We start from the raw sequence: 144,179 nt of genomic DNA, 5'->3' as shown, positions 1-144,179 counted from the left end.
GACTTCCAGCTAACTCCATGTGGTTCTTTATTTCTCATAACACGGGTTGCCTGTAGTGATTACATTTTTAGAACCAATTCCCAGATTCATACTTGGCTTAGTTTAGAATAAAAATATCACAGGCAATTAGAATAATTTTCTGATCTCTTGCCATTCAGTGGTAAAATGATTAGGCTTCTTCCACAATCGAATATACATCCCTCAAACCTTCATTATGAAGAGCTGCAATACTGGAATGGCTGCGCCTTATACTTTTAAGAAAGCATTTACTTTTGAACATTTTCAACGTCAGGTTGTTTCTTGAAAGGTGAAGAAAGGGGGAGGGGGGAATGGGCATGCATTCTTACAACACCCCAAAAGGAAGTACACAGCATCTAAAAATATGGTTTCTTATTTTGTCCAGGAAGTCCTCCCTCTAGCTTGAGAAAATACGGATTGTTTTGAAGCCCACCGTAGCAGTCTGAAACAAACAATAAATACAGAAGATGCAGTAAGCATAGGATGTAACAAATCATTACCTAACAATATTGTGGCATTTGGAGTGTAGAATGTGACTTTGAAATAGGTCTCATTGGAAGGCAAAAGACAAGCCTACCATTAGCTTTAATGCACCCCATTATTGTGTGAATTGATCAACTTTTACTCAACTTACGCTGCGGTCTAAACCACTGAGCCTCTTCTTGGGCTTGCCGATTGGAAGGTCAGCAGTTCAAATCCCCATGATGGGGTGAGCTCCCGTTGCTCTGTCCCAGCTCCTGCTTACTTAGCAGTTCGAAAGCACACCAGTGCAAGTAGATAAATAGGTAGTGCTCTGGCGGGAAGGTAAACGATGTTTCCATGCACTCTGGTTTCCGTCACGGTGTCCCGTTGTGCCAGAAGCGGTTTAGTCATGCTGGCCACATGACCCGGAAAGTTGTCTGTGGACAAATGCCGGCTCCCTCTGCCTGAAAGTGAGATGAGCACTGCAACCTCATAGTCGCCTTTGACTGGACTTAACTGTCCAGGGGTCCTTTACCTTTTACCTTTACCTACATTACTATGGGGATAGAAATTTAGGCGCAACAGTCCCTTTCATCGTAAGTTTGCATTTTGAGTTAATTGGCAAGACATTAAAAAATAATAAACCAGTCCAAAACCGAATGCTGAGGATTGTAAACTGTTCAAGAGGAGTTTATGAGCTGGTTACCAAAGGTAAAGTTCGCTAAATTTAAAGACTCGGCTCTTTGATCTTTGCAAACAGTAAAACTTTAATTAAATCAAATTTGAACAAGCCTCGTTAACATTCGTGGGAATACCTGTGGTTTCTATAAAGCACCGAGCATTAAATTAGCCTGGCTTCACTGCTGCTATAGTAATTTATGAATACATGAGTAAAAAAAAAAAGTCATTTGGATATTAAACGTTTAAAATGGGTCTAGTTCTGATGGAAATATTTCATGGACACCTGTGGTCTGGTCCTTTCACTTGGTATGCTAAGGTGCCATAACTCTATGGTTAAGAATTTGGTCCCTGCCCCCTTAAGAGACAGTGCAAACATAATAGCAGTCATCATGTGATTGACTTAGAGGCAGATAGATTCACAGCGATGTGGAAATGTGGTTTGGCATGGACTTGAATGGAGAATATGGGAGCCACAGGGTGATCATAATGGATGTAGTTCCTTTATGACTCACATGTTCCATAGTTAGGTCGCATGGAGTCGCCGAAACAATTCTGGGTTGGACCCTGCCTGGGTACAGGCCAATATGAACTGTTCTATCTCTTGTATTCCTTGTTCACATAACTTTTACATTTATGCAGCATGCTAACTATAAATAATTCATGACCATTGTTTCCAGCTCAGCTTCATTGTTCCAACGATATTTCGCACAGCTGAGTGTTTCATAAGTGGCGGAAGTCTTCCTTCTTGACAGAGTGTTTGAAATGAGGGTGCCAAGCTTTATTTGGTTTAAATCAGCAGATTAGAAGATGCAAAACTGGTATGAGGCAGACCCTCCAAGTGTCTCTATTTTCCAGGGACAGTCCCGGATTTGCAGAAGCCATCCCAGTTTCTGACTTGATCCAGGAATGCCCCACTTTTTAAAATTTCTTTTTTCATTGTCACCTTTCACAAATATTTAAACAAGAAAAACAAAATCTTTGCAAATTATTTATTTTATATCATTTTATTACTGCATATCCACTCATCTACTAATTTCCCCTCATCTTCCCCTTAATTATCTCTACCTGAATGTGTTTATATCAGTCATGCTAATGTTTTATTCACAATGCATTTTTCAAATAGTCAATAAATTTCCCCCATTATATTTTAAAATTTGGAATGTCCTGCTTTTCCTTAGGATACCCCTATTTTCATCGGAGAAATGTTGGAGGGTATGGAGTTATGCGACCCCCGAGGCAAGGAGATAAGTAACTGTTCAATCTTTAGAAGACATCTGAAGGCAGCTCTGTATAGAGAAGTTCTTTAAATGTTTAATGTCTTATTATGTTTTAAAATATGTTGGAAGCCACCCAGAATGGTTGGGGCAAACCTGTCAGATGGGCAAGGTATAAATATTATTGTTATTATTGAATAGGACAGGCATCCCCAAACTTTGGCCCTCCAGGTGTTTTGGACTACAATTCCCATAATCTCTGACCACTGGTCATGTTAGCTAGGGATTATGGGAGTTGTAGGCCAAAACATCTGGAGGGCCGCAGTTTGGGGATGCCTGGAATAGGACATCCCTATTTTCATCAGAGAAATGTTAGAGGGTATGACAAGGGCAGGGAGAGGTAAGACACTCTGTCAGTGAACATTGGGCGTTGCTAAGACCCAACAGGCCCAGCTGCCTCCCCCGGTGTGCTGATATGTACCACAGACCACTACCCAGAATCCTTTGCAACTCATGGGAAATCCGTGACAGATGTGCCACATTCCTCACCAGACATGTTGATGCACCGGGAATGCTCTGAGGATAAAATCTGTTTCTTCTTCTTTGGCGATCACTCGTAGCCGAGTAAGATTGTCTTCCATAAACACGATTTTAACAATGGATCCGTAAGTGACTGTGGAGGCCAACTCTGGATCCACAAGTCCTTCCACAGGTCCTTCCACAGTGGGGACATTGGTTTCCAGGCAGGAGTTGATCATGGTGTGGATTTGCCAAGTGTGCCTTCCTAACATGATAAACAAAATCCAGTGCACTGTATTTTCAGGTGGTGACAGTGGTGGTGGTAAATCCCCAAAACACCAAATTCCCAACATGAGGGGTGCTAAAAAGTCGTAACATGACTTGGGAATATATTTTAGTTAAAGCAATGTAATCTAGTTTTGCTTGGTAAGTAAAAGGTGTGTAAAATTGCATGGAAATAATTAAAAATGAATGCCAAGTACTTTGCGGTTCTATTATATATTAGCAATAATCATATTAGTATTACTTAGCATTATCTGACATTTTCAGAAGGTAAAATTAAAATTCTTTGGTTTTTCTGAAAGCAGTTTAGGTGCCTATTCATCAAATGTAGACTTACCAACGAAAATGTTGTCCAGTCACAAAAATAATAGCAGGTTTGAATTCTTCATAACGAAATGCATACTTTTAAAAAAATTAAGTTTTAGCCCCTAAAATGGCACACCCTACTCTTCCTGTCAGTGGAGACCAGGGATAGAGATCCTGTGACTCTATGGACTACAATGCTGTGGCTGTTGGCCATTCTGGGTCGGGGCTGATGGGATTTGCAATTCAGCAACATGTGGAGAGAGGAATGCAGTTTCCTTATCTCTAGGGCACACATTACTGAGTTAAATGAAACCGTGTTATTGTGGGATGTAACATAAGTAGTCAAGTACAACACTTCCTGTTTGCCCAGAGTGGACACACAGGGGGATGTTACTCCAGCCAGGAGGACTTCCTGTCACACCTGTCTGGAGCATCCTTCCCCTGTGGGTGACCAGGTCGATGGGCGTGACCCTGGGAGACCCTGTAAAAGGACCAGTCATGCAGCCATCTTCCTCTCTTGTCTCTTGATTCTCTTGATGCTGTTATACTGCTGTATTTTTGCTGTCTGCTAGCTCTCAGCCAGCAGCACATGGGCTCGTTCCCATATGGGATGAAATCAGGCTCTCTTCTGTAACTATAAGCTAAAGCCTGCCTTCAGGGAAGCTACTGTGAACTGAATGTAAGTAAACTTACTATCATTACTTTTAAAGAAGACTGTTGAGCCTTTATTCTTTTTAAGAGGAAACAAAGGGGATTTACCAGGAACAAACCCAATCTGGACAAGCCAGATTGAATTCAGAAGAGAGTCAGAAGAATCTACCAACTAGCTTCCTGCTATATACTGGGAAATGTACTCTGCTACTAACTCACTAGCGTGTGTGAGGAAGGATATTTAATCAATATATCTTCTCCTACTATCCACATTGCCACAGTTATGACTTTGAATAAGGCAGATCCAAACGTTCCTATGAATCTGAAGGAAGGAGCAGTATGTGAACATACTAAATGTGGACAAGCTTTGTCTGTAATGCTGATCAAGAGCAGGGCTCCTGAAAGATGAAATGGCTCTTTAAAATTGTGAATGTGTGACAATGCTGGCATTCCCTTTGCTTTTCAAATATATAATGAAAACACACCCTGGTGCATATAATTGGAATAAAGGAAATGCAAGCTCAAAGGCGTGATGAAACAGAGTTAACAGCAGTAACCATCATGCAAGGTAATGAAAGATTTAAACTGCAGTTTTGGCCCCGTCGAAACTGAAGGGAATTTAGTTACTGACCTAAATGGAGCCACGACTGCACCCTGGGGAGAAATCATCCTGCTTTCGTTTACCAGCAAAGTTCCTAAGGGATTAAATGGCGTCAGGATTTGACCTTGAGACCAATTTGCTAGCTACAGTAAAAACGATAAGCAATGCATGATTTCAACATGAACTAATTAGATTTAATTGAAATTAATTAAGAATTAAAGCAAACTGTTATCTTCAAATGCAAGAGAGAAACCTCCCTTAAGAGCTTAAGGGCAAAAAAGCCATATTTTGTATGTTTTGTTATTTTGTATTCAGGATCATGTACACAAGGCTTCACAATAGCTTTGAGCTTTCCACAGGCCAGTACATGTATCAGAAGCTGGATACACTTTTTCATACTCATACAGAGTTGCAACTCTGCATTTAGCAACATGGACCTTGAACGCTAATCTTCTGCATTATCCATCTATATTTAGGCCTATGAATTCATTTTATTTCAGCTAAAATATTGACGTTACCAAGATAATTTTGCAGATGGCCGATTGCTTGAAGTACAGTGGTACCTCGGTTTAAGTACACAATTGGTTCTGGGAGTCTGTACTTAACCTGAAGCGTACTTAACCTGAAGTGAACTTTCCCATTGAAAGTAATGGAAAGTGGATTAATCCGTTCCAGACGGGTCCACGGAGTACTTAAACTGAAAGTACTCAAACCGAAGCATACTTAAACCGAGGTATGACTGTACAATGCTTTTTAAAAGTACATCAGTTTATTCAGTAGTGGCTAACTCCAATTACATATGTGATTATCCCAGCAGGAGGGGGAAACTCCCTGGATTCTTCAGCAACCTGTTTCAACCCTGCCTCCTGGCCAACCTCTCCAGCCACCGCTTCAGCCTTGGAGTCTGAACTGCTCTCTGCCACAGCATCTTCCTGCCCACTAAACACTGTTACCGAAACCTCCTCCTTCCGGTCTGAGCCTTCTTCTCCTTCTGACCACTCATTGCGGTCCCACCACCTCTCCCCTGGCTCTTAGCTTCTTTCCCCTAAGAGTTCCCCAACTGGTACCTCCTACCACTCCTTCTGCATCCAGCCACTCCATGGCAAAAGGATTGCCACCTGATGGTACAATCACAGCTGTCATATGGAGCTATTGAAGTAGCGTCTCCACCACCATCATTCAGCCCGGACACTGAGGTCCAGCGCTGGGGGCCTTCTGGCGGTTCTCTCACTGCGAGAAGTGGAGCTACAGGGTACCAGGCTGAGGGCCTTCTCGGTAGTGGCGCCTGCCCTGTGGAACGCCCTCCCATCAGATGTCAAGAAAATAAACAACTATCTGACTTTTAGAAGACGTCTGAAAGCAGCCCTTTAATGTTTTTAATGTTTGATGTTTTATAGTGTTTTTAATATTCTGTTGGAAGCCGGCCCCAGAGTGGCTGGGGAAACCCAGCCAGATGGGCGGGGTATAAATAATATGTTGATGTTGTTGTTGTTTGTTATTATTTAGGTTTGCTTGTTCTGCTTTAATCTTCTGTTTTGCTGTTAACTGCTTAAGGAATTTCAGCAGAGGAATTAATTGCTTGGGTTTGATGGACCCCACATGACAGCAATTGTCTCTAAACAAGCCCCAAGTTTTTCAAACACAACAGATTTACTGAGTGTGGATTTGTCGTCTTCTATCTCTCCATAAAGGGACCCAGGTGGCACTGTGGTTAAACCACTGAGCCTAGGGCTTGCCGATCAGAAGGTCGGCGGTTCGAATCCCTGTGACGGGGTGAGCTCCCGTTGCTCGGTCCCAGCTCCTGCCAACCTAGCAGTTCGAAAGCACGTCAAAATGCAAGTAGATAAATAGGAACCGCTACAGCGGGAAGGTAAATGGCGTTTCCATGTGCTGCTCTGGTTTGCCAGAAGCGGCTTTGTCATGCTGGCCACATGACCTGGAAGCTATACGCCGGCTCTCTCGGCCAATAATGCGAGATGAGCGCGCAACCCCAGAGTCGGTCACGACTGGACCTAATGGTCAGGGGTCCCTTTACCTTTTATCTCTCCATAAAGATTATTTTAAATTGGAGAAACTGTGCATCCCTTGATGCTGGAGAGTCGTGAAATATGTAAACCAGATCGACGTATTAGAGCATAACATATTTTATACTCACTTTTAAGAGTCAATATGTCCTTGCAATCACAAAGGGTGTCACGTGTCACAGGTATCATGACTAATACAGTATTGTGCTCCACGTGCTTGCTGACTTACCCACAAGGACTTGCTTCTTCCTCTCTCAGCCAACATCTCATCAGCGATCCATGGCTCAGACATTCTGACCTGCATGAGAGCATCTCCTCCTACCCATTAGGAGCACAACTCACTGACCAGAGTAGCTGGCATAATTACCAGCTGTCTGATGAACCCCAGTATTTGTTTAATACTCTTAATTTTTAAAACATTTAGGACATGATTCACCTGCTTTTAAGTTGCATGAGTTTTGGCTGGAGCAATGTGTAGCCTGACGCTGTCAGGGTTTACTGGCAAGCTGGAAGCAACTTCCACTGAACTGTGGGACTACAGCATGGGAATTGCACTCAGCAAGGGAGCCTGCTCACCTCCTGGTCAGAAAGAATGCACTGTAATCATTAGATCATGCCATGTCATGGTAACAATAGACCTTTCTTAAAAATACAGGGGGCAGGGAGGGAACCAACCTAAAAGCACTTCAGTACATTGTAGACTTTTGTTTGTTTATTATGTTCAGGGGTGCCAACTTGAATAAAATATTGGGGGGTCCAGGGAAGCCCCGCCCACATAATTGATCCCAAGACATGTTGCATGCACACCATTTGAATGGCAATGCCAATCCACTTTAGGGGGACCTGGCCCTCTCAAATATGGGGGGGAGGGCGAAGGGTCCTTGGCCCCTAGAAACTGGATCCTATGATTTTGTTTATACGTAACAATAGCTATTAAACTGAAGGAGTCCAGGGCAGCAAACAATCATTACATGTAAGACTTAATTATTGAAATAGACACAGAAACACAAACAGCAATTAAAACAGAAATCAGTAAGCAAGAAAACTGTTTAAATCTAGTTCAAGTCAGACAGAAAGATCGTGCAGCCATAGCAATGACCAGAGGAGGAATGAGCGCTGGGAGTACTGCATCTGTAGCAGCTCAATCGGATGCCTTCATCTGCCCCAGCTGCAGCAAAGCATCTCTCTCCCATAATGGTCTCTACAGCCACAGCAGGCACTGTAACCAGAGTTGCTAGGTTAAAATGTATAAACCTAAAATGTTGGAAATGTAAAGAGAAAGAAGGTTCTTTTTATCATATGTGGTGGTCTTGTAGTAAGGTTAAAACTTACTGGGAAATGATATATAATGAATTGAAAAAGATGTTTAAAATAACATTTGTAAAAAACAACAAAAACACAGAAGCTTTCCTTTTGGGAATTATAAGGACAGAACTACCCAAACTGTACAGAAACTTATTCATGGAGGCTACTACAGTGGCAAAAATGTTACTTGCCCCAAAATGGAAAGAAGCAGAAGTCCTAGCGGTTTATTGAATATTTACAGATAAATTGTAAACAGATAAGAACATTGGCAGGATTATTGCAATAACCTGCAGTTTAATAAGAGTATATATTTAAAGCAGATGAATAAATGAACAAATTAAGTTAATTTGGATATGCAGAAGATATTAAAAATACATTTAAGGAACTGCAGAAAGAGGGGGAAGGAAGTCAAGTTTGGAAATGTTAAAATGACTGTAGAATTATTGAAATGTATAAACCTGAAAATTATATTTAAAAAATTAAAAAGAGTTGCCATGTTGCCCCCAAGATTGAGGGGCCCCAGTGTGACACAAGTGATGTCACAGACACACACACAAAACGTTGCATCATCTGGAGGAGATGGCCACTGAAGGTGTGACTTGAAACCCTCAACCCTCAACCCATGTATGACATTGCACACAAACAATGCATGCTGCCCCCCCCCAACATTGAGCGGGGACCAGTCCCTTTCCAACAAATATTAAGGGGGCCGATGTGTTTTCGGCCCCCGGAGTTAGTGCACTTGCTTGTAACCTTCCAACAGTTTGACTTCACCCTCAAAGGTGTCTCCCATTGTCTCCCGAAACAGGTGGGTGCCAGCAACAACAAAAATGTGTTCCAAATGCCAAATGAAATAAGAACATTTTAAATCTGTGCCTGGTCATTCTTAGTGCGGGGGGCAGTTGGCTTTCTCCTGGAAGGGAGTTCCCATCGGGAGCACTGCAAGCAGGTCATAATCTGCTGGTCTTAAAGCACTGGGGCGCAGGGGGCATTGTGGTCTAAACCCCTGAGCCTCTTGGGCTTGCCGATCAGAAGGTCGGCAGTTCGAATCCCCGTGACAGAGTGAGCTCCTGTTGCTCGGTCCCAGCTCCAGCCAACCTAGCAGTTCGAAAGCACGCCAACAAGTGCAAGTAGATAAATAGGTGCCGCTGCGGCGGGAAGGTAAATGGCGTTTCTGTGCACTCTGACTTCCGTCACGGTCATCAGAAGTGGAAAGTTGTCTGTGGACAAATGCCGGCTCCCTCAGTCTGAAAAGCAAGATGAGCGTTGCAACCCCGTAGTCGCCTTTGACTGGACTTAACCATCCAGGTGTCCTTTATCTTTTTTACCTTAAAGCACTGGCATAGGAAGGCACCTTGGGCCTAATGGACTGGCCTTTACTACCATACCCTCCAACATTTCTCCAAAGAAAATAGAGACACCCCCGCCAACATTTCTCTGATGAAAATAGGGACGTCCTAAGAAAAAAATGGGACATTCTGGGATCAAATCAGGAACCAGGACAGCTTCTATAAATCCAGGACTGTGCCTAGAAAATAGGGACACTTGGAGGGTCTGAACTATAACAGAGACTTATTTCGAAGTGGAATGCCGAAGATTATTCTGGGCCTTTCTTTTGAGGGGGTGAGCAAAAAAGGTTTCTTGTTTGGATACATGGTTTGGATACAGGTGTAAACTGCAAAGGCAATGCTCTGGGGTGGGTGGGGTGGGGTGGGGGTCGGGTCACGAGAAATAAAATAAAAGGTTTGACAAAGAAAGTGTGTCAAAGCAAGAGTTTCCCATGCCTGTTTCGTTCTTTTGCGTCGTCTGCTGACTTTTACGAGTAGCCTGTTCAAAAGTGTGCTGCATGCCTTTTTATTCTCTTTCTTTTAAGGTGGGACACTGGGCGGGGTTGGACACACCATTTCTTTTGACCTGATGAACCAGGTGGGTTGGATCTGTTTCAACAGGGCGTAGGATCTCAGGCTGCTGAAGAATCCCAAGGTAAGTGCTCCAAGTTATGCGCTTCATCCTGCAGCTCCTGACCCGAGGTCAGCTCACCTTGCATTGTGCTAACTAACCTATTTCAAACACACCCTTGCAAACTGGTTTCAGCACCAAACACCACATCCATTAAGGGATAAAGGATCCTGCTCAAACAGCATTTGATTGATACGCTTCTCCATAAAAGAACTAGCTTCATAGAATCGTGGAACTGGAAGGAGGAATTGGAGGTGGAATTGGACCCTCCCAAAAATTTCTGATGAAAATGGGGACATGCTATTCTTATTCTTATTCTTATTCTTACCCTGCCCATCTAACTGGGTTGTCCCAGCCACTCTGTGTGGCTTCCAGCATATATTAAAACATAACAAAACATTAAACATTAAAAAACTTCACTATACAGGGCTGCCTTCAGATGTCTTCTAAAGGTTGTATAGTAACTTTTCTCTTTAGCTTGAGGCAGGGGAGTAAGAGGGGGGCGGGGTGGGTGGGTCAACCCGGGTGCCATCATGGAGGAGGGGTGACAAATTATCAAGGAACAATTACTGCCCTACTAGGGCGGTTCATTAAAAACTTTTTTTTTGAAAATGCCTGATCCAAAGGTCTTATCTTACTACACTAGGGATTATATAGCTATATATGACATTTCATGCATATCAGTTAATATCTTGACCCTCCTCCACGAAAAAAGCTGTTTACTTGGCCGTTTCCCTATGTCGTGAAGGCTGGAATTTCAATTCAGTGGAGCACTTAGTGTTCCCAACCCTAACCCTGTGGAAAGCCATCTAATTAGACTTTAATTTGATTTTGACAGGTTTTTAGGAGGTAATTTAATTATTGTTTGATTTTATACGAATGTTATGTATTTGATGTTAGCCGCCCTGAGCCTGACTTCGGCCGGGGAGGGCGGTATATACATAAAAGGTTGTTGTTGTTGTTGTTGATTATTATTATTATTCCTTCGTAAGAAAATATGAAATAACGTAAAACCATTTTTGCAGGCAAATAATACCTGTGTTTCTCATATTATAAGACACATCTTATATTTATTTTTTCCTCAAAAAACACACTATGGCTTATTTTCAAGGGATGTCTTATTTTTTTCCTCCTCCTCCTCCTGCCGCGGCCGGCATTGCTGCTGCGCCTATCACTATGTCTTATTTTTGGGGTATGGCTTATATTCCTTGAATGCTTAAAAATCCTGCTATGGCTTATTTTATGGGTATGTCTTAAAATATGAGAAACAGGGTAATAATCAATGGGGTGGGGCTTGACAAGAAATATTCTGCACTGGGTACCAACTGACCTTCCTATGCCTCTGGCTTGAGGGCTGCATAACTCCACACTTGCCAACATTTTTCTGATGAAAAGAGGGACATTCTGTTGTTGTTGTTGTTGTTGTTGTTGTTGTTGTTGTTGTTGTTGTTGTTGTTGTTGTCTCTACACTTGCCAACATATCTCTGATGGGGACTTCTTAAGGGAAATAGGGACTTCCTAAGGAAAAAAACAAGACATTCTGGAATCAAAACAGAAACTGGAATGGCTTCTGTAAATCCAAGACTGTCCCTGGAAAATAGGGGCACTAAGAGGGTCTGATATGCATCTGTCCCATATGGAAATCAAACCTGCAACCTTAGTACCATATTATCAGCACCACACTCTAACCAACTGAACTATCCAGGCTGTTATATGTTCCTAAGAGAGGCCAGCATGACTTGTGACCCACCAAACACTGCCTATCATTGCAGCCAAGTACCACTGTCTACCAGGTGCTTGGCAGGGTTCCTGTTTCTGCATTTCCTAAGCAGGCAGAAAAAGCAGTAAGTTGCCTCATAGGCCTCCAGACCTGATTTGGGGGGGCGGGGGGGCGGTTAACATTAGCTAGTGAGTCACACACATCACTCAGACCTAAGCCATCATAGTATTCGTTACCAATTTAAATAGCTGTTAAGTTTTTTTGTTTGCAAAATGCATAACAATCTCAATCTTCCTTTTCTGCAGTTAGTTTAGCAAAACAGACACTCTATCGTGAAACTACAAAAATGCACACAGTTGTCTTCGCAACAATGGACTAACATCGTTCTCTTTTGTGTTTTGATCACATTCCAGGCACATTGCCATTACAAATTCTTAATATGCTTTGTTTCATCTTTGTCAGTGTGTGTGTATATTATTCATGATAAAAGGTTACTACATTTTTTAAAAAACAGTTTATGAACTGCTGTGATATGAAACCTGACCCGAATATAATGATGATCTGCATTTTAGGGCTGTTCAGTACCAACTCCTGGCTTGCCAGTTAAAATATACCCAACAGGGAGCCACAGCTATTCTTGACCCTACAAGTTTTCAGGGCTTTTTTCCAGCTGGAGCTCAGTTCTGGCACCTCACAGGTAGGCACCATTGCCATTCTAAGAGAACAAGGAAGAAGTTCATGGTGAGCTCTGGCATCTCTTTTTCTAGAAAAACAGCACTGCATGTTTGCACACTCCAGTAGGGATTTAAAGAGCCTTGAATTTCTATCTTGTGTTCATTGCAATCAGTGCTGTTTGCGTTCCACTACAGTTCGACTTCCACTCAAACTTATGTTGTTTGTCTTGTTTGTTAAGGCTGAAACTAACATTATGTAATAATAATAATAATAATAATAATAATAATAATAATAATAATAATAATATTTTGCCCTCCCCTCCTTTGGGAACTGTAGTCCAGCACATTGGTTATCCCTTGTGTAGGAAATTATGAGTTAGGTGGACTAATGATTTCTAAAAGGCAGCCTCATGTGGCCTCACCCCAAGGAACTGTCGCGTTGTGGATATGCAATAGAACAGACAGCATCTCCACCAATCCCCCAATTTCCAGGATTCCTCCCGCCTGCCAATTATGGAGTATTATTCTAACCTTTCTATATTGGATTTTTTTTTTTTTGGATTGCACTGTTTGATTTATGTTACTAACTGTACAAATGTGTAATCAAATATTAACTAGATATCTAACATAACAGGTGACTAAACTTAGTAAATATTACTCTCACTTCATAGTCTTCAAAGCAGAGCAACCAAATCCACACACACGCTTTGGTTGTGTATTTGAAGTGGTTTGAAAGCTCAATTAGCCTCCACCCCCAGCAGCAGTAATCCATCAATTACTTCCTTAATATGAATTCAGAGAATATGCTTGGTGCATGTTTCTGACGGAGAGGCTGTCAATGGGACATCATCTAAAAGTGACAATGATACAAACACAGCCGTCCCTTGGAAGTCGAACGGAATCCGTTCCAGAAGTCCGTTCGACTTCCAAAATGTTTGGAAACCAAAATGCGGCTTCTGATTGGCTGCAGGAAGCTCCTGCAGCCAATTGGAAGCTGCAGGAGCCCCATCAGAAGTTGGGCTTCCAAAAATAGTTTGCAAACCAGAACAGTCACTTCTGGGTTTGCGGCATTCAGGAGCCAAACAGTTCGAGAACTAAGCTGTTTGAAAACCAAGGTACGACTGTACAAACCTGGCTTATGGAATACTGTTTGCAAAAGGTGTCCAACAGGTTTTTAAGTTGTCACACTCTGTTTCTGGCTTGACCCATGTTTTAAGACTTGGGTTGTTTCTGTAAAATGGGACAGGTCTGTAACTCAGTGTTAAGAGGGCTTGTTTTGCATATAGAAGGTTACAGTTCCAATTCCTGAGATCTCGAAGTGCAGCAGGGAAAAAGTACTCCTGTCTGAGCCACTCAGCATAGACCAGAAAGGTGCAGAACTTTGAACCTTCCAGGTGTCAGTGAACACCAGCTCCCATAAGCCTCAGCTGACATGAGAGCTGTATTCCGACAACATATAGAGGAAGCCACATTGGTTGACTGGTATACACCAGAGTTTCCTAAGTTTGGGTCTCCAGATGCTTTTGGACTCTTCATCATCCCTAGCTAGCAGGACCAGTGATGAGGGATGATGAGAATTATAGTCCCCCCCAAAAGCTGGAGACCCTGGTGTAGACAATACAGTACCGAGTCAATTGACTAATGATCTGCAGAAGGCAGCTTCATGGGCTAATATATCATTTCTTCTCCTCTGGGAACCATAGTGAAGGGAGCCAAAAATTCCCAACATAATTGTCCACATTTTCGCTGGGATGGCGGGGACGGGCAGGAGAGAAACCAATGCCTGTTACATTGACACAAAACTGATGTCAATTGGCAGAAGAGACAAAGACCATTTTTCTCATGTAATGTCAGAGAAGGCTTGGTTAATCCCATTTGTTCCTTCCTCCTCTGCTCTTAAAAGATAGCCTCTCCTTTGCTAGGGAAGGTCATTCTCACTCACCCATGAACTTCCATTTCCAATGTGCTTCAGAGGCTACCAAGCTTGTTTTCTTCTTCGGCAGCTGACCTGGATCCACACCAACAGCTCCTCCGCCCTTGCTGCTTCCCTTCCCACTTGATTTGGTCCCACACCCCAAGCCACCGACACCCTCCCTTCTTTTGCACAACTCTGTGGAGTGACAGAAGCAGCAGCTGTCTTTCCAGTCATTCTAGCCCTGGGATGGAAGGCCCACCCTGCAGGGCACATCCAGCCACGCCTGGAACTCTGTCCTGCAGTGTTCAGCAATTCCAGAGTGGGAGCTTACAGGCAAAGCTCTCCACAGCAGCCAACCAAGGGATCATGCTTCCTACAAAGTTAGCTGCACCCTTGGCCTCGAAGTGGATTGTGGCAAGCGTGACATTGAATGACTGGAGCAAGAATTCATCTAACTTGAGGAGGGCAGAATTCTGGATGCACTGCTCCAGAATTGTAGGTGTTCAGGATTGGGTTTCCCACACTCCTTCCTGCGATGTTCTTCTGGTCCCTCCAAAGGGCCTGTCTACTGGTGGTCACATGCTTAGCCCCTCAGATACTCTACTGGGACCACACTTCTCTTCAAACACCTGCTGACGTGGAGAGCGCTAGGATTTTCTTTTTTTAAAACAAACAAACAATTTTTATAAATTTTCAATTACAATAATCCAATAAAAGCCTCATTATAACAATGCCATTAATAATGCCAATCATTCAAATTCCAAATTATACAATTTAGGTTCCCCACCCCACCCCGCATGCTAGAATTGGTGGTTTGATGATTTACTATTTTCCTGCATTCCAGTCTTAAAGGTAAAAGGTAAAGGGACCCCTGACCATTAGGTCCAGTCGTGACCGACTCTGGGGTTGCACGCTCATCTCGCATTATTGGCCGAGGGAGCCGGCGTATAGCTTCCAGGTCATGTGGCCAGCATGACAAAGCCGCTTCTGGCAAACCAGAGCAGCACATGGAAACGCCGTTTACCTTCCCGCTGTAGCGGTTCCTATTTATCTACTTGCATTTTGACGTGCTTTCGAACTGCTAGGTTGGCAGGAGCTGGGACCAAGCAACGGGAGCTCACCCCGTCACAGGGATTCGAACCGCCGACCTTCTGATCAGCAAGCCCTAGGCTCAGTGGTCTTACAAATTTCCATTACACTCCAGTCAGAATAACAAACCCACTGCAATTTTAAGGACTTCCATTCACATTAACACATTAAATGATTTATAGTCCTACAGGTGAAGCATTCAAACTCCCTCTTTGTTCTTCTTGTGTGTGGCAATTATTCTGTCCAGAACAGTAGGATTTTCCATTTGTTGACTGGTTTGTAAGTCATGTTGGGTTGTGATTAGCAAAATCAATCAATCAATCAATCAATCAATCATCTGTTCCAATCAGCAGTGGTCAGTGGGCCCTGCTGCTTACCTGGATTCCCAAAGTCAGGGTTGCTGCCAGTTACCAAAAGAAAGAGGTGGATAGGGGAGGAAGCAGGGAAGTTTGCCAAAAGGAATGCGAAATATACTCAGGGCTTTGTGTGTGTATATATAAATTTTGGTTTACAATTTATTTAAAATTAAGATGAATGTAAAACAAATGAGTGTGTCTTTTGTTTATTTCCCATTGTTTTTTAAAAAAACAAGTTCACCCTCCTCACTTATCCCTCAACCTGTATACAGCATTAAGTCTCACATCAAATATAACTGATCTGTGCAAAAGACTTTGTGATCTGAAAATACAGGTGATGCATGTACTTTTGTAACCCAAGCAAATTTTTAATAAAAACATTTTTTTTCTTTTTAAAAAGAAAGAAATGTGACCGCTTTGAATTATCATCCTTACAACAAATGTTTCTCTTTGTACCCTCCAAGCTAGATCCCAGAACTTGACATCCTATTGATTGCATTGCTGTACTACAGTGGTGCCTCGCTTAACGAATGCCCTGCTTAACGAAATTTCCACTTAACGAAAGGATTTTTCGAGTGGAGCTTGCCTCACTAGACGAATGCGTTTTACGAAAAATTCGTCTAGCGAATCGCGGTTTCCCATAGGAATGCATTGAAATTCAATTAATGCGTTCCTATGGGCAAAAAAAAAGTCAAAAAAAATTCAGTGCATTCCTATGGGATTTGCTAGACGAATTTTTCGTTATAAGAAAAGACCCGTGGAACGAATTAATTTCGTCTAGCGAGGCACCACTGTATCAGGAAAGGAACACACCACCAGTTGAGGGAGCCATGTTGGATTCTATGTAGATTTACTCAGACATCTGTCACTGAGTTTTCATTCAAGGACTGTGGAAAGTGCTTCATCTAACCATATTGAAACAGCTGCTGATATTTCGCAATGGCTGGTATAGTCTGTCAGGCAGGTTGTTATACATGGAATCTGACTACTTTGGTTCCCTGGCAATTAAAAAACCTCACACTTTGTTGTCTCGACTGTGTTAAATACTGCCATCTCTTACCCATGCAATATCATCGTCCTAGGTTGGTGACTAGTTATCCCATACACAAACAGTATAATATAACCAGTTCCGTTCATTTTAATAGGAAAGTTTTATAATGCAAGAGTTAATGATAGTAAAATAATTTCACACAGTGATTTTCCAGCTTTAGCTTGCTGCATAATCCATTTGCATCTTCACAGAAGCCACGTAAGGGTTTGGTTATCTAGAGAGATTATAGTGATTTACTCACAAGCACAGGCTGGATTCATGACTGAGATTTTTTCTATATCCAAACCCCACTCTGTCCTCCTGGTCAGCAATTCATTTTACTGGAGGAGCTCATTAAGGAACCTGGGGAAGTAAAGGTTCCCCTTCACCCCAAAGTGGACTGGTCTGCCACAAAGTTCCATATCCAGGGCAGCTCGCCAGGAGCAGATGGTTCTCTACAGGAAGATGGATTTGGACCCAAGTTCACCACCTTCCTACTCTATCCACTGTGCTTTGCAGTCATCTTTCTATATATCTTTACGACCCAATGAACCATTGTTTTGCTCATCTTGGAATAGGTCAAGGAGATGTACAGAGTATTGAATCCACGGCCCCCACTGCCAAAGACCATATTCAGGCACCTCTCTGGATTCTGAGTTTCAGTAGATATCACTCACACATTGGAAGGACTTAAAGACTATAAACACATTGCTTTGGAAAGGAAGAACTGAAATTCTCAGGAAGCTGGGGTTCTGTGCCTGAGATCACATTCTGTGCTCCTGTGGCATCAGAAAAAAATGCTTGCTGTGTTAACCAAATAATAATAATAATAATAATAATAATAATAATAATAAATTATCATCATCATCATCATTATTAATACCCTGCCCATCTGGGCGGCTCCCAGCAGAATATTAAAAACACGATAAAACATCAAACATTAAAAAATTCCCTAAACAGGGCCTTCTGTTGTTTTCTAAAAGTCAGGTAGTTGTTTATTTCCTTGACATCTGATGGGAGGGCGTTCCACAGGGGGGGTGCCACTACCGAGAAGGCCCTCTGCCTGGTTCCCTGTAACTTTGCTTCTCACAGTGAGGGAACCGCCAGAAGGCCCTCGGCGCTGGACCTCAATATCACCACTTTCCAGGGAACATGGTTCTCTCCGGCAGTTCTCTGACTCCACTTCCCATCAGCCCCAGCCAAAATGGCCAACAGCCAGGGATGATGGGAATTGGAGTCCAGAAACATCTGCAGGGACAAAGGTTAGCGAAGCGTCTCATACCACAAGCACCTCCTTATCACCTTATCACTATCCCTAGCTCTCCTCTTTCTGCCACACCTAACCTGATTCCAGATACTACACAATCCACCCATCTTCTTCCTGTTTCAAAGAAACACACCCATACTTGTTTAACCTTACATAGCCTTCCTGTGGCAGCAAAACCTACTGTTACAGCCTATCTCCCTACCCCCATGTCTAGGTACAAATACTTCTGGTTGGAGATGAAATTTGCTGAATTTCCTCACTTTGGGACCACAGCCCAGTTCAGTGCTTGGCACCTGCAGTTAAACTGATCAGGTACGAAAGATGATCTGCCTGGGACCCCAGGGAGACACTGCCAGTTCAGTGTACAAGGCTGGGTAAAGGTAAAGGACACGGGTGGCGCTATGATCTAAACCACTGAGCCTCTTGGGCTTGCCGACCAGAAGGTTGGTGGTTCGAATCCTCAAGAAGGAGTGAGCTCCTGTTGCTCTGTTCCAGCTTTTGCTAATCTAGCAGTTCGAAAGCACACCAGTGAGAGTAGATTAATAGGTACCACTGTGGCGGGAAGATAAACAGCATTTCCATACGCTCTCGTTTCCATCACGGTGTTCTGTTGAGCCAGTAGCGGTTTAGTCATGCTGGCCACATGACCCGGATAGCTGTCTGTGGACAAACACTGGCTCCCTCAGCCTGAAAGCGAGATGAGCGCTGCAACCCCATGTTCGCCTTTGACTGGACTTAACCACCCAGGGGTTCTTTACCTTTACCTTTTTACTAGGCTCGATAATACTGTACAAATAGTCATGGTATAAGGCAGGTTTCCTTTCTCCCAGCTAGAAGCCACAATACAACCAATGCCATCACCAAAAATCCACTTTCTAGCCCAGAAGCCTCGTTCACACGACACACAAAACTAAACCGCTGTTTGCTCTTACGTGCAGCAGCTCAGCTCGTGGTTAGTGAGGAGGAGACAACTTACTGCAAGCCCCAGTTTAAACAACATGCAATGCTAAACTCTGGCTTGCCCAATGCAGCGCAGCTTCAAAAAGGGCTGAGGAGGAGTATAGCGGCTGTGTGAGCTCCTCTCTAGGAGCCCGAGATGTCACATGGTCTCGCTAAGCCAAGGTTTGGTTTTGTGTGTCAAGCGAGCCAGGCCACAGCACATTACAGATTGTAGTTCAGTATGTGAATCTGACCGGCTCATAATGGTCACATTACAAATTGAGTGCTATCTTCTCCAGCTCATCATGTTAAACTTAGCTCTTACAAGGTCCCATGCAGAGGGTCAAACATCCAAAGCCAGCTTGCCTATAGGTCCATTTACAGAAGCTCTTTAACATTCACCCCTTACCGTACTTTTTGACGAAACTCTTGTTGATTGTTTTGAATCTGTGGCTGCGTACACATTATATACATTTAAAGCATATTTAAAACACACAAACCAAGAATCCTGGGAACTGTAGTTTGCCCCTCACGGAGCTACAGTTCCCAGCACCCTTAATAAACTGCATTTCCCATGATTCCTTGGGGGGGGCTTTAAAGGTATGGTGTCTATGCAGTCTGTGTGCACCCTTTCTTTTTCCTAATGAATTTTCAATTCACAGTACTCTTGACATGTCACATGAGGAACAAATAAACTAATCCCATTTATACACACCGTGACGGAAGACAGCCACCTGACATGCAACCATCCCCAAAGATACAGTGGTACCATTAAGAATTTGGCCATCTGTGTAATGTGCACCCTAGCTTTTTGAATAAATACAATTTACTGCTGGGAATGAATTCCTACAGCTGTAGCAGAGTTGTTTATAATATCGTCTTTGGTTCTCAGAAAAGCTGGGCTTTTGTTTTATATATGTACAACCAACAAGAGGGGAAAGCAGGGAAAGGCCTTACACCACCCCAGAAAATAACTATGCCTTCTTCCCTGTGTGTTTGGTCATTTGCAGAAAGGCCCACAGACAGAATGCTCAGTGCTATTTACCCATCAGGCATGAGAGTCCCGAGAGAAGTTGCACAATCTCTCCCAGAAGCCTGCAAGGAAGCAACCCTTTCCCCACGCTGATGCAGGCCAAAGGCTAAAATGCCACTCCAGAGACTCGCTGTCGTCGTCATCATCCTCTGAGATAACAGGAAGTACACAGAGACGCAGCATGTCCTTATATACACTTGGACATTTTTTTATTTCTGATACAATGCCAGAAGGATTTCCAGTTGGAGCTGGGCATTCAATTCTCCACTCAGTTTCTGGGCAGAATAATTGGGGATAGGATGGGCTTTTCACTATATTTCTCTAGGGGGAGGAGAAATTCTTTCACAGTCACTTGACATGGGGGGGACACACTCAGCTTTTTTCTTTAGTCTTCTTGTACCTATTGTAGCCAAGTTACAGGGAACCAGGCAGAGGGCCTTCTCAGTAGTGGCACCCGCCCTGTGGAACGCCCTCTCACCAGGTGTCAAAGAGAAAAACATCTACCAGACTTTTAGAAGACATCTGAAGGCAGCCCTGTTTAGGTAAGCTTTTAATGTTTAACAGACCATTGCACAGTATTTTAATATTTTGTTGGAAGCTGCCCAGAGTGGCTGGGGAAACCCAGCCAGATGGGCAGGATATAAATAAATTATTATTATTATTATTATTATTATTATTATTATTATTATTATGCTAGCCTGGGCTCCATTTTCTTTCCTCCTCAGTGCCCCCAGTGTCATGTTAGGACATGCACAGCACGGGGACTGGGAGCATATGGGGAATAAAATTCACAGAAACTTCAGCAAAGTAACCTTTTTTTCTATAGAAGGGTGGGGAAGTTGATTATCCAAGTGGGACTTAAAAAAAATTAAACTAAAAGTTTATTGACATAAACACATACAGAATACAGTTAAAATGATGGATATGTTAAATAAAAATAAATATGAAAGTAGAAAAATAAAACACAGATACGGAGGAGAGGTAACAAACCAGAAAACCACTGAAAATACAATAAAAGCTAGGTCAATTCAGTTCTGAATAAAACCCCTCCACGTACCTGTCTGTAGAGCAGGGGGTTTAGCTGTTCAATTGAGTTAGCATAGGAGAGAAACTTATACCATGTCAAATAGAAAAGATTTATGTTTGATAAACCATTAAGGACTCTCTGTTTATATGTCAGGTGTTCTGACAATGCACTACAATCATACCTCAGTTTAATACGCTTCAGTTTGAGTATTTTCAGTTTAAGTACACCATGAACCTGTCTGGAACGGATTAATCCACTTTCCATTACATTCAATGGGGAAGTTCGCTTCAGGTAAAGTACGCTTCAGGTTAAGTACAGACTTCCGGAACCAATTGTGTTTGTAAACCGAGGTACCACTGTAATGCCATACTTTTGCTAGCCACTCCTCTCCTGGGGAGGAGGTAATTTGGGCTTCCAATGCACAACCATGGTCAATATGCCTGCAGCAAGAAGCATGGACACAAGATGGATGAGCTGGTCCCACACTCCAAGGGCTGGGACTGGGGGATGTACCTATGAGGGACTTTTCATTAAACGACCACATGGGCAGAAACTAATTATGTGGGTCATAGCCACAAAAGTGGTGGTCCGCCAGCAACGCTGCCCACCTGGTTGGGTCTTTTACATTGTTACCCCGGCTGTGTGGGAGCCATGGGCAGGTGTGAGGCAACCAGTGGGAGCTGGTGCCCATTAGTAGCCTACTTGTGGGGCAGAAGGCAGATGCCAATGGCTAGCTGCCAATGGCTAGCGGAGTTGGAGCCAATGATTCAAAGAGCCAAATACAGTGGTACCTCTGGTTACGAACTTAATTTGTTCCAGAGGCCCGTTCTTAACCTGAAACTGTTCTTAACCTGAGGTACCACTTTAGCTAATAGGGCCTCCCTCTGCCACCGCCGCGCGGCCGCCATGCAATTTCCGTTCTCATCCTGAGGTAAAGTTCTTAACCCGAGGTACTGCTTCCTGGTTAGCAGAGCCTGTAACCCGAAGTGTTTGTAACCCACGGTGTTTGTAACCCGAGGTACCACTGTACTACTGGTTTTGTCCCAATCCTCATTGCCGAATTCTGTAAGGCCAACGCTGAGGCTAAGGAGAAGGCCGGCATGCAGTGACGCCACCTGTCAGGCGTGGAGAGTCCTCTCCCCTTCCGGTAGCATCAAAGGCAAGAATAACAAGCAGTTTGTATTTTATAGTCCTTCCTATTCAGTCATGTGGTTGCAAGACAAGAATCCATGCCTCCACACAAAGAGAGACGTTGGCTACTCTGAGCCCTGCCTCTTCCGCTCCAAACAACATCATGAGTGCCAACAGGAAGTCCCAGGAGTCCCACCGCTCTGCCTTCTCTGGTCTAGGATGCGGAGGGCCTGAAGGAGACGTGAGGGCCCCATACGCTCCAAGGAGGTCTCTGCTGGCTGCTTTCTTGCCTCCCCTTCCTCCCCCACTATTTCGTAGCTCGGTAATTCTTCCTCAAACGGTATAGCATCTCTTTTTCTCTCTCTCCTCCTGAAACTGCTTCCCCCTCCCCCTCCTCTTTGGAGAGAAGCTTCACAGACTGAGTGCACACTTCCTAGTCTTCCTGTTCCGACCTTTCCCTGACACCACCCATGCTGGAAAGGAGGTTGGCAGGAGGAGGTTAGCTGAGGGCAGATGGAGCTCGTTGGGTCAGTGCCCTGCTTGTCCTAATGGATCTGCCTCTGCTGACAGCAAGATTCTCCTCGCCACTTGGCAGGACATTGCAGACCACCAGCTGGCCAGGAGGTGACCCAGACACACACGATGTGATCAGCTTCGACGGTCATGTTAGGCTTCATGTGGGCTGACAGCAATACCAAGTATTGAAACTTCCAGTGTCTCAACGGACTTCTGAGTATATGTTGACATAAGCAAGTGGAGCAAGATCACAACACATCAAGGTTCTTGTTTCACCCTGTTTCCACCGCATCTTTATCTTCAAAACCAGCAGAGAAAATGGTCAATGAAGAAAGGCATTATCTTAAAAACCTACGGAACGATGCACTGTTCTTTGCTTCACAATCTATGTGGGTTTTTGTTTGTTTGTTTGTTGAAGGGAGTGTACAGTTGAGCGTGGGTGACACACCGGCTTGGTTGGTGTGGATTGTTTTCCCTGAAACGTTGTATACAAGTAGCATTTGGCTCATGTGAGTTAGTCCGGGTGAAGTGAAGAAGACGAACGGATGTTTGACAGCTCAGTCATCATGGAGTGCTGACAGAAGAAACAGGTGGAGCTTTTCAGTAGCGACGCAGCTTGAGGACCGGGCTGGTGTTGTTACATGTCCCTTGCACACTTACCTGGGAGCATGCCCTTTTGAACACAGTGGGACTCATTTCTAGGTAAACATAAATATGGGACCCGATCCAGAGAAATTTAGTCACACTTCAGTCCCATTGAAATGAAGGCGATGCACAAGTGAGTTTGCAGCCAGTTGGCAGCATTCATTTCACTGGAACTTATTCTCCAGATTTCAGCTGAAGAGGGCTTTTCATGCATGAGGCTGAAAATGCCTTTGAGTGACTCTTGAGCATTATTGATGTGAATGACTGGTCTGTAAAAGCAAGTGGGCATTCGGGCCCCTTCCAAAGGAGAGTTTGCCTGCACCTTTCATTACAAACTTGTTGAGACAGGAATGGCTTTATACCTCGTGGCATGCCTGGAAAGGCAACGGGGCCCACAGCTCAACAACCAAGTTGTAAAATAGAGGAGCATTTCTGAACCTTTTTATAAAAAGAGGGCCAGGGTAAATCGGTTGGAGCGTGGTGCTGATAACGGCAATGTTGAAGGTTTGATCCAGATGCATATTCCTGCATTGCAGGGGGTTGGACGAGATGATCCTCAGGACCCCTTCCAACTCTACAATTCTATGATTCTAAGTTATCTAAATATCTGGCCTGGAAGCTTCAGCTAGTGCCAAATGCTGTGGCTGGAATAGTGACGGGAGTTGACTGCTGCCAATCTATTTATTGCATTTATATCCCAGCTTTTCTCCAAGAAGTTCAATATACATGGTTCTCTACCTCCTTTTAACCCCTCTATGAGGTAGGCTATGCCAAGAGGCAGTGACTGGCTCAGTGAGCTTGATAGCTTAGTGGGGATTTGAACCCTGGTTTCTCACATCCTAGTCCAACATTTTTACCACTACACCACACTGACACTGGTATTAAACAATCTGCACTGGATTCCTGTCTGCTACCAAGCCAGGTTGAGGGTTAATGGATATCTAGGCCTGGGATATCTTAAGGATTGCCTCATCCTGTACGCCCCCGAAAGAATAATAAAAAAGAGATCAAAAATAATTCTTGAATAATTTTTCTGACACTGCCGTAGCCACCACCTTTCAAAGTTCGCATCCTGCAAAGGAACAATGGTTCCCCATTAATTGTTTGGAACAATAGTGCCACCTGGTGGGAAGGTAGGTTTGCTCTTACAATTCCCCACATGGGTGGAGAGGTTTGCTGTTGCATGGATCAAATTGCTCTAGTCCATGACTGTTAGTCCTCTTTTTTAAATTTATTGTTGCTGCTGTTGTTCTTACTTAACCATCAGAACCAAAGCTGTGTCTCCTCTGCCGTTTCACACAAAGCACAGCAAAATTTTATTATCAGATCAATGTCCTTTCTTCGGTGTTTTTTTTGCCTAAAAGCAAGTTTCTAGTCTTTATTACTATAAACAGACTTGCTTGTTTGCATGCTTTCCAAAACTGAACAAAGGCTACTGGTCACAGGGTGGGGCTTCATTACACCTTGTCCCTTCTCAATGATAAGCAAAATCACGTTTATGCAAATTAAATGAACTGGAAGACAGATATTTGCTTCTTTTTGAGGTTTAATTCTCTCGCTAGTCTGATATAATATTGGATCTGTTTTTTTTAACATTTTAAAATTATTACTTACAGTTTTCCTTTCTAGAAACACACTCTCTCTTAGTAGCAAGAATGCTTATAATATTCTGAGTTACTAATTTATATAGTCGGTGTTGGTTACCCTGATGAATAAATTCCATCCTATTCCTTTTGAAAAATCTGCATTGATTCTACTTTCTTTTAAAACATTTTGTGGCTGGTGGTTTTCATCAGTGACCACAATGATCCAGCTTCCACTTCCATTGATCAATTGTTGTTGGCATACAAACTCTTCTCCAAGCTTTTGCTAGAAAAGTAATGCGTAGCTATTACAAAATTCTATTCGTACCCAGTCTTTTAACATGCCCCAAAAGTATGAAGAAGGCTTCGTTTTCACTTAAAGTCTGTGATACCTTTAATGCCTTAAACCATGGGTAGGCAAACTAAGGCCTGGGGGGCAGATCTGGCCCAATCACGTTCTAAATCCAGCCTGCAGATGGTCCGGGAATCAGTGTGTTTTTACATGAATAGAATGTGTTGTTTTATTTAAAATGCATCTCTGGGTTATTTGCGGGGCCTGCCTGGTGTTTTTACACGAGCAGAATGTGTGCTTTTATTTAAAATGCATCTCTGGGTGATTTGTGGGGCATAGGAATTCGTTCATCACACACACACACACACAAATAGTCCGGCCCCTCACAAGGTCTGAGGGACAGTGGACTGGCCCCCTGTTGAAAAAGTTTGCTGACCCCTGCCTTAAACTATCTTTCCCCGATATTCTTTAACCAGGTTGCAGTCCCACCAGAGAAGGACACGTACCCCTTCCTTGCTTATATTTTCCAAAACTGCATACGTGTTATAGATTACAGGATTCTTGGCCTAGCATTTGGGTGCATGGGGGGGGGGGACACCACACTTTTGCAATTTTAATGCAAGTGATTATTAGATTTCGGTTGTCTGGTTATTCCAGTTTTCTCCTGCTGATTTTTATATTCTAGATCCAGGATCATAATGCGTACTATCTGTGTTTGCATTAGTGTGATTTAGATACAGTATTCCAGTAAGTACAATTTCAGGCACTATTGCATGACACAGCCTCGGGTGTCTACACATTCAGCCTTACAAACATGGAACACAGTGAAACAGCAGCATATTTCACACCCCTTTCACACACAAGAACGTCTTTGCCTCATCAGCCTGAAAAACGACATGCTTTAATTTAAGCACCGATAAATGAAAACTCGTTTTCTCTTATCTGAGTTAGAAAAGTTACATTTTAGATCCTGTTTTGCATTGAAATTAATGTCAACCCTTTTATAGGTTATAGAAGAAGACAGGAAGCTATTGAAGAAAGCATATAGTATTCTGCTAGAATTGGAAACCAAAGAGGAGGAGGTTTAATCGGTTATGATCAAATGGGTGCAAGATATAGGACATAATATACAATTTGAGGATTGGGAAAAATTATGGAAAGTAGACTTAAAATTTACAGACTGTTTAAAAGGACAATTGTAAAAAAAACAAAAAACAACCAGAAGTATTTTTGTTAGGGATCTTAGGACAAGACCTGCCAGGGAAAACAAAGAACTTATTCATGTGTGCTACAACAGAAGCAAGAGTCTTGTTAGCACAAGGATGGAAGAATGAGGAAGTCCCAACGAAAGAACAATGGCAAGAAAAACTGATGAGCTATGCGGAACTGGCAAAGTTAACATACAAACTACGAGAGAATGACAACCATGACTTCAAGGAAGAATTGGAACTTTTTACAAACTATTTAAAAAGAAAACAAAAGGACTTGGACTCTTTGGCAGGTTTTGAATAAACACCCACAGTTTATTAGTAGAACATAGGATAGATAAGGCAATGATATGTACAACCTTATAACATGCAGAAAATAACATGTGTAAACAAATCAGAGTGGGGAGCTGAGGGAAGTCTCTGGAGGGTGGGAGAGGGAGGGAGGAGAGGGTATAAAAGGGGGGTGTATTTGGTTATATTGATTGACAATGTGTTTTGTTAAATTTGTTCAATAATTTTTTTTAAAAAAAGAAATTAATGTCAACCCTCCCAATGGGAACAAGTTTAAGTTGTACATATAAGCAAGGAATGGAAAATTATCGGTCTTGGGGAGAGATTATTCAGAAATTGGCCAGATCATTGTAACAGTATTGGACGTGGTAAAAAGGTAAAGGTGAAGGACCCCTGACAGTTAAGTCCAGTCGCAGACAACTCTGCGGTTGCGCCGCTCATCTCGCTTTACAGGCCGAGGGAGCTGGCGTTTGTCCGCAGACAGTTTTTCCGGGTCATGTGGCCAGCATGACTAAGCCACTTCTGGCGCAACGGGACACCGAAACCAGAGCAGCGCATGGAAACGCCGTTTACCTTCCCACCGGAGCTGTACCTATTTATATACTTGCACTTTTTAGCATGCTTTCGAACTGCTAGGTTGGCAGGAGCTGGGACTGAGCAACGGGAGCTTACCCTGTCATGGGGATTCAAACCGCCGACCTTCTGATTGGCAAGCCCAAGAGGCTCAGTGGTTTAGACCACAGCGCCGCCCACTTGGACGTGGTACAATGAAGGAAAAAATACATTATGCAGTTTGGAGTGGGATTTTCAGTAGTTGCTCCTGTGAGACTTTTCTGATTGGGCTTAGAAGCTAAAGCTATCCATCTTGCTGGAAAGTCAACACGTTATCTAGCCACAGGGGCTAATTTTGCGAAGGACTCACATACAGTCATTCCCTCCAATGTCAAACATGAGTGGTGAAGTGCCGATCATTTTGTATGAGTCCATCCAAAATTAGTCGTTTCTACATGGGGAAACTCCTTTCATGCACTTATAAAATGAAATTAGTGAAAATAAAATTTCAAAACAAACCAACGAACAGGTCTAATATGAGCCTTTGAGCTTCCAGGACCTACATAACATTGAGGGTCTCAGCTCGGTGATGAAAGAAAAATAGAACGGGAGAGAATGGGAATTTGCCTGTTTCAGTAGCTTACAGCTTATATTAAAATATCCTGAAGTGGGGATAAAGGCTGTGTGTATTTGGGTGGGTGTGTGCACAAGTGTGCAAGGACCTTCTGTGTGCAAAGCAAGTCCTGTATTACTAAACGAGAATTGTTCCCTTGTTATACAGGTTTCAGTAAGGAGGGGCACTATCTCACCTGTGACAAAACAGTGTAATCCCCAGCTGTTTTTGTGATAAACTTGTTCAGAAATAGTTCACATTAAAAAACAAACCCACCCCAAACCCTGTATGATTAACTGAAGGGCACCTTCTTCTTGTTGTTGTTGTTTAGTCGTTTAGTTGTGTCTGACTCTTCGTGACCCCATGGACCAGAGCACAGCAGGCACTCCTGTCTTCCACTGCCTCCCGCAGTTTGCTCAAACACATGTCCGTAGCTTCGAGAACACTGTTCAACCATCTCGTCCTCTGTTGTCCCCTTCTTCTAGTGTCCTCCATCTTTCCCAACATCAGGGTCTTTTCCAGGGAGTCTTCTCTTCCCATGAGGTGGTCAAAGTATTGGAGCCTCAGCTTCAGGGTCTGTCCTTCCAGTGAGCACTCAGGGCTGATTTCCTTCAGAATGGATCGGTTTGATCTTCTTGCAGTCCATGGGACTCTCAAGAGTCTCCTCCAGCACCATAATTCAAAAGCATCAATTCTTCAGCGATCAGCCTTCTTTATGGTCCAGCTCTCACTTCCATACATCACTACTGGGAAAACCATAGCTTTAACTATATGGACCTTTGTCCACAAGGTGTTGTCTCTGCTTTTTAAGATGCTGTCTAGGTTTGTCATTGCTTTTCTCCCAAGAAGCAGGCGTCTTTTAATTTCGTGACTGCTGTCACCATCTGCAGTGATCAAGGAGCCCAAGAAAGTAAAATCTCTCACTGCCTCCATTTCTTCCCCTTCTTAATCAACCACAAAGTTTCCAATCTATTATTTGCTAAACATTGCATCTCTGAGGGTAAAAATGTTATTCTGAGCTCTTTGTGGATATAGGGCAGGCGAGGTTACAAACAGAAGAGACAAATCTATAGAGGTTCCTGTGGAATTGTTGGGCTAGCTATCAACCTATGGGATCACCTTTCTTGTAAACCAGCTTTCACAAGCCTTCTAATTATAATCTAAATATCTTGCTAAATGTCAGTTGACACTGGATTGTAACATGCAACATTTCAAAATTCACTCCAAATTTGGCTCCACTGGGCAGGCTGCCCAAGGGAGTTGTCGCCACCTGAAACGATGAGCCTTTTAAAATCGGGCAGCTTGAGGTGGTACGTCCTACAAAACAGGTACACAAATCCTCTCAAACATGTTTTGAGGAGGCTTTGGTCAGGGATTACTGAGATGCTCTCCATTTCAATTAAGGACAATCTACATCTTCATCTTCGATACAGAAAGACACAGCGAAACACACGCTTGCATCAGCTGAATGGCTTTCATGGTCTATAATTGTTGAGAGATGTAATTAATGAAGAAAAAAGATTGTAGGTCTTGGCCTTACGCAAGTCTTGTCTCCATTGGTTGAAAAGCCAATTACCTTGGACCATTGGGGGGGGGCAGTTCCTACAGTCATCCTGTGCAATCATGACAATATTGGCACCCTGTCAGATGAGTTATAGTCCCATTCATTCACCAGGGTTTCATATGCATTCAGTCACAGCCAGGAATTTTTAAGCTCACCAGTTTGATAATGCTACAGAATATGCACCCATTGGGAAATGAGTTTTCTTTCAATATCCATCAAGTGGCAATATTTGCTTACACTCAAAACTGGTCATTTCTTGGAATTTCTTGGGCTGCTCACCAGGTTCTCATGAGGCTTTGACCAAGTTTTCCTGGTAATTCTGAATATGCACTCATGCATTTGGCTGGTAGAACATAAGGGAAGCTGACAGAGGGCAGGACAGCACCTCCTCTCTTGTGCACCAGACTTTTCCTTGGGAGCAACTATATTTCTGGCCAACTCACTCTTTCTACTCACTCCGCTGATTCACATGCAATACTAAGCCAACCTATTACTTAATTCATAAACATGAGGCATCACAGCTGCCTTGTCTCCTCCTCCAGCACTGCTCTTGCTACACTGCCATAAGCGAAGATATGGTTTAGCGTAGCGTTATGCAACCTGAACTTCATGGTTTGTCTCACTTCAAACAAACCATGAGCTGTGGCTAAGATTTGTTCTTGGGTGTTTATAGCACATGGTTTATCTGGCAGAAACTAACCATGAGCTTGGGTTTGGATGACATGCCAAGCCAAACATAGTTCAGCTTACGGCAGTGCAGCAGTAGCGGGGGGGAGGGGGAGTTCAACTGCTGTGATATCTTCTTTGGGAATAGTCACACTTATGCTAAGAAGTCATTGCTTGGCTTAGTGTTATGCCCAAACCAGCTCATTGAGTGGCTATTGTCTTTTGCAAGTTCCCAAATCAGGTACAGTGGTACCTCGGTTTAAGTACACAAATGGTTCCGGAAGTCCGTACTTAACCTGAAGCGAACTTTCCCATTGAAAGCAATGGAAAGTGGATTAATCTGTTCCAGACGGTCCGCGGAGTACTTAAACTGAAGCGTACTTAACCTGAAGCGAACTTTCCCATTGAAAGTAATGGAAAGTGGATTAATTCATTCCAGACGTGTCCGCGGAGTACTTAAACTGAAAGTACTCAAACCAAAGTGTACTTAAACCGAGGTATGACTGTACAGTACTTACAAAAACTTAATGTTTTCTTAGTCAAATGTCAGGATTATTTATGGATCCCTAGTAAATATTTTGTAAATAAATATTCTTGCAGCAGATACTTTTACACCACCTTTGCTGTTTTAATATGTTTTTATTTGTTGTTATACAATATTTTACTGGTTTAAAATATTTCTTTTCAGTTGCTCTGCGAGTAGAAACATTGCAGAGCTGCTTACGGTTATTTAAATAAGCAAATATAATTATGAGGGAGAGTAATTAAAAAAAACCCTGCAACAAATACTCTTAAAATACACTGCTTAAAAAAATTACAAACATACTTCAATATGTCCCAGAGCAGGGCTTCAAACCTTGCTGAGAATCTTGTTCCTTGTTCCTCTTCTAATTTCTATGGCACTTTCCCAAAAGATTGTGCCCAAAGTGGCTCACCACAGATTAAATGAACAGCAGTAAACATTAACGATTATAAAACCACACACACTCCATAATAATTACAAATCATATAGTCAGTAAGTAAGTACATCATTTTTTAAAAATCTAACATTGTAACAGAACAATAAAGTAACCTAATTTAACAGGTTAAAACTGAACAGGAGAGAGAATAACACAGAAATAGCAGAAGGCCAAATAGATCTGCATTCCATTGCAAAGTTCACCACAATTACCTGACACACATTAAAAAGCAGCTATATCTCTAAGTTTGCAAGGAGGACCCCATTAATGAGAGCTAAAATGGCACCTCTGGTGAACTTGGCATGCATGGGCCTTTTTGGACATTGCAAAGACGACCCACCAGCTAAATGTGTTGGTGTAGTTGCATTTGTAGTAAGCTGTTTCTTAAACTCCCATTTTGCAAACTTCCTACTTCTTTCAAAGGCTGACAGCGAATTTCTTTTCACTTTGGTTAAGCTCTGAACTTTGGGGCAGGGGGAGAGGGGGAGAAGGGGAAAATCTGTTTTCTTAGCTTCAGTGTGAAGCGAATGCCGCTCTGCGCACGCCTTTGACCCACAAAACTCTTTCAACCAGATCTTCTGTTTTCAGTTCTGGTACACTCCACTTCAGAAAAAGCTTGTTTGCATGACAAACTGGTTGCATGAATCAGTCGCGATCAGTTCACCACAAATGCCCATTGTGAAAACACCTGTATGACAAAACTGGACCTGTGTGAGCTTGCTCTCACAGCAGATCTAAACACCGAAATTCTGGGCTGCTTTGCACGCTCCTCTGTGTAGAGGCGTCCTTCCCATAGGGGCAAGTGGCTTGTTGCACCAGGGCGCCGGCCTCTCAGGGGCACCCCAGCATTGGCGGGGCACAATGAGCCACTAAGCCCTATGGCTCTGCCGCCACCTCCTCCCCCCTCGGCGGTGCTGGGGCAAGGCGGGAGTCTCTTTTCGGCTCTGTGTACAAACACGTGGGCTGACCCTGATTGGCTGAAGAAAGGCAACAATGGCTGGGGGGGGGTCACCAGAGTCGCCGTGGCAGCTTCTTGTGCTCCTCCCGCCTCCCTCTCAGTGGTGTCTGTGTCGTGTGCCTCTTGTGAGCGACTCGCTGGTCAACCCAGCTCCTCACGGCCGCTGGGCAGCAGCAAGAGCGTCGGCAGCAGGCTAAATTTTGGGAAAGGGACGGGTGCCAGAGGGACCTTTGCACCACGGCGCTGGATGTGCTTAAGACGGCCCTGCCTCTGTGACACCTAATTTTGTTCATTTCTTGTCTATAAATCATTATGCTTTGGCCTGGCCTCAGCATCTGGTACCCCCAGTACTAATGCGAGTCCTGGTACCTCGTGCCTGGTAGTTGCAAGCAGCAGGCACCCATTTTTATTTCCCAGAATGCCCAAAGGAGAACTTGCCAGAAGACACTTTGTCAAGCATCCCCTCAAACTAGGAACTGGCTCTGCTACCCTCCTCCTCCCGTACCCACCACATCATTGGCTGCTGCTGCTAGTAGATGTGAAGGTAAGAGAATAAGGAGTTCCACAATAGTGGCAGAGGACATGCTCACAAGTTCACTCTTGCCCAATCTTGGGTCATCAGGTGTTGTTGGATTACAACCGTTGTTATCTCCAGCAAGCATGGCCAAAAGGCATAATAGGATCTGTAATCCAGCAACATTTGGAAGGCTATGGGCTCCCCTTTCCTGGCATAGGACAAAGGTAAAAACTGGTGACTGGAAATGAGAGAGATGTGTGCCTGGCAATCTAGTAATCCAGCTGCTGAGTTCTGAACCAATTGTAGTTTCAGAGCAGAAACTTATCGTGCTCTTGGTGGGCTGCCAACTTGGGCCAATTTAAAAGATTATTGGGTAGTTTCTGGCCAAAGTCCTGTGGTCAGAGCAGGTTACACTTGCCTTGCTAAACCAACAGTTTGACAATGTATAAGGCTCTTTCATCAATGGATGAGACTCTAATAAAGATGTTAAAAGACCTTCAGTGAGACGCAACAAGCTATGTTGACTGTTATAAAAATATATACTGCCTGCATCATCCTGTACCAGAAAATTCCCGGAATATACAAAGACACACCCACTCATACCGCATATATAAATGCACATACATACACATGCTACTCAGCAAAAATAGTTAACCTATGGAAAAGAGTGCAATTAGCCTGAAGATACTAGCAGTCAGCATGTTCTGGCATCTTTTGCCCTAGAATAGAGATTGCCAAAGTCGGTGGAAATCATTGGAATCCCCCATTTTTAGCCAGAGAGAGTAGTTATCCCTTCAGAGGAATGGAAAACAATGCACCTGTGAAGCAGCCTAGGCAACCATCGCAATTAGAAAGCTTCCTGTGTTTCAGAGATAAAATCCCTCCAGGGATAATATGCTAAAACAGAAGGTTCTGTGCTGGAAATGCATGGGAAATAGTCTCCAGGTGGGAGTAACAGGAGAAATTCATTCATCTTACAATAGCTCATGTAAATAAATCTGGGGAAACAGGACAAGTCATGCTGTGTCTGGAAACTACGGAGGATTTTCTGGCTGCAAGTTTACCTAACGGGATTTCAAAAACTTTGAAGTGGTGGGAAGGTGGGGGAGGGGGAGGGATGTGAGTCAGTGTTGCGGTAAAGAGGCTGCACTGCCTTATTGAAATGACCCGGCTAGAAGCACTCTGTGACTACTTGGCCTAAGAAACTGCAAGCAATAGTAATGAAAAGCAAGAGATACAGCTTGTTGCAGTTCAAATCATTAACAGCACTGGTATTTGTATCTGGTTTGGAATTTGCATCTTGCTACCAACCCCCGAAAATAGCTTCCACACAAGAAGTTGCCTTATACTGTACTGAGTCAGACCATCTAGCTCAGTTATTTGTCTACGTACACTGTTGGGCAGCGGTTCTTCATGGCATCAGCTGAGGTTCTCTCTCAGCCCTAGCTGGAGATGCTGGGGATTGAACCTTCTGCATGCAAAGCAGATGCTCTCACAGTGAGCTACAACACTTCCCCATGCATTTTATAGTAACATGGGCTGAAGTGGTTTGAGTGTTGCTGCCAAACCTTCAAAAGCATTCACATTTTGTCTGTCATAGATGATGGTTTGCGACTGCAACCTTGTATGGGTTGGGTGGGGATAAATAAATAAAGTGGAGAGCCAAGGAAATCCACCACTTTCCATTTATTTATTCCCACCATCTACATGCCCAGTCAGTTTTCCTTGCTTACCAGGCTTGGGGAAGAGGGAAGGAAGGCTCTGACAGTGCTGTGAAGGTAGCATTTCTGATTTTGCATGATTTTGCCTTTGCACGCAGACCCCTAGAACTGAACCCATGTGTAAGTGGTGTGCACACTGTATATTGTTTTAATAGACACTCTCTCTCTCTCCTCACCCACACCGCACAATTATACAAGCAGAACAGCTTCGAGTACAAGCCGATTTACATGCTCACAATAATGTGGTATAGCCCCCATCAATTTTGAATACTGACAGATAATTACATGATTAAATGCTTCACCCTGTCTCCGGAAATGTAGCCTCACTTTCTAATGTGCTGGTTTTCTATGCAGAGCTTGTTTTATGTTAAGAACATTCAATCACCCTGAATAGTCCTAGGTGTATTCCATGTACAAATTGGCTCTAATGCATCATTTATGATTTCCAGATACATTATGAGGCCTGTCACCATTCATGTGATTTTTTCCCCCTTTAGAAACACAAGGAAATTCAAATTCCAAAACTTGCATAGCTTTTTTTTTGCTAAAATCCCAGCACAGTGTAATTACAGTCCAAATTCATTCTTGTCTTCAGCATAATAACCAGTTGGCCCAGTTTATCGGCACAATAAACCATTTTAAATCCAGTGGCATAAGCAGGAGCTTGTACAGTCATCATAGTTATGAAATATTCCTTGGCTAGCTTTGGGGTTAGACTGAAAAAGCCTGCTTTGAGGTACTGGATTCCTGGTACTTCAGATTGTTTAGTTAAAAGGCAGGTTTCCTGGCAGGCCTGTGCATTGGCTGCTTCTCCCTATGTTAAGCAATATGAAGCAAAAGATACCATGAGCATCAAATGTTCCTTGCAGAGTCAGTGTCTGAAGAAGAAGAGTTTGGATTTGATATCCCGCTTTATCACTACCTGAAGGAGTCTCAAAGCGGCTAGCAATCTCCTTTCCCTTCCTCCCCCACAACAAACACTCTGTGAGGTGAGTAAGGCTAAGAGACTTCAGAGAAGTGTGACTAGCCCAAGGTCTCCCAGTAGCTGCAAGTGGAGGAGCGGGGAATCGAACCCAGTTCACCAGATTATGAGTCTACCGCTCTTAACCACTACACCACACTGGGTCACAATTTAACTTACTGTCAACTTTCGCTTGCTTTCTATATTCTATCTATTTATGGTGCTTGAAGAAGGCACCCCACACCAGCTGCTCTGCCACTCTCACTTTGCACAGCCAGAGCCAGCACAAGAGAATTATCTTTTTGCATGCCCCATCCCTTCTTGGTTTAAGGTGGCCACTCAAGAGTGACTTGCCTTAGAGCTGCAGATTGTGAAAGCAGTCCTGCTAGTAGTATCCACTTATTAATTTGAATGCTCAGGGCAATTTACAACTGAAAGCCTAATGTCCCATTACCATACTGTTGCTCAGCTAAGCCCCCACCTGAAGCCCATTCTTCACACCTGCATTGAAACCTTTTCACTACTTCTCCTGGGAAGTTCTACCCCAAACACTCTCCCCATAATCTCTCCTACCTATTCTCACTCTTGCAACTTTCTTTAAAGGGAACCATCTCCTGCCAACTCAACAGTCCTCGTCAGGGGCTGTGGTTGATGTTCCTGACCCTGTCCATCCATTCCTAGGCATCCACTATTTTGTCATCTACTGATATATAAAGCAAGCATATGCTTCATTAAATTCTACTCCATGGTGCATTGCCCCTCCCCGCAATCCTATTGTCTTCATAAAACCACAAGGGTTGGCTGGTTTCCAGCTCTCTGAGGTTGCTTGTTCCTCAACTGGAGAGAAGAAGGCCATCAATTTCCTGTCATGCTGATAACATGCCCAGCATGCACATGCTGAACCACCAAGTTAGAAGCCTTTCATTCACATAGCAATATTCCTATTCATTCTTTGGTTGAAATCCCTGAATATGGCCAGATTGTTTTAAACAACAATCTGCATCCTTAAATTTCAGGGTGTCAAAGGGAGGGATTTTACATATACAGAAGAACTTATTAACATAGTCTATACAATTCTGTACAAGCAAGGGAAAATCGTAATACAGCTGCTGTATTATGAGATCAGATGGGAATTAAGCAGATTTGGAGATATTTCTGAAGGGGGAATACTGACCTGTGTGCTGAAAGTGAAAGCTATTGCTTTCCAAAGCGGTCACCGACACACATTATAGAGCAACCATGTTTGCTGCAGGTACATTTAAATCTCCCTAAGCACTGAAGTATGAATGAGAGGTGCACATTGTTAAATTTCCACATACACACATCTGGTGGCTCATGGCTCTCCAATGCAGGCATGCCCATTAAAAAAAAAGTGTGTTTGTCATTCAAACTTTGGACTGTTGCTGTGGAAAACACCAGTTTAGTCCTAGTAAGGTAAAAAAGGTAAAGGACCCCTGGACAGTCAAAGTCCAGTCAAAGGCGACTATGGGGTGCGGCACTCATCTCGCTTCAGGCTGAGGGAGCCAGTGTTTGTCCACAGACAGCATGGCGAAACTGCTTCTGGCGCAACAGGACACCATGAGAGAAGCCAGAGTGCACATAAACATCATTTAGTCCTAGTAGTCTCTGTGGCAAAAATAATTGCAAAATGACCATTGCTGTGTGGGGGAAAAGGGACCTGGGTTCAGATTCTCTTTCTCGGATGTATTGAAATAATGCTAGGCAAATTAACAGACAGCCATCCTCATGAGAAACTTTGGCAATTCCCACCTTGAATTTGAAGTACAATTTAGCAGCTTAATTAACAATATTTCTCTTGCTTATGATGTCCCTAATTGCTTCAGCGCAAACCAGTGAACTCCCATCAGATCTGGAAAGTAAAAATGGCTGGACTGAAAATCCTTATAAGGGCTGGACACTCACACACGAACACACACAAGGGAAGAGGCTGTTGAGTGCTCACAGCAGTGATTGTCCCTCAGCAAGCTGAGGAGGCCATACCGACTGGTTGAGAAGAAGTCATCCTGTTGGTGGCAATCTCTGTGGAGGCTCACCAATGTGCTTTCTGGACAGTCTCAGGAAGAGGTGCCATGGGCTTGTAGCCTTCTCTGCCAACTGGCTCTTCATATTTGTATTTAATAATCCCATAGGACTACTGCAGGAGACTTGATACTCTATATTTTTGAACATCACAATATAAAATTGGCTGGGTTAGTTAGTCTTTTTATTGCTCTTTTGTTTTAGTGTTAAAAAGCTTATATATCAGTTATTGCCTTGACCAAATACATCATTGCTGGGCACTCCTAAGAGTAAAAATAATAAAAGTTCTGAAGAACCCACAAAGAAACCGTCATTTTAAAAGTAGAAATGTGAATGGAAAAAGTGCTGACTCACAACATAATCAAGAAGAGTTTGTTTTTGTTTAAGGATGCAAAACTATGCAGTGAATTTGAGAGGTGTGAGAAACGAAGGAATGTGTTACCCTTTTCATGCAACATAAACAATACTTCGGGCTTATCTATATAACATAGAGTAATTACCGGTATATGCCAGTTAAACCATCATGGTTTCTTAAAGAATCCTGTAAATTTAGCATGGTAAGGGTGTTGAAAAGTCTCTCTAGCACCCCTCACAGAATGCTGTCCAAGGGTTTCTTGCCAGAGGGAATGACTATTAAATAGGTTTAAGTTTGATGTGAGGTACACATCCTATTGAAGTCAATTGATCTTAATGTTTCTGGATTTCAACTTATATCTAGACAGGAAATTCACTGTGCAATATAATAATTATTGTAAACCACTGCTGGCAGGAAGAAGAAAACTTCTTAATGCATAATTTGTTTATCAATTGTAACATTACTAGTTAAAGTAAATGCCCATACATTTCAAGCCAACAAATTTATTTGGAAAGAAACAAAATTGTGTTATCAATTGAACTTTCTGTAATATATATTGAACTGCTTCCTGATGAACAATGATAGCTGTAATTTGAAGTGCTTTTAATGGTCTTAAAAATGGTTTTGTTTATATGAAGAAAAAAGGATATCTTTTTATTGAGAGTCTGTACTCCTACTTCAAATAAGCCAGCTGCTCTGTATAACACTGCTGTCCTGGGAGTAAATCCCATTGAACCCAGTGGAGTTTATTTCCGAGTAGGCATGTGTAGGATTGCACTGTTAAGTGTGTCTTTCATAGAACCAACCCTTGGAAGTACCACCACAATTTTAGAAGGTCATGTTTTGAAGAGCAAAATTTCATCAGAGTGGGTTGAGGGTCCTATTAACTATTAAAATTAACTACTAAAATTAAAACTGACAGTCATTAGCTTTCCATTTGGCAACCAAAGGCTTATAGTATACAATAATTCAAAAATAAATAAAACAACACTTTAAGGCATGATCCATCATAATTACATGAAAGCTTCAGACATCTTAGAGAAGAAAAAAGTAGTATCCTGAAATTCATCTACTTCATCAGAGCATTAAACCATGCTATAATGTTGGATGTTAAAAATAAAAAAAACACACACACACACCCATAATTAAAAGATATCAGATTTGTAACAACAGATTACAATCTCAAAATGCATATGGTGAAACTTACTGGGTTCACTAAATTGATGTCTTAAGGCAGCAAAAGGGATTTAAAAACACAATGTGAATAAATGGAATCCACTCTAACTTCAGGCAGAGGGGGAAGTGCCATAAACTTACTAAGTCCAATTGCAGATGAATAATGTAGCCCCTCGAATAGGGAGAAGGAATCGCTCCAGGAATTCCTAGTGCTGTAATCCTCCAGCACCTTTGCAGCACACAGTGTTAAAAGTAGAGTTTTAAAAATGCTTAGTTTGTAAGCAACATGAAGCCCTTGGGTAGAGAAGCACTTGCTGCAGAGTTTGGGACAGCAAATCTTTACAGTGGAGTGGAAATGTCAGTCAAAAGCAAAAGGAACAAGGCAGCATAAAGGTCCTTCTGCTTGCTGCATTGCGTATATGCTTAATTCAAAAGAATTGTAGATATGAACAAGCAAGACTTTCCTCCATTAGTAACATGCATCTCTTTTGTGCAAAGTCTTTGTTTCGCTCAAAGTTAAGGCATGAACAATACAAAGGACACCTTGAAAGATAGTGACTTCAGGAAATGTTTTTCCCCTTCTTATCTGTGTTGAACTTGCTTCCTCCATTATGTCTGCAGCTGTCAGTTAGCAGAATCCATATGTTCTTGCCTGGTAAGCAGAGGCTTTCCACTGGGGTTTGCCGAATGTATGTGCACCTTGTTTACCGTTTCCAGCAGTGCTTTCCTCTCCAGTTCTAGAGTGAGAATTGTCTGCCTCAGCTTGCTTTCATTGTTGAGCAAAGCATCAACCATGGCCTCTAGGTTTTGGATCTTTCCATTTGCCATCTTAAGGGACAAACAAGAAACATAGACAGATTGCTTGTGAGGAAAACAAGTAAGAACATGCAGACTGCTCCCTCAGCACACCTTTCTATTCCTCTTATGTGAAACCAGCTGAAATTCACATGTGCAGAACAATAAATACAGTACAGCAATCCAAATTACTGGCATACATAGCCAGTTTTGGAGTTTCATCTTTCTACATAAAATGAAATTGAGCCTATACTGGGGCAATGCTGATGAAGCTTGTTTCCTTCATGGCTTTTTTAGTGTTTAAGGATAGAGTAGAATTGGACTCCATCTAGATAAAAAAGAATGTGGGACAGTTGTGGACATCAATGTTTGGTGCAGGGAAGATTCCTGCCAACAATGTAACGACTCAACTTCTCCACAGTCACCACTGGGGGGGGAATGACCACGTTGCTACTTAATAATGAATTAAATTTTGTGTATGATATATTCTCCACATTCCTTCCAAAACTTGTTTACTTAAGCTCCAGAATGACTTAAGCCTACAACGTAATACTGAGTAGAAAAACGGAAAGCCAATAAATCTGCGCCATGAATTGACTAATTCATGTGTAAATTTATTAACCCAGGCATTTTAATTAAGAATAGCATTGTTAATCCAAAGCTACATCTATCTAGCATGAGCCTCACTGATGCTGAGGTAAGGAAACATGAATCATGATTCAGACCAAACAAATAACAAAAAAACAAAAAAAGCCTGCCAAAGACTGTGAAATTGGCTTTTCGCCTCTTCAGCTTTAGCAAGCTTTGACCTGGGAAGCATGAACCTGGATGATTTGTATTCTTTCCATCTTTTTAGTTCCCAATTTTGATCCCAATGGGGAAAAAAAAACTATGCTCAAAACCAAACCAAAAAAACCAAATGGGAAACAGTTTGTGTTTGTGTAGACCTTGGAGAGCAACAGTTGCACTATTTAAGCAATTTCTGTTGATGTCATAGTGCATAACAGTTGCTGTGTTGGCTAAGCGGCTCATAAATTTACTTCCTTCATCTCATCTTTTTTCTGCTTAGCAATTGCCTGTATCCCCATGGTACAGATACCTAGTATTTAAAAGCACGATGTAGTTATGCTCCTGTACAAGATATCCCAGTGAGGGAGATATGACAAATCCACTAGGCATTTCAGGACTATTATTTTTTTAATGGTAATCAAATCCCATCGCCATCTGATTTTCTAATAATCATCAAAAGGGGTTACGGAAACTAGATGTGCAAATGTTTCTGAAATATAAAAACTCACTGATTACTGATGCATACAGCTGTAAAAAAATGAGCCAAGTTATTAGCCACTGAGCTATATTTAATGTATATTGTATAATGTGCAATCAGTACCTGCAGCTCCTCAAGGAGGTCAAAGTTTTGTTTACGTAAATTGGTGTTGGCTTTTTCCAATTTATCCATCCTTTGATTGTCGTTGAGAGAAGAATCTATCAATTCATCTTGAAGCACATGATATTCAACTTCATAAGCTTGCAGCTGTTTGGCAATATCCATCTCAAATACCTAGTACATACGTAAAATGGAAGAGTGCCTTGATTAAAAAAAGAAAGATAACAACAACCAGAAAATCTGTTGCATGCATATTCTGTATAAGATCCTGTTTGGCTCACTGTCTATAAGAAATTGGGGCGTCAGATAATCCAAATTTTCTTCTCAAGCAAAATTTATTGTCTATCAGTTTCATTTTTGCTGCCTCTGAACCTTTCTCTTTTCTCTCTCTCCAGTAACAGGGTGACCAACTAAAAGTAGTATCAACCACTTTAGTACCATATAGAAGCATTTTTGTCATGAGATAATGCCCTCAGGACATGTCAGGTTGTTTCACATCTAGTTTCATAGCTAAGAGGATCATGCTATTCATTCATTCATTACACTTGCTCAAAAATGTTATGAGCCTACTGAGATAAAGTCTTGCAAAAATGAAGGGAACATTGAAAACAAAAAACACCCAACTGTCTAACAAATAAGTTAGCTCCAAAAGTTAACAGAGGCATTTCAAGATTACAAAGGAAGTCAAGGCATCCAGTGGCTAAGATCCTATTGGTTTTTGAAAGTCAAAAAGGGCTCGCCCAAATAAAGAGCATTTAGAATATTAATTCACACCAGAGAGATAACCAACGGTATGCAAAACATAGTAAAACCACAGACAACAGTGCTCTTCCAAGTGGCTAGATTACAGAGAGCATCTATCTTGCTATGAGTTGCATAGATTAGAGGGCTGAACTATGCACCTACAACATCTAGTTCACCAAATGCAATGCACTTAGATTGTAGAATGGTGGAATACAATGAAAGGAGGAGTCATTAAGAAATGAAGCCTTGCTACAGCCTTACAGGAAAGAACGGTGAGAGGGGCAAAAACTGGAATGCCAGACATGCAGGGATACTGAGGCCTTGGAATCTGAGTGGCGAGGAAGTGAAGCATCAAAGGGTTTGATGGAATTGGGCAGGCTGCAAAGTAGGACCTGGTGGGAGGTGAAGGGAGGGATGGGCAGACTGTGGAGTTTAGAAGATGAAATGTCAGGGAAATGATGAGAATTGGTAGAATGGGTAGGAGTCTCAAGTAAATATTATTTGCCATTAATTACTTTCTCTCCCTTGCTTCCATTTTCCAGAGCATTGCTTAATTTCTTGCTTTCAGGAAATACTGCATTATATTATGTGGAGAGGAAACTCAACCTTGATTCTTGTGCACAGGACATATTTTACTATTGCAAAACATCCAAAGCATTTCCATTGTTCAAGTAAACTGTCCATGCTCACTATTAAAACACAGGAGGAAATATAGCTATATTATTACCCCCAAACAATTCTGGCTAGTCTCTACAAATATTTTTTAGCTCTCCACAAGGAACATCTACATTCTCAAAGTGCATAAGCCAATTCTGTTGTGGGTGGGTGGGTTGGTTGAGTACAAATACATTTCTTGACTGGGGCATCAATAAATTACTAGCAATTTTGTAATTTACATCTTCATGGTATACCTGGCTTCATACCTGGTTTATGGTTTTTTCCATCTGTACCAAACCCAGATTTGGGAGAATACATTTAACGAAATCAACTATAGTTTCCAAGTTTTCATGTTGCAGAATTAAGGGCTTATGGCTTCCCAGCAAACTTAAAGCCACTTTAAATATAACTTCTGATCCTTGGAGAAACAGCATGTCTGAGGGGAAAAGAGTGGGTGGGGGGAGAAGGCAAATAAGAAATTATAATGAAAATTTTAAGCAGCTTGGAATCCACCAAATGCTCAAGTACCCCTGTGTATCAATAATTGTTCTGGTAATGGCAGCTATATTCCAGTTCTCTGATTTAAAGATTTCTAACAATATGTGACATACTGATAAAATAATGCATTGGTTATAAAATGAATACAATAGGCTCATGTAGCAGTTCTATGTATCCTGCAGCAAAAGACATATTTGAATGAAACAATAGAAGAAATGGACAGTTTTCTGTCTGACATATATCTTACATTGCTTCCACTTACACCATATGTGCATTCTACTGACAGCTCTTAGTTCCAGTCTAACCTTACAATCATTTGCCATGTATAATAAATTTTTGGTGCTTATATGCCTTTCACTTAAATAAAGTCAGAAAAAATAAATTTCCAGCAAGGCACCCAAATTTAAGAGAGCTCACTGAAGGAAAAACTAAAACTAAAATACATGCTAGAATTAGGGCAGATAATGCCGAAAGCATAACCAAGCAAAACTAATTTTCGATTTAAGCCAAGAGCAGTGATTATGCAAGAAGCTGGGGGTGGGGGAGATAAGAGATCAGTTCAAGGTGACCTATGCTATGTTAGTGTGGCAGACATACCAATTGTCTTGCTCCTGTATAAAACAGCAGCATTTTATAATCTTCCTCAAAGATCTTACCACAGAGAGGGGTGAGTCAGGCTCAGGCAAGGGAGACAGGCCCAAGACCTCTTCATAATGCTAGAAGTGAAGAAGGGGAGAGCTGATTCTCCACCACTCCCCAATGCAAATATGGAACCTGTTACTTGTTTTAGCCGAAACATACTTCGGCAATGCCTGGTCTCTGTACCTGGCAGTGGGGTGGTGCTCTGACCACATGAGAGAAGCAGAGAAACCCTGCATGCTTCCATCAACCCTCCCTGGCTCTGAGCAGAGGAAGGACAGTAGAGGCAGGTGCAGAAAGCCCACACACCTCTGCTGCCCCTCACCCACTAAGAAGGATGGTGCAGGCATGGAGGGTTGCCTGCCATGTGGCTGGAGCTCTAGATGCCTGGCAGAAAAAGCCCACTGGTTTCTGCCGCCCCTTACAGTTTCATGCTGAAGAAGAAAATCAGAGAAGCTTCTGCTTGTCCCTGGCCTTGTGCTGTATCTCAAATATACATCAAGACCCTGCCCCCCTGGAGTATATCCATGTGACAACAAATTTCTTGGTTGGCCACCAGGGTTGCACATAATTTGTCGATCCCTGTATAACACATCAAACATTTAAGCAAAAGGTCAATTGTTTTAAGAACATATCCAGGGCAAAGGTTTGCTGGATCTGGGTGGTGAGCCAGTAACGACGTAATGTAGACATCCAAACAAATGTCAGCATGATTAAAAAAATACAATCTGGAAACAGAGTTAACATTGTTTTTCTATTGCTGAGCAAATAAGAGAATACATTTTTTTTTGTATAGGACCGTCATATCTACACAGGGGTGTTGAAAGTTCACAGAGGCAGAGAGAAAAAACAGAGGCGGGTTTAACACACGATGCAGCCCTCTAGTCCACACAGCCAATTTTTTAACTTAGAACTTCCTTATCTGGAATTTGGGTTCCCCAAAGACCTACTGTAGCATAACAGCTGCAAAAGTGAGCTGCTAACCAGGAAGGCCTTGATTCGAATCTTTTTGTAAAAGAAAAGGGACTAATGTGTGCAATTCTCCTTTTCTTTTCCTTCTTCTTCATCTAAAGTATCATAAAAATAATTATTTGCTGTCTTTGGTGCAGCAGAGTAAGTAACATGGCTATCCACAGCTGGAATTCATTATTTAAAAGAGAATGCTCTCCTTATACTGTACAAAGTTTTGTGAGCAACTTTCCAAGAATTGTTGCAAATCATTGCTTCCAATGTAGCAATCAAAGTTTTGCTTTTTTGTAATACGTATCTCCTCCCTAACTAGTGCCATTCTTTGTTCCACAAAGTGCTTTTACTTGTCTATATTACATTACATATGTACAGTTCCTTTCAAGTGTATTTGTTTTTTTTAACAAGTTGTCTGTGTTCCTCTGCAAGAAGGGTAATGAAAAAGAAAAAATGCACAATAATTAAAAACCACCACCCTACATTTGGAAACATATAGGGTGGGATATATACAGATACCATATGTTTTAGTTTATGTGCATTCGAGCAAGACATTGATAAGTAATGCCAAAGATCATATTTTTTTATTATACATGACTGTGAAGAGGAATGTTGGATTATAATTTCAGCATGTTATATTTGGAATGTCAACTTGATTCCATACTAAGGTATGATGTAATCAATAGGTTTAGGCAGAGATTAGGGCCTCCATCAATTTTTTTGTCAACCATGGAACTTAGGTTAATAGATGTTGTTTAGTCAAATCAGAATACTGTCCCAAATTACTAACAGCCTAAGAAAAAATCACAATGCTTTTGTGGGACTGCGCATAGAATATGACACATTTAAAAAAGATTTTGTCCCATTTTAACCAATTGCCTATTTTCCAGAAAGTGTGGTTACTGTCATGAAAGACCTACTACATTTACAAAGAAAGCTAAAGCATTTGACATGGTGGAACGAAAGCATCTGCATTTGCTATGCTCTCTCTGTCTCCACATTCTTGTCTATACAATCTTAATAAAACCACTCATGTCCTATTAGCTGATTGGCTCATACTGATAGGAAAAAACTCCCCGAATTTCAAACAAATAATATATTTAATGGATCCTAGGTATCCTTAACATTTATTGTGACTTACCAAACACTCTAGCCACAAACCCCAGGGGAAATTGAGAGGCAAACATGGTAAGAAACCAGGGGGCAGCATACAGACTAGGTCCAATTTCATGTGCTTCAAAATGATTGTAGAGATCTCTGTGGTAATCATGAAGAAGTCGAGAAAGTTGATACATCTGGATCTGCAGAGGCAAATAAAAATAAAGGTTGTTAAACTAGACAAAATGTTTAAAGGACTTTTCCCTTGGACCTCTTTGTGATGGTCCGAATGCATTTATATGAATAAGTCCTGAAGTCCTGCTGCATTCAGCTGAAATTGTGATCCTAAGTATACTTTCCAGGAAGCAAACTAAAATTTTCATATCCATAAATTAGCATTCACACACCTGAGAAAAAGAAAAAGAAAACTGAAGCCATTTTGTATTGGCCTTCTACATTGTATTTGAAAATGAAAACTATCCCTCTTCCCCCTTTTATGCCAGCTAAAAATACTGTGATTTGGTGATCTTCACAATCTTATTAAAGGATACTTTTGTTTTCTCTGAGGAAAACCTCATAAATCTATTTGCACAACAGCCACTGGCAGCCTATTGACCTACTAACACACTCCAAAATTGTGCCCTGACTTCAGCAGATACACAGCTGACAATGTTCCCATTTGTGATTTCTTTTTATGAACATTGGGTGGAAACGCAATATATAATTCTTATGTTGTTGCGTTTTTTTTTTAAAAAAGCAAAATAAATGCAATCTGGAGCTCTAACCTGTAAAATTGTCATGTCAGGTCGATACTGCTTCCTCAGGCCCATGTCGAACATAAGGAACTTGAGCATCTTGAAAGCCTCTTCTTCACTCATATGAAGCAACAGCACACCGGCTACAAAGCTAAGGCCCTGGCAATAGCCAACTTCTGGATCCAAGAGGGAATAGGCCTTCAAGATATTGTAAAGTGACAGCTGCCCAGCTCCAAGCTGGGCTGAGAAATATGGATGCGTCGGAAAGGTGCGGCCTGTAAAAATCAAAAATTGGGGTTAGCAACACAAATATTAATAAAGCAAACATGCCATGTTTTCGTGTGAAGCAAACAATTTTGTTAGGCTGCTTGTCTAATAAACTATAAAGTCTAATTGCTTTGATACTATAGATCAGGCTTCCCCAACCTCGGCCCTCCAGATGTTTTGAGACTACAATTCCCAGCATCCCTGACCACTGGTCCTGCTAGCTAGGGATCATGGGAGTTGTAGGCCAAAAACATCTGGAGGGCTGAGCTTGAGGAAGCCTGCTATAGGTTGAATGATTTAAATCCAACATAGACTTTGCACTCTATATGACAGGGTCTCGTCTGTGACTCCTATGAATATGTTGTGTGTTTCTCATTGCTGGCAATCTGCCCCTTAAAAGACTCCTGTACCTGTATTATTCCCCTCACTGCAAGCCTGCCAGTGTCTGCCTAATGCTGACTGCTCATGCCCATTAAAAAGGTAAAGGGCCCCCTGACCATCAGGTCCAGTCGTGTCCGACTCTGGGGTTGCGGCGCTCATCTCGCATTATTGGCCGAGGGAGCCGGCGTTTGTCCGCAGACAGCTTCCGGGTCATGTGGCCAGCATGACAAAGCTGCTTCTGGCGAACCAGAGCAGCGCACGGAAACGCCGTTTACCTTCCCGCCAGAGCGGTCCCTATTTATCTACTTGCACTTTGATGTGCTTTCGAACTGCTAGGTTGGCAGGAGCTGGGACCGAGCAACGGGAGCTCACCCCGTAGCAGGGATTCGAACTGCCGACCTTCTGATCAGCAAGCCCTAGACTCTGTGGTTTAACCCACAGAGCCACCTGGGTCCCTATTCATGCCCATTACCTCACACCTAATTAAATAAAATACCTTGAATGTTTTTGAAATATTGATGGCAGGAACATGATAAACACAAGGAGCATGAGAATTGGCACCATGGCACACTCAGAGTCTTACCAATGTCTTTTAATTTAAAGGTGACATGAAAACCATTGGAGCTAGTCAAATTTTGAAGGGCTGATCCCCATGTTTTCATATTTCATGTGAAAAAACAAAAACATTATGTCCACTTAATCTGAAAATATGTTAAACTTTAAAGTTGGCTATCATGAAAAACCACTTGAGTCCTTTTCAGGACTGATCCCCTCTGTAGGAACCACCTAGAAGATTTGCAATTGCCAGATTGTGATCTGGCTCCTGGTCAGAATGGGCCTGAAACGGATCTGATCCAGATTTACAAATTGGGATCACAAATCAGATTAGGGGATCCATGTAGATGTCCCATGAGGACTGGGAAGAAAATGTTTGCCACTCTGAAAGCAAGCAAGAGAAACAACCAGTTTTTCTTTTCTTCCAAATTAAAATACACTGGAGGTAGATTTATTCCTGCATCCCCCACATCCTTTCAAGTGCAGCTAAAGCAGTCTTTTGTAGCTTCGCACTTGTTAAATCTCACCCCACCCTTTAATTTCCGGAACATTGCATCTATGGGAGGTGTGTTGCCTTGCCAGATGCTATCAGGGCTCTCTTATTTCAAAAACAAAGACAAAGCCCGAAGCTAAGTCTTCCTGCAAACCGATTAGTGCTCTGCACACTGTATACTAGGAAGAGACTGTTTGATTTCTGGGTCTGGCTGCTCACTGCCCAGGCTGGCAGGAAACTGAGTGTTTCTGCAGTTGTAGCGTGCTTTGCTTCCCAAATGGAAGAGTAGCTTGTATTGCAGCAGCTACCTCCCTGCCCAAAGTAGGAGTTGTTCCAACACACGCTGAACAGTTCTATTCAATGTCTCCTGTTTGGCAGAAAGTCTTGCTCAACAGAGTCACTTTGAAAGCATGAGCTAACTAGGAAAGGGAAAAGATATCCAAAATGGAAAAAGACATAATAATAAGAATGAACAAGAAGAGTACTTAATATTTCCCCCTTTCTTTCTTATTACATGACAACTGATGACAGGCATTTCTGGAATACACCTTTCCTTGGAAGGATATGGATTAAGGCAGCAATCTGCTGTGTCTGATCTTAAAACTCACATGGAAGCTGGCTGAATTAACTGTGGTGAAAGGCAATTTGCACAGGCTCCTAAGCCACTCTTCAAGTACCATGCAACGCAAGGAGAAAATGTTCCCAAAACATTTCAACCATAGGCTTTGTTTTCACAGAAAGAGGCTTAAGAAACAAGCAAAAGTATGTGTGACTCAGCTAAAAGATACAGCTTCAGTGGAAAGCAGGCACAATCCAATACTACATTCAAATGAAGGGATCTAAGCATTTAGCTTCAAATATTAGCAAATACTAATTATGTTTTTTATTCTAAAAAGCTGTTAAACTACCCTTGAATATAAACCAGCCAATATCTATATAATCTAATTTAAATATATAGCTATAATATTAATACCTTCTTTCTTTCTTTAAAAAAAAACCCTTTTAATCACTGCTTACAGACAGCTCAACATGTCTTAACTTGAAATGCTCTAACACTCGGATACAATTTGATGTGGTGTTGGATAATGAAAGATCCATACATTTTTAGTATTGTGCATATTTTGTTTTTAAACCCATTTTTCCTAAACAAAGAGACTACACTCAAAATGTGTTGGGGACATTTTCATTTTTGTAGTGAGACACTGGAAACTCATAGCAATGTGTTTCTGTGCCTTGCTAATCTTGGGCTGTTGCCATTTATATTCTGTGGGGAATGGAGGAAAAGTCCCCACTAACGTGAAGTGTAGGAGGCACAGGAAGTGCAGAGGATGCAGTGCATTTTATCATTATATTCAGAAGTTGTTTCATTACACTGACATTTTATCTGTATTAGTTTATACAGTATGGAGTAAAATGTGCAGGGTTGTGGGGTTTTTTTTGTATGTGTGCAGGTCTAGACTTTTTACACTGTGTCTTACTGCTTGAGTGGTCAGGAACTATTCCTCTGAGTTTTGTCATCATTCACACAGCATTGGAACAAACAGATGCATAAGGAAGTTATTTTAGAACTTACTTAAGAGATTTTAAGTTATGTTAGACAGGAAGCAACCGATTTATGTGAGTTCAATTGATGTGTGACTGTGCACACCGTGGTGACACGGAAGTGGCTGGAAAAGGGGGCAGGCTTGTGTGCACTCCACTGTCACATGGGATGACCTGGAACACAACCCCCAGGCAAATCATGGGTTGCCTTACATGCTTTTATAAGTGCTTCTTTGGGGACTAGTAGATTTGTTGGAGGGAAACTATATGCAGCAGACTTACTTCCAATGCCACTCAAACCCTTTTGAGTTTCTGAATCTTTAGAATCATAGAATTGTAGTGCTGGAACGGACACCAAGGGTATTCTAGTCCAACCCCCTGTGATGCAGGTATCATATATCTGTTTATGTTTTCAAGTTGCTCCTCTGCAGTCATGAGACCTAGACCCACATTCCACTTTTTAATCTGACCTTTAAAAAGAAACATGATGTTGAACACCCCATGCAATACTTTTGAGCACCAGGCATTGTCTCCAACCTAGGGAGTTCCTCAATGCATATAGACTGCAACAGAACAATAGCTTATAAATAAAATCATGACTTTAAAAGTGTACCTTCTCCGCAGAACACAAAGTCAGGGTTATTGTTATTTTTTGTAGACTTACCTAGGTCAATAAGTATTGCATGCTGCTGAGAGGTTAGCTGCTTTAGGAGTTCTTTGTAAGGTGTATCCTTTGGTTGCTGTTTATTTGCAAACTGAGGCTTAAGCTGGTATTGTTCTGCTAAAAACTTCCAGATCTCACCCCGGTGATGTCGAGGAACTCCTTCCCAAAAGGCAAAAGGAACCAGAAAAGGAAAAGGAAAAAAAATTAATTAGAATTTTTTTGGGGGGGGGGAACCCCACATACTAGTTATCACTGTATCAGCCATCTGTCTCAACTACAGTATCCAATAATTTGCCCCTTAACTCACATAAATTAGCTATTAAACCCTACGTGTGGGCCAAATTGTCAAGAGCAGTACTAAACACAAAGTGGTAGTGGTAGGGCTAAAGTTCAAGGCAGGGTGGAGATCTTGAGGTAGACAATCCCTCTTTTCTCAAATCACCAAGGACAAAGTGGGGTGAATATACTATCTCCCACTGCCTGTTATGATTAGGAAGGAAGGAAGGAAGGAAGTTAATGGAAAAGATACCACTTTGTTGCAATGATGCTTAGAACGTCTGTTAATGGATGTAGAAGGGGTGTTGAGATGTTCTCTCTCTTCCCTCTTCTAAAGTCATTATTGAGTCAGTCCTTGGTCCACAAATTTCTGCATACAGTAGTGTGAAATATTCACTGAAAGGTAGGCACAATTTGAAGGGTGAGGAGGAATGCTAATGAAACACACCCTTCCTGTTTTTGCTCAGCAGTATGTCACCCCACTGAGGCATAGTTCCCAAATGAAGCTGTCTGCTGTTCCATCCCATTTATCCTCACTGAGAAGAGATGGGGACAAGTGAACAGAAAAACACAGCTTACTATGTCCATGGCAACCTCCAAGTTTTCGAAGTCTATTCCATGAGCACTGAGAGTGAATGAACTCCAAGCACTTGCAGACTCATGAAATGAAGCCATATTCATATAATACATTACCTGCATTATTTAAATAGGTGTTCTGATAGTTTACTTTCCAAGAATGTGTGCGCATGTCTGCAATAATTCAGTACACTTACCTTTTCCAACAGCAGAATGTATTTTTTCCATGTCAAACTTCACCTTTGATCTTCCTGGCGTACTCAACATTTTTTCCCAGACCAACGTTACCTCTTTGAGGCATGGGGTGATTTCTTCATAATCAAGCTTCAGACGTTTGTTTAGCAGATTGTTTTCAGAAGCTAGACAAAAAAGATTAAATAGGTGCATGCTAATGACAGTCAGCATATGATAAATGGAGCTTTGACAATTCACTGAAAATGTCAGCGTAATGAACCATGACACTCAAAAAAGGCAAGTGTGTTTCAGCTGCTGCAAAGGGGAAATAAGGTAATATAAGAATATGATAATGCTACTGATTCATATTCAATTTGCTGCTGCCCCATTATGGGCATTTTGAAAGGTGTCATACTAGGGCTTGTCCTTACTAGCAGTTTACTGCATGAAGTTACTGAAAATGTTCATCTTACCTGCACTGTTTACTGTTTTCACATAGAAAATAGTACAGACTTGAGTCCAAGCTGAAAACTGTTGTTAGTCTGCAAATGCAGCCAACATGAGCCATACAGTCAGTGTTCCTACAGAAGCAGCATGTGGGTAGGTGCTAAGTGGGGTTAGGATTAGATAAAAAAATAAGAAGGGAAAACTGAACTCCCTGCTTACTGACATCAAGTAGGTGCCTTCACTGTACTTTTTTCAGCACCTGCTAAAAACATTTTTTGTTCAGGAAAGTCCTTTCAGATGCAGATGTTTTAATCTGCTTTCAGCTTAACTGTTGGTTGTAATTACACTTTCATTTTTTTAAAATACCTGTTTTCAACTTTTACTACCATGTTAATGTTGGTTTTATTTTCTGTAAACCACTTACGGTCAAGCAGTATATAAATACAGTAAATGAAATGCTGTGAGCACTACCTTGGGCCAAAGGAGAAGTCCCAACCATCTATTCTGGGTCTTGCCAGGGTAAGAGGGAGATAATTGCCTAACCTGAGGCTCTTTGCTGCCCAGCTGCCAAGAGGGAAGGGAAGGCTTTGCTGTTACAAGATCTCCTGGACATAAGGGATTGATTGCATTTTGAGGACAGAAAGTACAATCAACTCGCAACTTTACAGAGCTGAAGGCTAGCCAGTTGAAATCGCACAAATTAAATGCAAGGAGGGAAGACAGATTACAAGCTCATTCTGCGCTGGGTTTTCCCAGTGTGGAAAAAGAGCTTTTAAGCTCCCAGACTTGCTTACCAAGTTCTGGGAGGTTCACATGCAGGCTCTGGGAAGCTCTCATGAGATCTTGGATGGGCCCCAAAGATCCTGCAAGAGGTTCCCAGAGGTCGGTAAGCAAGTCTGAGGGCTTAAAAGCACTGGTAAGTGCTGCACTATGTTTTTTACGGATCACTTTCTAGTTTTTAAAGGGTTGTTTTGGTTATACGTGATTTCGGTTTTAAACACTATCCCCAGAAGGTAACCCATGCGTAAGATGCAAATTGTCTGCATTGCTCTTTTTCCGTAGATGAAAGGGTTAGGGTTAGGGACTACCATATGCCAACCCTATAGAGAGAGAACTGGAACACAGGGACCAAAGCAAACGGAGATGGAAAAAAGACAAGTTAATGCACTGTGTTTCCTTCTACTTAAAGGGCAGCATTAAAAGCAGTGCCTGGACACTAAGCATAACTTGGAACCATATTTAAAAAGTAATCTGTCATATCATAGCTATCACTTTAATGATGTCTGCTTTGATATATGCACAACAAGCCCTTGCTGTGATGATACATTACCAGCACACTGTCATTCTTGGGACATATTATTCCAATACATCATAAGAATGCTGTCACTTTTATGATTTAATAGCATTATGCATCATAAAAAACAGCACTTTCATTTATTATAGGAGTGAGACAATCTATAGGAGAGTGCAGCCTTAGTCCTCCACTGCAACTTCAGTTTACAGATTGAAGAATACTTCTTTTCCAGTTTGGTTTTGCCAGTTCCTTTCAAGATTGCACAGTATAGTGGCTTGCTAAAAACTATATGCAAACAAAGAATAAAGGATTTCTCCTAGCCTCCAATTTCCGGATCATGACAAAATAAATTTGCTTAATACCACCTTACCTAGGCCATGCAGTAAAGGAGAAAGGAGGGGAAATGCCACTTAATGCAGCAGACAGATCATAGCTGTGAGTAGCCACAGAAGTTGTGAAAAGGCATGTATGGAGGAGAGGGTCATGGGGACATTCTGTCTTCCATTTTTGCCTATTTCATGGATTATAGTCTAGAGGATACAAGGCAGAAATAAATATTTTGGGGTTGTTTTTGTTGTTTTATAAGTGTCCCTATTGCACTTAAAATATTTGTAGGATGACATTCAATTTCCACCAGTACTAGTTTATAGCCAGTGCCTCTCACACAGATTAAAGTGCGAGCTCAAGTCTTGGGAGATTTTCACTCAGAATGACTCAGCAGACTTTAAGCATCTAGAAGGTGGATCCAAATATACCAAAGCCACGGGCAAAAAGAGTCAGAAAATGAGCACCTTATCAGCACTTCCAGGAACTAGGCTAAGAGTAGCCACTGATAAAACAAGCAAAGAGACTTTTAAGATAAAGTAAACAAACTATGGGTAAAGTACAGCAAAAGAAGGAAAGCAAACATGACAGGATATTGGGAAGAAAGGATTCTGAATAAACACAAGGCAAACATTATCAGCCATTCTTCTAGAACACTTATTTATTGCCATAGTCACAAGTCCAATGGGTTCCCCTGCTCCTGCCATTCCTCACGTTTTTGATCCAGTAATTTACTTACCTTGCAACTTTTGATTTTCCTTTTCCATCCTAAGTAGTAGTATCTGCTGCAAAATTGCTTTTTGCCACAGTTCCCGAAGCTCTCTGGGTGTCCTCTTCCTCTCTTCTTTTAGTGCCCTAAAGGGGCCATCTTCACAAACTGCTTGCAATGGTGATCTGGGTGGAAGTTCACCCAACTCAGAGTATTCTTTATATGGTGACAAAACAAGAAAGAAGCATTCAGAAGTCTTTTATTGGTATCTAAATGTTTTTAGTTTGGATTTCTAGATCAAAACCTCAGGTAAGCATCAGTTACAATTTATCAATAATAAAGGTTTGTGATGCTGTGGAGAAAATACCTCAGTCTGTGCAAGGTAGGGGTGCAAATGAATAGCTAATCCTGGAAGCAGATTAAAGTGGCTTGCATGCCATCACTATGCAATGCAAGTCACTTTACACTTAGTAATTGTAATATCTAGTGAAATTTACCAAAAACACAAAACCAAAGAATCTCTCAGAAGTAGTTTATGATGTCGCAGGAAGTCAACTGTTCTAATTTTTAAAAAGTCAAACATTCCATCGGAGATTCTGAATACCTTGGGCACAACGGAAAGATTCGCTTAATTGGATACATATTGCGATAATACCACAGTACTTTTAGGATGCCAAGAATCAAAACAGAATCATTCAAGAATTGATTCTTGTACTGGAAGACTCATTCCAGTGAAGTCAATGGAAATGTACATGAATGTCCATATGAGCAATATGCTTAATCGGGGGGAGATTTAGGCTGAGGATTTAAATATTCCACAAACACATTGTGCTGGCACTGGAAAAGTGATTATTTCTCAGCTTCAGTTCCTAAATGGTAAAAGGGCAATAATAATACTGTGAGAGCAAAAAATGGAGCAAAGCAAACTAAATCAGTGTGCTGTTGTGCTAATACAGATTAGCGTTTGTAAATAACTTTAGAAAAAAACCTGCACATTTAATCAGGTCTTGTGTGCTGACAGAAATTCTGTGTATCTGCAATATGTGTAAACTATGAACATTTTCAGATAATTTATTTTGCTTCCAGTACTTATAGGGAAGGAAGAACAATGGAGGTAATTAGAGCCCCCACCCCTCCTCACAAATCGCAAATCCTACCGCTCTGTCTTTTGCTTAAGATATTTAAGCACACACAGGTACCCATTTTTGCCACTGTTGTAGAAGCAGCAGCTCATTATTTAAAAAGAATAACAGTTTCTAAGGATGTTAAATTTTATTATCTAGTAACCAGTTCTGAGCTCTTCCTTACACATAGTCCTGCATTTAGCTAAACAGTGCCTACAAAATCTGGATCAGATACAGAGCTTATCAAACTCAACTGGACTTTATTCTCAGTACAGTAGTTCCTTTTAAAAAGCACGTAACATGAACACAGTGTCAAAGTGCGGCACATGATGTGCAGCCCACCCCACCCCTTCAAAAGCCACTTCAAAGGACAGAAGGTATATCCTGTAAGACACAAGAAGCTTCTGCTGGACGGAAAAAACAGTCACCACCCATTCTGTTTGCATGTGTGGGCCTCTATGGATCATAGCCAGCATTACTAGCATATTCCGGAGCTTTGATCATCTGTGCTCCTTACTTTCAATGCAAGAATCTAAATCCTCCCAAAGCAAAGCACTGCTAGAAACAACAGTCATTCCATTCTTAAAAGTAAAAGATCTTAATTAATTACAGGGGTGCCATCTCACCCTCGGGATTGTGGGTGCCCGCTGCTACAATGCAGACATGCGACGTCACATGTACACATGCATGTGCAGGCAAGTGCATGTGACGTTGCACATCCAGGTTGTGGAGGCTGGTGGCAGCAGCAGCAGCTCCTTTTCCTCCTCTCCAGAGTCAGTGAGGCACCCTTTTCCGTGGGGAGGGGCTTGGACTTGGCAGCAGAGAGACTCTGCCTCCCTGTCTGAAACACTGCCCCCCCCCCTGGAAAAGAGTTTCTCACTTGCTGGGTGCGGAAGGTGGAGCTGAACTGCTTCTCTCCCGCTTGCTGGTGTTTCTCATTGACTTTCTGGGTGCCTGGCCCTCACAATTGTTGTGGGTGACCAAGCACCCACGCCCCCCTAGAGTTGGCTGCTATGGTTCCTTAAGAACCAAAATCATGAGACATTTGACCTTTAAAAGCACAAGGGACTCAAACTGAGCAACTCCTAATCTTCTCGAATCACAAGCAGAAGAAACAGTGCCACCTAGTGTACATGTTGAAAACAGCAAGCACAGTTTAGCAGGGCAACCACCATCGTTTTCCCTCCTCAGGTTGTGTAGTTTTAGTGCCTGCTGCCAACATAATTACAAATCAGATTAATAGCAGGAAGTGGTGCTAGAGGATGTAGCTCAGGCATAGGCAAACTTGGCCCTCCAGATGTTTTGAGACTACAATTCCCACCATCCCTAGCTCAGCGTTTCTCAACCACTGTTCCGCGGCACACTAGTGTGCCGCGAGACGCTGGCTGGTGTGCCGCGACGTGCCGCGACGAGAAGGGCGATTTGCATTGTCACGTGCCTGGCGGCCGCCAATACACAACACTAACCCGCCGAAAAGCAATATTTCTCCTCCTCTTTCCCAAAGCTCAGTGCAAACGAGCCTGGCGGCTGCCAATACACAACACTAACCCACCAGAAAGCAATATTTGGCAAGTGTTTCTTACAGTCATAATTATAATATAGGACGGCACAGAGTTAAATTTTTTAACTTTTTTAATGGTGGTGTGCCTCGTGATTTTTTTCACGGAACAAGTGTGCCGTGGCCCAAAAAAGGTTGAGAAACACTGCCCTAGCTAACCGGACCACTGGTCAGGGATTATGGGAGTTGTAGTCCCAAAACATTGGGAGGGCCGAGTTTGCCTATGCCTGATGTAGCTGGTAATGCCAGGATATTAATGGGACATCTGCTGTTGGCATGAAAAGGTTTGTATCAAATACAACAAATTAAATTGAGAACACTTTGCTTTCTCAGGCTGCTTTTTAAATACTTCCGAGTTGAAAGAACATCAAGAAGAATCCTGCTGGATCAGTAAATTCACTAATTATGAATCTGTTCTTTGGAAACTCATGATATTGTCCATCCACAAAAAAGAATAGATCTTTTATCTGTAGCATAAGTTAGGCAGGTTCTTTTTATCTAAGGAAGACCATTACCATCGTGCCAACTAGGAGAATCACATCCTTTCTGTGGGGTTGCCACTCTTAAGAATATCTGTTGTCTCCATGAATGCCGCCGGGTCCTCACAGGGCTTTCATAGATAGAAGCTGCTTCACTTGACTTGGGCTTGTAGTCACTAAAATTAGAAGGATTATCAGAACCAGATTTGTCTATCGTTCCAGTAAAAATTGTAAAATGAAGTTAACTGCAATATGTTTTGAAATCATCAAGCAGAATGAACAAATCCTCCTAAGTATGTGCAGCAACAAAGAACCACCACCAGTTCTTTATGTAACAAGCAGGCCACTTTAGAGAAATGCTGGGCCCATGTGAAACTAATATTTAATTTTAGTTAAGTTGCTAGCGCTACCCCTTTCACCCCAAATACCTCTGACAAAAACAGCCTATGGAGAGTCTTGTGCTCTGAACCCTGAACATCCTTTTATAAAAATGAAGCAGTGGGAGTAAGAGTGAGAAGAATATAATATAAACCTCCAAGAAGAGGCCTATGGGTTCTTTTTTTACTCCCCCCCAAAAATTTTTTATTGCACCCCTCTTTTTGCAGAGAAAAAGCTACCACATAACATTCCCCCCCTTTCTTGATTATGCAACAGCAATCCCCATAAGGTGACATCCTAAGTCAGGGGTAGGCAACCTAACGCCCGTGGGCCGGATGTGGCCCAATCGCCTTCTAAATCTGGCCCGTGGACAGTCCGGGAATCAGTGTGTTTTTACATGAGTAGAATGTGTCCTTTTATTTAAAATGCATCTCTGGGTTATTTGTGGGGCATAGGAATTTGTTCACCCCCCCCCCAAATAGTCTGGCCTACCAAATGGTCTGAGGGACAGTGGACGGCTGAAAAAGGTTTCTGACCCCTGTCCTAAGACATCAAACTCTAAATCACTTTCCCAGGTTCTGCGAATCCGGCTGCAAGTAGAACATTCTTCCACACATAGTCAGTATTACGGCAACTTTCTTGCAATGGCCTCACTTTTGCTGGTGACCGTTAGCCATTGGCACCCTGCTGTTTACAATTTTCTTCTCAGGTAAACTGTTGTCCTCTTTCCAACTGCAGTTCTTTATTTTCTGTTAGTCATTTTGAGTCAAACTACTATGAGATGCATTAATCACCCTTTTAGAAAGCTGTGCTCAACACTGCTGCTTTTCCTTTGAAGAAAAAGCTGCTATTCATCTCCAAAGGAAATGCAAAGAGCTTTGTCATGTGGATTCACAGTAGGCAAGGTGGGGCAGAAAGGAAACTGGTGAGGGACTCCCCTCCAGATTGGGGAAATGGCACCAAATCAGGGCCTGCAGCTGCAATTCCTCCAAAATAAAAGCGCTAGCATTAATGAAATGTATACTTTGGCCCTTTGAGAGAGTTTCTGAACACACAGTAGGTAGGGAGGGTTCGTGTGGAATGTGAGAAACTACAACTTTGACCCATTTTGTTAACAAACAGCAGTCACTAAAAAGCTACTGAATAAGGACGGCAGCTTACTTTATAAGAATCACTGCCATCACATAACTTTAGAAAAGCCATGGTCTTCACATTATCTATATTATTTATAAAAATGAATAATATACACTGAAGTGAAATGGCTTTTTAATTAAATTACCACACCAACCACATTTGAACAATTATAACTTTTAACAATTCCCACTGCAGTCTGAGACAAAGTTTCTTAAGCAATCACAGATTTTTCAGCTGCAGGCAGAGAACCCTACCTTTTTGTGTTCCTAAAGTCAGAGGTGTTATTTTCATCTACAGGAGCCAGAAATTTTAAGAAGTTTGGCACAGAAGAGGAAGAGTGAAGCTTTTTCCGTAGAGCAGAACGGTAGGAGGTGCTGAGAGTAGTTGAAAGGGGGAAGTTCAGAAGGAGGAAGTGTAAGTATACCAGGTGAAATTGAGAACAAAAACACAAAACAGGAAAAACAACTGATCAGTATTAAACCAGAAAAATAATAATAATTGTAGGTGTTAAAACAAATAACAAACCAGAAAAATAAAACTTGTAGGTGTTAAAACAAATAACAAGAAATCGAAGGCTAACATTGCAAGACATTTTACGTCTCTTTATGGCTTTATTTATAGGGACCCAGGTGGCGCTGTGGGTTAAACCACAGAGTCTAGGGCTTGCTGATCAGAAGGTCGGCGGTTTGAATCCCTGCAACGGGGTGAGCTCCCGTTGCTCGGTCCCAGCTCCTGCCCACCTAGCAGTTCGAAAGCACATCAAAGTGCAAGTAGATAAACAGGGACCGCTACAGCGGGAAGGTAAATGGCGTGTCCGTGCGCTGCTCTGGTTCACCAGAAGCAGCTTTGTCATCCTGGCCACATGACCTGGAAGCTGTCTGTGGACGAATGCCGGCTCCCTCGGCCTATAGAGCGAGATGAGCGCCGCAACCCGAGTCGGACACAACTGGACCTGATGGTCAGGGGCCCCTTTACCTTTAGGGCTTTATTCCAAATCAGCAATGGATACAAAACCTCACTTCTTGGACTTTTGAATCAGTGGGAGGAGAAATCACCTTGGCTTTCACCTGCCCCTCAGAAATGAGAGGGGTAGCAGTGGTTTCTTTTGGGTTGGTCTCATGAAATAGAAGGGAAATGTGGCAGGAAAATCACCAAATATGATGGTTTGTGTAGGGCTGCCATGTGACCCTTACATGAAATTTACTTGAATTAAGAAGATTTAGGCTGGATCCATGTATTTTTTTTCCTAGAACCAAGTGTGCAGCAAACAAATGCATTTTAACTTTCTTCCTCTCCTGCCTTCTTGATGTAATAGTCGGGAGAGAGTCGTCAAGTGGACATTTAAGGTCAATCTATTCCCACTGCTTTTCTCAAGCTTTGCAGTAGCATAGTAAACCATAATCTGAGTGTGGGATGACACTACAGGAAAGCTTCAAAAGATGTACCTCAGAGTAGGGAAAAAGTCCACTCCTTTTCCTCAAACTACATAGCCCACCAAAGGTTGTGAGAACTTATTTTTACTTCCACATAAAGGAAAAACCTCAAATGAAGCACGAAAAGCACGTCCATATAGGTGAAACCATGAAACCACTGGGGTTTCTGGTGGTTTTTATGTTTTGAAATGTTCTTTAAAATGCGGATCATAAACAAACTCCCCACATCTCTTCTCTCACCTCTTTGGCACAGCATGCCCACTTTGTTCTCCACTTGAATTATGCCTAAAATGTTTAAAGAAATTGGGCGAAGAGGCCAAGGGATTAAGACGAGCTGGAGGAGGAGAAGGAGGAGGAGCCGGTGATGACTGATCAGAAGAACTTTTAGAGCTGCTGCCAGGTGTGTTCATATTTTACAAGGAGGGTTCCAGCAGGGAAGATTAAACAAAAGGTAAGACAGAAAGAAACGTGACAAATCAAAGAAAACATTGAATATTTACAGATAAATTGTAAACAGATAAGAACATTGGCAGGATTACTGTAATAATCTGCAGTTTTATAAGATTTTATATTTAAAGTAGATGAATAAATGAGCAAATTAAGTTAATTTGGATATGCAGAAGATATTAAAAATAAATTTAAGGAACTGCAGAAAGAGGGGGAAGGAAGTCAAGTTTTGAAATGTTAAAGTGATTGTAAAATTAGTGAAATGTATAAATCTGAAAAGCACAAATAAAATTTAAAAAAAGACAAAAAGAAAAGGGCAAAGAGCTGAATTAAAAAAAGATGCACTACATCACTGCCTTTGTATTAACCATGTTAAATAACAGCACAGGCACCAGGGACAATGGGAGTGCTCTTCCATTGATTCTGCCTCCTCCATGGTGCCTGGCTTAACCAAAAAGATCTTCTGATGTCCCTAGTAAGAAGGCAGACATATGGCAATCAAATAGGCAGCAAACACAAACCAGTGCTTTACTTCTTGGAATGGTCCTCTTCTAGCCCTAAACAAGCCAAGATTACCTGGCTCATTTTCTCAACGCTCATGTGAGCAACAGGAGCACAGCTTCCAAGACTGTGGGAAGGCTTTGCAGTCCAGAAAGGATGATTGCTGGTTTCTCCTACATATATTTCCCAGCCTGCATCAGGCCTTGAGTTGTCAACAAGGTTTTATTGCCAAGGCTTTGACGTACGGATTCTGAACAATTTCCATGCCCATTAGCAACCACACCCAACAGACCAGGCGATAAAGCAGGGTCAGGACTGTTGATGCAATATGTATAGTGGAGGGATGCCTAAACATTTTGAAACATGTTAATGCTCTTTGGGGGGGATGCATTTCTGGTGTCATTCTAAGGAGCTAATGTGGGAAGAAGTTCCCTTGAAGAATTGTGTACCGTAATTGCAACACAAATGCAGGATCAAGTTCCTAGCAATTTAAGGATTAATAAATCTGAATTTAGCAGATTTAACATTAAAGTGATGCACACCTTATTTGGTTTTTGCATAACCAAAGGTCAGAGCAAAGAACATTTGGCTATATGTGCTTGAAGCAATGGAAGTATATTATAGTCTAAAGTTAAACTTAGCATGGCTTTTTTATTTATATAAAAAAACTAACCCCTATTTTCTCCCTTACTCCCCAAAACTTTACCAACTCTGTAACATGCAAGCAAAAGCAATACAGCAGTGCCCTATGTTACAAAAGTTGAGATCAAAGATGAACCGTGAAATAAAACATTCTAAGCATGTTCAGCTTTTACTGAGCAAGCAGCAGCAGGTTGAAAATAGCATTGTGGCAAAATGATACTGATGAACAATTTGCAAGTCCATAGTTGTAATGCTAAAGCCCTCTAGACATAACAAGCAACAAGGTTCAAAGAAAGGGCAAGGAAACCAACCAAAGCCATAGAACCTCTTTCTTTCACTCTTCCTCCTCTTTCTGCCACTTCTGGTATGTGTAAGGAAGAAAAAGTGATTTGGCACAAATCCCAATTTGTAATAGTCTAGATATTCCTGGCAAACCAGAGTAAACCAGGATTTTTAGCAAAGCAACACAGCTAACATGTGCAAACATTTAGAAAACCTATGAAGCATACTGACACAAGAATATGAGAAGTGAGTGTTGATTAGCAAATATAAAAACCTTGCAGTCAAATTGTTAAATAGTTCCATGCAATCAACTGGGCAAAATAGGACAGGGCATCAATCTATCAGCAAATAAGAGGAATGTATCCCTCCTGCTCAGTTTACAAATATTTATAGTTACTAGATATTTAGCCTTCATTTCTGTAGGTACCATCAAAACTTCCCATACTGTTCTTGGAAAGGAAATGACACACATTTTCTTTGGTTGCATGCACTTCCCTAATAGATGATAACAGGCAAACACCTGCAAGTAACAGAGCCCATGCATGGATTCTAGTGTCTGAATCATGGACCTTGATACAAATATTCCTCAAAGTCTAAGAGCTAATTCATATTTCCCAATGAGTAGGAGCACTAGCGTGACAGAGAGGATGTCAAAGGTTTCAAATGATGAGTTACCCAAAGACTTCTTGATGTTTCATTTATAAAGCATCCTGCTATGGAAAAACACTTTGTCACATCTGAGAATTTTTAACATTTATGTTCAGAAACATGCTATGGTTGGATATATGAGACAGACTTATCCAGAGATCTCATTTTCTCTAAAAAATGGACATACCTTAAAACATTTAGCCCAAATTTCTCCCCCCACAGCATCCTGTTTTAAACTTAGCCTTACTTTTGCTGGTTTGGAGTCTCTGTGCTCACCGAATGATACCTCATAAGTTTCCTTTGGGGAACAGTCGGAGATGCTTCAGTGGGTTCTGGGGCTTCCTGGCTTTCAGTTGGCACATGGGTCAGAGTATTAGCTCGTCTTCTAAATCCCTGGTAAGCTGATTTTGCAGACTGTTCAGGAGACGAGCTTTCTAGCTCACTTGAGAGATCACCTACAGATCCATTTGCCTTGAGGGGGCTCTCTGGGGGAAGGTCTTCTTTCTCAAACAGAGATGTTTCCTGTCAACATAAAATATATCCATATATAATTAAGCATGGCATAGAAATGATAACTGTTAATTTTTTTCAGGCTGCTCTGAACCTATCACATATGCTTTATGGCTGCACTTCTGCAATTTCATTTCTCCATTGTCCAATGAGATTTCATTCCTGTTTGGGAAGCCCAGAAGGGTTTACCAAGAATATGTTGTTATTCATACGCTACAGATCATAAGCTTATCCGAAACATGAATTGAACCATGAACAAAATACTCATGCTGCAGAAGGTAAGTCTGGCCTGGAATGGGAGATGTACAGGAAGTTAAAAAGAAGGGGCTTCCGATTCTGCTCTGCCTTAATGGAGGCAGCCCCCCACGACAGCGGAAGATTGTTGGCAAAGGAAAAACAAGGATGATTGAAGGTAATTATTCTTGCAAATTCCCCCCAGGAACAAGGGGAGGGGGTAACGGACTTCACTCACAGTTCGCCTCAGTACCTGGCTGTTGCTCCAGCATGAAATGCGGGGTGGGGGGTGGGGAGGCGCTGAGTGCAAAAGCACTTCACCTGCTGAAAACCCTCCAACGCCACCATTAAGAAGCAGAGGTTCTCCTGTTAACTAGAGCTTAATTGGACTAAAGTACTACAGGCACATGCTAGAAGAGATGAGACCACAAACTGCAGAACAAATCAACTGTGAGGACTTTAAGGTTTGAACTTAAGATAAGACTCCATTCAGTGCAAAAGATGGTGGGGGCAGGGGAGTCTACAGTTTCTTTATTTAAAGTTTTCTTCTCTACATTTATGATTCAGCAATCCTCCTCTGAATGTTAGTTCAAAATATATTTGTACAAGCGAGGACAGAAGAAATTCAATTATAAATATGGAATATAACATCATATGTGTAAAAAAAAGGAAAAAGGGAAGGTCTATTTTCAGGCATCCCCAAACTTTGGCCCTCCAGATGTTTTGGCCTACAAATCCCATGATCCTTACCTAACAGGACTAGTGGTCAGGGGAGATGGGAATTGTAGTCCAAAACATCTGGAGGGCCGAAGATTGGGGATGCCTGTCTATTTTGCAAAATGTTTACTCTTCCCCATCCTTTTTTATTTATAAAGTGAACTGAATAATGCTAAGAGGACTTAGAATTTAATTTAATTGGAAGTATAATTGCTCATATATCTTCAGTTGTAAAGAAGGATGAAAAGAGGAGAAGAAGAGTTTGGATTTGATATCCTGCTTTATCACCACCCGAAGGAGTCTCAAAGCGGCTAACATTCTCCTTTCCCTTCCTCCCCCACAACAAACACTCTGTGAGGTGAGTGAGCCTGAGAGACTTCAGAGAAGTGTGACTAGCCCAAGGTCACCCAGCAGCTGCATGTGGAGGAGCAGAGACGCAAACCCGGTTTCCCAGATTAGAGTCTACAGCTCTTAACCACTGCACCACACTGACTCTCAGGAGTCTGTGAACTGCCAAGGAACTTTATTGAGTCATCTGCAGTTTGACAGGCTGCTCTTCTTCCCAGGCTGAGAGGAAAAATGGTGGCAACAGGTAATTTACTGGGACAGAGTGACTTTTGCAGCTGTTGTTAAAGTTGTAAAACAATGAAGCACGGAATGGAGTGATGGAGAAATTTCTTGAACAACAGTGGGTGTGGCGTTCAGAGCATACGCAGAGTGCAAAAGAAAGACAAGGACATGGGAAAGCTTTGACAAGCAAGAGCTCTGAGGAAAAAATGCGATGTGACCCTGCACTCCTCCTGCAGACTATTTTTATTGACATCCAATTGGTGCATCCCCAAATTCGAATGCTCCAATCACATCAAGCCAGCACCTCTCCACACAGTCCCCATGCAGTTCTCATGTGAGACAGGATCAGGTTGATGCACATCAGAGCAGGAAATACATGAAAGGAGGCAAGAGACAAAAGAAGGAATGCACTCAGAGAAACCGGAGGCAATAAACTCAGGAAAGGAAAGGCAGATAGGCATTTAGCAGAGAGAGAAAAACCAAATGGCCAGAGATTTATCTCAGAGGCTTACGTGACCTTCCAATCTTAACTCCATGGTGGAATTGCAATACCATGGTATGAATTTATCTCATGCAGAACATTATTAAAACCTGGTCCACATAGACTGACCCAGCCAGGATCCAAGCTAACGTCGAACCAAAGTAGTTCGACCTCACCCTCTTCCTGACACGGCTGATCAGCCCAGTTTATAGGCATATAATATCCTTACATGGATTCTACAAATGGGATATCAGCTCTACCCAAGGCATGATGGATAACAGCAACAACCGGGGGAAAGAAGGACATAACATCTTACAAGGACAGGAAGAAACACTATGGACAGAACTGGCACACACAGGAAGAACAAGGATATAGTTTGAGTTCCTCACTTCTAGTTTTATAAATCATTTAATGTGTCAACACGAATAGAAGTTCTTAATATTGCAGTTGTTATATAAGGGATTATTAATATGAGTGGAATGTAATTGAAATTAATAAGATTTTGGAATGCAGAAATAAAGAAAATCATCAAACCATCAAATCTAGCACACGGGGGGGGCACTTTATCTAAATTATATAATTCGGTATTTGAACGATTGGTATTATTAATTGTATTATAAATTGGTATTGTTATAATGAGGCTATTATTGGACTGTAATTGAAAACTAATAAAATTATTATTAAAAAAGGAAGTTAAAATGAAGGGAACTGCAGGCCCTAGGTTTTTATATAACCTGTCAATTAAGTGTCTGAGATGACTAAGAATCCTATCCAGATGATCAAGTAGGTATGTTTTTGTAAACCTTTAGGTCACTGATGTGCTAGAAGTGTGACTTACAGAAATATGAGCAGCTAAGAGAGCTATAAAGCAGCAAACTATTCCCCCCCCCACTAGCCTGTTTATGATAACAAATATAATCATTCATTGTTTTCAAAATAAAACTCAACACTGTTTAATAATATAACTGTGCGCCCCCCAACTGGCCACCTGGCTTTTAGGAAATAATATTAAAGATTGTAACATATATTGTTACTTTTTATGTTTTGATATTCACTTACTTTACTTGTTGTGCTTTGTGTGCTAGATAAGGAGCTGTCCAAATCAATACTTCCAGAACTTTCCAGTTGACTTTTGGCTTTATTCCCCTACCAAGAAAATCCTCATATTATATAGGCACACATATATAAAGAAATCTGAAAATTCATACTATTCCTTGCAATAACCCCCCAAAGTTCTCACTGTGCTGAGATCATTATTAAATTTAATTTCCTGAGTGGACTAAGAATAGCCTTGCTCTGCATAAGAAACAACAGCCTCCTTCAAAAAGGTCACTCACACTGATATTTGCAAGCAACTTGGAAACTAGCAAAAGCATAACTGCCAAGTACTAATTTAATAAGTGAACCTTTTGTGTAGTCATCAATGTTTTTCACTCCTTTCTATTTTAAGAAATCACCAATCAAATTACTGGATATCTGCACTATGTTAAAAAAATTCTTTCAGTTAACATATACGATGCCATCAGACACAAGATAACAAAATTCAAGAGCCTTACCCGAGATAAAATACTGTCTAATGATTCTGTCAGTGACCTTTTAGCCTTGCTCTTCAACATATCTAGTCTGAACCGGGATGTGTTGCTTGGCAATTCATTTCCCATGGCCTCTACTGATGACTGTGACATCTAGAAAGTTAAAATAACAGACATTCTTTTTAAAAGAGAGAATAAGCACAAATAGAACAAGTTTCCATAGAAGACATCCTTCCATGTTTTCTAGAAGTGTCACACAATTTGTATGACGCCCGTTCTGAACTTAGAACTAACTTGGAACAAAAAAGTTCCAAAAAGGCTAAATATTTGTTACACGGATCAGATTTTGTCCCCTCCGTTCAAATCAGCTCCCACCTCCACCCCAAAATATGTCCTAGACACAGCAATTTGGATTGCATTTATTTCTGGTGTACAAGTTTCTGGGCAATCAGAACTGAGAGCCAGGTGGTTGAGGCATGCTTCATGGAGAAAGAAAGTACTATTTCCAACGAAATGTAAAGACTGTATCCAATTACTGGAGAAGATGATTGCCAGAGAAAGTACTCAGGGTCAAATATGGATGGATGCTTGCATAAAATAATGGCAAAGGTTCAAGTGGGCTTGCACTTATGTTCCAGTCTCCTGTTCAATTCAGTGCACAGCTACTGCCATAGGAGAACATTCAGCTAAAACTAATGTTGCTTTCTCTCCTCCTTTGCAATGGCACCTATTCACCACTCAGAGCAATGTCAAAATAGACACTTTACTGGTCAACTTCTTGCTGGTTGAGTTAGCCCGCACATGCTAATTATCTAAGTGCAAGGATTTAAATTTTTTAAATTTCATTTTTAATTCATGATCCATTTATACAGCACTTTGCTACACACACAAACACACGTAATTTCAGCCAAGTAATTTCGTTGTTCCTGCAGGAGGGCAATGACAATAAAGATTATCTTATCTTAATCTTATCTTACAAACACACACACATTATAATATATATATATATATATATATATATATATATATATATATATATATATATATATATATATAACATCTCAAAGCAGTTGACATACACAATAAGTTCAAAAAAAACACATCAAATAATTCACACAACAAAATACATGCGAGTTATACAGGGCAGCATTTAAATATGTGATCCTCCCAGGTGGGCTGTGCCACATGTTTTCAGAAATTATAGATCAGGTCTCACATGCAGACCTTTATGGAAAGGGCATTTTCATTTTATGCACCAACAGATCTTTTCCAGCAGCAAGAAAGGGGGTGGGGATTTACAATTGCCTACCAGCTTGGCTTCACTAAGGTGGATATGATCCTTTTGCTTTTCCTCATACATAACTCTCAGGACAGATATTATTAACTCATTCTCCTTCTGTTCATTTCTTGGCCTTATTTTCTGCAATAGGAAAAAGGGAACATCTATATTAGCCATTATGCCCTAGTTACGGTACTTAAATTTTGTCAGTACATTGTATGGTTACATTTCTGCTTGTACCCTAAAATACCAGTAGATGGCAACAGCATCACAAACTAAACAAAGTTAGCTAGCAAAAACAAAACAAAACTCGCCCTTACACTGCCCCATATAAATAAGTAAACAGGCGATTCACAGTGGAGTTTTGCCTGTAGGATCAAGGCATGCATGCATGCATAAATGAATGAATGAATGAATAAATAAATAAATATTATTTATACCCTGCCCATCTGGCTGGGTTTCCCCAGCCATTCTGGGCGGCTTCCAACAGAAAAATAAAATAAAATAATCGATTAAACATTAAAAGCCTCCCTAAACAGAGCTGCCTTCAGATGTCTTCTAAAAATCTGGTAGCTGTTTTTCTCTTTTGACATCTGATGGGAGGGCATTCCACAGGGCGGGCGCCACTACCGAGAAGGCCCTCTGCCTGGTTCCCTGCAACTTGGCTTCTCGCAACGAGGGAACCACCAGAAGGCCCTCAGTACTGGACCTCAGTGTCTGGGCAGAACGATGGGGGTGGAGACGCTCCTTCAGGTGTACTGGGCCGAGGCCATTTAGGGCTTTAAAGCTCAGCACCAACACTTTAAATTGTGCTCAGAAACGTACTGGGAGCCAATGTAGATCTTTCAAGACCGGTGTTATGTGGTCTCGGCAGCCGCTCCCAGTCACCAGTCTAGCTGCCGCATTCTGGATTAGTTGTAGTTTCTGGGTCACCTTCAAAGGTAGCCCCACGTAGAGCGCATTGCAGTAGTCCAAGCGAGAGATAACTAGAGTATGCACCACTCTGGCGAGACAGTCTGCAGGCAGGTAGGGTCTTAGCCTGCGTACCAGATGGAGCTGATAGACAGCTGCCCTGGACACATTCCCCCCTTGACAGATTTAGATTGAAGATTTCTAGGTAGAAGAATATATTTTTTTAGAAATTTACTTTTAAAAAGATAAAGGACCCCTGATAGTTAGGTCCAGTTGCAAAATGACTCTGGGGTTGCAGTGCTCATCTCGCTTTACTGGCCAAGGGAGCTGACGTTTGTCCGCAGACAGTTTTTCCAGGTCATGTGGCCAGAACTAAGCTGCTTCTGGCGAAACCAAAGCAGCGCACGGAAACGTCATTTACCTTCCTATTTATCTACTTACTTGCCTTGCACTTTGACGTGCTTTTGAACTGCTAGGTTGGCAGGAGCAGGGCCTGAACAGGAGCTCACCACATTGCAGGGATTCGAACCGCCGACCTTCCGATCGGCAAGCCCTAGGCTCAGCGGTTTAAACCACAGTATCACCATCGTCCCTTATAGCCTTTTAATTTATATAACTGCTAAACTGAGATTTCAAGATATGACTACAACAAGAGAGGACAGCTTGCCATGTAACATGGAAGTGGGGGAGACCTTGGTGTTTTGAGAAAAACAAGCCCTGTTGGGCTTCTAGATGTAGTTTCACACTTCTTTGGACAACAGCAAATATGCTGACCACAGAAGTGTGTGAAGTCAGTTAATGTGATCAGTTACTGTCATTAATTGCCAAGGAATGTCAGAAGCACCAATCCCAGCTCCCAATATTAACCCAGTTGTCTCCATTATAAATCTCGCTCCTCTTTTACAATTTCCAACATTAAAAAAAAAATCCAATATTTTTCACTAGTGAGCCAAGGGTCTGTTGATCCACCATAATAAATAACAAGACAGTTACCTGAACTTCTTCAAATATTGAGGCCTGCTCCTGGTTGTTCAGCGTTGTTAGATGTTTTTGGATTTCTAGTTTAGTTTTAGAAGGATGTAATCCTAACAAGTAACAGGCAAACAAATATAGGGTAAACAAAATTATTTTAGACGGGTTGTACCTGACTACAGTAAATTCAGAGTGGACCCACTAAAATCAATAGTTTTAAGTCCGTCACATCTACTGATTTCAATTGTTCTATTCTGAGTATTATCTCTTAGTTGGATACAACCCAATGACAATATCTGGTCAGGCAATATTCACAAAGTCATGTCCATCCAAAATGAGCTTTCCAGACAGGGACTACACTCACCACACTAAGGTGAAAAGCAGAGAAGCAAAAAAAAAAAAAAAAAAACCCTGAGGTGACTGTGACCACAATCTATGCTCACAATCTATGCTTTCACAAGGAAGGGAAGAGAATAAGCTTGGAACAGGAAGAATACCCAGACAGCAGCCATGGGGGCTTGGTTATGGATGCCACCTGAACAAACCATTTGTGCCTGCTGAAACTTGGAGGAAGAGAACCAAGTGGAGACATTTTGTTTGATGCTAAGCAAACTGCACTGGTTTAGCAACAGCAAAAACAATCTTCCAACCAGTCCTTTAAGCTATGAGGGACAATCCCTTTCAAAGTTTAAAAGAATCCTAGGTACAGTCGTACCTTGGCAGTTGAATGGAATCCATTCCAGAAGTCCATTCAACTTCCAAAACATTCGGAAACCAAAGCACAGCTTCTGATTGGCTGCAGGAAGCTCCTGCAGCCAATCGGAAACCACGGAAGCCCCGTCGGATGTACTGCTTCCAAAAACAGTTTGCAAACCACAACAGTTTGCAAACTCACTTCTGGGTGTGTGGCATTAGGGAGCCAAAACATTCAAGAACTAAGCTGTTCAAAAACCAAGGTACAACTGTATACCTTATACTTTTTAAAAAACAAAGACCCTTTTTTGGGCTTGCAAAAAAACAAAACAAAAAAAAACACCACAACAACACCCCCAAGTTTTTCTATGCAGCACATGAAAGTGTTGAAAAATATCTTTTTAGTATTTTGGACCTTCTAATATGCAAATATTTTTCCAGACAAGGACTTTTCTCCAGACTTCTCAAGTACTGCTCAAGTAGCAAAGTTGTATTTAAATACACATAGTTTGGCAAAGTACTTCATGCTTGATTGTTTACTTAGCAATAATCCATACACTTAAAAAAAATTAAGCAAGCATGTACCATGCTGCATAATTCCTACCTTCTATCCTTTCACAGAGTTTATGCAGGCACTGCATGGGACATCCTTCACAGAGTTGGACTTGTGCTTTGGCAGTTTGTTGTATAGCAGCTACTGTGAAAGCCTGTTTCAAAGTCATCATGATCTCATCAACCTGGAGCAAAGAAAACTAGGTGTGAAGACCTGGTATTTAAGAAGGCTAATGAATAATATATTAACTGCTATTCTATATTAGCCCAATAGTGACAAGTATCACGCTTCAGAGTAAATAAGAACCTTATATAAGACATTGTATGTCCAGCACCTCTTTGTTTTTATTTTTCTAAAGGTTCTTACCAGAGCTTCATCTGTACATTGAAAAACGTAACAAACGAAATGGAAGCCTCCATTTTCCGAAGGCTCTCTGCAGATAAATCCAAAGTGATCCACATGTCTAATTCCCTACAATAGAAACAATTATATCAAAAATTCATAAAGGCTAGGTAAAGACTTGTAATGCCGCTAAGCAGCATCTTGACATACAAACTTTTGTGAAAGGCGTGCAAAATAAATATTAACTGCAGGAAAATAAAAGTAATCCATTGGGAAATAATATATATATATACACACACATATCATACAATGAAAGCCCAAGATTGGCAAATCCAAACTGCCTCAGCCCAGTGAATCTTCTGTTTGGATTGCACTGTTTCTTAGTTGCATTTGATTTGTACTGAGGCCAATGGGACGGACGTCCTGACTTAAGTCCACTGGATTTAATGGAAGTGAAGCTAATGTAATCTGGATCTGATCCAATCTATTTCTAATTTCTAATGAAGAGATTAACATGTTTCTTAAAAGGAGAGAGGGAGAGAAGAGAAACAGAATATCAATACCATTGCTTGGTATGGATCTCAGTGCCCAGAGCTTCGCATAAAAGTAAACAATAGGTTGAGTGGTGGAGTGGCATTAAGCCCAGAGAGCCATGTACTGGATGACATTTCAAAGAGCAGCCTTCAAGTTTCCATTTTCTTCATGGAAAAAACACACAACCCCTTCCTTCTGTCAGCAGTCAAGTTCCCAAGATATTAAAAGGAGAACAGCCAGCCAATTCCTTTTAACAACATGAAAACACATAAACTAATTTATTTGCCAACAAAGTTAGACCCACATGTTGCTGATCACGTGGCGGAGTTGACAAAATATTTGGAGAACTTAAAAAAAAAACCCTCAAACATCACTTGCTCAACTGAGAAGACACTCTGGTGGAGCTCCCTGCTTCAGTAAGTGCTGGTGCATATGAACCCCATGTCCAATTCTTAGCTGAGCTAAGATGCTTCCGACCTCCTGGAGTTCTTAAGGGATGCTGTTCACAAAAAGCCCCAGTTTAGATTTGAAGATGGGGTAAAATCAATAAATGAGAAAACTGCATGTCTCTAATTGCAAGTTGAGTTGCATTATGGGAGCTTTAAAGCTTTAAGTCTAAGATGCCCAGGAGCCCAACAAAACATAACATGATTAAGAAATGGAGACTCTCTGACTCGGCACAGATAAAAAGAAGTAATCGGTGTGAGCAAAAGATGAATGAGTTAGGGAACAAAGAAATACAGGAGCCATTGCTTATGTAACATAGAATACCCCTAGTTCCAGTATTCAATGTAATTCAAGGCCAATAAGTTTGCAAAACAGTATGGCAGTAAACGCAGCTCTCAAAATAATAGTGTTTCTAGGTACAGTTTGGGGCCTATAGGCAGATATTGTTCCCATGTGGCCTTGGAACACTCAACATTAAAACATACAGCATAATTGTAGAGGAATGAATGATATTAATGAGGAATTGGGTAAATACTTTCATAAACCCAAAATTTCTCAGATTTTTACATTTTAATATCCATTAAGGTTGTGCATCTCAATTTATAGAACTTTGTTTCTTAAGAACAGAAGCAAAACAGAATGATTTCCCCATCTTCAAGCCTTAAAGCATCACTGCCAACAGTTACCATGCAAACAGTCTGTGGCTGGCGTCCAAGGGAGGATTTAGAGTTGTAGCATATGCCCTTCTTTCTCTAGAGACAGCAAAAAGGAGCATGTGAACAGTTTTTCCCATTGGTTGGGCCACTAGTTAAACAATCAAAAGGACTGGGAGAGGGAGTTGGGTCATTAAATTTGGAATTTATTTCCTGTTGGTCTGAGAAAGCTAAATTTTGACCTTGAGGGCAACCTGCTAAGTGCTGACTCACAGCTTCTCTTTCTCTTTGACAAAAGTTCGTTTACTGTCTGACAAATTTCCTTTAGAAAGTAAATTTCTGGGATTTGTGTTAATTTACTTCAAGATCCACTCCAGGCAATCTTCTCAAATATACTGGGGTTAACACAGTCCTTGGTTATTTGAAGGAATGTCACAGTGGGCTTTGCTGCCTTCATGGTTTAGACAAACTGGGGAGGGGATCCCTAATTTCTGGGGAAAAAATATGCTGAAGAAGTTCATTGCAAATGAGACAGAAATACTAATATTACAGTGTTCCTACCACATACTGACTGCAAAGGTCACCACTACAATGGTTTTAGAAATCTACCTTAACACACATTTCTTAAGTTATAAGAAGATCACTCTGTCCTTCAATCAGAGATCAGATTCTAAAGGGAGCAGTTTTTACAGGTTAACTGTCAAAAAACTGTTACTTTCTGCTCACTCAAATTTTAGTTTATTTTCTTCCCTAGCAGTTTATTTCCTGCACCTAAATGATCGTCCAAAGCTTCATAAACCATTGCCACATAATCGCCTGCATGTCCCCTCCCTTCTTCCAGTCATACACTGGTTTTAGGGCAAAGATCCTGGCTTGTTAAATGGTGTAATGGAATTTAGTGGGAGAAAACCACTGACCTGTTGTGGAAAACAACACCCAAGTTTTTAAGAACCAAAAAGGAATCAAAAGCTTGGTACCTGAGAGCAAAATGAAATTTCCTTAAAGCTTTTCTCAATAACTACTTTTTTGGTATCAGGACTGATGATGTAAACTTCAGACTGGCCAATCTGAAAAAAATAAAATAAACAAATCGTTAGTTAGCTGCCCTTCAAAATAATTTGTAGACAAAAATATGATTTTCTGAGACTGTAGTGGGTATGCTGAATTTTGCATGACAAATGCAACAATGCAAAGCAGGACTTTCATATTGTATTTTAGATTGCTGTAACTTGCCCTGGAACCTTCGGGTGAAGGGTGGGTAACAACAACCACCACACTTGTTTAGGAATTTAGCCCAACCCTGCACATGGCACAAAAGGAGCTACCTTATACCCAATGAGACTATTTACTCATCTAAGCACTATACTGTTTACTCTGTTATTCGCCAGGTACATTACCTGCTACCGCAGTGTTTCAACTGGAGATGTCATGTGCTCTACCAATGAGCTATGTTCCCTCTCCCTAATGATCCAAAGTATGCATGAGTGCTTCCACACAATCATTCCTTAGTAACTGCAAAAGAGGAGACTTTACGTTTTTCCATTTGTGTGCACCTGCCACTGATAGGAGTTCCATATGCACCCCAATAACTTTCTGAGCTATACAGTGGTACCTCGGGTTACGAACGCGATCCGTTCCGGGTCGCAGTTCGTAACCCGAAAAGGGCCCGAACCACCGTTTTGCGCATGCGCAAAGCGCTATTTTTACGCTTTGCGCATGCGCAAAGGCGCGCAGTGCTTCTGCGCGCGCGGCGAAAATACTTCCGGGTTTGCGAAGTTCGTAACCCGGGTTGTTCGTAACCCGAGGTGTTCGCAACCCGAGGTACGACTGTAGATTGAAGTCAGAGTCAGAGTCAAAATCACAAGTGAAAATGCAATGCCAGTATTTCCCACGAATTTAGTTCATTTTCTTTCTCTCTGGTGAGCTGGCATATTGGGAGAAACAGTGTGCCATCTTATGTGTAAATGAAATCTAAAACAGGTTAAACAATGACTGATCAATATAATAAAGGTAAATGACAGAGGGCTTCTTCAAACATTATACCTTTCAGTTTGTTTCAAGAGTTTACCAAAAAAAATTGATGTGTGAATGACAGGTTATTGTTTGCGAACACTTGCACTGTACGGTCATATTGTCCCTGGAGCATTAAAGTGTTTGGGTATTGTTCTAAAATCATTTACTCCAGGATATCCCAAATGAAGCCACATTACTGTGGAGGGAAGTTGTTTGAAGAAGGCTGTTTTAAGCCTTAGACATTACCTCATAGTCTGTTAAAGCAGAGCTTCGAAGGGGAAGCCTAGCCAGTCTTCTTCAGTTCTGCCCAATTTTAATTGGAAGGTCTTTGTAAGTATTACACAGATTTAGGCTTCCATCTTACACATGGCACACGCACACACACACGAAACAAGGGCAACTTAAAATGCAGTCATGTTGAAGCTGCTCCACATGCCATAGTTTGTATGTGGTGGATCCAGTATGGAATATTACAGAGTGTGATCAGGTACAGAATGCCAGTTTAAGGCTTAGGATTTTACGGGACTAACATCATAGTCTGCAACATGGGTAGGCAAACTAAGGCCTGTGGACGGTCCAGGAATCAGCGTGTTTTTACATGAGTAGAATGTGTCCTTTTATTTAAAATGCATCTCTAGGTTATTTTTGGGGCCTGCCTGGTGTTTTTACATGAGTAGAATGCATGCTTTTATTTAAAATGCATCTTTGAGTGATTTGTGGGGCATAGAAATTCGTTCATCCCCCCCCCCCCAAAATCTAGTCCGGCGCCCCACAAGGTCTGAGGGACATTGGATCGGCCCCCTGCTGAAAAAGTTTGCTGACCCCTGGTCTGTAAGCTTTAAGATGTGGGGGGTGGGGAAAAAGTGAGCTGTGCTTACTTTCTACATTGATAGAGCCCCGGGCCTAAATGTGAGCCTTGCAATTTGCACAGGTTCTTAATTCTAACTATGTGGGGACACAGTGCAGTTGCTCAGTGGTGAGGAAGTGCAAGAACAGAAGTACTTTCCTTTATTACTTCATATCTATTTCCTTAAAAAAAGAAGAAGGGAAATGCCAAATATGGGAAGGAGTGGTGCTAAATGGGTGCATTTGATGGAGCTACAAGATCAAGAGCAACAGCAGAGAAAACAAATGTTAGCTGTGATCCTGTAGGGTTGAGTTTGGCTTTGAGAACAAGTGATGCAGATTTATGCTGCAGTAAACAGAAAGCACTCCATCATTCTCTGTATCAGGCATCCCCAAACTGCGGCCCTCCTGATGTTTCGGCCTACAACTCCCATGATTCCTAGCTAACAGGACCAGTGGTCGGGGAAGATGGGAATTGTAGTCCAAAACATCTGGAGGGCCGAAGTTTGGGGATGCCTGCTCTGTATAAACACACACACACACACACACACCTGAACTCAATTAACTTCAAATCAGCTAGTAGCAATGCACAAAAGCTATGGATATTCATTTCTGTAACCATGTTATCCAGTGTTCAGAGATGGTATCAGAGAATGTGGTGTGGTGGTTACTGAGTGTTAGACAATGACTTGAGAAATCATGGTTCAAATCCCCACTCTGCCATGGGTAACCTTGGGTCAGTCACTGCCTCTCAGCCTAACCTTGTTGTGGGGGTTAAATGAAGAGGGGGAGAACCATGTATGCCACCTTGAGCAACTTGGAGAAAAAGATGGGAAAGAAATGCAATTAATTAATTAATTAATTAATTAACACAAGAACTCTGTTTTACCGTGAACAACATTATCCGGTTCCCAGCAATATCCGTTGGCTGAACGTTTTGCCCGTGAATAAATCGACTTTTTAAGTTCAGAGAAACAGCATCTTCATCAAAGGATCTGACAAAGCTGTTACTTGTCTTCAGGCAACCTGCTTGTGAATCTCTCTTGAAAGCACAAGAACGCAGTCCGGGCTGAGAGTAGGATTTCCGCATCGGCCTTTTCTCCTGTTCTTCATTAACTAAGGGTTGGAAGACGGATCGGAATTTATCACTTATGGAAAATCCTCCAGAATGGTTGACAGTTTCATGTTGTTGGGCGAATGGACCAGAATCCAAGTTTTTGGTATAACTAACATCATTAAATTTTTCAATACATTCATCTATGAGGGCTGGAGGTGCATTTTTGTGCGCTACTGTCACTCGGCCACAGAATAGCACCTCAAATTTTTTGCTAAAAGGATCTTCCACATCTGAGAGGTTGTTCTGGAACTCTTCCTGCCGTGCAATTTTTCCTGCTTGTCTGATAGTGCTTATGATCTCGGGCACCTGGAAGAAAATGACAATATCAGAGCCACTCAAATAAGAGGAAGAAAGTGGGGGTTTAGAAGTGACAAAGTGATGTGTGAATCAGAAAAACCACTGTACAAATTAACTTTGGAGGCTAGAGGCATCTTCATTATTTGGCCACCCTAACATTAAAGGAAATCCAATATACCGTATGTGTAGTTTGCCATCACAGATCTAACCCAACAGAGAGGATTATCATATCACAGATTTTCAATGAAATCAGATCACACAGTAAACTGATAGTTATCAACACTGAGTGAAGGGAAATCAAGTGCCATACATGCTTGTGTGTGAACTTGTCCTGAACTTACAGAGGCTAAGATCCAAAGCGCTATGCACAGTATTCCTCATGTGCATGGGGGCTTTTTATATACTCCAATTCCAAAGTTGTTTGTGCTCTCTTTTTAAAATCCATTGTTTTTAGTGTTTTTGAACAATGGACAATGGACGCAGGTGGCGCTGTGGTCTAAACCACAAAGCCTAGGGCTTGCCGATCAGAAGGTCAGCGGTTCGAATCCCTGCAACGGGGTGAGCTCCCATTGTTCGGTCCCAGCTGCTGCCCACCTAGCAGTTTGAAAGCATGTCAAAGTGCAAGTAGATAAATAGATACCGCTCCGGCGGGAAGGTAAACGGCATTTCCATGTGCTGCTCTGGTTCGCCAGAAGAGGCTTAGTCATGACCCAGAAGTTGTCTGCGGACAAACGCCGGCTGCCTCGGCCTATAGAGCAAGATGAGCACGCAACCCCAGTCGTCCGCGACTGGACCTTACAGTCAGGGGTACCTTTACCTTTTACCTCTAGCTGTGTGTACTCTTGAGAACTACTTAATGTGATGTTTAGAGCCTGCTGTCATAAGGGGAAATCAGCAAACCTTTGTGCATACCTAATGCCCTCTTGTTCTTGAACAAGAGAAAATGTACCGTATTTGGATTATGATCAGAGTATGTGTGTGCATGGGTATGTTCTGGTATAAAAGTAGTTTCAGGCAGTCATAAACAAAGACAATTGTCTTTAGGGAAAAGTAAATATAGCTCAGCAGAATGCAGATTCCAAACATGAAGCCAATTCCATGAGTCTAGCAGGACCGCTGTTCACAAACAGGACCATATGAGATGGCCAGATGATATTACTGCCCACACCAGGCTGCTGTACCCTAAGAAGGGGTGATAGCGCTATGGGAAGCAACTATGTCAATTACCTATACACACAATTCTGGTATTAACAAGTTACTGGCATGGCAAGGAACCAAGCATGTGGAAGTAGCTCCCAAACCACAAACATAACATTGAAATCACACCAAATTTTCTGGCTGCAAAAATATTTTTCTTGATTCGAGGCTTGATAGTATTAGCCTGTAAGATACACTTTTTCAGATTATACTCACTTTTTCATAGAAGGCAGCTTTTCAGAACAGAGATGTAGCTGTTCAGAGTAAATGGTGAAACAAGCAGAGCAGGAGTAAAAAGTAAGGCTTCTGCTCTTAGAACCATCTCTCTACATAACTAGAGAAATAATGTCCCAGAAAGCATCACACAAAATCCCTTCTTGAAAACTCCTTTCTTTTTGTACATGCATTCATTTGCGTGTGTTTATTAACGTAGGTGCGAATTTCATCCTTAACTGTAATAGAAAATATTTGCCTCTGGATTTGACAAAGACTTCAGAAGGTCCATTTATAGATAACAGACATATTTCGATAGCATTAGTCAGAGGATTATAATAAGGAAACAAGAATGGTCTGAAAATGAGACAGGAAGAATTACTTCATTCTCTGAGCATGGTGCATGACTCAGTCAACATACAGTTTGGTTGCACTCTGAACTAATATTAAGTAGTTGTTTAAAAAAAGCAGTTGAGTAAGAGCAGAACTTGCCCTCTTGCACTTTGTAAAATGACATGCAATTTTGATGGCTCTATTTAAATAATAAAGGCACTGAAAAATGTCATTGTTCTAAGGTTGGTATGAATAAGGACTTTGCCCATATTTGGTATTATCAGTACAACACTGTAAGTATCTAGCATTTATTTGGTCCAGGCAAAACTTTTGAGTACTACTGAGTATTAATATTTTGTATTGTTTTTAACACTCAATTGGGAGCCGCCCAGAGTGGCTGGGGAAACTCAGCCAGATGGGCAGGGTATAAATAATAAAAATAATTTTTCCTTTGAGAAAGACCCTGTCATCCTCCAATAAAAATTATGAGATGAAATACTACTGCTATTTTTATAAACTTTCTTTTGCAAATAACTGTGGGTTCAGGTAATTCTAAATACACAACTTCCTATTTCATACATGTTGTAGTTAGGACCCACAATCCCTAATTTAGGACTGTAAATAATGATTTCAACATAAAAAGCTGCCTTATAGCGAATCAAACTACAGGCTTCTCTAGGTCCCTATATGATAGCACCTTTTTTTACATAACCAAGAGGTTTGTCCTTTGTTATACACAGATAATATACCATAGCTCTAACAAAATTACTTGCTGTAGATAACAAGCAGGCAATTTATAGGCAGGCAGTTGTAGATTACAGGTTACAGGTGAGCCACAGGAGAAAGCAAAAGCTCCCGAGTTAGAAATCCAAGCCTCTTTCTTTCTTCTAGGCACAGAGACAGTAGTAAGGTCCAGCAACAGCCTTGGCTCTATTCCCTACTGCTTACTATCTGGCAGTCGAATGGTACTCTATGAACATTGTATTAGGAGATATGCATCCAAGTTTGATACAAAGAACTATCTGATCAAGGCACTGATATTCTGTCAGAATTCTAGCCCTAACCTGTGGGATTGTTACGCAGCAATCAAACAGATGCATTCCCACACAACATTGGCCAAAATGAAGGCTGCAGAGGACCAAGTAGCACTAACAGGGGAGAAAAAGCCTTCCTACACTTAGAGGCTAGAATGGGTAAAGTAATATTTGATTCTGTTCAATAATGGCTGTACCTTCATCTTCCTCGTTTGTCTGACCTGCAACTGCATTAACATATCCTTAGAAAGCCAGGAAAACACAGAATTAATGTTTGGGTGCTCCTTCAATGTTAAAACATTGCAACTCTCAGCGCATAGGGAACTTTGGGCTTGTCCACACAGGGCTATATACTGAGTTTCAAAAAAACAAAGCAAAAGCAACAGAAAACCCACTGTGGGTGGGCTGCTGGTGTTTGCATTCTCTTCCGTTAATATAGCACCAGGAAAAATTTATGCAATCTGAGGGAAGGTGAGGGAAAATCCAGAGTTTGTTTGCAGTGTTAAGAAAAGGATCCTGCCCTTGAATGTCAGGAGAAAGGCTATATTATGGAAGCAGAAATATTTCTTTAAATAGAATATAATGTATTAAGTTAGTCTGTAGAACACATCAAAAGAGAACAAAATAAAATATGCTTAAAACTCTACATAAAAGTGTATGTGTATATATATATATATATATATATATATATATATATATATATATTTGTACACACACACACACACACAGAGAGAGAGAGAGAGAGAGAGAGAGAGAGTTTGTACAGTGAGAGGATAAACTTTTAATTAGATATTTACCAAACAAAACTAAAAATGGGTGAGACGTGTCAGAATGTTTGTCTCTCAAAAAAATCAGAAACTCTACCACAGAATAATAGAATTGTAGAGTTGGAAGCATAATCTGAAATGAATTACAGATAATCTTTTCCTGAGACTGGAAGCCTTTACCACAAAAGAGGCCACCTTCCGAGTCAAATAATGATTAGTTCTTCACACTGCTTTGAGAAGCAATGTTTTAAACAATCCATTCATGATGGGAATTGGCTGATAACTATAGGAGGGCACCATAGCTGCCAAGTTTTCCCTTTTCTCGCGAGGAAGCCTATTCAGCATAAGGGAAAATCCCTGTAAAAAAGGGATAACTTGGCAACTATGGAGGGCACTGAGGCAGATGCGCTTCAGATCTGGTTTGGGCAGAACCCGTGCCAAGTATGGATTAAGTACAGAATGATAGGTATACCTAGCATCAAGATCCTTTACATTAACACAGTACTGGACAAACAGCGCTGATTGTGGAGAAGCATTTTAGGATGCAGTTCATTACAGTACTGAAAGAGGCGGAAATGATTTTTCAAGAAAGCTCTTTCAAGCATTTCCTAGTATTTGTACACAAATTTACTGCTACCTCTTTTCCTTTTCACTAGCTCTCAAAAACACATTAGCAGCAACAGCTAAGACATTAAGTTCCTAACCTTATTTTCCATTTTCAGGAATCAACCATTTAATACTCAGTGTGCATTTAGGAGAGCATTAGGAATATACTGCATTAAGTTGTCGTGCGTCAAATATAATACTTTTAGATCTGTGCCTACATTAGTCAGAGTTGTTTCAATTTCTAGAAGACCAGGTTGCTCGGAGTTCAAAGTCCCAGATCCAGCAGTACACTAGCTGCTGGGTATTGTCAGTTCCAGATACAGGATGTGCATTCTCTGGACAGGAGAAGCAGGAACCTGCCCTGCCTTCTGTTTTATACTGCAGTGGGAATGATCTGTGTCTCCTCTGACTTATTATCTTACTTTCCTACCTTTTTTACCCTTGGGTTAATTTTTCAGTTAAGCTTTCTTGTAAGAATAGAGGGGGCTTTGATTTCTAACTCAGGAACTATTTATTATCACTGTGGATCACCTTTAACCTGTAATCTACAACTGCCTGCTATGTTACAGCTATGCCATATTATCTGTGTCTAATGAAGGATAAACCTCTTGGTTATGTAAAAAGGTGTTATGGTCTGGGAGATTATTAAGCATTATGTGGGGTGAGATAAGCCTAAGTCATGTTGGTGAACTCACTAAGAAAGGGATGCATGCATTTGGAATAGGGCATGTGCATTCTCTAACTGCACAACTATTGGGGAAGCTACATGCAAATGCACACTGAACCTTTCCTTTGCGAAAGGGCCATTTGTTTAGTGGTAGACATAATATACATGTAGGTCTTGGGTTTGTTCCCTGGAATTTTGAACTGGAAAGAGCCCTCCTGAAGAACTGCTGCCAGAGCTAGATAAGCCTGCAGCCTGATTCGGTATAAGGCAGATTTTTATGTTCCCATTAAATAGCAAAGTTGCTTTTGGTAAATGGCAAAGTAAAGTTACGAAATCAGTGTGACCCTGGAGTCCTTTAGGGTTTATAGTCATTTGAGGAAGTAGGATGGTTAAAGATTGGGGAAACTGGTGTAGTTCCAACTCAACACTAACCCAAATCATTCTCGGAACTGAGACATGTACCGTATTCTTCATAGGCCTTAAGACTCTCTGTTGCTCAATCAACAGGTGGTTCCAGCTACCAGTTTGTAGTGTATTTTGGATTAGTAAAGTAAGAAGAAGCATTAAAGCTCTTTAAGGGACACAGGGATACACTGTAGCCTTCCTTTGCTATTTACTAGAACCCTTTTAAAAATACTGTATATCTTCCAAGCCTTACCATGCAACTTTTTCTATAGTTTCTAGCAGTGTTGTTTTTCTAGAAAAAGAGGTGATGGAACTCACCATGAACACCTCCCTTGTTCTCTTGCAATGGCAATGGCACCCACCTGAGAGGTGCCAGAACAGTTCCAGGGAGTTCTGGCTGGGGGAAAAAAATCCCTAGTTTCTAGTCCTATCATTAGGACAGGAAGCAGCCCTAGTGCTGGAGAGGATTTACCTGCGCCATTCTAAAGATATGACACCAGGTGTCCTTTTAAAGAATGGTTTCACAAGGAATCAATAAAGTTGGCTTCTCTCACTAGAAAAAGAACCGCCTTGAGACCTCTGGGTATAGGGTGGTATAATAATAATAATAATAATAATAATAATAATAATAATAATAATAATAATTGAAGAAGAAGAAGATGAAAGTGTCCCTCTTTCACTGTTAAGCCATAGCTAAGTATACAAGAGACTGCCTTGTTCTGAGTCAGGCCTGTACTGACTATCAGCTTTGAGTAGTAACGTCAGGCAGAGGTTTCTAAAAGCCCTTTAAACTCAAAACTAAGTGCAGATGATGTCAGTACTGTATTGTAATGCCTCATTAAACACCTGACCTCACACATAGGAAGCTTGTACTGTTTTACATAGGCTACAGTCATGTTTTGGACTGTGTGTTTCTCTAACAGCAGGAAATCTAGTAGCCTGAACTACTATATTGTACAAATAATCCAGCAAATGCAATTTCCGAGCTGATAGTGTGTGTGTGTGGGGGGGGAAACAGGTGATAACAGCATTTATTTCTGTTAGCATCAGAACATGACAGAAATGAAGATGCTATTGCAGATGTAGTGTGGTTCTACTGTATATTCGGTGCTAGTTCTCCCTGACTGAATGACTAGTAGCCAGCAGTATATAAGCTGCTTCTTAAATGTAAAAGGCATATGCTGCTTATCATAGGGCATTTGAAAATAAGAGTTTCTGAGTGCCCATTTTAACCTGAGGCAGCCAAAATATATAGTCTCCTATTTTAACTCCATCGATATCAGCCTCTGGCAGTTGATGTGTACAGGATTCGGATTTTGACATCCAGCACAGATTTTGATATCTTCTTCTTCCTACCCAAACAATCCCCTTGGTCTGCAGAGGGTTTAGAGTCCACAATAGCTAAGCCTAGCTCAGGTTACATTAAAATGGAAATGGACTAATTTGAGCAAAACAAATGCTAAAAGCCTTCTGACAGCAGTCCTATACATGACGATTAAGAGGCAAACACCAATGAATTCACTGAGACTTATCCAATCCTAAACATGCATAGGATTGAGCCTGAGTAGTCATTTGTTAAATTTTAAATTATTGTATTTGAGGGTGACCTGAAGCTATGGCTCTTTCCTACAAACCCCCCTTTTATCATCCTGATCGCTCCTTTCCTTTAAAATTCTAATTCGGGAGCTTTTACAAGTGACCATTCCAATAATGCATGTTCCTATTTTCAATGTCTCATTTAAATAATTTAAATGAAGTAAGAGTGAATTCCTCAAAGGAGCTACTGTTGCATCAATATTGATTCCCAAATGAGCAAGCTGATCTCGAGCCAGAATCAACTGCACAGACAATTGTGCTTCTATAACTGGTCAAGCACTAGGAAGTCTTTACAAATTCAAAACCCAGTGTTCATATAAAAAGGATAAACCAAGGATGAGGAACCTTTTGTCATTCAGATGGTGTAGGACTATGTTTTACATAGGCTACAGTCAAGTTTTGGAAACATACATATCCCATCAATCCCAGACAGCAATGGTCAGAGATAATGGAAGTTGTAGTCTTAACAGTGCCTTAAATGCAGGTTTTCCCTGTAGATTTATTTATATGTAAAACAAATTAGTCAAAATCTGTTTAGATAGGGTTGCCATATTTCAAAAAGTAAAGACAATGACACCCCAAAAGTTGTTGAGTGGTGTTGTTGTTTTTGAACACCCCAAAGCAACTTTTCAATTGACTTGCCTAAAATCCAGGACAGAGCAGGGCCCCTGGTCCACTACAGTGGTACCTCGGGTTGCAGACCCGATCTATTCTGGGTGCCGTTCGCACTCCAAAAAGTCTGCAACCCAAGCAGCGCTTTAACGCATGCGCAAAGCGCACAGAACGCTTCTGTGCATGTGCGTGCGGCGGAACCCAGAAGTAAACACTTCCGGGTCCGCCGTGTTCATATCCTGAAAGAATGCAACCCGCAGTGGACGCAACCCGAGGTATGACTGTACTGCATTGACAAAGGTTCAATATAGGGCAGCCATTATACCAATGACAGTATGAAAAGCTAGCTAAGGAAAAGAGAAGGATCCCTGCAGGCTGTGGCTGCTGGGAGTGAAGAGGAGCAAGATCTATTCTCTGTTCCCTATGACTGAGGTCATAGTCTCTGAGCTTTCATGGTGCAGGTTAAACAGGAAATGACTCAGTAACTCTCACATTGGTGCTGTAAAATGATCATTAAAGCACTGTTTATCCAGTGTCTCTCAAAGGTCAGTTTGGCTCCATAAACAGTAACTGCATAGGTATCTTTTGCTCTTCCATGATACTTTAGTATATTCAGATCCAGCAAATACTATGAAGATATACATTTCTTTTCTCCATGTTAATTGGCCTCTTCAGCAGTTACTATGGGAATAAAACAGACCCAACAGTATGCATGGTGTTACAGAGCAATGGAAACATGAAAGTGATCTTTTGCTATACAGAGGCAAGATCTTGCCATTTTCTTGGCTCCTGTATGCAAGTTATTAATGTGGAGGAGTCTCTCTTTAACAAACATCAAATTCCTTTGGGAGATAAAGAACATGTTTGCCAAACAAGCATTTCAAGGGGGGATAAGGATGGTCAGCTGCACACAGAAAAGATACAGACCAATTACAGGGGTTTTTTTTTCCTTCTCAGGTTGAACTACTAACACAACTTATACATATTTTGCAAAGCAAGTTTATGAAAAATGTGTACGTCTTTTTTTTTAAGTATGTAGGACAGCTAAGCATAACCTGCTACAGCCATAACCATTGCATGACTTCTCTAGCTGTTTGTTTTCAATTTTAACTTGATCATGTGTGAAAGAAGTCTTGTACCTCTCTGCTTAGCACTGTTGCTGACTATTAAAAAAAAACAGGCTGCAGTAGCTGATAATAGATTGGGAGATGAACAGAGACAAACACGTTTACTGTCAAAAGCAGAACAGCCCAGTCACAGAGGGGATAAAGTACAATCTGAGTATGGTATAAAAGATAATGTGGGATTTGAGGAGGCAGAGGTATGCATTTGCCTTCACACACTTAATGTTTGCTGCAGGCAACACTGCTGTAAAACCAGTGCACTTAAGGCTAATGTGAATGCTACATAAAGTGTGCAGCCCCTCTGGCTCATCAATAGAGAGGACTGAAATTCATCCTCTCCTCTCTCTTTCTGTTACACACACATGCAGAGCCTTTCATGGGCTCTGCTTTTTTAAAAAACAAAAACAAACCCTGCATATATGTGATTAATGCATTCCAGAAAGTCAACTGCTACGTACTATGGATACATGCAGTGAAACACCTGTACATGCAGCTGCCACGCATGACAATCTACATGTTTGTTGCACATAATTTAGGGGAGAAAAACTCCCTAGAAGACTTTTGTATTCTGGTCCTAAAAATGGGATATAGAGCAGCACACTTTAGTGAAAATGTTCCAGATTATGAATCTTTAATGCCATTAAACTATAAATGGGTACCATATTTTTATTTCTCTGCTATTACCGTATGTATGAGTTCTTCTACTGACAATGTTCCACAACCTTTCTATCAGTGAGCTCCTTAACATCCTTGGCTACCTCCAACCTTGCTGTAGCAAAGAGCATTCTAATGTGATCTATTATTTGCCCAGGTCTGATGCAGTCCTAAAGATCCTCTTCCAGTGCCTTGCCATGTCTTGGCATTACCACCATCAGCAAGCCAGATTGTGTCCCTGCAAGAAGATCAAACCTATCCATTCTGAAGGAAATCAGCCCCGAGTGCTCACTGGAAGGACAGATCCTGAAGCTAAGGCTCCAATATTTTGGCTACCTCATGAGAAGAGAAGACTCCCTGGAAAAGACCCTGATGTTGGGAAAGATGGAGGGCACTAGGAGAAGGGGACGACAGAGGACGAGATGGTTGGACAGTGTTCTCGAAGCTACAAACATGAGTTTGACCAAACTGCGGGAGGCAGTGGAAGACAGGAGTGCCTGGCGTGCTTTGGTACATGGGGTCTCGAAGAGTCGGACACGACTAAATGATTAAACAACAACAAAGCCACATGCTTTCCACTCTTTAAATCTGAAATATTTGTCAACAAAGGGAAAAGGATGACCCAAAATAGAGCTGATGTAGAAAGGGCTAATATTTTCATCCATGAATTCCAAATGTTCAAAGAATTTTTTTAATGAATAGATTTAGAATGGTTAATGCTATAGTCAAAAAGAGACAGGAAAGGTTAGTGAAAAGCACAGCTTATTCTCTTAAAAGTTATCAACTTAGAACAGAATTAAGGGAAAGGCTTTGACATGTATTTTTGACACTTAAATTTTCTGTAAAGGCTACTATGCTGTAAAAGGTTAGAACTAGGTCACTCCTGGGTGTAAAAGGACTCTCTTCTGATCAGGTAATGACTCATGGCATTAGCAAATTCTCTGTTCCTCATCTGTAAAACAGAACAACAGCCTAGAGTAGTGTAGTCTTGGTCCCAGCAGCGGCTGGTGGACTCCAACAGCTGCAGCCAGCATGGCCAATGGACAGGGATGGTGGGAGTTGTCATCCAAGACATCCGGAGAACATCAGGTTGGGGAAACCTGGTATACAGAAATCATGGGTGGTGGCAGCAGGAAGGGGATATAACAAAAGCTGTAAAGCAGGGGTGCCTAACCTGTGGCCCTCTAGACATTATTGGACTCCAAATACCATCAGCCACAGTCAGCATGGCGAGGGATGATGGGATTTGTAGTCCAACAACAATCAATTAACTGTACAACATACTGTGGCCAACATAGTACTGTATATCTTTACTTTCTCCCATTTTGTCAATACAGTGGTACCTTGGTTTGCAACCATGTTGGATTACAATCATTTTGGATTACAACTACATCAAACCCAGAAGTGCGTGTCCCTTTTTTATATTTTATTACAACCCATTTTTTTATTACAACCCATTTTTGGGGGGAGGCCCCATTGGCGAAAGCGCGCCTTAGGTTACAACCCGTTTTGGTTTACAACCGGACCTCCGGAATGGATTATGGTTGTAAACCAAGGTACCACTGTACTCCTACCCTAAACTCCAATATGCTTAATTTGTTCATGTGACTAAGATAAGGCACACTCCTCCACTGACTCCAGAGACAGACAGATGCCAAGCACAGATCAATAAAAAATACTTTGTTACTTCAAAATGTCACTTAAGTGTGTATATATATGGCAAGAGGAAAAATCCTGAGATTATGTTTAGAAACTTGCCAGTTCCTTTCAGGACAACCGAAGGTAGCCTAGTGACAACAGTAAGAATCCAAGACAACAGTAAGTGGATGGGTATTTCATTCACAAATCCATGTGGCAGAAAGTAAGAATCCAAGTGGTTAGATACTTCACTCTCCAGTTAGAAACATAGAAAATCCTGTGGGCACTAGCAAGGCTCAGAATTTTCAATTCCGGTCAGGACAGGAAATTTGAACACAGAATAAAGAACAGGAAAAAGAATAAGCTACTGCTTACTTGAGTATACAGAACACACCCTTTATACAAGACCCAGCAGTGAGGTACAAAGGTGATAAAAAATAAGCAGCTGTTTTAGTCATTTAATAGGAAGGATTATGCCTTTTTGAACAATAAAAGAAGAGGAATGCATTGATTTTTCACTAACTTCATTTTCTTGAGGTGTTCAAAGATATTAGCACACATGAAATAAGTTACTACACACACTCTTGAGGAAGAAATTGGAAGGTATTATATTCCATAGTAAAATGTGTACTCATAAAAAAATGAGATAAATGTCAAATAACTTATGTGCAGGATTTATGTCCTCGTTTTTCAATTCACTTCTAGGATGTGTTCTTTGGGTTGTCGCACATCCCCATTTTGAATCACAAACTAGAACTGGCCACCAGTTTATTAATTCCTCAGAGGCACACAAAAAACCCACTTATCACATTTAACCCTTTGAGCTGCTCAGTGTCCACACTTGGAAGAAAGCTAAGTTACAGTGGAAGTTCCAGGACAAATAATTAAAACATAAACAACCTCTGCCACTATTGCTCCAAGCATAGTCTGAAGCTATCCCAAAGGACTCTTTCAATTTCTAAAGCAGACTAGGTGAACTATGTTTATTCAGAACAACAAGAATGGCAAGATTTAAACTGATGCAAATTGTCTTCTTTTACATATAAATACTAAAATGTTCATACACCAACTCCTACAAATTTGCTGTAACACAAGAATTCTAGCTTCTTCTGCAATCCTAAACACAAATATAGGAGAATAATTCACACTGAACACTGTGGCACTTTCTTCCAAGTAAACATACATAATGGATGTACTGTTAGGGGTTTTCACACAGATTTCGCACATTTAAAAAAGTCACTTATATACTTACTTTCCTCTAACTAAACGTTTGCTCTCCAGCTGCATTTTTCTCTTGCAGCACCCCACAATCAAAACATAGCCATTGATCTGCATATCTAAATAGAGAAATGAGATGAATGAAGTTTAAAACTCCTCCTACCTTCGCCACCCAGTTGAACAATGGTGACATCCTAACAAGGGCAGATGCAGCAGTGTGCGGAAAGTTGCAATTCCAGCCACTTTCGCCTCTCCTCTTTCAGCGTTTGCGCTCTCATAAAACCGCCCTCTCCCACATCTGCCTCGAGCAGTAAGCTCATTTACTGAGAAACAAGAAAGCACTTCTTTCAGACTATTCGCTCCATGCTGCAGAAAACCACGCTCCTTCCAAGCTCCGCAAGCAACTATGAGGTCACCGGTCTCTCGCACACAATTCCACAGTCTATCGCAGAGATTCATTGCAAGGAAGGAAAAGGCTGGGTGGGTTACGTGCAGAAATGAGATTTTCTATAGGCTGCTTTCAAAAGACGACTCCACCTACTCTCAGGGAGAGGCAGTTAAAGAAAGTACCAACAAAGTCCTGCTCTGTAGATCACTCAGGAAGTTGTGAAACGGGGCAGTTTTTTTATTTAAGAGAACTGCAATAACATGCCAAGGAGGGGAGTTATGAACATATGCTGGCAACTTTTAAGGAGTTCTGAATAAAAGAGAGTATTCAAAGAACTTACTTAAAACAACACGCACACGCACAGTCTCCCAACAACACAGCCATTAATAGGACTTTCTAGAAACATTCCAACTTACAAATAAATAATGTCACTGGCTAATTGAAAATAAACGCAAAACCCCGAAAGTCAGTAAAATCGTTTTTTGTCTTTCTGCTAACAGCAGCATTCCTAGCCCCACTTACTTCTGAGTAGACATGGTATGGACTGCAGCCTCCACTAAGCCATCAATATTGGAGCAACAGTGGAATAGTGGTTTTTGCTATATTAACACGAAATATACACGAAGCACTTGTCCTGCCCTTTATTTTCAAACATATTTTGCAAAATATAATGAATTTTGCTAATAGTGAAGTTAAGTAGGCTAATGTAAGTGCTGCTTTCTTCCCTCTCTGGAAAAAGCAATGTTGAATTGCTTTTTGAATGTTGAATTGCTTTTTGGGGTGGGAGGGACTGTGTGCAACTAGAAGCAAGCTTTCCTCACATTTTAAAATGTTATGTGTGTTTAGCTTTTTGGCAACAGACATGTAGATGAACAGTTTTAATGCAGTATGGCTTAATTTCTAAATAAGAGGTATGAGTCAATCTTGTCTGAAAATTATACTACTTGGACCCTGTCCATAGATGTGCAGAGAATAATTGATGGTGTTGGTTTTGCACTCTGCACGTGTGCAATGGCACTCTGCAAACATTCCTAAATAAGTGCTGTGATGAAAAACAGCAAGTCCTATAAATTTAAAATGTTACCAGCTGCCACTGAATGTTGGGATGAGTCTACATCACACACTGATTTAAACAAATACATTTCTTGGTTGTAGGCTTCTGGTTCTAGAAGAAATGTGAGAAACGCTGATATGCCGTATATCAGATTAGTTTACTTTCAAAATTATTCACTGTAACACCAGTATTGTCACATGGCTACTGTAGGAGGAATACCTTAGCAAAGCCCAGTCTATTGGCTTGGACAAGAGACGAGCTGTCCTAAACGTCTCCTCTCAAGAGTCGCCTCTCCCCATACAAATCAACCTGATCCTGTGCTCATGATCCAAGGCCCTTCTTTGTGTGCCTCTTTCACGAAAGGTCCAGAGGGTAGCAACACAAAAACAAATTGTAGTGGCTTCCCATTTGTGGAATGCCCTGTCCAGGAAGGCTTGCCTGGTGCCATCATTATATATCTTTAGACACCAGGCAAAATTCCTCTATAACCTGGCCTTTGGCCTTTAACTATCTGTGGCCTCTTAGAATTGGGTGGGATGTTTTTAACGTATTTCTTTTTTCTTGGTTTTAATGTACTGTATCTATGTGAGGTTTATCATCTGTCTGTTTATTTGGTTGTAAATCACTTTGGATTGCCCTGTGTAAGATAAAGCAACTAACAGATTTAATTAATAGTTTTAATAATAATAATAATAATAATAATAATAATAATAAAGCAGCCACTTCACGTCAGAGGGAAAGATGGGTCAGCAGTGGCCACTCCATAGGCTTGGGGAGAGACCAGCTGCTTCCTCCCAAGCTGTTCCTTATAAGAACTATATAACTTTCCTCCCCCCCCCCCATTCTGTTTCCTGTCTTTTAAATTGAAGCATATGGGCAGTGACGGTAATCTGTGTACAGCACTTAGCAAATCTCAGGTGCTTTATGAATGATGTTATTTACACAGTGTTGGAAAGGCAAGGTCTTTTTGCTCTTACCTTTTATTGTGCTGTTTGACCCAATGTTTTAAAGAGTGGAGATGACTGTCTGCACCATTGGTCACATGCTGCTCTTATTAGAGAGTGAGTGCAGGGTTTTCCTTTCCGCACTAATGGTGGGTTGTGTCCAAATTGAGAAAAGTTCTGTGGCTCTAGTCACACTCCTTACATACACTCATGATCCTCCAGCAGTAAACATCGTTATGAGCATGCATAAAGCTACAACTGCTTCATGGAATTTTAATTATGATTATTTAAATGCCTAGCATTTTGGAATTCTAACCTTGTGGTAGTATAGCAGATTCGAAGGTGCGTCAGCCTGAGCTATGGTGAACTTGGTTGTTGTGATGAAATTTTGTCTGCAGCTAATGAATGTTGTCATGGGCAGAGCTTTGACTCAACATCATCTCCATCTGTCGGTGTCACAAACTGACAGCTTGCAAAGGTCAGAGAGAAGTAGCACAAAACAGATGCCTCCAAAGCCATGCCCACCAACCCCAAACCACAAATAAACCAGGACACTGTGCTTGTACACAGTGCTATTTTTCTAGAAAAAGCGGTACTGAAGCTCACCACAAACTTCTCCCTTGTTCTCTTAGAATGGCACACTTGAGAGGTGCTGGAGCTGAGCTCCTGTGAGCTCTGCTGAAAAAAGTCCTGCTTGTACATATTCCAGAAAGATGAAAATGTTGAGGAGCCATTCAGGATCCTTCATAAAAGTTGTTGTTGTTGTTGTTGTTGTTGTTGTTGTTGTTGTTGTTGTTGTTGTTGTTGTTGTTGTTGTTGTTGTTGTTGTTTTGCAATAAAAGAAAAGGCTTAAAAAAACACCCCACGTTATTCTGGAATACTAGCTGAATAATGGGGGGGGGGAAACACCTCAACAACTATATCTGTATAAATGGTAAGTGTAAACTGGACAATGAACAATTAGCAGCAAAGATTGGCTTCTGGCCATAAGACTGGGGACTCCTGACTATGTTATAACATTTCTGTCTCCCAGTTGCATAGTAAAAATTAAGTCTGCAAATTCAAAAATGTTTATTTGTGTGGAGCTAGCTGGAAAGTATTCAGGTATTCAATAAGTTATTTTTATTTACCTCCCCTTAATGTTCCACCTCCTCTCCTCCAACAAAAAGTTTAGCAGTACAGACATACTGGTACTTAAAACTGAATCTTGTGTTTTAATGTTTATTGCAGCTTGCGAATAGATTAAGCAATGCTATTTCCAAGGGTACTGTATAGCCATTTTAAATGAATGGAAAACTCAATAATAGATTATCCCCAAAAAAGCAAAAAGCAAAACTGTGTCATATGCACTGTATAATGTTTTTTAAAGCTGTTGAAAACAGCATTTTATAATATGTTATGGAGATAGACTGAACAGGGTAGCTGGATGAATTCTTGGGGTAGAAAACTTTGCCTTGTACGTACTCAAGATTCAAGTCTCTACCAGAACTTCCTTTTAAAGCAGCTGCCATTGAGACAGTTCCCATGGGAACTCAGTGGTCAGTCACTACAACCACCACCACCACGTTGTTCATGAGTCATGACAGATCATTCCAGGCCTGAACAGAGTTGCTCCAGAGGGAGGCCAAACTGTAAATTGCCTCTTTGGGGCCCAGAGCTTTAGTAGACTTGCTGTTCCTATGAGGGCTAATTTCTCTGAGAAGAAGGCAGCCAATCAAGCAGGAAAAGTTGCATTAAAACACACACACAACAACAACAACAACAACAACAACAACAACAATGTTGGAGCTGGTTGCCAAAAAAGTAGAGGACAAAGTCACACCTCAACAACTTTAATGTAATATATTGAGTCTGAATGCATGGTTTTTATGTGGGGCCTTGCTCTTGGAGGACCTACCAGAAACTGTGGGCTCTTCCCCACACCCTCACATCAAACCCAATATGGGCTCTGCCCAGGCCATGTTGAGATAGCATAATATTAACTGGCAATCCTATCCAAACCACAGAAAAGTTATATAATACATCCAATGTTACAGAACTGAAGGATACTTTTGTATTTTATGAAGCTTTTGGGGCTTGGATTCTCTGACACTGAAACAGTGACACAGCCCCTCAAAAAAATAATAATCAAAGAAAAATAAACCCTTTGAATCTCCCCAAAAGTTCTGTCTTATGACACTGCAGAAACTGCAAAACTGCTAGGCATGAGGAATGCAGCATTAGAAAATGGCAACAAAAGCCACAGCTGACCATGCTAGAGTGAACGGTCCCCAGGTACCTATTGTGCATTGACCATATGGGTCAGGTCAGCCATACTCTTTGCTTTTCTTCCAACTGACATCTCCTCAGATCTGTGTGTAGTTACTGGTGCAACTCCTTCAGTTTATGGCAGCATGACAAGGGCTCCACAACACTCTGCTTCCATGGCTTGGACTGTTCTGCTACCTTAAAGGTCCTGGTGGAAGTGAACAAGCAATGGTAGTCTTTAGTGCCAGGCATTCAGAGGGAACACAGGGAACACACGAGCAGTGCCATGCCATTGCCTCATATCTAGAAGTCAGGGTTCATTTTCCTCTTGAATCAGGAAGGGGGGGTTACTTGACCCTCTTCACTAAACACTACACTCATGCATTGGCAACTCAGTGCTTGGCACCAATGGGCAATGTAGGTCAAAGAAAGCACAGAGCCAAGGGGATCAAGCTACTGTATATTCCTGCGTATAAGACTACTTTTTAACGCAGGAAAATCTTCTCAAAAGTCGGGGGTCGTCTTATACGCCGGGTCGTATTTCTTATACGGCATGCATATCCCAAACTCTATATTTTAACTGGAAAAGTTGGGGGTTGTCTTATACACCCAGTCGTCTTATACGCAGGAATATACAGTACTTCTCGCTTTTATTCACTTGCCACACTTATTATTAAATTTGCAGGCCACCCTTCATCCGAAGATCCTATGGCAGTTCACGACAGAAAAATACAAAACGAGAATACAAAATACATAATAAAAAACAAACAAACCACTAACCACCCACCTTCCACAAACACATTTAAAAAGCCACAGAGTGCTAATCAGCCGAATGCCTGGTTGGAGAGATATGTTTTCACCCAGCACCTTCCAGTACCTTCACAATCTGGGACTTTGTGTACAGGTACAGCCTGTGTGATTTTGGCAGTTCCTCTTCCTCCTGAGTCAGCTCCAAGGAGATTGTCTGGGACTAAAAGGTTTATTTTAGCCACGAGGCTGTAGCTCCAAGGAGGAGATGGGTAAACAGTGGGCCACTTGGTGGTTATCCATGGGCCAGATTTAGCTCATGAACCAGCAGGTCTTTATACCACTACATCCTGGCTGTACTTTAAGAAGTCAGGTTAGGGAAGATGCCTGTCTGTGGAGGAAGGTGGCAAACCATCTGCCTCTGGTAGGAACTGAAGCTGGAATTGTGTGTTTGCTTAAGGGGCTTTAAGGTGTTCCGGGTGTTACTTTTTGTGGGAAGATCCCAATGTCACCACTGAATGGTTAGACGTCTGTTAGTTTTATTTTGAAGCAAAGTGTCTAAACTTAGAACCTGGTAAGAAATAGGAAAAAGAAATACAAAAACAAAAGGCCAAACAATCATGCAATTTGTAGCAGCTGTGTGTATAGCCCATACATGGAAGCACAGATTCATACCAAAAATGTCACAACATGAACTGCTCCAACCACGACCTCAGTGTTAGCCCCTGAAAGGAATGCATGGAAGCCACCAGCTAGTGTGAACTTGCTCCCAGCCTCTGCTGTGAGCTTGAAGCAGGAAAGCAACCCTAAGGCAAAGAAAAAGCAACAACAACAAAACCCTAAAGGGTGTGTGTGAAATGCCACATATAGTTGGCCTTTCTTTGAATTCATGTGCAGAAAATGCAGCCATCCTATCAAAAAAAATCTCCTCATCCACATGAAACACCAGAATAACATTAACATCAGAAAAAAAGCTTTTTCCAGATTGGATTGATGCTTCATCTGACCCAGTTCCAAAATAATCAAACTTGTAGCTTTCATTACTTTTGGAATTGCCACAGATACACCATTGACTACATGGCAATACATTAATAGCATCACTGATAATCCTGTCTGCATCACAATGAAAACATATTTTTTTAAAAATGTTGGCCAATATGATATCAAATTGAATGTTTAGGTCATAGCTGTCAAGTTTCCCCTTTTCTCACGAGGAAGCCTATTCAGCATAAGGGAATTTCCCTTTAAAAAAGGGAGAACTTGACAGCTATGGTTCAGGTTTTAATCAAGAAGTTTCATTTGATTTCCTATTCTTTTCTTCTTCTTCTTCTTCTTCTTGGATGTTGTGTTTGTTCTCAGTAACCACTAAATCATATCCTAGTGTTTCCTCCAAGATGAGATATGGTTTGGGCATCATTAAAACTATAAAAATGATATCTACTGGGAAATGCAGTTTTGCACAACTTATTTCATAATAAGCAATTTCTGTAGAAATTAACCGTTGCTATCTATGAGAGATGTTATTGGTGGAAACAGTTAAAAATAAAACTTAGAGAAGGTATTTAGAAGAAAGTTCACTCTCCTTCCCAATCCCAATCTCTCAGCTAAAAATTCAAGTGAGAAACTGCAGTGAGAGCGTCTCCAGAGAGGTAAACTATTTTGAAATATAAGCTGCAGATAAAGTACTCCCCACACTTGCAGCTATTTCTGTGAAGGCAAACTAAAGAGGTTCCAATTTCCTGACACAACTTTCAGAAATGTCTCAGGCTTGGATTTCAATTGGAGACCCACGCACACCCCAACACTGTTTGTACTGGCAGATGCATTCAAGAGCAGTTTTTAGCAATCAACAGGCAAATAAAACATGATTAATGGAACTGAGATCTTTATATCTTGTGTTGCACAGTCTGGAATACCATGTTACACCTGCACTTTTAAAGCACAACCCTGAGACTGCAATCCTGTGTACACTTACTTAGGACTAAGCCTTACTGAATTCAGTGAGACTTATTTCCAAGTAAATATTGTTATGAGTAAATGACTCAGAAACAATTTTCAATAACACCACCAAAAAGTAATATAAGCTTTTCTCTCTTTGTTTCTTTGTTTGATCCATAATAGAAACTTAGGGTGCAACACTTTACAAACTTATATGGGAATATAAGGATTTTTTTTTATATGGGAATAAATATATATGATTGAAATCAATGGTACTTCTGAGTTGATGTACAGCATTGCACTACAAATCTATGTTCCAGTCAACATAAATTTCATATTTACATCAGACAGATTTAAGTAAAGTCGATTAAATGTGCTTAAGACAAGGATATCAGTACAGTATGCTTATCCTTTGCTTTTAAAGTATTCAAAGCCAGTATCTTTGGCCTTTTGAGAACATGATCAGAACTTTGACATAAATGCATGTTACAAAACTGAAATAGGATTTACATAAAATAGGCATAATGCAGCTGATTAAGTAACCTCAGTCCCTCTGATTTTAACTGGAATGATGTAACTGCTTACTTTTCCAATCAAATAAGTTACTATGCCCATGGGTCCTTTGAAGGGAACACAACAGAGTCTAAGCCGTATTGCTCCATGCCTTAAATCAGCAGCCTCTGCCCTAATAGCTCTAATCAATCTGAATTTGTATTGATGTTATTGTTTACAATGAGGACCATTGCAACATGGGGACCAATACAAGACTGAGACTCGTCTGCCTTGTAGCATAGTGTACATAATTTAACAAACAAGTATTCTTTTTGGACCAATAGAAATAAAAATAAAAGAAACTTTTATTAAAACAATGGTTATCCTAGTAGCTTAAAACCTTTGCCTCCTGGCTGAGCCCTTATGAATATACACAGATAGGCTGGCACTGTTCTAGCTTTGTTTAGGGAAGCTTTTAATGTTTGATGGATTTCTGTATTTTAATATTTTGTTGGAAGCCACCCAGAGTGGCTGGGGAAACCCAGCCAGATGGGCAGGGTATAAATAATAAATAATAATAATATATTATTATTATTACAGGATTGCCGTCCACATTAGAGAATATAACTGACTGAGAATCAGATTGTGAAAATATCATTTTACTTCCTTGTCCGCTTGTGACTAACTGTTGACAGCTTTTCCATTATCAATAAATGCTAACTCTTTAGTAGCTAAGCTTATGTTGCATGGAGATAGGTCAGATTTCCTCACAATTATTTGTTTTGAAGCTGGTAAAGGTAACAGTTTTTGATGCAGCTGTAAACCCTTATGCCTCTAAATCTCAGCATGCACGCAGAGAAGACATTTCACGTCCTATAGAAAAGACTGTAAAATCTATTATTTAGCAAGAAGTGCTGAGTTTTAAAGTCAGCACATAAGTTTGGTCTATGCTCGGTGGTGCCCACCACCAGAATCCACTCTGATTTTTGCCATGGCCTTCTCCTAAGGAAGTAATGTGATAAAATATTGCTAAATATCTGCATCCTACATATTCGGTGTCTGAACGTTGAACATTTTCAAGTGCCATAGCTCCACAGTGTGGCTGTTTTAGGGAACTGCAGCACAACAAGGCATCTTAGGGATGCAGAGAAAAAGGAGACATGAAAGAGGGCAGGATACTGGCAGGGGAAAACCAGTGGGTGGAAAGGCAAGTTGCTTAATCTCACCAATTAACTGTATGTGTGGTGGGAAATTGGGATTGTGGCCCACATTCCCCATAATATAACTTCTGTGGCCTACAGAAGCCGTTTAACCGGCCCCCGAGCCGCCCCCGAACCGAGCCACCCACTTGGTGAGTCCCCATGCCCACACGCTGAAAATCACTTCTGTGCATGCCCACACGCTGAAAATCACTTCTGCGCAGGCGTGATTTCCGGCGTCGCGCTGCACTGGTCCGGCACACAGAGGATCTCCACAGGAGTGATCCGGCCCATGCCTGGTAAGCCTTGCCGACCCCTGATTTAGAACATCAAACTGGACTCACATTTTTCTCTGACCTAAAACATTGTTCTGCAAGGCATGTGCTTGCAAACTAGAATTTATTATTTGCTTTTGGTCTTGTTCCTGAGTTTAGATCTGACCTATAGCTTAATGGTTGAGTTATGTGAGTTTGACCCTCTGCTGTTTCACAGAGTTCTCTCCTTATAAAGTTAAACGATTGTATTGAGGTGTTGTTGTTGTTTTTTTAATGGGGCAACAAAAGCTACATCTCTTAGTGCTACAATGGTGTCTCCAATGTTACAACAGTAGTACTGTATAACTGCACAAACATAGTGGAGAAAGAAAAAAACAGCTTGCTATTGTGGAGATGTCTCTGCATTGGGTGAAAGCCTGTTCACCTATTTTTCTTTTCCTAAAAAAATACACCTTGGAAATGATTGGGAAATGATACAGGAAAAGGATAGCTATGCACATTTTTTTAATTTTTAAACATGATGTTTTGCCCCAAAATTTCAGGGATAGGGACATTTGATTTGTGATGTCACAGGCACTGTCCAATGGGTGCCCAACATTGATGTTGCATTATGCTGAGTTGGATCATTTGTCCATCTGGTTCAGTGCAATCTTCTCTCTGCAGTCAGTGGTAGTGTCTCCCCAAGGTTTCAAACCAGGGTCTTTTGCAGCCTACCTTGGGGTAATTCCTGGGTGTGAACCTGGAACTTTCTACCGTACATTCAAATCATATACTCTTCCTCTGAAGTATGGACCTTCCCCTAAGAACATAACTTTCTCTCAGAGTTGTACTGATTGTGCTTCTGGATCAATGTTTCAGATTTTAGCAGATATTCCTTGAACTATAAGATGGATCATTTAAATCATTGGTCGCCAAACGTTTCAGGCACAATTGCAAAAAAGACAAACTGTTGTGAGCACCACACAGACAACAAAGCACCCACCACACCCATTTCAGCAGGTGACCCCATGGGCACCAGGGAAAGCCTTTGAAGGCACATATTAGTGGCCCCTGATTTAAATCAAACTACGTATTTTTGGCTCCACGTTTAAAATGTCTACTTTTCTGACACCTCTGTTAAAAAGTTTGTTTCTCTCAGGAGATCTAGATGCACTCATGTTTCAATTATTTCTGCTCCTTCAAACGAAAATCAGCTGCATCTTTAAAGTTACGAGCAACCTTACAAAGAAAATAAATGAGGTCTGCAGCATTTGACAGAAGAGAGAAAGGGGCACCAGTACAATTTTTGCTGGCACTGACATTTACATAAACCTGAGTGATTGGGGTAGGGTGGGTGTTTCTCTAAGTATTTCCTCATAACTTTGCAGATTGTCTTAACATTTGCTAGTCAAGTGCTATAAACAATAGTATAATCCCACAGTTGAATGTCTTGTCTGGTTAATTTTAATAGAGAGATGCTTTACAAAAGCCTTGGTATCAGACATAAACAATAAATTACATAATAATCCTCCATCATGAAGCTAAAGGTAGCAACCAATGTTGGGGGAGTTTGCTGAGTCATTTCTATTGCCTTTCATAGCAGAATAATGTACATAATCCTCATCAGTTCTCAGTCCTGACTGGCTATGTAGTCTGGTAGCCTACTGTACTATTGATCAGAATGCCAGATACTTCCACTAGCCTTTTAGCAGTGTGCATGTATTGTATTGTTCCAGTTATATCCCACTTTTCACTAAAGGAATTCAAGGTGGCATACATGGTTCCTGACTCACTGCTTCCCATTTTACCCTAACAAACCCTGTTATATAGGTTAGGTGGAGAGGTGGTGACTGACTAGTGCAAGGTCACTCATTGAGTTTCATGGCTAAGTGAGTATTTGAACCTTGGTCTCCCAGGTCATAATCCAACACTCTAAAGAATAGAAATACACATCCATGTGAAATAATAAGGTTTTGTAACAAAAAGTGAACACACTAAAGTTAATGTGCAATTTGATGCCCAGTGTATTTATTTATTTATTTATTTATTTATTTATTTATTTATTTATTTATTTATTTATAGGGGTTACTAGCAATCTTTCCAATGCAAAATACAGTACACATGAAAGCCTCAAAATAAACCTGTCAGGCACAAAGTCACTTAGACAAACATCCTATTTCTAGCCAGTACTAAGGACATTTACAGCAAACATGGGACAAATCCAGAACTGCAAGTGATCACAACTGGGTACTGCTATACTTAATAGCCCAATTGTAATACGACCCTAACTGTACTGTTGTGTTGCATACTCTTCGCCTCTAGGCAAAACAAAGCTTATGTTTATGCAACTGCACTTTTACTCTTCCCTATCTCATCCCTCCTTGCCTATCATGTCCCTAAGACAGTTCGGAGGATATGCTGGAAGTCAACTTTTTTTGGGGGGGGGGGTTCTTCACATTAGACTCTTGGTCCTAATAGTTACTTCAAATCATTATTGAGGAACTGGAATCAAACAAAGGCTGGTTACAGTATAAGCCAGCTATACAAGCCTCAAAATTATGAATTTTTCTCAAAACACATTCCCAAAAAATGTTATTCTAAATTGCAGATTGGAATCAGGTTGACAAAGGTGAAATACCAATTGGGTGCTATCATAATTCCGTTTTTGCATCCTAAGCAACAAATATATTTGGCTGTTCAGAGAAAACAACAACCCTGGGTGGTTTACACGGACCCCATGCAGTCCACGGACCACCAGTTGGGAACTACTGCTGTATCTTACTGTTTTTCAGTCTTTTGGTTAAGATAAAGAATAATAAAATGCACCTGTGTGGTGGCCCTCTTTTCCGCTCTTCCAACTCCTGCTACAAAGTTGCATTCTTTTACTTGGGCTTCTAAATTGACTTGGTGTAAAAAATTGAAAAAAACAAATATTTTCCCAAACTCTAAACTTTAGATACTGAGTGAAGCAAAAGCCCAAAATTGCGTTAACAGGGCAGAGCCATTTGAAAATATTGGTGGATAATTTTTAACAGCTTTTTGACAATTCACGATTTCTCAATTTCAAGAAATAAAAGACTTTGTGGGATTTTTCAGTCGTAGACATTTTGTTAGCTTGCATGGGAAAAGGGGCTTCTAATAGCTGGAACATTATATGAATACCTGTTAGATTGTAAAACCCATTGAAATCCAGAAATGTTTCATAAAAATCAAGATAGGGCAGCTTTTTCAACCTGAGGGCCACATTACCTCAGAGAAGCTTGTGGGGGCCATGTGCCCATGGTAGGTTGGACCAGAGGCAAAAGTGGGCATAACATTGGTTATGACTGCTTCCTTTATACATTCCAGCCATGCAAATGCAGGTGTTTCTATATACACCCCTCCATATGCCATCTAGGATGCAAGAAGCATTATTAGAATTCAATGATACATTCCAGTCAAGCAAAAGCACTAAGGAAACATATAGTGAGGGGAGGGATAGCCACAGGAGAGTATTCTGCCTCTGGGCTTGAGGTTTCCCAGCCCAATATAAATATAAGCCCACCTTGCAGAAGGGCCTGTTGACCAGCAATTAATAGGCCAGGATGTGTTTATTGTTTGGCCAGGCAAGAATAAGTTTCTCAAGATACTTCCTATGAATGTTTGTGGAATTAAATATCAAAGGCAAACACTTCAATAGTATTCTGAGATCAAAGGTTTTAAGAAGGCTTGTTTTCTCATTGAAGCAAAATCACCTGATGCTGAAATTGTTTGACTGGCCTCTGTAGAGGAGATCAAAGACTAATGAATAAGATTTGGTGATATAAAACTAACTTGTATTTTTGTATTTCCCGAGATAGAGAATCTATACCTGCATAGAACCTAAGGGACCTCATATGAATGTCTGCTATTTCCCCTATCAGTCTGTCGTAAAACTCTTTCAACATGCAGAAAATGATGGGTTAATCACCAGCAATTGGTTTCTCTATCTCTCTCTCTTTCTCCTCCCCCCTTTCATTGTATTGCTTTTGTATACTACCTAGCCTTATTAAGAGTTCAGGAGAACCCAAAAGATTGTGCATTGCTTTGTTGGTTGGCCTAATAAATTATCAGATGAAAGTATAACTATACAATACAAAAGGCAATGGTTGGTTGAAATGAAAAATTCCAATGTCCATATTAGGACAGTATCTTTCCTAATATGGACATTGGAATTTTTCATTTCAACCAACCATTGCCTTTTGTATTGTATAGTTATACTTTCATCTGATAATTTAATTCGTATACTTTCTCTCCTCCATGCACATGCTGTTGACTCCTAATTCAGGCATACCATCCTTTGCATGGTTTACATAAACAATTTGGACATTGGGAAAGTCATGCTTTATGCAAGCCTGAGATAAAGAACCTCTGGCCTTCCAGATGTTGTAGGGTACAGCTCCCACTATCCCTGACCATTGACCATGCTTACCCCAGTAAGCTCATGGGAGTTGCAGTCTAATAGCATCTGGCTCACAGGTTCCCCACACCTGGTGTAACTCAAAGTATGCATCCAAACTAGAATAGAAACCTACTTCCAGTCAGGGGTGGCTCGCCCATTGGCCCTAGTGGCGCGGGGCGCCAGAGCACCATGGGGGGGGAGCTGCGTGGTGGCCTCCCTTTCCCTCCTCCTGGACGCCCGCCAGCTGTGCCACTCGGAGGAGAGAGGTAAACGAGTGGAGCAGGGGCACTAGGACCCTGTTCCACTCTGCAGCGGAGCTTTCCTTTTTTTAAAAAAAAGAGTGGGGGGACGCCCAAGGGATCTGCACCAGGGCGCCCTATGACCTTAAGACGCTACTGCTTCCAGTCATGATTTCTGGTTCATGGTTGGTGCAAACCACCATTTGCCAGTTTGAATTGAGCACATGTTAACTTTGGTTTCCCCAAAGAAGGAACTGAGGAAGAAAACTGGAGTGTGCGAGGAAGTGCATAACTGCACTTTTCTTCCTCACTTCCTTCTTAAATAAAAACTTGCAGTTAATGAGTTTGTTAACCTAAGGTATAAAATGCATGTTCAATGCTATACATTTTGTGTTTCACTGATATGGCCAGGACCTAAAATTGAAAGTCCTGTCTCTTCCAGCACTTGCACTTCTGCAGAGGGATTTTTGATTTTTTGAATAACAGGCACACTCAAATCACAAACTTCCCTTCTTGTTCAAAAGGCAAAGGAAGGGTTCAAAGAAAGCACAAGTCAAGAGTCACCTTGGAACATTGAACTAGCACAGTTCTTCAGATCATGGCCTATGTCCGCTACCATATTACAGCACTCCAATTTTGCAATGCTCCTAAAGAAGCAGTCACACCATTATAATAGTGTGAGAGAGCTCATGGATTTCAAGCAAAGTCTCATGAAAAATACCTATTCTCAACTTCAAAAGCTTCCACATGGCCGAGAAGCCACCTAATGACTAAAGTAAAAACCATCCCCAAGTTTAAAATGCTACCCCAAAAACAATCTTAAGGAAATATTTTTTTAAAGATACATTTGTCCTTCAAATTACAAATACCAGAACTAGTTTAGAGGCTCACTACATATTTGGCAGCAATGTATTTTAAAAAATGTTTTTCTAAAGAAATATTTGTTTTACTTGGTATAAACAAGGGTCACAATTATTTGAGCTTCTTCCAAATCAGGATCCCTTGATAGGACTTTTAGAAAAGGACAAGATGTTTATGTTATGTTATGCTTTAGAACTATAAATTTTGCATCCATTTGATGTTCGTAGCTGTGTGAAAATGTTCAGCTCTTTCCTAGAACATGATGTTAATAATAAACCAATACCCCCAAAAGAAATTAAAACATGCAAAGTCCTCTACTTGTTTTGTTCTTCAAACTTCATGTCAAACTGCTCCCAGAAATAGCCAAGCAAGTAAATGTTACCATCATTTTTTCACATTGTAAAACAAAATGGGGCATTGTGGTAGACAGCAAACAGTGATCAATAATATATATTAACAAAAGTAACAAATAATAACATCATCTTGTGTTTGAGGGGATTATTATTGCCATCAATATTTTCGGAGGTGGACATCCCATGCTTTTAAGTCTCATGGTTATAACATAACATTCGCTGATTGAGACCAACAGTTCTCAAAGCAAAGGACACTCGAGCCATTCTGTTTTCACAATATGACATCATATAGCGACTAAAGATCAGAACTCCAGGCAAATTTGGAACAGAAGAAGGAAAACAGGTAGAGAAGGAACTATCAGCCTCTGGCTATCTGGAACAAATCTGTAATGCTGTTGTCACAACACATTTATCAGCAGTTTGAGGCATGTCAGTCCCAGCACTGTTACCCTACACTTTAGTTTATACCTACAGTGGCAGACTTTAGGCTCTCAAATTTCAGTGGCGTCCTGTGCTACACTAAAATTCACCGTCACTCCTGTCTCTCATGCTGCATTCTACAACACTGTTGTGCCCCCCCCCTGCAGCACAGCGCCCAGTGCAGCCGAACCAGTCATGCTACCCTAAAACAACCTTTGACACCCAGATCCTGTGGTTCATGGAATTACACATAAACTAGACAAGACTAATATTTACTAGCATGTGGTCTGGAATGGAAAGAGGTATGTATACTGCAGGCTTAAAACTGGTTTATCAGTTATTCCCTTTCCTAGAGCAGTGGTTCCCAACAGGTGGTCCGGGGACCCCCAGGGGTCCGCGAGCTATGCCAGAGGGGTCCGCAAGATGCTATTGGAATAAAAAATATATTAAATATATTTCGTATGATAACAGATTTTTTGTTTTGGCCGCTTCCTGCATGAGCAGAGTCTAGCGCAAAACTAGAATTAGATAGAGGCAGTAGTTCTGCTGTATGCCGTTAGGTGGCGCTTTACAAACACTACTGTTTTGCAAAGAGGCAGCGCGCGCATTCTACTAACGCTCACCTCCCCAAGATGCTTTGCGTGCGTCGGCTTCATTTGTGTGCTACTGCACAGGTACCCTGTCTTCTCCATTCCCCTCCCTCCTCCCTGGCGCGCGCTGCCTCTTTGCAAAACAGTAGTGTTTGTAAACAAAGCGTTGTTTTTCGCGGAAGCTACAGTTCGCGTAGTTAAAAATGGACCGTTGGTTAAAAAGTGGTTCGTTAAAACGACAAAGGCCTACAGATGAAGAGGAAGAACTGTAAAAAACGTATAAATATAAAATATAAAAAGACTCTTAATTTGGCTCTCACTTTTTAATTTTAGGATTAGGAATTAATGGGGGTCCTTGTCACAATAGCGGCTCGATGAGGGGTCCTCGAGAAAATTTTGTTGGGAACCCCTGTCCTAGAGGAACTGCAATTCCATTCTTTGGAGAGCCTATGATAAGCCATATTTACTGTGGGGATGTGGGTGGTGCTGTGGTCTAAATCACTCAGCCTATTGGGCTTGCCAATCAGAAGGTTGTACAAACACAAAAGCAAATACTTTTATCACAAGTTATCTATGGTGTATCTATACTATTGAATCATATTAGTTTTATACTAGTTCAGGTACCCCCTCAAAAAGCTACTGGGGGTGCTGAAAATTTTGACACCCCTGAACCACCACCAATCTACAGTTTTTGTTATTTTATGGGAAAATGAAGTCACACTGGAAATAAAATGGCAAAAAATATTAATGATCCCCAAATACACTGCCATATTCAGAGATAACTGTACTATGTGAATCTGTTCTCCGGATAACAGAAGTTGAGAGTTAAAGACATATGGCACAAACATGATACTTATCACTCCCTAACTGCCCTATTTGCATCACTTTTATTGAACAATTTCTTTGTGCACATTGACACAGATGAATACCAAGTTTCCTAGAGTACTAATATAATTTGGTTTGAGAGGTCTTATATTCATGAAAAAGGGGAAGCTCTGAATAAATGAATGGATACTTTGTTTTACATATTGAGAACATAATCATATACAGCTTGTATGGAATAGAACTATTCACATCCACATCATGCATTTAAAGCACATTTATAGCATTTTAACAGTCATGGCTTCCCATACAGGATCCCGGGAAGTGTAGTTTACCTCACAGAGCCACAATCCCAGCAGCTTTATAAAACTACAGTTCCCTGGATTCTTTGTGTGAAGTAACATATCTTAAATGTATGACATGGATGTCAAACCATCACAGAAGCTGCATCGCTCTACAATACAATTTATTTAAATGCCATCTTAATTTGCAACACATTCTCTAAAAGAGCCGTTAATATATCTCGGTTCGAATGTAAACAAAAATATATCACTTACTTTTGTTTGATCATCAGCTTTGAATACGTAACAGATACTTTGGGGGTTTGTTGCTCCATCTTTTATTAAGCAGGCAAAGTAGCTTGGATCATGACTGTTGTGAATCAGTTTGTGGACATGCTGTGGCTTACACTCAAATAGGCTGGAACAAATCAGAGGATCCCACTGCTGGGTTTTCCCTGTGTCTGCTTCACATCGCAGCCTGGTCGGTGAGACATAAAGCCGTATTTGGCTGGAGTTAGGCTCTTCCTTCAAGGAGTGTGTGCTGAGCTGCCGAATCTCTGCCACAATCCAAGGGAGCACTGGCATAGTGGTTAGAGAGTGTACTGGCAGAGAACCTACTAGCTGAAGACTAAAGTCTATTGAGCCATCACTGGTTGCTTCAGGATTTTTAACTTTGAACGATATGGGATCCATGTTTGAGTCATCAAACAAATTTTTGATGAAGACTTAGACTTCTGAAAGGAAAGATATTCACACGGTTAACACAATTTCCCTCTTTTGTCATTTAAGAGTCATGTCAGTGACTGTATAAAATTAAGCAATAAAATGAAAAGCTTCTTGTGTAATTATATATATCAGACATTAACAACAGTGATTCACACTTACGGCATTACAGGAGTCGTCATATTTAAACATAGGGATGTTAAAGCCTCAGATGATCCTCAACCAGCTATAAAGTATATTTCATTACAGTCATACCTCTGGTTGTGAATGTGATCCATGCAGGAGGCATGTTCACAACTTGCAGCATTCGCAGCCTGAAGCCCTGCATCTGCGTACACGTGTGATGCAATGCATGTGATGTCATTTTCTGTTTCTGTGCATGCGCGAGCGCCGAAACCCAGAAATAACCCGTCCCGGTACTTCCAGGTTTGGCATGGTTCGCAACCTGAAAATGCACAACCTGCAGCGTTCGTAACCCGAGGTATGCCTGTATTTAAAAGCCACAGCACTATAGTAGATTCATTCTGGTTTTTTGATATGGGTCCAATTATGAGCTACAACATTTTCATGCAAGGTTTTGTCTTCAGGCTCATTGAAAACACAAGAAAAAGCAAGACTGTTGTAGTCCAAATTAAAATATCCAAAGATTTTAAGAAATACCGTACTTTTCCGTGTACTGTATAAGACTAGGTTTTTGTTTTTTTTAATACTAAAAATAATGTTAAAAAGGGGGAGGTAATCTCATAGATGGGGGCAATCTCCCCCGTTTTCTTAATTTTGAGTCCCCAAAAATAGGGGGCATCTTAATACACGTGTGTGTGTGTGTGTGTGTGTGTGTTATACATGGGAAAATACGGTAGCTTGTGTAAGAAGAACCACAGACTCCCAACTTCCCCAGCCAGCATGGCAAATGGTCAGAGCAGATGAGAGCTGTAGTCCAACAACAAATGGAGGGTCACAGGTTCCTCACTCCTGCTTGAAGATTTTGAGGAGAAGGAGGAAGCATAACGACTTAGCAACACCATGGGCTAAGTAGGAAAGGGAAGACAAGGAGGCAGGCAGGGAGACAACTACAGTTTTGCGATAAGAAAACAAGTGTGGGAGGAGGCAGCAGGAGACAAAGATTGTGTGGATGTTGGGTCTTGATTTGGGGACTAAATGATGTGAACGACCCTTTCCCCTTTTTCTTGAGTTCATATTGACTGCACATTAGCTTGCCCTTATCCTCTAGGAACTGGCCCTTTGACCTTCCTGGGCAGCATTCTTCTCAAGCCATATCAAACCTATAGCAATCTAGGGAGGTACAAAGGTGATGATACATCACACCACAAGAATCATATTACGTTTTCTGGTCTACTACCGGTATTTTTATCCTGACTTAATGCTTGTTTGTAACATAATGAAAGTTTGTGTACTTTGACAAATGCTCTCCTTACTTAAAATATGCAGTGGCTCAGCTTATAAGCACATTAAGACGATTGAGAGCAACTGTCAACAGTTCATAGCCTTTTGAACTCTGAGAGGGATAGCAAGAGCGCCTCTTTTTCCATTTTATATAGTAATGTTCTTTTCAATCTCTGAGCTTAGCTACAGTCACAAATCCCACCATCTGTACTGCAGTGAGGCTCCTAAATAATAGCTCAGGAGTATTAGCCTCTTTCCTAAATAACATGCAGTACATAAGCAATCTCTTAAAACTAGCCTAAAATAGGACACATGAGTTCAAATTCCCATGCAGCCACTCACAGATGGGAAAGTATCTAGTTTTAAAAGGAATGCTAGCATAAGAGATTAAATAGTGCTGCATAGAACTAAGAAAGAAACTGCTATACTTTATTATCAGAACAGATTATTATTCCAGGACACACATTTGGCTCCTCCTCACTTACTTACTCAGAGATGGAGCATAAAATTTCTTTTCACCACAACTGATAAGAAAGCTGAAATTTGGTATATCAATCAACCAATCATTTTATTTGTAAGCCGCCTTTCCAAAATTAAAACCATGTTCAAGGCGGCTTACAACATATTTAAAAAATCACATAACTACAAACAACAAAAATGGTCAATAAACAATAAACAAAACATCAAAAAGTGCACAAAAGTATATGGATCGTCCAACTCCAGAGAAGGTTGAACATGTTACCTCTCTCCCTCATGACGTGGAGCATGGACTTCCTAACAGCAGTCAGTAAAGTGAAATTCAAGGCACAGATTAGACAACACGTTGAGAATGTGGGGACGTCTTAATAACCCTCAGCTGGATGTGTGTATGTTTGATTTATAGTGGCAGCCAGAAAAGAGACTTGAAAAATGGGAGAATATTTGGGATTTTCTCCTCCACATACTTTTAACAGTAATGATGAGAGACTTCTAGAGTGATACCAACTACTGTAAGTATTTTACCGTCATGTGTGTGTGCACATGTGCAACATCAGACATCACACATCAGTGTGGAAATACATAAGGTCTCATGGGCAAAACATGGGAGGTGGAGTAAGCATGTTGCATAGCAAACAGTGATGGATGACAAGTTACATTTCAGTTCCTGTTTGGATACCCTATATTTTTAATATGCTAGTTGTGACAATTTTATGTCCATTAAAATTACCCGTAGTTATATTTTATGCTTCTAAAGTAACAGAATGGCTTTCAATCTGGAAAAGTAAAAATAAGTGCTAATGTAGCATTTTTTCCGAAAATTTCAGTTTCCCCCGAAAAAAAAACAGGGTTTTTTTCCGAGCTTCAAAATTTCTGGAAATTTTACATCTCTACCATGCAGAAATCTCAAATTTGGTCAATCTCTGCTGTCAAGAGGGAGCTCATCATCACCCAACAAGCTGGTGATCAGATCACATAAATGTAGGCCTTTACTTTGCCAAAGCTCTTGCACTGTAATCAATAAAGCTGTGACCTTCCCCCCTCAACCTGTCATTTTTACTGACTGCTTCCTGCACCCCAGAGCTACACTGCACATGGGCCTACAGTGCACATACAAGGTGGACTTCGGTTTCGATAAATGGCCTCCACAGATTTAGTAACTTGGCAACTTGACCTACATGTGAATTGAGTCACCCTGCTTATAGACTTTTTGCAGATGCCTGATTCACCATCTACCCAAAGCACTGGTCATGGTGCAGGCTATAGTCCATTACTCCTGAAGAGGACATACTGTAATTGAGGGCTGGGAACATCACCCATTTAAAATCCTGGAGAGCCACAGCTGGTCAGTATGGCCAATACAGAGTTAGATGGACCAGTGCTCTGACTGAGTAAAGGGTAGCTTCCTATCTTCCTAACTACTCTAAGCAGTTTTTTCTCTCTATGACTACAGCTACCCTTAAATATTCAGCTATGATGCATTTTGTAACCTCTCCCCTCTTTTATGCCGTCTCTGTAATTTTAATACTGCTAAAAAGCCTTTCCAAGCCTTTAACAAACATCAAGCTTTAAACCAGAGTATACTGTGCTATGTATAACATTACTTTGCATGCTTCACTCTGAGCAGCACAATTGGAGTTTATTGCTGTGACATTCCTGAGACATTATTTTTACCCATACTCCAAGCGCACACCCTAAATACAGTACAGCACGAGCAAACTCCAAAGAGAAAAGTTGCTAACCAACCAATACATTTTGGATTATTCTCCACTAGGAAATATTATAGCCTACCCCTCATTGTACTTGTACAGACGACGCTGGTTACAATATTTGATTATTTTTGGAGTGAAGGGGTTATCATCACACAATTTAAAAAGGAAACTGCCTCCCAAATTACATGCTTATTCCTAGGTTGCTTATGCTTCCATCATCACTAACGCAGGTGAACTTGTATCGCTGGGATTTCAACATTACAGCAAAATCCCAGACTGAAATTGTATCCTAAACTCTGCAGTGCTAAATGGCAGAGTGACCCTCTATCACTTGATCTCTGAACAGAAGAGAAAACCACACAAGTGCAGTGCTGAGTTATGAGCAAAGTTGGCGCCTGTAGTTCTACAATTTGTTATTGGCACAAGTTAGAGCCTACAAAGTACGGTAAATTCAAAGCTGCCTTTGAATCTCAACAAGATGATGCACTGAGAGATAAATCTATGCCTCTGTCTCTTAGAAAATGGAAATGAATGCACACGAAACATTTCCTTTTAATCTTGATATACGCATGATATCCACATAAAAAAAATAAAAAGCAAAACTCAACTTTACTTCCAAATATGCCATTTTCACCTAGCATATTAGTATTTTAGTGCTGGTACTGTTGTAAGCTTTGGGAGCTAGATGAAAAGCAGGGTAGGGTGTTTATGGAAAAAGTGGCAAAAGGTGCGTTCATTAGGAAACGTATTAAACATGTTTTTAACCAAATATTTGTGGGATTCCAACCAGACATCATTGCTCATACCAACAAATTAACGGTGATCGAGTTGAGACAGGATAAAAACAAGCAAACATGCAAACTAAAAACCAACATTGTAATGCACTGTTGTAGACCTAAAACTGTTTACACACACACACACACACACAGAGAGAGAGAGAGAGAGAGAGAGCTGTCCTAGTTTTCACAATCCTTCTACTGTGATTTATTGATGCAACAATTATTGAAGGCAAGTTGTCAGTGCCAGTCATTAAAACGTTCCCATTTGGCCACTGCAGCTTCCTTCTAACCGTGCAAAGCTGGCTGCGGTTGTGAGACCACAAAGCCAAAGCGTAGCTGAGTAAGATCTATATTCCTCAGTCCCAACTGAAGTGAGGCCCAAGGCATGCTTACTGGAGGGCATAGGATCCAACACCTAGTAGACAAGGTTCCTTTGCCCCCCAGAAGATTTGAGCTCCCCCCAAAAAAACTTAATGGGCATTGCCATTCAAATGGTGTTTGCATGTGTGCTGCATCACGTGATTGATTAAGTGGGGCAGGGCTTACCTGTCTCCTCTAATATTTACTCAAGTTGGCACCCACAGGTGTAGCCAAGGGGGCGCCGTGGGGGGGCAGCTGCCTCCTCCAAATCAATACAAATCAATACAAACCTGAGGTTCTTCTGCGCCCTCCCAACAAAAGCCTGCTGCCTCCAACAAAAATCCTGGCTACGCCTATGTTGGCACTCCTGCTGGAGGGTGAGGCGAACCCCACCAAACGCAGCTGGGGGGTATTATTTCCATTGCATAACAGCGTCCATTGATTTCTATGCCACCTTGCGCCATCGCAGTTCCCTGTGAAAATCCAGACTGCAAGCTCCTGGGGGCAGAGACCCGTCCCTCGGCGAAGCCGCCCTCTTGCCCACATACAGTCATAGTGGAAGCAGCAGCAGCAGCACGTGGTTGCTCCGTGTCGGCGCATCGTGTCGCCACGGGGTGTGGGGTGGCTGGGGGGGGGGTAGGTGGGTGCTGCACCCTCCTCCCCACCCCCGCCCCCCAGAAGCAGCGTCAATCAACCTGCAAAGAGAGAGAAAGTATGTAGGGACGTGGGGGGTGGCGGGGCGGTGAGAGAAGATCACTTACTGATCAGCAGCAGCAGCGCAGGATGTGTGCCTTGAAAGGAAGTGCGCCGTCTGCGGCTTGCGAAGAGATGTCAACGAGGAAGATGAAGATCGAGAGAGGAAGGCGGAACTTGGGAGCCGAGACTCGAGACTCTCCCGCCTCTTCCCTGAGGGGATATAGCAATGTCCCGCGGTCGAGGAGGCGGCGGCGGAGTTGACCGGGGCGCGAGCGGCTCCTGTTGCTTCGTTCGCTACGTGACCGGCGCCGCTCGCTCGCTCGCCGGCCTACCCCGCCCCTGGGGCTGTCAAAGGCAGGCGGGTTGTGAGGCGGCGGCGGCAGCAGCGTCCCCTTGAGGGAGAAACGGAGGAGCGGCTCCCTCACAGCGCCCTCTCTGGGCTGCCCCGCCGCGCCCTCCTCCTCTCCCCGGGGAAGGGAAGAACCACAACAAGCCGGCACATGCACCGGCGGCAATGGCTCCTCCTCCAGCCGCGTCTCGAGGGAGAGGAGGAGGAGGAAGGACCGGGCCGAGCCGAGCCGCGGAGGGGGTGGGGGGCCTCGGTGGGGCCATGAAGGAGTTGCGCGCTGTAAAAATAGAAGTTTCCACAGGCCGGGTCGAGTCGCCTGACGCGGGAGGCAGGCGCGAACGAAGCCTGGGGACCGGGGGACGGGACGGGGGACGGTGTGTGGATGTTGAGGCGAATCGGGTTGGCGCGCTTTTCCTCTCAGAATAATCGCCTCAGAGAAAAGCACACACGAGACTTGGATGTGGCCCAGCACCACCAGCCGGTCTTGCCGCGGTCATGTGCGAGAAACAGCTGCACTGCAGGGGCCACTGCAGGCCGGCGCGTGTGTGAAGGGCGGCCTCTCCCTCCCTGCCTGCCTGCCTCCCTTTCTCTTTCCCGCCTTTTCTTGCTTTCCCGGCCTAGGAACCCACCACAAAAGCCTTAGGTGCTCGAGGCAGAAGGGCGCCACGCCGAGCGGTCCCTCCTCAGCCCAAAGGCTCGTGAGGGTGATGAAGACACAGTCCTCACGTTCAGGGCAGAGAAGCCCTCGAGTCTGGGGTGCCAACTTGAATATAAAAAAAAGAATGGGGGGGGATGAGAGTGAGCCCCATAGCTGATCACGAGATTCATTTGAATGGCAACACCCATCGACTTTGGGGGTTCCTGGCCCCCTCTTACGCCTCCAGTGATGACTTAGGTGGAATCTACACACATATTTAAGAAACGCTGTGAAAATGCTTTCACAAAAAAAAAGTTTTGAAAAATACATTGATTTTGGCATAGCTCGCAGTCGCCATCTAGTGTCACATTTGTATATTGCACTTTGCAACACATTTAAATATTTACAGCTGTATAACTTGAGTCCCTGGTCACACCTGCCTGTACTAACTTGACTGCAGCCCAGACCTGTTGTCTAGGCAGGATTTGCCACAGGGTTTGGTGGGATTTAGTTCTTGACACGCCTCGGATTTCATTGTAAGCCGTTGCCACAAGTACAGGAAAAACCAACACTCACTTCGTTTGTATGTGCTACAAAAGGCCCAAGTAAAAAAAATAAAATTACAACCTATTCATCTCAGGGTCGTGGGTTCGAGCTCCGTCCTGGGCAGAAGATTCATGTATTGCAGGGGGTTGAACTAGATGATCCTCGTGGCCCCTTCCAACTCTACGATTATTTGACTCTAAGCATTTGTGAAAGTTGCATGAGTCACCATCTTCTAAAAGTAGCTCAGTGCTACTACCGGTAGTTTTCATTACAGTATTTGTGTCCTGTTTGTGTGCATATATAGATTGCACCTCCCAAATGTTGCCGCTCTGGTAGAACTAGCAACCCCTAAACCTTTATTGGTGCTTTTATACACATTTTCAAAAGGACTTGGGCTGTTTTTAATGTTACATTTCCTCATGACTGAGGTTGTAACAGCAGATACAGGATCCCAAGTGCAAACCCATGGACTTTGCCCCACTGCACATGTGACAACTGCTTTTAGTGTGTCTGAGCCAGAATCTCGGACTCTCTGCCCTTTTCTCTCCTGGCTGAAAGTAAGGGGTAATATGCAACCCTGTTTAATTCTTAAAAGCTTTAGTTACAGGATCCAAATAATAATATGAGATTCAGCAGAGAACACTTTTTTGAATATGTCAGCTGTATGCTAGAAACATACTTTAAAAAGGGATCTAATCCCCAGATCAAAAATTGTCCTGTGAAAATGTATCTTGAACCATTACTTGAAGACCTATAGACTTGAACTCTGCTGCTTAGGGCAACCATTAAAAATGGCCAGTTTCTGACAGAATAAACTATAGCACGGAAATTTCCATTTAAGCTTCTAATTGAGAGAGGAGAAACCTGTGGCCTTCCAGCCATGCTCAAGGTTTGCAATTAGTTTCTTCTGATTCTTGTTGTAAATTCCCACAAGATTGCTACTCAAACAAACCACAAGCACTGAGCCAAGAACAAACCTTGGCTATGGGCTATAGTTTGTTTGACACAAAATAAACCACAAGTCTAGGTTCGGACATAATGCTAAGCCAAACCATGGCTTAGCTTCTGGTACAACAGCAACCGCAGAACTGAGTAATGAGTGAAATACCCATCATTTTCTTTCCTGTTCATGCCAAGCCATAGTTTCTCCTGGTATTTGTGAACCAAGCTATTGTCTGGTACAGCAGGTTTTTCTTGTACAAAACCAGACACCTCTGAATGGTACTACAATGTATGCTAGCTAAGAGTCTTGGGGCAACTTGGCACTTTTCAAACTAGAAAAAATCCATTTCACCAAGTCAGAATAATAATAAGTGAGCGGGGAGCTTTTTAAAAATAAAATGAAAAATAAAATTGTGATTTGCAAAGAAACACATTTCTGATCAGTTTATTAGAATCCATCTGATCATATGGATTTCCCCCGTCTCTTCCACAATCACCCTGCAAGCCACAGAACCTAAGACTACGATCCAATATTGGGAGAAAAAAACAGATCTATCTAACCAGAAGGATTACAACACACAGCCTCACACTGAATTCAAAGGAGATATTTAAAATGGAAGCTTCTCCCACTTCCAGCTTTAACACTAAATTAGAACTTTGTAAAGTTTTTTTGGGGGGGGGGATGGTGCTGCAGTACAATGCCCAGTATTACTGGTGTCACATTCTGGACACACCCAGTATTTCCACTATTGTTCCATCTATCATACAGAGAGGCAGGAAAATCAGATAGGATAAAATGAAACAGGAGCATCTGATCCCCACAAAAGCCTCTTGAAAAGTGCTTGCATTTATGTCCACCTGCTGTCTGCATTGACATGTCTCATCTATTGTCAAAAGTACAATTTGTTAAAATTGCTCCATTTGGTTGAATGAACCCTCTTCTAAGGAATTTTGAACATTTTTATTTCAGATAACATTTTTCATATCTAGCAAAGAACTTAGGACTATATGCATTTTAGGACTGACCTATAGAGGAATGTCATCCTCATTAAACCCTGCAAGTTTAATTATCTTTCAGGGATTCTAGCAAAAAGAATGTTTAAAATTGGCACAAAATAAGTAATCCAAAAAAAGTAATCTGAACATGGCCTTTCATACCCTTAACCATGTTAGCAGCTTTTGAGACAACCATACACAACATGGAACACAATGGTTTCTAAATATTACAAAAGGCAGCTAGGAAATATGACATCTAAGGGAGAACTGGAGAGAAACTTGTTCCTTTAATATGGGTTGACTTGTGGGATTTTGGTTCATGGTTTTATGCAGCTTACCTGCAACCACCATTTTTTTAAAAAAAAATCAACATCTAGACATCTATAATTTGGACTTTTTGTATTTCTACTAAGTAGATATCAGAACAATTCCTGCATGAATCTACAATAATTAGTATTTTATCCTGGATATAATTATGGAAAAAGAAACTCTTGACCAGTAACAAGATTGTAAAGGAACAGGGAACAGTTAAATGCAACCATTTCAACCACAAAAGCATCTATTTCTGATTGGTTGCTGCTGCAGAAAACATACTCCTTAATGAGCGCCTGATTTAAACCCAACTTAGTGATTGGAATCTTTTCCCTTGGCTTCAGCAGGCCTTGAAAATTCTTTTCTAATGACATGCTTATTTTCCCAGGTCTATTTTTATGTTGTAAAAGCTATGACTATATGCAGAACCTGAATGTTGTGAGCTTTGCGAGGATATAAGGGCAGTATTACTTTATACGTAGTCTAAAGCAAGGAAGAGATCAGATAACAAAGCTGACATAAGGGTTGAACTGACCTTGCCAGGACTAGAGCATGTTGTTGCTTTTTGGTAGCATGCTGTTTCAAATCAGGCTGGTCTATCCCTTTCTACATAAGACTTTAACATTACTGGCACTGTAAATTGAAGTATTTACACCAGCAGATAGGTGTACAAGACTAACACAGCTAATTTCCCCAGCAACTCCAAAGTGATGCAGCACCGTTGCAACCGCTGCAGCAAAACAGCATCCTGTAGCATCTTAAAGACTAGCAAGTTTGGTTGTGGAATAAGTTATCATAGGCAAAAACCTACTTCCAACAAATGCAACAGGCAGGCAGATACGACACTGGATATTTTACACACAATATAACCGCTTTGATGTTTTTTCTACAGTCAAGAGGTATATAATTTTTTATTAAATAAATAACCTTTCCCCTTTAAGTTGATGCTGCATGTTCTAAGACCTGTAAATGTGAAGAAATGAGTTATATCCGGCAACTTTAATACACTCATGTTGTTGTTTAAAATGCAGTTGAGTGGGACCTCTTTCCTTATCTTGACTGGAAGACTAAGTTGTAACAAGCCAAACTTAAATGTATATAGCAAAGCTAGTAACATTTTTTTTCAGCATTATAGCCTACATAAAGAAATTGCTTTCTGCTCATCCCGAAAATGGGTTGCTAGCAAAAAATCTTCTTGATGCCAATTTTTTAATCAGTTAAGTTATTGGTTAAGCATATTAACCAATTTCAGAGGTTGACATCAAATTGAGCAATAGGACCAATTGTGTGATGTTTTGATCAATGTTGCTATATTGCTTTCAACATGTTCTCGCGGTCTTACTTTCAGATCTGTATTTCAAAACTTTCACTTCTGCCTAGCTACACCCTTCCTGACAAGTTATTATAAAGTTGAGAAACATTGTTGCAGAAAGCCACTTGCTGACAGTAAAATTGTTTGAGTATCTGTGCAACCCACATACACATGTCTTTTATGCACAAGAGGAAAATAAACAGCAGGACATCCACAAACAGCAAAAAGAACAGGAAGGCATTTTATAAACTTTGCAACACTCATTTAATAAAGAGTCAAACAGTATTTTACATTGCCATACATAAGAAGCATCCACTCTGGGTGACATCAAATGAGACTCTACAGTTCTTCTGGAATGTAGTCAAATAAATTAAGTGCAAAACTGTTATGCAAATGTATGCTGTGTTTTTTTTAAAAAAAACCAATCATGGATGACAGATTGGCTAGGATCCAAAGAGTTTCACATCAGTCAACAATTTTAAGAAAAATTGCACATCCTATCTCTGATTTGTCATTCAAGTCATTCATGAAGAAAGAAATTGTTTTTTTGTAATCAAAACTTCAGGCAGTGATTTTCAAAGAGTGCAGCAGGGGTAGGTGGCAAGTGTGGCAGGAAGATTCAAGGACAATCAAAGAAACATTTAAACATTTCAGTGTAGTAAAGCATAGCATCAAAATGTTGTTGTTTTTTTAATTTGCAGAATATGGATAGATATCTTTTTCATATGACAGCAAGAGCATCAAGTGATACAGAGGACAATCCTGCTTGTGATTCAGAATTGCCATTCAAACAGAGTGCTGGAAAAGACTCCGGGCAGCATGAGCAAAGTGTGGCTCAGGAAAAAAAAACCACTGCTCTAGGCAATACGTCATTGAGACAGGTAATTTTTTATTCTGCTTCCATTTGGAGGGATTAGTCATGGAAAACAGGACTCTTGTCTTTAGACAGCTAGCTGCTATAAAGCTAATGTTGTTCCCTTGATGAGAACAAAGCAAAACCCAAACAAGCCAAAAGCAATCAGTAAAGGGGAGGAGCAGGTAATTAGAAATAAGCAATACAGATAGAAGAGATCATATTCCGTAGAACCAATGATTTTTTGAAAATCTCAGAATATATAGGGCAACTGACTGAATAATTGTCTGATTTTCTTATAATGTTTACACTGGTTAACAGTACATAATTATAGAAATACGCAGTGCTTTTTTTCTAAAAAAAATATTTAGGGGTACTCTCATTTTCATACTCATATTGAAATACTGCCCCTCAATGAGGCCAAACTTAATTCACAAAATGTTTAGGGGTATGCGTACCCCCTGCATCCCCCCCAGGAAAAAAGCACTGGAAATATGCATCTTGCAGAGCTGAATCCATTGTCTCTGTTATTGGTAGAACTATACCTACTGTTGTTTTGTTACAAGTTCAAGATTCAGATATATGATAAACAGCCTGTGCTGTTTCAGGTTAGGCAACTGGCTTGTCTGCACTGGGGACTATACCACGTCTTTGATGTGCTGATTTTACTGGAGCTTATTCTGACAAGGCAGACCCTACATTTTGTAATTATAATTGTTATTATTTCTGGAGTACGGTACTTCTGGTAACTAGGTATTGTGAGTCAAAAAAGAGAAACAGATTTTGCTCTCATGCTTGCAACCAAAGAGATTAGGCATGCAAGGGATGGGGAGCAAAGCTGGAAAACTAGGAGACACTGACCAATTTGAGAATATAAGAAAGTGAAGAGGCAACTTTTCAACATGCACACACCAACAGGAGTGAGATGACTGTGAAAAGTTTAAAAAGTTCTTATGGAGACAAGCATGATAGATCAGGAAACCTGTATGTGTGGTAATCCTACAAGCTTACAATTGAATGCAAAGCCTTGTAACATAAAATCTGCATCCATTACTGAGCACTTTCTGCACTTCCATTTGTGAGCTATGGTGGGGGACATTCCTTGTGTCAACAGACACCACCAACTATTTTAGTAAAAACAAATGCAATTTCATCAGGAAATTGGTTGAAGGAGAATTTGCCAAGGGAAGACTTATTTCCCCTCAAAATACGAGCACGCAAGACAGATGAAACATGCAAACATACTTCTCAAAATGGTGAAATTACAGTCGAGTTTGTGCACCCTTAATTCATGGAAACAAGTGCTTTATACATATTATCCAATTAACTGTAGAAAGTATTGTTTGTGTAGAGATGAAAACAGGGACAGCTGTATCACTCTGGCTTGGGCTGCAGCTTATTCTTCTCTGGCTCAAAGAAATATTTTTCAATTGCACTGACCAGTTCATCCAGTTCTTTCTTCAGCTTTTCAAAGTCACTAAAATGAGCCCAAAACAAAACCTGGGTTTCAATCTATTCAAATTCTCATTCACATTAAAAACAGTAGATTTATTCCCATGATATGCCAATGGGTAAAGTCCATTCTGAACTGTGGTGGTAGTGGCTGGGATAAAGGGAAGGGGATGTGGTTTAAAATACACATTTGAAATACAATGGACTGAGGTTTTGTGGATATGACAATGAAATTTAGCTTACCCGGCCCAAAACTGCGTTAAACAAAATTTCTGAAAACTGCTCAAACACCTATTCTGTGAAAAACTCTACAGAAGGAGAAATCTAAATTTAACAATGGTTTGCAACAGAATAAAATAAATAAATCTAAACAATACCTGTTTCCAGGAGGTGCACAAAGCTCTGAGTAGTATTTGATTTTGGGTTCGGTTCCACTGGTTCGCATGGTAGCCACACATCCATTAGTAAACGTAAATGTTATCATTTGACTGCTTTTACTGGTGGGAAGCACCTAACACCACAAAAGGTAAATTTGTCACAATTTTGGCTATGATTGCATGAGACTCATATGTGCTAATGAGTAATGACTAATCATCAGCTTTCTAAGAGTAGAGTTCATGGAATTAAGAAATAAAGCACTAACCTTTTCTGGACTCTTCCTTGTGAAAAATGCACAGTGAGGGATTTCAAGAGGTATCTTTTCTTGGGGGAGTGAAAATATATGATTGGGCACTAGGATGCCAAATATGACACACACTATTCTAATTTGCAGGTATCTTTCTTGCCTAGGACACACCTATGATCAAAAGAGCAAGTCACCTGGGCAGCCTACAGTACCTCTATTCATTGGGTTCGTAAGATTCTTCCATCAGTCATATGCACGGACAAAGGAACAGCATAGATTGACTACTTCTGCAAGGAATCTACATGCAGGATGAGGGAATTCAATACTACTGGTACCGGTATGTGCATGTTTGCATTTAGTCCCAGCATTGCTTACAAGGCAGTACACAAAACACAGTATTTCAAAACTGTTTTATTTATTTTTTTATCCTTACTAAGGGATGGGATCTGCCCTGCTTCCTGAGCTCTGTTTTCAGCTGCCAGTTCACTTTTTGAAGCCTTGTGTCACTAATTTCTGCCTTGGTCCTCAAACAAATAGAGATGAGGGGAGGAGAAGGGGGATAGTTCCCTCTGACAAGCAGAAGCGCTTATACTGATCAGAACAGTGTGACGTTGAATTCCTCCCTTAATCTTTAAGATGTCATAGGACTCCTTTTTAGTTGGCTCGCCTCTGGAATGGAATCAATGAGACTTATTTCCAAATGAAGAAATTTAGGATGAGGACCTCATAAGACATCATTCAGGGAGCAACAGTCTCATAGAAATAAAAGAATAAAAAGTTCCAGCTACTTACAGCTTTTTTATCAGTCTGGTTACTGTCATAGCCTGTAGTTAGATCCCGTACTCCAGACACTGCAAATCTCCCACAGGTCTTTGGATAAGTGTTCTTCCCATCATAATTTCTAAGCTTCTCAAATAGCTCCTTAATAATCTTCTGATCGTGACAGATAAAATAGGAAGCTTTAGTAACATGGTAGCCGTACCTTTGAAGGCAAAATAGTTACCTGTGAGCTCCATGTACCTTGTATGTAGAAAATATATTAAGTATACTATGAAGTGCTCATTGTAAACTCACTCATTGTAAATGTTTTTCAGTTGCTGAGACAAAGTCAATTTCTTGGTTTCCAGAAAAGCAGACATCTCCGCAGTTATTACTGCAGCACTGACACCGTCTTTATCCAAGACCACGGGGCTGCACATATATCCTGAAGACAAAGTTATAGACAGGACATCTTTAACATCGGTTGTGACCAATATTATTAAACCTAAGCCCTAAACCCAAGACTTAAATCTGGATCACAGACTGAAGGATCATTTCAAGTGAATGACCCATGTTAGGAAATGCATTTCACTGCAATTTCAGAAGAGTTAGGTGCATTTTAGTACCGAGATAAGGATAGCCCCAATTTTCATCTCAATCACAGGACTGATTTGCAAGTAATACTATATTAGGTGCCTCATCATAACAGTCCTTTTTTCCCATGTGGCTGGGATAAATTCTGTAGAATTTACTTTGCATATAATTTGTTTGGCGCTTTTGTTTTTGCTATGTATTTTTGCATGTTTTTGAGGCTTTTCTGGTTAATTTGTTTTTGTGACTGGGTGAAACCCAGTTCAGCTACTGATTGATTGTGTGACTGTGGAAATGGATAAAAGCCCCCCATCCAAACAATGACTATAGTTTGATATCTATCATGTGCAGGTAAGATATTTTTTAAAAAATTATCATCTACAATACTATCTTATTTATTTTATAGTATAGTACGTTGTTTATTGCTTTCATTTTATGGTTCAATGGTCTCGTTAGATAGTAAAATTCATGTTAAATTGCTGTTTTAGGGGTTGTTTTTAAAAGTCTGGAACGGATTAATCTGTTTTGCATTACTTTCTATGGGAAAGTGCGCCTTGGTTTCGGAAAGCTTCGGTTTTGCAACAGACTTCCGGAACGGATTAAGTTTGAGAACCAAGATACCACTGTACTACAGGTAATCAGTTCCCAAGACCAGTAAAAAACAACAACAACAACCCACAAGAGTAGATGGTACATTAAACAGATGCCCATCTCTGTAAAATATTTCAGTCTAAACCACTCTGAGTTATGGAAAACTTATTACCAATCGCTTCTTCAAAAGCAAATAAGACCGTTTTCCCCTGGTCCATGAGCTGCTTGGCTCGGTTTCCCATCCACTTGAATCCTGTTAATGTTTCCTGTGCAGAACAAGATTTCAGTCAGAACACTGTCTACAGGAAAATAAAATATGCTTCTCTCCTGCCCCCAAACGGCTTACTTCAAAGTGAAATCCTTCCTTGAGTGCGATTGCTCTTAAGATTTTGGAGGAAACCGTGCTCGAAAGCATATATACATCTTTGATGGCAGCGGGTTCCTGATTCTGCTTTTTCCAGCATGTGAAGATCCACCAGCCCAAAAGAGCTCCTGATTCATTGCCAGAAAACACCTTCCATTCTCCACTGAGGGACACAACAAGTTTAGATGGTTAGAGAGACAGTAGCTCGGCAGCTTAACATAAAGAAATGATAGGAACTACAGTAAAGAAATTGTGCTGAGGTTGCAGTTCCAAAAACAAAGGGATATAGAATGTGCACTTTTATTTGTCATGCAATTCCACTCAACACTGATCCAGAGTAGATTCCAATGTATAGTTAGCAGAGTAACAACTTAAACATGTTGCAGAATTCCCCCCAAATGACCAGAGGCAATTATATTTCATCCAGCAGAGCTTTACTGCTACTGAAGGCAAATGAGCATAATGGTCACAAATCCAATACATTCAGGATTGGCACTGTCCATAAGAAATCCAGTTGCAGCAGACTTAACTTAAACTTACAATAACTTACAATAAGTCTAAACCTTAATACTAAGCATACTATGTGCAGAACACCACACCAGAAGGAAAAGAGATAAAAAGAGAAAGTGAAACCCAGACTCCTTCTGGTCCTACTTTTACAGTCAGCATGACCTTGACAGAAGAGATAAGAGAGCCTGTTTAAGCCAGCTGTACTCCGCTTCTCTGAAGGAATAACCCAAACATCAGGAACCTTCTGCTTGCTTCTTTCACACAGAGAAGTTTCTTGAATTAATTAGAATGGGCAAGATCTCTACACATCAGATCAATACTTTCTCACTAAGAAATGCAAACTGGCATGTTTTTCCACAAATATTGGGTGTGTAAGTATTTTTTTTAAAAGAAATTGATTTAAGATACATTTTTTTATTATTCTCAAGAACATGTACTGCCAGCACTTTTGACAGTAGTCAAAAGAAAAGTACGGCAACAGATACATTTACAACAATCGAATTTAGTGTAAAACACTGAAATCACCAAAGCAAGCAACCATACCTTTCTTGTTTCTCTGCAACAGCAAGTCGATCAGCATCTGGGTCATTGGCTAAAATAATCCGAGCTCCTTCTTTTTCGGCCAAGGCAAAAGACAGTGTCTAAAAAAGAACAGGAAAGTGAAGGGCCCCAAAGCAGTAACATTTAAAAAAGAAAAGAAATATATTAAATGCATTTTATGCCAAAAATAATAATACAAGAGGCCTATATGCTTACAGCGATGGGAAAGTTTGGCTCAAACCCTGAAACTACTGTATATGCCAAAGAAAGAGACAACTTGGTCCTGATTCACACATTATTTTAATTGCACCTCTTGCTCTTGCAGAAAAAGGAACACATCAAATTTTTGATTCCATGAAAGTAACATGAACTTGTCCTCAGGATACAGCAAGGAGTGAGAGAGAAGAGGAAGAAGAAAAGATGTTTGATGGCTTTTTCAAAAAATGTAAGTACATGTCAACTTTAAAAAAATAATATGCATTTAGAAGGTTTATAGGTTATCAGGAAAGGTTTGAAGTGGCGCAAAAGAAAGGTAGAAGGAAGAATTTTGACTAAATTGTGTTTTACCAGTACGCCTTTACCCTCCTCGGGATTTGGATATTTTACTGTTGGAAATTCTGGATCAGGCTCCTTCTGTTCAGGAACAGCAAATGGAGGGCTAAAGTCAAATGCCTTAAAGGCTGACTGCACAAACTCATGGCCTACACCGTGCACAGAAGTGTGGACAAATTTCAGCTTTGTCTCCTTGTTTATATCCCTGAAATTAAGTACATCAATGACATTACATTGGCATGAGCTTGTTTACCACTAATAACAAATAAATGCACTGTACTATATCCTCTTTCACTAGAACTTTTTTTTTTTAAAGCCACTGCTTCTATGTATCTCCTCTCTGCTGGCACTGCTACAGTACCTGCTTAGATGTCTTATGGGATAAGGCAGGGAATGAAGAACGGTAACAAATGAACAAAGTGAAACACACAGACCTGAAGTTTGGGACATTCCTGTCCTCAACGCCTTTCCCTCAGCAGCTGAGAAAGGAAAAATGGACTCGCCACAAGTTGCTTTCCTTTCAATTGTCAAGCAGGCATTGTGTATCTACGTTAGGCCATCAGCTGAGATTTTAATAACATGAACTCCTCTTGCCAGCTGCTACATCACCATTTTATCCTCCTACCCATTTTAACGGTCTCCATGCTTGTCGCTTGCTAGAGATAAGAAAGACAACCTTTTGCCTTTTCTTCCCTACATCCCTCATCAGTCCCTCTGGAGATGGCAGTACTGAATTGGTGATGCATGTCCTTCTGGCTTGCACTTTTTTTATAAAGACATCACCCCTATTTTATTGTCCATTCCTGGTTGCCCAGCCACTGCCACACTGCCCTTTCTCTTGGCAGATCAAGATGAGCAGGTGACAGCAAAGGTTGCAAGGTTTTTAGCTGGGGCAATCAGAATAAGATCCACTATTTGACTATTGATTCAAATCTCTAAAATGTATTTTATAATTGACTTTTTATTTCTATTCTTTGTCTATTGTATTGTTATTTTATTGCTATGGCCAATGGCTGATGCAAATAAAGATTCTTTTTTTCTTTCTTTCATCCTACATACCTCATCAGAAGTTTGTCCCACCTTTCTACCAATGGACAAAAGAAATTCCCATTTCTGTATGTGAAAACCTACTTGCAACTTACTTTCAATTTTAATCCTGTTGCACTAAAATTAAATAACATATATTTATCCCCAAGAAGGAAGAAAAGTCTTCCCTGACAGTTTACCTGTGAAAGCAGTGCTTCTGTATGTCCTTAAAGTAGTCCTTGTTAATAGATGAATAAGGATCGTGTAGTAGGGGACTTTTATCAATCAGGCTGTCATCCCAAGCTTGAGGCCATGGCTCTAGGTTTTCTTCAATAGCTTGAGCAATTCCTTTATCATGAGGTGAAATTATCTGAGCGCCGTTTTCCCAATAAACCTAATAATAAGAATAATAATTGTTTATTTATACCCCGCCCTTCCCGGTTCAAAAACCCGGGCTCAGGGCGGCTAACAACAAATTTAAAACACTTAATTGTAATACAACATAAAAGCGGCATAAAATACAGTATAAAAGCATGAATAACAATAAAATTCAGGTTCAAGAATCAATTTGAGGGAAATCCATCGAATAAACATTAGATAGTCACCAGGGCTAGCTGGCCAAATTAGACCTACTTGGGGCAGCGAGGAGGCCAGGGGAGAATTAGCTGTGGGGTCCCAGAGTGGGTAATCTTTATAAAAGGGGGGAGGGGGGAAGAGAAAGGAAATAAAAGATCAGGCTGAGTTCAAATTAAAGGCCAGGCGGAATAGCTCTGTCTTACAGGCCCAGCAGAAGGAGGTTAAATCCTGTAGGGCCCTAGTCTCATGCGACAGAGCATTCCACCAGGTCGGAGCCATCACTGAAAAGGCCCTGGCCCTGGTGGAGGATAGTCTGACTTCCTTAGGGCCCGGGACCTCTAAACTATGGTTATTCATGGACCTTAAGGTCCTCTGCGGGGCATACCAGGAGAGGCGGTCCTGTAAATACGAGGGCCCTAAGCCACAAAGGGCTTTAAAGGTCAAAACCAGCACCTTGAACCTGACCCTATACTCCACCGGGAGCCAGTGTAGCTGGTAAAGCACTGGGTGAATATGCTCCCACGGCAGGGACCCTGTGAGGAGCCTCGCTGCAGCATTCTGCACCCGCTGGAGTTTCTGGGACAGTTTCAGGAGCAGCCCCGTGTAGAGCGAATTACAGTAGTCAAGCCTGGAGGTGACCGTCACATGGATCACCTAAGTAACACCTACGTAACAGAGATTATGTGCAGATTATCTGTTAATGGAAGCTTCATTATGATGGATCTACTTAGTAGCTGAAAGTACCAGGTGTTGCCCTGGAATTCTAAGAAACCAAAAAACCATAGAGATGTATAAACAGAGTCAGTTTTAGGGCTGTGGGGCAGCTCTGCAACACGGAGCTGGTTTGTGGGGTGGCAGTGAGTAAGGTGGGTCTGAATGTGCAGAAGCGGTGGCGGAAACAGGGCAAGCAATGGCCATGATGTTGGAGCAGATGACATTGCTGGTGGTGGCAACCAAGACAGCTGGGGCCTGAACTATGGGAAACTGGGACATATTGGGGACAAAAATGTGGGAGGGCGGATGAAGAATGAGGAGGCCAGGCAAGTTAAGTACAGCAGCTCAGCACATGCAGTAGAACTGCGGGAATCACACACTAAGGGGACAGTCAAGCTGGGTACAAGGTCTGTTTTGCCAGCTTTTTCTTCCCACCAGGAATGTATTGGTGAATCAGTATCCAACAGACTAAACCAGGGGTCCCCAGACTTACCGCGCGGCGGGCCGGTGCCCGCCGCGCCGACCGCGCGGTGGGCCGGAGGGTAGGGGAGTGCGCGCGCAGCGGGCCGGAGGGCGGGGGAGTGCGCGCCCGTGCGCATGCGCACACGCACACGGGCGGTAAAAAAATCACCGAAAATCGCTTGTGCGCATGCGTATGGGCCTCCCCCGACCCGGAAGTGCACCAGAAATGACCTCTTCCGGGTCGGGAGAGGCCCGTACGCATGCGCACAAGCGATTTTTGGCGATTTTTTGGCGATTTTTTAGATTGTCGCTGCGCCGCGCGCCGTGACAGCGGGCGGCGGCAGCGGGCGGCGGGGGTCGTCGCGGGCCGGATTGGAAGGCCGATTGGGCCGCATCCGGCCCGGGGGCCGTAGTTTGGGGACCCCTGGACTAAACCCTCCTTCTCTCTGCAGTGTTTCCTTCTCTTGCCCCACCCTCCTGACTGTACAGGGTTTTTTTAAAAAACCCTAAATGAAACATGATCTCCACCTCTAAATTGTTTCAGGCCAGATCCAGGTGTTCTGGAAAAAGAAGAGGAGGAGGAGGAGGGGAATACCTTGTATCCATTGTCTTGTTTTGGGTTATGAGATGCAGTAACCATAATTCCAGCAGAAAGTTTCAGGTGAGTCACTGCATAAGGCTGTGGAAAAGAAGCAAAAAGAGGAATCTTAAAATGGAAGAAGACTACCTGTTTTTCCCTGTTTTCTTCACAGTTTTTAGAAAATATTTATCACGTGTTTATTCCTCTCTCCCACATTCTAAGAATCTCAGTACAGTATACATGCAGCTATAAAGTTCAGTCCAGAAAAAGCTGTCTCTTCCCATTTTCCCCACGCATCCCGGTCACAAGTTATTAAACAGCCTCCTACTACAGTCTCCCTGAAATTGGAGCACTTTTTAGAATGTCAGTGAAATATTGAAGGTCTTGTTCTATTTAAACTGATCTTTGTTTATGTGATACATAGGAATTACATTTTAACTTCACCACTGTGAAAGAGGGATGGGTGAAAGGTAACAATTTGTCCAGATACTTGCAGTGCACTTCTTGGCTGAGTGGGGACTTGAATCAATGTTTTTCTGGACCAAGCACAGCATGCCTACTGCTACATCACACTGAAGTATCCAGATGGATTGACCTCATCTCATGGCAAATACAGTCGTACCTTGGTTCTCAAACAGCTTAGTTTTGGCTCCTGAATGCCGCAAACCTAGAAGTGACTGTTCCGGTTTGCGAACTATTTTTGAAAGCCAAACGTCCAGCAGGGCATCCGCGGCTTCCGATTGGCTCCAGGAACTTCCTGCAGTCAATCAGAAGCTGTGCTTTGGTTTCCAAACGTTTTGGAAGTTGAACAGACTTCCAGAACGGATTCCATTTGACTTCCAAGGTACAACACTTTCTCTCTGTGTGTGTGTCTCTCTCTCTCTGTGTGTGTGTATAACACCACAATAAATTATATTTATCTACTGACCCTTCTAACAATGTATAAGTAGCATAACTGGGGTTCAGGGAGCTAATGACCTACCACAAAAGGAGTCGGTGTGATGTTGGAGAAAAGGTACACAGGGATGCCTTGACTGATAAATGCTGTCGCAGCAAGCCTTGCAAATCTATTGGCGAGAAAAATAATAACTTGAAAACAAGGAAGGAATCCTCTTGCAAAACTCGAGGAAGTGCTGCACTGAACCTAGGTGCCGTTTAGTTGATATTCATGTATTACGTTTGCCAGCACAAAAATCAATCTCCACCCACCCTGCAAACAGCATGCATTTAGCAATCTACGAAGGACGGTAGTACGGCCATGTTCTCGATCACAAGGACTATAAAATGTATATAGTATGGAGATAAAATCTCTGTGCATGACAGAAAAAGTATGATGTTAACATATGAAGCAGGCCAAGCCCTGGCTATTAAACACAACCAATCTGTTTGTATAGCCAGGGCTTTAAAAAGTTAAGTACCACTATAAGTTGTTCCTCAGTTCCAAAAGGAAACCAGGTTCACCCCCTAGTTGCCAAGCAAGTACTGCTTTTTCTCCACAACATAATGAAATAAAAGGAGGGATCTCTAGCAGCCAGGGGGCAGCAGAGTACAGCAGAGAAGTTTGTGGAACAAACACCTGGATTTTCAATACACTTCTTACCAATAATGATATTATATATGTATGTAGGTATGTATGTGTTTCATAAAATTTATATGCTGCTTGATTGAGGATTTTTGCTACAATGCCGCTTACAAAAAGATATAAAACAATAAAAGAATCACTAAAAAATTACGACTGCAAATTAAAACATAAAGGAAGTTAAAACCACCACAACAGAAAAGACTAAAACAACTTCCCACAAATCTTACATACAGTATTCTTAAGTGTCCTTACTTGGTAGGTATATCCCAATGAAATAGACCTCACTCCTTAGCAAGTGTGCCTCAAATTACAGCCTTAATTTCTTTCATTTTATTATTCTTTGTCCCAGTTTCCTAAAGAAGAGGAAAGATACTCGACTGGAGCTGCTAGACCCATTGAATGTTAATATTTTTATTGTTTTAATAGTGATATTTTTAGGAAAGGTGGGATTAAAAAAAATCAATATTATCAGGTCATCATGACACATACTTTCCCTTGAGTTTAAGTGAAGAAAGGAGCTCATTCTGAGTGGCCCCCTTCTCCATCTATGGCAAAACAAGCATGTCATCAACAAATCATTGCAGCAGTTGCTAAGTATACCTTTTGCTGCTACCCCCACTTGAAGGATGAGCACGGGCATCGTAGCTAATCACAACGCCTCTTTTCTTCAGGTCAGTGAAGCTCTTTTCAAGGTACCTACAGAATCCCTAGAAACGAAAACATACAAAGTGCCAGCAGTTTTGAAAGTCCGTCATAAAACTTTGTACATCTTCTACAGAACAGAGGAAGAGGAAGCTATTGCTTGCAAAGTGAAGACGTTACGACATCTGGAAATGAATATATTACAGGGCTCGTGATGAAGCATCTTGCCTTGAGGGCAGGAGAGTGGAGGAAGAAAACAACTTGGCGAGTTTTCACCTTGCACCCATGTTCCAAGAAATGTGTCCCCTCTCCCTCTCAAGTGGCAGAGGGCTTTTAAAGCATCATCTTGGAGACAAGATCTAAGAATGAAAAGTAGTAACTAAAAGACAAACCAACTTGCAAATCCCCTTTTCTACAAAGCATACTTTCCCCCGAAAAGAAATACTGTTAACAAGGAAGAGACTTTTGATCAGGTAAGATAAAAACAGATTGAAAACCTCAGGTCATACTTAAGGAAATACCTACAACAGTAACTTTGAGGGTTGCATTTTACCAACCTAATTCCAGTATCTACTGCCTCTGCAAATAAGGTTCTTACGGTATGGTGTGCTGGATCAGGGTGGCCAATGCAATGTTATAAGCAAGGTGAATAAAAATCAATGATTTTTTTTTAAAAAAAACAACAACAAAAATATTGGATTTTTTAAAATTTAAATTGGATTTTTAAAATAAAATGCTTTTGGAGGAAAAATCTTTCCAAAAATAGTTTTCTATTTAAGTTACATTATAGTCCAAAAGCTATTCATCAGGAAATAAGGATTTGTTTTAAGTTTTTCATGTGTGCTAAAACTCAGCCTAAGTTTTTTTTTAATCGTTTAACCACAGCAGTTAACTGTTATTAAGGAAATGATTATTTTTCTCCTTCCAATAAAGTACAGCAGAAAAGTTGTCCAAATATAAACAGTTAACTTATTAAACCTCACAATAATTTCATAATTATATGTCTACATATTTCTAGTAGTATAACAACATCAGTAAGTTTTGATATAACTGTAAAAACTATTCTGAAAATTTATTATTCCAAAAATGAAACCTTCATCTGGTTGTAAATATTAAGTTTATACCAGCAAGAATGAGTCTTTCTGTAAAAAACAAAAACCATGATTTAAATCAAGTCTTACTGACTACTGATTTAAATTGATTTTATTCGGATCAAATCCACCCTGGTTATAAGCCATGATTTTGTGCAAGCATTGCAGAGTTATTCTTTTCATACTGCTCATATGTGCCAATGTAACTTACCATGGTGCAAGTTATGTGCTCTCTTAAATACAGTGTATGACACAAAAAGGGAAATCAGTTAATTGTGTTCTTATTACAGAATCCTAAATGAGCAGCTGAGCAATACTTGACTATGCTAATCAGGTGGTTTTTTGGGGGGGAAGAGCAATATTTCTGCCTGTAAATCTGGGAAGATGTGGATGCTGATCTTAGCCTGCTGTAAAGCTGCAACTAAGTTGGGAAAGATTGCCCCATGCTGGCTCCCAGCTGCTGCAAAAATGACTCTAAGACAGCAGTGCCATCTTTTTGTATGCATGATAAACATGAAACACTTGTACCATCAGTGTATACACACAGGACATGTGGTAACACTGCATGTAAATTGCTGCCATGTTTGTTGAATTGCTTTCTGGTCATCTCTGAAGAGCAACACAGCTCTTACCACAAGACCTGTCCCAATTAGTGCTCCACCTTGATATTTATTCAGGTCAATTTAGTGATCTGTTATCTTACAATCCTTGTAGCAATGTGGCAATTGCATATGCCTTGCAACATTCTGATTGTGTTGTTCTGCGCCTACGCTTCAATGCGTATCTCACTAACTTTCAATTCAGACTTTATGTTATTTCAAAAATTAATAAGCCACCTTCAGGAAAAACCCTCCCAAATTGGAAGAATTAGCCTCCAAATATTGGAGAAACTATTTCTAAAAGCTCAATTTATCTTGCAAACTGAACAGGTGTTCCAATGGAAAATGATGGCTATTTTGAGATGCAGTTTAATTTCTCTAAAGCTTTGGTGGGATTTTTTAAAACAACAACAGCCAATCATTACAAATAGTTGCAGAGACATTAATGGTATGCTTACCAATTAAAGAAAAGCAGGATTAAGTCACTGAAATGGTTTCAATTATTTGACTCGCTACATGGATGGGCTTGACTTATTGATAATGAGAGAGGCATTCAACTTTCTGTCAATTACAACCATTCTTTGAAAAACAGGCATACAGTACTTTTAAAGAAAAATAAAGACCTGTTTTTTTAAATCTGGTACCTGAGTAGTTTGAATAATAGTCAAATCATTCATCTGAGATGTTCCTGTTCCCATAGGTGCTCGGAGCCCGGCAGTCCCAAATTCCATCCGTGAACCAAAACATTTCCGGAGTTCTTCTGTATTCCGATTTGCAAGCAGATGCTTTACAGTGTCTCTGGTTTTGGAATTCTGTAAAGAAAAAGGATTTCACCAGGGTTTAATTTTGAGCCAAGAATTTAGGGCGCTTTTTATGGAAAACCATACCTACTTTGCCAAAAAAAATTAGTGCCGATTTTTAAAGAGTGTAACTGCAAGACTTCCATTATTCTAAGGAATCCAATTCAGAGAAATTCAGAGGTTCCTTGAAAGCTTATCAGAAGTTTGCCCATGAAGGGTCTGTAAGGGAGCAGCTTTCCTAAAGGTCAGCTTTCTGGCCATCATCACTACTGATGCTCCCTTACAAAGTGCAGCTGAAGGAGACGCTCTCAGTTCAACACCCAACAACCCAGGCCAGGACCCAGGGCCATTTGTTGTTGGCATCTGTCCGTCTCGAGAAACAATAGAGTGCGCCTCAGGGAGTGAAGTCAAACTGCTGTGTTAGCACCACCGAAGAGATCTTCCACAGGGCGCAAGCCTGGGCAGTGTGTATGGGGGCCTTGGGCTGCCCAGACAACAAGAACCCCCTCTTGGCCTTGCTGATGTGGTTCAAAGGAAAACAGAGCCATTTCTTCTAAAAACAAGAGCAGTGCTGGTATAGGATAGGAGCCACACCATGCCTTCTGGTATACAGTACCTCGGTTCTCAAACACCCCAGAACTCGTATGTTTTGGCTTCCGAACGATCAAAAAGCAAAGCGAGTGTTCCGGTTTTCAAACGTTCTTTTGGAAGTCAAACGTTTCAGACCTTCCGAGGTACGGCTGTACTTCTCACGGTGCTGGAAGGGCCCAAAGTGCATAAGCAACGAGCAAAGGCCCATAGCCACAATTACAGTCCTCAAATAGTGACTGAATGCTATTTTTAGATGGCTGTGAGATTCTTTTTCATATCATATCACAATACAGTACAGACATGTTGTTCCACATGTTATTATGACATTTACAAAGTGCCTTGTATGTCCAGCACTTGCCTAACAACTAAAGGCAATACAGGAAAGGAGTCTTGTGCTCAATCCTGCTGCCAAGTTAGGCAACTCATTTCACTAAGTATTTACAGTACTGAGCTGAAACATTCAGACAATGTGACAATACAGTGACTGTTTGCCCAAATCCAGCAGGTTTTTGGTTTTTTGTTTTAAAGATGGGGATACAAACCACAAGAAGATTCATTGTCACTAATTGTTCCTCAAGACCAGAATTACACAGCAATTATCCTATAGGAAGCCTCATGGAACATATTAGAGCTCTTGAAATACTGAGAATCTTTACATTTGGCCTTCTTTGCCGAATGTAAAGATTACAGCTGAGCATGAAGACGATTGCAGCTTCAAAGAAAGCTGGCCCCAAGACTTTGTGCTGGAAATGTTCTACAGTAAAAATCTGAACCATTCTGCTCTTCAGCCCCCCAAAAGGCTCCTAGACCAGCTCACAAGCATCAGTCTTTGCCCTCTGGCTTCCAATCCAAAAGACACAATGGAAAGGGGAGTGTTTTGTTTGCTTTTTTGATCTGTAAGGATTGCATCCTGGAAGGAGGAATAAATATAACTGAAATGCATGCATACATAAATAAATAGCTAAAATTCAGATTATTCCACATGTTGCTGGGCAAAGAGGTGCTGAATAACAATGATACTTACAGCCTGATCTAACACTTGCTCTCCTAGTTACAGGTAGGTAGCCGTGTTGGTCTGCCATAGTTGAAACAAAATAAAAAAAATCCTTCCAGTAGCACCTTAGAAGCCAACTAAGTTTGTCATTGGTACCGTATTACCAATGATATTTCAGCAGTCAGTTGAAATGCTTTGAGCATCCAAAGGGAGCATCTCCTACCACATGATTTGCCACGGACTGTCAGTGGCTACATTTAAAGTAGCATCACATCACTTTATAAGCAGCCCTGGCTTCTCTCAAAGAATTCTGGGAACTGTAGTTTGCTAAGGGTGCTGTTAGGAGACTCCTATTGCCCTCACGCAGGTACAGTTCCCAGAGTTTCTCTGGGAAGGACTGTTAAACCACTCTGAAAATTGAAGCTCCCTGAAGCTCTCCTAACAACTCTCTGCATCTTTAACTAACTACACTTCCCAGGATGCTTTGGGGGAAGCCATGATGGTTTTACAGTGGTAGAATACTGCTCCAAGTGTGAACTGCAAATGGGTTCAGTGAAGCCCTGCTAACAGCACCATCTTTTGTGGATACAAGCCTGGCATTCACTATAATCAGGGTCTATTCAGCAGCAGACCCACTGTTAATGGAGTGTCCTTCCACAAGAAGCTCATTAAACCTTGAATCTCGCTTTCTTCTACATTCAGACTATGGCTCTCTGCTCCACAAGACATTTTCTTATTCCTTTTTAGACTGTTACTTTTGGCATTAAATGAACCTGCTGTAATATCCAGGTTCAGCTTTGAGGTTAAATTTGAACTAAGGGCTTCCAAAGTCCCGCCCTTTTATCACTAAACTACAAAGTGCACAGAGGCATATTAAACACATGGGAATGCAGTAAACCCATTGAAGGCAATAGGATTGCAATCAGTCAGTCCTTGTCTCAGGATTAATAGGGATGGAAGTCAGCAGTTCTGTAGCTTTTTCTGTTGGTCAATGAGAAAGCAAGCGCTGTTACCATTATTACTGTATTGCTGTTTATAAAATTCATATGTTGCTTTTTCACCAAAGTAACTCAAAGGGATTTGCAGTAAAGTCAACAGACACAGTCTCAAACAAATCGCCTCCCAAACGATCAGTTTTCAAACGTTCTTTTGGAAGACGAACATCCAACAGGGCATCCAATTGGCTGCAGGAGCTTCCTGCAGCCAATCAGAAGCCGCGCTTTGGTTTCCGAGCGTTTTGGATGTTGAACGGACTTCCAAAATGGATTCCATTCGACTTCCAAGGTACGACTGTACATTAAAACTGGGTAGAAAGAAAACAGAACGTCTAAACAGTAGTTCTATTTTTTTAAAGCTACATTAAAACATTCCACCCACTCACAGAAAACATGGATGATTAAAAGCCTCGCAATAAAAAATGGTGTTGTTGCCTGATTCCTAAAGATATGTAATGATGGGACCAAGGCAAGCCACCCTGGGGAGAGCATGCCATAAGAGGGAGCCACCAGTAAAAAGGTCCATTCTCGTGTTGCCACCTTTCAGGCCTCCTGTGGATTCTGGTTTAAATCAGGATTAACATTACCATACTTGTAATGTATAACAAAGTCCAGAAATTACGAAACCTATCAACCTGTACTTGCCCAAATGGTTCTAGGGCAGCACACTGTTCATCCAAGGATTGAGGTATCTGTATGCGTAATAGCTTGCCAAGGTGGATCCTCGTTTTGTAATAGTAAATATAGTACAGTACTCTGCTGCTTATCAGAAGGGTGATCTTAGTTGAACTTTACTTTAGGTTTTGTAACCATCTTCTGATATTTAACCAAGGTTACATTCCTCAAGCCACTTTCTCAACAGTAGGCCCATGCGAAGTACTAAGTAACGGGTCTGATGATTGGTGCATATCTGCCTCTGAATGTGGGGTTTTTTTAATCCTTAAAACTGCTTTTGGTACAGATAAATATTATACAAATTTAGAATGGGATTGCTCAACAAATATTATGATCCAAAACTAATAATACAACCAGTTTCTTTCACATTGTACTGTACCCACCAACCTTAACCACCTGGAGGATCAAAAATAAATAATTGAATAATGTCTGGAATTTTAAGATAACATAAACCATTACAAAGTAGAATTGTAAAAAAATGTACTGCAAGGTATTTCAACTATCTGGGGAAATAAACGCTATTTATGTAAGACAGGAAGGGTATACAGTACAAAGTTTAAATAAATACACATATAGCTAAAAATCCCTCCAAAGTAAAACAAAAACTGGAATAAAAAATTAAACAGCCACTGTTGTGCCACCCTACTGAAATACAAGAAATGCTGAATAATTTTGCTACTAGCACTCAAAAAGCCTCTAGTCTAGATAGTTCCAAAATTTAATTTTGATACCCAAATCACATGTTTTTGTGGAGTACAGTACGTAGTGTAACCCATTCAAAAATAGAACATAGACATAATGAGATGATTAGGGCAGTGAATGTTGAGTCACTATCACCTTTGTCTTCATTGCTGATGCACTGGGCATTGGTAGAAAGGAAACACGGTGTTCATAAGGGCTTGAAGACACTATGGTTAGCAATGTTTAAATCATGTTCTAATTAGTAGGTGGACTCAATGCTTCTGTAACCATAAGGCCGTCCAGCCTCTGCTTAAAACCCTCCAAGAAAGGAGAGCCCACACCCTCTGAAGGGAGTCTGTTCCACTGTCGAACAGCTCTTACCATCAGAAAGTTCTTCCTGATGTTTAGGAGGAATCTCATTTCTTGTCATTTGAAACCATTATTGGCTCAGTTCTTACACCCCAGAGCAGGGAAAAAACAAGTTTGCTCCATTCCCCCATGTGGCAGCCCTCTAGATGTTTGAATATGGCTATTATATCATAGTTCTTGAAGTGCAAGGAACCTTCCTTGCAAGTGTTGAAGCAGAGGTTGGATGGCCATCTGTCATGGATGTTGTAGTCGTGGAGAGTCCTGCATTGCAAGGGCTTGGATTAAATGACCCTTGGGGTCCCTTCCAACTCTACAGCTATATGATTCTAACAAATCAGATTTATCCCTGCAGTGCAGGGGGCTGGACTAGATGCAGTGTTCGAAACTCCCATTGTTCTAGGCACATTTTGCAACCAGGAATTTCATTTGCGCGAACAGTTTCTGAGCTCTGTAATATGCCTAAGATTTCAGATTAAAACTGCAGAGTGGAAGGAAAGGAGGACCTTTTTCTGCCACCCGACTTCCAGCTACTCTCTGAGGACTGGAGAAAGGACCCTCATAAGAATATCAGGGGGACGGGCAGGGGAAGTATGGCTTTGTTTTTTGCAGTCTTCAGATGCAGTCTAGACCCAGCGAAAAATGAACATAATATTTTAGCTGCAGTTCATTCATTTTCAGCTTGGTATTCTTGTTACAAAAAAAAGCACGCCTAGACATTCCGTTGTTGTGCCCATAACTTAGGCTTAAGGTGTCATTTGCTCCTAGCTTTCATATCTGTTTCTAACACGGACTAAATGACCCTTGGGGTCCCTTCCAGTTCTACCATTCTATGCTCTCTTACTGGAAATCCTGCTGCTGTGGCTTCCGATTGCCTTAATGGCACAGCTCCCACGACAGAGGAGACCACTGGTGAAGCAATAAACAAAGACAAAAGAGGGTAATTATCTTTGTAATCTCCCCCCAGGGCCCACTCATGGATAGTCTTGGTACCTGGCTTTCCCTCCTACATGGATGTGAGAGGCAAGGAGACACTTGGGTGCAAAACAATGCTTGGGTGCAAAACAATTCGCCTCTCGGTAACCCTCCAATGCCACCATTAAGAGCAGCCGTACTTCTGTTCATTAAAGGATTCATTAGGATTAATGCAGAGACACATGTGGGTAATGATGGGACAAGATTAAGGACTGCCGAAATAAAACAGTTACAACTTCGTACAGATTTAAATTGGAAAGATGACTTCATTCGAGCCAAAAAAGACGGTACAGTATGTGTTTGTGGGGGGAGCCAATCGCTTCATTATGAATCCTTTGTTACATAAATGACTCAGCAACCCACCCCAAAAATGCCTGGGAATGCTAAAAGTTTTGTTCTTTAAAGCAAATGAAGAAGAAAGGAGATGGGAGCACAGATATGGATCATAATGACAAACGGGACTGTGTGAGAAAAAAATAATGTTTGGAATAATTATAAAAAGGGCTTGGAGCCTCTGCGGAGTTAATTATTTCACTTGCCCCCTCATTGAGGGGAGGAACGACTGGACTTTGAAGACTTGCAAGGGGACCAAATCAATCTTCTACAAATAATTATAATTAATTGCTTCAACTGGACGTGGAAGGGATAACTTGGAGGCCTGCCAGGGCTTTGGCAGGATGTTGGGTGACTCTCTGTTTGAAATCAAAAGTGTAATTTTACAGCTGCATCAGAAGAGTTGGGAACAAAGAGAGAGAAGTCTCCAGAGTAACTCCGAGGCAACAAAGGAGATCAGGAATAATTAATATGGACATAATATTTGATATAGGAATAATTGATGGAAATTAAAACCTCACACAGGAAGAAGAAAGGAGAACTTCATTTGAAAATTAACAAATTACTATACGTGTTAATGTGAATTGAAGTTAATCATTGTAGTTGTGGTATAAGGGATTTTATCAAGAATGGATTGTATTTGGTTTGAGCAATAGTCTGGAGGCAGAATTAAAGGAATTCAGACCCTGAAACCATACAAAATTTATAATTGGCTATGCAACTGATTTGTATATGAATTGGTATTGTTATTTGGTATTAATAGAATTTGGCACACATTGGATTTTTGTAATTGAAAATTAAATTTTGTTTTATTTTTTTTAAAAAGGAAATCCTGCTCCTGCTTTCATTGACTCCCTAGCCAGCCCCCAGAGGATGAAATGCACAATACTAATGCTAATAGCCACTCTTCTCGGGTAAGGAATGGCCAGGCAGTTTAGCAACATGCTTCTGAAAAGCCCCCCAAGGTCCCACAGAGACGTTACCTATGGCTACTTGCACATTCATTCCTGCAGCGCAGGGGGTTGGGCTAGATGCCCACGGGGGTTCCCTTCCAACCCCACATTCTGTGATTCGAACGCGCCGCATTCATTCCCGCAGCGCAAGGGGGTTGGGCTAGATGACCCCGTGGGGTCCCTAGAACACTCTGCAGTTCTCTCATCTCCGACAGGCGACCACTATATAAGCTCCTGGGCGGCCTCCCTCTCCCCACACGCCCGGCTCCTTCCTCCCCCTTTTCTCCCGCACCTTGTCCCACAGCAGCCAGTCGGCCGCCGCTCCCTGGATCCGCTGGAATTCCTCCGCCTCCGCCATCGTCGCCATTCTTTCCCCTCAGCGCCGCCGCTCCGTCCCCTCAGAACCCGCTGCTTCGAGACGCGGCAACCTCTTCCCTGGTTCCGCAGGCGCAGCAACGCGTCCAGGCCGGGAAGCTCCGCCTCCCCAAGGCGGGCGCGGCCTGATTGGATAGGCCGAGTTAACCCTTCCTCGACTTCCCTAGCGAGCGCCGGAGATGGGAGAGCCGGCGCTTCTCACCTGCCGCTGCGGAAGGACTCCGAGCGTTCAGGGCAGCGGCAGTGCTTGACTATTGGTAACGTCGACGAACGCTGCCTTCGCTGAGATGGCTCAGTCGGTAGAGCTACCGGAAGAGATTCTCAATCGCAGGGTCGGGGGTTCGAGCCCCACTTGGGGGGTGGGGGTGGGGAGATATTCCTACAGTATTCGATAATTCTGTTCCGCTTGTACATACTGTGGTTAGGCTTCTGAGTTTAGTTCTGTTTAATTATTTTATAGCACACATGGAATTTATTTAACATATATATATGAAATAATACATTTTTATTTATTTCCTTTATTAGATTTATATACCACCCTTCCTCATAAAATCCCAGGGCAGTTCACGTAATTTCTTAAGTCTGGTCTATTATGGTTTTTAGCTTCCCGTATGTTTTAAATTATGGCTGTAAGTTTTTAAAAGTTTAAAGTTTTTAAAGGGATTCTTGTATGAGCAGTATATAATTTTAATGAAATACTGTAAATAAACAAATGAATGAGCACAGATCGTTCAAGTCTATGTTTCCTGGGCCTGATTTGGCTGTGGCCACCGAAGTGGTTTATCTATCTATCTATCTATCTATCTATCTATCTATCTATCTATCTATTTATAATTCTTTTTTATTCAATTTTACATTATACATTTAAATTCAAACATTAATCACAATGGTCAACATTTAGGATTCCTGAATCCTTAGACTTCCCTCCACCTTTCCATGGTTTCTAGGCATTTTCTACTTCATCATATATGTTCTCTGTTCTGTTTTTCTTAAAATAATTCATTATTACCTTAGTAATAATAATACATTACAAGTGTTACTCTAATCCTGCCAAAGCTTTTAGTTGTTTACAGTGTTCTCTTAAGTACATTGTAACCCCCCCCCAATTCCTTATTGAAGTTTCTATTTTCCTGGTTTCTGATTTCCCCCGTCATTTTTGCCATTTCGGCGCATAGCTGCCAAGTTCTCCCTTTTTTTAAGGGAAATTCCCTTATCCTGAATAGGCTTCCTCGCGAGAAAAGGGAAAACTTGGCAGCTATGTTTCGGTGTAGTCCATCATAAGTGTATCTATTATTTAATAAATTAATTAAGTTGTCCATTGCTTTATCTTGCCCAGGGCGACCCAAAGTGACTTCTAACCAGCCAAACAAACAAACAAACAAAAGCAAATTAAAAACTTCTGTTCCTTCATGTTGTGGGTTAAAGATCTGTGCGGTGCTAAAACGCCGCATGATAGAGTCTTCTGCCACACACGTGATCTTGTAGAGATGGTTGAATGAATACCTTATTCAGCCATGGACTTAACAAAAGAACATACCTCCATACTTTGCAACATTACACAATATTAAACTAGGCCAGGCCATTCTGCCAAAGGCTAGGAGGAGGTGGATGAAACAGAGAGAATGCTATGGGCAAATAAGTATGAGGAAATCAGCAAAGGAAATTCCCAGATAAAATGGCTGGCAGGCACCTGTAGGTAATGCTCAGATGCTTCCGGGAATTAGGTTCATAGATGAGCACAGACATGCTATTTAGAGAGGGCAAGTTAAGCAATCCTCCACACGTGGCGATTTAAAGCATAGGTCTGATGACTCAGGCTAGCCTCAGAGGTGCCCTGTATCCCGCCCATAGGGTCCCACAGACCTTGAGTGGGAGGTCTCTGGCAATGCCCCTCACCCCTATAAGGTACCAAAGGATGCTTACCGCAAATCATTATTTACCTGTCAAGCTTCTTGCACTTTCCTGCTAAAAGTGACTAGGCAATTAACAGCTGACCTCAACTCAGTAACAAAACACCTGGTTGCCAGACCAATGTACTGGCAACCCAAAATTTATACTGGACCCCAAGGCAGCCTGCGAAACCTGTACTGGCTCTAAGGGAGGGTGGGCAGGTGTTGAGATTCCAAAGAACTGGAAGAATGGGTGGAATCGGCTTAAATATCCATGTCTCCTCCCATGTCCTGGCACTCCAAGCAGCTATGTTACCCAGATTTAGGAACTAGATCAGGATCAGCTGCTTGCAGGTGTAAACCTATTGGTCCCAAGTTGGTAGTTCCACTAGGACCTCTTCAATATTCGCTGCACTGGTTCTGGCCAGCAGCTCGTTCCTTTTGTCAATAATACCGGTATTTTAAGCTTCCTTTTTTTTCTAGCAATCAAAAGTTGATTTTGTACTGAAGGGTGCCCTCTGCTGGTTTCAAGCTAGCAGTTTGAGAACCTGTGCCTTCAAATATTTGCACACCACAGTTACCCAGTGATTTGTCCCGTAGATTTCAGGACGACTTAGGATAGCTATAGGTGACTAAACTGTGTACAATCAGAAACAAGTCCCCAGAGAAAACATGGGCATTTTGTTCACTTTCAAAAGCTTCCAAGTAATTAAGTCATGGTAAATACAGCTAGATATGCCCCTAACATGAAAAACAATCTGCTCCTATAAAGAATAGGCGTTGGGATGGTCATATGTGCAAGGAAACCTGATTATATTCCTGCCCCCCTACATGGTGTGTGCTGCAGTGTGCAAAAGCTATTTGAAATGCTGCAAAAGGAAGCATTTTAAGTTGCTATTGTCTACATAGCCTCAGTATTTTGTGGAAGGGGTTCAATTGGCTACTAGAAATTCAGGTATGCACATGTAGAGTGGATTAAAGTGTTCTGCCACAGCAAATCCACATGTTGTTTTTTTTAAAAAAAATACTTTTTGAAGTTAGAAAATGGGATAAATGATTAAGTTGTAGAATCGCTGCTCAAGCAGATCTTGATGGAATGAATAACGATTGTAGTGTAACCTCCCTGGAAACAAATAATGAATGCTCCATAAACATGCTAACCCAGGGGTCAGCAACCCTGTTCAGCCGTGGACCCTGTCCCTCAGACCATGTGGTGGGCCGGATTATATTGGGGGGGGGGAATGAACAAATTCCTATGCCCCACAAATAACCCAGAAATGCATTTTAAATAAAAGCACACATTCTACTCATGTAAAAACACCAGATAGGCCCCACAAATAACCCAGAGATGCATTTTAAATAAAAGGACACATTATGCTCATGTAAAAACACGCTGATTCCCGGACCGGGTTGAGAAGGCGATCGGGCCACATCCAGCCCATGGGCCTTAGGTTGCCAACCCCTGGTCTAACATCTGCATAAGTTTTGTGCAAGCAAATGAGGATGACTGCTCACTAAACAGGCCATTTGGAGGAGCCCCCTGTTGAAACAGCAATACACAGGTTCAAAAGGCCATGTGGAAAAATTAACAATCAGTACTGGTTCAGTACTGTTCTTGAAGCTACAAACATGAGTTTGACCAAACTGCGGGAGGCAGTGGAAGACGTGCTCTGGTCCATGGGGTCACGAAGAGTCGGACACGACTAAACGACTAAACAACAACAACTGATTCAGAACACTTTGGTTACTCACAAAAATAGCTACTCATGTTGAGATTGGCCGGAACACAGAACTTTAAAGAAATTGCATCTCATGTGCAGGGAAATCAGATTATGTGTTATTCTTTTAACCCTGAAGGAGGAGCTCCAATTCCACCCAAGTCCCTTCTTCTGTTGCTATGTTGCACGTGGAACTAGATAAGCCATGCAAATAATTATTTGCAGAAGTAAGCTAGTCATTGATTTCTCTGAAAGGTCTCTCCAGCTTTGAGGTATCCCCAGGGAGTTTTGCAGCTGAGTCACCACCCCAGAACATCACTTTGCTTTGCTTTGTTGTGATATCTCAGTGTGAATGAACAGCGGTCACAGCGAGGACACTCTCAGAGCAGTTTTTGCAGCTTGCTAAAGTATCTCTTATCAGTGTGTGCACCATTTCAGTTTGTGTCCTCACTGATCTGAACATTCATCAAAACAGATATTTTTGAGTATGCATACATGTAATTTACAGTATATTCCGGCGTATAAGATGACTGGGCATATAAGACGACGCCCAACTTTTGCAGTTAAAATATAGAGTTTGGGATATACTCGCCGTATAAGAAATACAACCCGGTGTATAAGACGACCCCCGACTTTTGAGAAGATTTTCCTGGGTTAAAAAGTAGTCTTATACGCAGGAATATACAGTACATCAACTCCTGCCATTGGCTGAGTGGCAGCTTGCAACATGAAGGTAAAAGGTAAAAGACCCCTGGACGGTTAAGTCCAGTCAAAGGCGACT

General features: G+C 41.3%; 2 protein-coding genes and 2 long non-coding RNA genes across 11 annotated transcripts; 1 reads left to right on the top strand and 3 right to left on the bottom strand.

Annotated features, from left to right (window-relative positions):
* Positions 1–6,779: 6,779 nt before the first annotated feature.
* On the bottom strand, positions 6,780–14,986 carry LOC148687284 (uncharacterized). The gene is made up of 3 exons (XR_015947289.1): positions 14,359–14,986; positions 11,353–11,540; positions 6,780–8,012 (listed from the first exon to the last, which is right to left on the bottom strand). It is a non-coding gene; the product is annotated as an uncharacterized LOC148687284 (long non-coding RNA).
* A 22,470-nt stretch (positions 14,987–37,456) lies between these two features.
* Positions 37,457–113,776, bottom strand: TBC1D1 (TBC1 domain family member 1). Of its 8 annotated transcripts, none has more exons than XM_060278918.2 (22): positions 112,916–113,776; positions 106,976–107,433; positions 76,862–77,395; positions 74,091–74,180; positions 71,504–71,608; positions 71,189–71,321; positions 69,913–70,004; positions 68,038–68,148; positions 66,753–66,881; positions 66,256–66,342; positions 62,932–63,206; positions 60,405–60,557; positions 58,986–59,105; positions 57,256–57,395; positions 54,089–54,274; positions 51,308–51,469; positions 50,259–50,417; positions 46,387–46,631; positions 45,645–45,804; positions 42,670–42,839; positions 41,006–41,176; positions 37,457–39,648 (listed from the first exon to the last, which is right to left on the bottom strand). In XM_060278918.2, the coding sequence occupies exons 2-22, from the start codon at positions 107,390–107,392 to the stop codon at positions 39,445–39,447; spliced, it is 3,843 nt and encodes a 1,280-aa protein (XP_060134901.2). In that variant the 5' UTR covers positions 107,393–107,433; positions 112,916–113,776; the 3' UTR covers positions 37,457–39,444. The 8 variants fall into 8 exon arrangements, with proteins under 8 accessions (XP_060134901.2, XP_060134904.2, XP_060134903.2 ...); XM_060278921.2 differs by having other exon boundaries at positions 60,405–60,554; positions 112,916–113,327; XM_060278920.2 differs by lacking the exon at positions 112,916–113,776 and adding an exon at positions 112,445–112,560.
* Positions 63,472–64,708, top strand: LOC148687283 (uncharacterized). The gene is made up of 2 exons (XR_015947288.1): positions 63,472–63,606; positions 64,504–64,708. It is a non-coding gene; the product is annotated as an uncharacterized LOC148687283 (long non-coding RNA).
* Positions 113,777–118,184: 4,408 nt separating the features above from the next.
* Positions 118,185–139,893, bottom strand: PGM2 (phosphoglucomutase 2). Its single transcript, XM_060278926.2, has 14 exons — positions 139,709–139,893; positions 132,698–132,865; positions 130,322–130,428; positions 129,122–129,206; positions 128,155–128,238; positions 126,008–126,201; positions 124,797–124,986; positions 124,233–124,330; positions 123,162–123,342; positions 122,988–123,081; positions 121,949–122,078; positions 121,667–121,856; positions 120,627–120,760; positions 118,185–120,274 (listed from the first exon to the last, which is right to left on the bottom strand). Exons 1-14 carry the CDS (start codon positions 139,781–139,783, stop codon positions 120,172–120,174), a joined length of 1,833 nt encoding a protein of 610 aa, XP_060134909.2. The 5' UTR covers positions 139,784–139,893; the 3' UTR covers positions 118,185–120,171.
* Positions 139,894–144,179: the final 4,286 nt, after the last annotated feature.

Source organism: Zootoca vivipara, chromosome Z1 (assembly GCF_965207765.1).
Source record: "Zootoca vivipara chromosome Z1, rZooViv2.hap1.1, whole genome shotgun sequence".
Taxonomy (NCBI): domain Eukaryota; kingdom Metazoa; phylum Chordata; class Lepidosauria; order Squamata; family Lacertidae; genus Zootoca; species Zootoca vivipara.
The sequence above is the reverse complement of the archived record's forward strand: the minus strand, read 5'-3'. Positions and strand labels throughout refer to the sequence as shown.

Excerpts from the sequence above, each read along its gene's own strand:
- TBC1D1 (XM_060278918.2), bottom strand. The coding sequence starts at position 107,392 with ATGGATCCCATATCGTTCAAAGTTAAAAATCCTGAAGCAACCAGTGAT. Across the intron at positions 66,343-66,752 it reads TAGACAGTATTTTATCTCGG|GGGAATAAAGCCAAAAGTCA; the intron begins GTAAGGCTCTTG and ends TTTTCTTGGTAG. Across the intron at positions 59,106-60,404 it reads GGGCATGCTGTGCCAAAGAG|CACCTCCTACCGTTCTGCTC; the intron begins GTGAGAGAAGAG and ends AACTACTCTCAG.
- PGM2 (XM_060278926.2), bottom strand. The coding sequence starts at position 139,783 with ATGGCGACGATGGCGGAGGCGGAGGAATTCCAGCGGATCCAGGGAGCG. Across the intron at positions 129,207-130,321 it reads AGTGGGGGTAGCAGCAAAAG|ATTTGCAAGGCTTGCTGCGA; the intron begins GTATACTTAGCA and ends TCTCGCCAATAG. Across the intron at positions 121,857-121,948 it reads CTGAAAAACATTTACAATGA|GTACGGCTACCATGTTACTA; the intron begins GTGAGTTTACAA and ends TTGCCTTCAAAG.